This window comes from Actinia tenebrosa, unplaced genomic scaffold (genome assembly GCF_029948245.1).
Source record: "Actinia tenebrosa isolate PJP-AT-01 unplaced genomic scaffold, QUT_ActTen_1.0 PGA_scaffold3__52_contigs__length_22856419, whole genome shotgun sequence".
Classification (NCBI taxonomy): domain Eukaryota; kingdom Metazoa; phylum Cnidaria; class Anthozoa; order Actiniaria; family Actiniidae; genus Actinia; species Actinia tenebrosa.
The window spans coordinates 22,594,081-22,724,080 of NW_028292580.1; the positions used below are offsets into that span (position 1 = coordinate 22,594,081).

General features: G+C 37.8%; 7 protein-coding genes and 1 long non-coding RNA gene across 10 annotated transcripts in view; 6 read left to right on the forward strand and 2 right to left on the reverse strand.

The window, feature by feature from the left end:
- The first annotated feature begins 2,984 nt into the window (after positions 1-2,984).
- LOC116294270 (uncharacterized) lies at positions 2,985-11,476 on the forward strand. The gene has a single exon (XM_089035408.1). It carries the CDS (start codon positions 3,571-3,573, stop codon positions 10,264-10,266), a length of 6,696 nt encoding a protein of 2,231 aa, XP_088891534.1. The 5' UTR covers positions 2,985-3,570; the 3' UTR covers positions 10,267-11,476.
- A 5,840-nt stretch (positions 11,477-17,316) lies between these two features.
- On the forward strand, positions 17,317-49,373 carry LOC116294266 (liprin-alpha-1). Its single transcript, XM_089035084.1, is given in 32 exon segments — positions 17,317-17,841; positions 18,425-18,535; positions 23,180-23,281; positions 23,859-24,023; positions 24,708-24,782; positions 25,392-25,517; positions 26,021-26,131; positions 31,994-32,119; positions 32,515-32,661; positions 33,720-33,854; positions 34,291-34,374; positions 34,890-35,021; positions 35,835-35,897; positions 36,718-36,771; positions 37,163-37,212; positions 37,303-37,572; positions 37,665-37,767; positions 38,057-38,128; positions 38,909-39,093; positions 39,737-40,067; positions 40,362-40,433; positions 40,756-40,884; positions 41,453-41,530; positions 41,906-42,003; positions 42,931-42,985; positions 43,201-43,243; positions 43,371-43,450; positions 43,452-43,547; positions 44,338-44,409; positions 46,213-46,435; positions 47,709-47,786; positions 49,053-49,373. Coding segments are annotated over 31 exon segments (3,657 nt in total). The 5' UTR covers positions 17,317-17,607; the 3' UTR covers positions 47,744-47,786; positions 49,053-49,373.
- Positions 49,374-54,288: 4,915 nt separating this feature from the next.
- Positions 54,289-62,117, reverse strand: LOC116294269 (uncharacterized). The gene is made up of 7 exons (XM_031701830.2): positions 61,918-62,117; positions 59,470-59,742; positions 58,441-58,515; positions 57,933-58,043; positions 57,121-57,225; positions 56,078-56,212; positions 54,289-54,864 (listed from the first exon to the last, which is right to left on the reverse strand). The coding sequence occupies exons 1-6, from the start codon at positions 61,967-61,969 to the stop codon at positions 56,079-56,081; spliced, it is 750 nt and encodes a 249-aa protein (XP_031557690.1). The 5' UTR covers positions 61,970-62,117; the 3' UTR covers positions 54,289-54,864; position 56,078.
- A 5,386-nt stretch (positions 62,118-67,503) lies between these two features.
- LOC148908913 (uncharacterized) lies at positions 67,504-72,414 on the reverse strand. Of its 2 annotated transcripts, none has more exons than XM_089034786.1 (3): positions 71,226-72,414; positions 70,826-71,057; positions 67,504-70,728 (listed from the first exon to the last, which is right to left on the reverse strand). In XM_089034786.1, exons 1-3 carry the CDS (start codon positions 71,421-71,423, stop codon positions 69,404-69,406), a joined length of 1,755 nt encoding a protein of 584 aa, XP_088890912.1. In that variant the 5' UTR covers positions 71,424-72,414; the 3' UTR covers positions 67,504-69,403. The 2 variants fall into 2 exon arrangements, with proteins under 2 accessions (XP_088890912.1, XP_088890911.1); XM_089034785.1 differs by having other exon boundaries at positions 71,172-72,413.
- An 88-nt stretch (positions 72,415-72,502) lies between these two features.
- LOC148908914 (uncharacterized) lies at positions 72,503-73,557 on the forward strand. Of its 2 annotated transcripts, XR_016120621.1 has the most exons (3): positions 72,503-72,818; positions 72,902-73,100; positions 73,189-73,557. It is a non-coding gene; the product is annotated as an uncharacterized LOC148908914 (long non-coding RNA). The 2 variants fall into 2 exon arrangements; XR_016120622.1 differs by lacking the exon at positions 72,503-72,818 and having other exon boundaries at positions 72,851-73,100.
- A 1,426-nt stretch (positions 73,558-74,983) lies between these two features.
- LOC116288759 (uncharacterized) lies at positions 74,984-96,605 on the forward strand. Its single transcript, XM_089034784.1, has 24 exons — positions 74,984-75,306; positions 76,156-76,182; positions 78,022-78,174; positions 78,550-78,586; positions 79,290-79,416; positions 80,372-80,509; positions 81,033-81,205; positions 81,974-82,148; positions 83,038-83,235; positions 84,052-84,282; positions 85,079-85,117; positions 85,539-85,712; positions 87,751-87,900; positions 88,099-88,317; positions 88,490-88,729; positions 89,439-89,641; positions 89,976-90,169; positions 91,584-91,762; positions 92,431-92,592; positions 93,021-93,160; positions 93,614-93,756; positions 94,123-94,220; positions 94,869-95,028; positions 95,339-96,605. The coding sequence occupies exons 1-24, from the start codon at positions 75,258-75,260 to the stop codon at positions 95,422-95,424; spliced, it is 3,495 nt and encodes a 1,164-aa protein (XP_088890910.1). The 5' UTR covers positions 74,984-75,257; the 3' UTR covers positions 95,425-96,605.
- A 6,903-nt stretch (positions 96,606-103,508) lies between these two features.
- LOC116290282 (thyrotropin receptor) lies at positions 103,509-112,760 on the forward strand. The gene is made up of 3 exons (XM_089036003.1): positions 103,509-103,734; positions 111,222-111,293; positions 111,398-112,760. Exons 1-3 carry the CDS (start codon positions 103,529-103,531, stop codon positions 112,758-112,760), a joined length of 1,641 nt encoding a protein of 546 aa, XP_088892129.1. The 5' UTR covers positions 103,509-103,528.
- Positions 112,761-113,867: 1,107 nt separating this feature from the next.
- LOC116290283 (importin-7) overlaps positions 113,868-130,000 on the forward strand; it is a 29,432-nt gene continuing 13,299 nt past the window's right edge. The window contains exons 1-21 of the mRNA XM_089035025.1: positions 113,868-114,036; positions 114,776-114,857; positions 115,392-115,551; positions 116,236-116,394; positions 117,336-117,490; positions 118,211-118,302; positions 119,006-119,100; positions 119,641-119,711; positions 120,326-120,428; positions 120,851-120,896; positions 121,582-121,681; positions 122,754-122,953; positions 123,523-123,612; positions 123,927-124,092; positions 124,706-124,747; positions 125,353-125,477; positions 126,490-126,618; positions 127,395-127,461; positions 128,158-128,283; positions 128,966-129,063; positions 129,850-129,942. Of these exons, the coding sequence (XP_088891151.1) occupies positions 113,953-114,036; positions 114,776-114,857; positions 115,392-115,551; positions 116,236-116,394; positions 117,336-117,490; positions 118,211-118,302; positions 119,006-119,100; positions 119,641-119,711; positions 120,326-120,428; positions 120,851-120,896; positions 121,582-121,681; positions 122,754-122,953; positions 123,523-123,612; positions 123,927-124,092; positions 124,706-124,747; positions 125,353-125,477; positions 126,490-126,618; positions 127,395-127,461; positions 128,158-128,283; positions 128,966-129,063; positions 129,850-129,942 (2,283 nt within the window). The 5' untranslated portion in view covers positions 113,868-113,952. The remainder of the gene's footprint in view (positions 114,037-114,775; positions 114,858-115,391; positions 115,552-116,235; positions 116,395-117,335; positions 117,491-118,210; positions 118,303-119,005; positions 119,101-119,640; positions 119,712-120,325; positions 120,429-120,850; positions 120,897-121,581; positions 121,682-122,753; positions 122,954-123,522; positions 123,613-123,926; positions 124,093-124,705; positions 124,748-125,352; positions 125,478-126,489; positions 126,619-127,394; positions 127,462-128,157; positions 128,284-128,965; positions 129,064-129,849; positions 129,943-130,000) is intronic.

Sequence of the window (130,000 nt, forward strand, 5' to 3'; positions counted from 1 at the left end):
TCAAACATTCTTCGTCCTGCAATTTCCTAAGGCAACTTTTATTTATACTTCTACATTCACAACAGAATTCGTTACTTCGATTCACTCTTGGGCTACTCGAAAGCATAAAATTCACAATCGTGGTGAATGTAGTATTATTTTTAGACTCTTCAGGTCACGAACGGTCTGGGGCTTCGTATTCTGTGTATAAAATCGGAGAATTATTAGGGTCCGCCGCTTTGCATTTTAAATATTATGAGGACTCGTTAGTTGCGAGTAACCGATTTGAATTTGGTTTTTCACTGCCGCCAGTCAAAAAAAGGAACCGGCAGCGACTAATAGAGAGACAAAAAAAAAAAAAAGAATTCCAGCTTGCAGGGCTCGATGCAGCTCGCAACAACCGAGTCCGCGTGTAAATTGCATGTTCGCCGGCCATGGATTCATTTGCTGGAAAAAGATGCGTTCTAAAAGCTTCGACTTTGTATTTTGAAATAAAAACAAGAATTAAGAATAGGTTTGATCTTAATAATTTGCTTCAAACTCTGATAAATTATTTGGAGACTGAACTTTCCTCTAGCAAAATACATATATTGTGTAGCATATTGAACTTTGAAGGTTTAAATTGATGCGGTTAGGCCTCCTCACAGCGATAATAATTTGAGGTCAGTTTATTTATAACTACAGTACATGTAGTTATAGAAGTTTATGGACGAACTTCCAAGTATTTCCGACATTTCAATTTCGAAAATATTAGAAAGCTTCAAACTTCATATTAATAGACTATCTGACTAAATGTACGTACATTCGGTCGATGATTATGCTACGTTTTTCAGAAAATGCTGCTCATTTGATTAAAAAGTGATGTCTAGTTTTTGGGGCACTTTCACTGCAAATGTACTCGGCACATGTACTGTAAATGCTACGTTCTATAAACCGCAGTAAGAACGAAAGAGCGTATTGACCGCGTCCATTCGCGTCCATTCGCGTCCATTCCGCGTACAGTTTGCGTTCACCGCACGCGGTAAAGACGCGAAACAAACGCGTTCGCATGCTGCAATGATTTCAGGCGGTACTGTACATATCAGTGACAAGTATATATTAAGAGGGATGAATACATATACATACGTATATATGGAACATGTGTATAGGTGTATATATACACTTTCCCTAAACCAACTTATTTTGGTGTAAACCTGGCTTGTTTTACCAAATAAGACAATAAAAAAAATAACAAAGCCTGTGCATGAACGCTTGCAAATGTGGTCATACTTTTGAACATTGTGCTGTCAAATGATCATCCAAGCTTCTCTCCCCCACCTCCCCCCTACCTCAGCATATTAAGTAAACTTTCCTTAACCCAACTTATGTTGATGTAAGCCAAATAAGTCATGTAAAAGCTTTTGCATGAAAGCTTGAATATGTGGTCATACTTTTGAGCAATGCGCTGTAAAGTAATCATTCAAGCTTCTTGAAGTCTAACCACTCGCAGAACTAAAGGCAGCGCTTTCTCCTCAGTTATCTTAAGACCCTTGAGTGTTGGTCTGATTGGAATATTAACCAAGACCTCTGGTACAAAAGTCTAACGCTCAAACCAACTGAGCTAACTGGGCGAAAAAAATTTCTTGTAGGACAGCAATGGATGAGGAAGAGGAGCTAACAGATGCGTTGTGGTATGGATATCAGTGTGAATCAGGAGAAATAATGTTTTATTATAATAAAAAGACTGGAGTATATAGATGGGCAAAAGATCTTCCAGGATCTGAGGTAAGCTTATGATGATGATGGTGATATTGGCAATGATGAGGGTGATGATGGTGATACTAGCAATGATGAGGAAGATGATGATGATGGTGATATTGGCAATGATGGTGATAATGGTGATAATGGCAGTGATGAGGATGATGGTGATGAACATGGTGATGGTGATGATGATGGTTGTGATGATGGTGATAATGGCAATGATGAGGATGATGGTGAGGTTGATGGTGATTTTGGTGATGATAATGATGATGGTGATAATGATAATGATGGTGATGGTGATAATGGCAATGATGAGGATGATGATGATGATGGTGATATTGGAAATGATGGGGGTGTTGAAGATGATGATGATGGTGGTGGTGATGAAGATGATAATGGTGGTGGTGATGATTATGATGATAAACTCTTAATTGGGTATCAGATAAAGTATAATTTTTTTCCAATCTGGCCCATACACTGTAATTTGCAGTACCTTTTTGCTTTCTGCTCTTGTCTTATTCAGTGCATACTATAGCATTGAAACAGTAGTACTGTAATATATTAAATATGTTACAGTCAAACAAGCTCACGCATTGACCCCTAGAGTCGATTAATGATTTGAATTTTCGAATTTTGATTTCATTATTCAGTTGAAATTTACAACGTCAAAAACGAAGATATGAAAATTCCAATCAACTTTAAATTCAATATACGACATTTTGATTGGTTAATCAGTGCTAACACAGCCGGAAGACCAAGAAAACATGGCGGCCAGAAATAGTCTTGGCCGTGTTTATGTGCCGGGAAAGCCTTTACCTGATATTATTCGACAGGAAATTGTTCATCTCAGCAATAGTGAATTGTCCAATAAAGCAATTTCGTGACAACTGAAAATTTCTAGTTAGGATTTTGATTCTACCAGACATGTATTGTCCCCTCATTTCCTGTCAAGTTCATTTTTTTGTATTTATTATACAATTACCAATGAAATATCTATTTCGAAAAATTGATATCTTCACACGTGAAAATAACACCATTGCAATGGCTATTCAAAAATAAATGGAAAGAATTGCCTGAAAAAGCCAAAACATACTTCACTGATAATTATATAATAAACAGAATATTACATGGCCGCTCTGAGATACAAATTTTATCTTCAAGTGTTGAAAAGATCTCTCACGAGTGAGCGTAGTGAATGAGAAAATGAAATTCGTATCTCCATGTGCCCATGTAAATTCCTCTATTTATTATTTTTCCACAGACTAACATAATCAGGGTCAGTATTCAGTGACCTACCTCTGGTATCAAGTGACGTACATAGTAATGAAACACAGACTGAAGATTACAGCTGTGAAAATGGATGTTTTTCAGTTTATATCAAGAAAGAGATTAATGAGAATGATACGTATGCAATGATGGATGGCAGAGGGCCCGATGAGATGACATGCAGTCTGTACTCTGTGATCAAAGCAAGAAGCAACAGTGGAATAGGTTTTGTTGATCATTGTTGTGATAAAGATGTCCCAGAATATTCATTGTATGATTCTGTAATTACTGACAGATGTCAATCAACAATTTTGAAACATATGCCAAGTTATAATGATGATGAAGGAAAAGAATTTACAAGTGATATTGCAGTGACTGACAGATGTCAATCAACATTTTTGAAATATATGCCAAGTTATAATGATGATGAAGGAAAAGAATTGACAAGTGATAATGCATTGACTGACAGATGTCAATCAACAATTTTGAAACATATGCCAAGTTATAATGATGATGATGAAGGAAAAGAATTGACAAGTGATATTGTAGTAACTGACAGATGTCAAGTCAACAATTTTGAAACATATGCCAAGTTATGATGATGATGAAGGAAAAGAATTGACAAGTGATATTGCAGTGACTGACAGATGTCAATCAACATTTTCGCATTGTGATCATACATATGCAAGGATGGATAGAAGGAAATGGAATGAGACGGCATATTCTGTGAGCGGTCCAAGAAACAACAGTAGAATGAGTGTTGTCAATGAACACTGTGGTGATGGTGATGAGAAAGAAGATTCATTTGATGATCATAACAATGATGAAGCCAAAGAATCGACAAGTAATACTGCAGTGACTGACAGATGTCAATCAACATTGTTGCATTGTGATCATACATATGCAAGGATGGATAGGAGGAAACTGAACGAGACAACATATTCTGTCAGTGATCCAAGAATGAGTGTTTATGAAGATTTATTTGACAATTCTGCAGCAATTGATAGCTGTCAATCAACATCTTTAACATGGGATTCATCAGAAATCATAATACCAAATTACAATGTCTCAAATTATAATGATGAAAACGGTGATGAAGTACAAGAATCAACCAGTGATGCTACAGTGATTGACAGCTGTCAATCAACATCTTTAACATGGGATTCATCAGAAATCATAATACCCAATTACAATGAAGAAAACAGTGATGAAGTACAAGAATTGGGCAGTGATGCTATGGTGATTGACAGCTGTCAATCAACATCTTTAACATGGGATTCATCAGAAGTCATAATACCCAATTACAATGAAGAAAAGAGTGATGAAGTACAAGAATTGGGCGGTGATGCTATGGTGATTGACAGCTGTCAATCAACATCTTTAACATGGGATTCATCAGAAATCATAATACCCAATTACAATGAAGAAAACAGTGATGAAGTACAAGAATTGGCCAGTGATGCTATGGTGATTGACAGCTGTCAATCAACATCTTTAATATGGGATTCATCAGAAATCATAATACCCAATAACAATGAAGAAAACAGTGATGAAGTACAAGAATCAACCAGTGATGCTACAGCAATTGACAGCTGTCAATCAACATCTTTAGCATGGGATTCATCAGAAATCATAATATCCAATTACAATAAAGAAAACTGTGATGAACTACAAGAATCAACCAGTGATGCTACAGCAATTGACAGCTGTCAATCAACATCTTTAACATGGGATTCATCAGAAGTCATAATATCCAATTACAATAAAGAAAACAGTGATGAAGTACAAGAATCAACCAGTGATGCTACAGTGATTGACAGCTGTCAATCAACATTTTTGCATTGTGATCATACATATGCAAGGATGGATAGAAAGAAACGGAATGAGACGGCATATTCTGTGAGCGGTCCAAGTCCAAGAAACAACAGTAGAATGAGTGTTGTCAATGAACACTGTGTTGATGGTGATGAGAAAGAAGATTCATTTGATGATCATAACAATGATGAAGCCAAAGAATCAACAAGTGATACTGCAGTGATTGACAGATGTCAATCAACATTGTTGCATTGTGATCATATATATGCAAGGATGGATAGAAGGAAACTGAACGAGACAACATATTCTGTCAGTGATCCAAGAATGAGTGTTTATGAAGATTTATTTGACAATTCTGCAGCAAGTGACAGCTGTCAATCAACATCTTTAACATGGGATTCATCAGAAGTCATAATACCCAATAACAATGAAGAAAACAGTAATGAAGTACAAGAATCAACCAGTGATGCTATGGTGATTGACAGCTGTCAATCAACATCTTTAACATGGGATTCATCAGAAGTCATAATATCAAATTACAATGAAGAAAACAGTGATGAAGTACAAGAATCAACCACTGATGCTATGGTGATTGACAGATGTCAATCAACAATTTTGAAACATATGCCAAGTTATAATGATGATGATGAAGGAAAAGAATTGACAAGTGATATTGCAGTGACTGACAGATGTCAATCAACATTTTTGCATTGTGATCATACATATGCAAGGATGGATAAAAGGAAACGGAATGAGATGGCATATTCTGTGAGCGGTCCAAGAAACAACAGTAGAATGAGTGTTGTCAATGAACACTGTGTTGATGGTGATGAGAAAGAAGATTCATTTGATGATCTTAACAATGATGAAGACAAAGAATCGACAAGTGATGCTACAGTGATTGACAGCTGTCAATCAACATCTTTAACATGGGATTCATCAGAAATCATAATACCCAATTACAATGAAGAAAACAGTGATGAAGTACAAGAATCAACAAGTGATGCTATGGTGATTGACAGCTGTCAATCAACATCTTTAACATGGGATTCATCAGAAGTCATAATATCAAATTACAATGAAGAAAACAGTGATGAAGTACAAGAATCAACCAGTGATGCTACAGTGATTGACAGCTGTCAATCAACATCTTTAACATGGGATTCATCAGAAGTCATAATACCCAATTACAATGAAGAAAAGAGTGATGAAGTACAAGAATCAACCAGTGATGCTACAGTGATTGACAGCTTTCAATCAACATCTTTAACATGGGATTCATCAGAAGTCATAATACCCAATTACAATGAAGAAAACAGTGATGAAGTACAAGAATCAACCAGTGATGCTATAGTGATTGACAGCTGTCAATTGGCAAAGGTAGCATATGATCCATCAGAAGATGTTTCAAAATATGTGGATGATAACAATGAAGAAGGAAGGGAATTAACCAGTAATACTGCAGTGATTGACAGCTGTCAATCAACATCTTTAACATGGGATTCATCAGAAGTCATAATATCAAATTACAATGAAGAAAACAGTGATGAAGTAGAAGAATCAACCACTGGTGCTATAGTGATTGACAGCTGCCAATTGGCAAAGGTAACATATGTTCCATCAGAAGATGTGTCAAAATATATGGATGATAACAATGAGGAAGGAAGAGAATCAACCAGTAATACTGTAGTGATTGACTGCTGTCAATCAACAATTTTGACATGCGATACATCAGTACATGTACCAAGTCATAGCAACGATAATGATGAAGGAAGAGAATCAACCAGTAATACTGTAGTGATTGACAGCTGTCAATCAATATTTAGGCCAGGTGATCATACCCATGTAAGGATAGTTGGAGGAAAACTGTACCAGACACCTTGTTGGGTGAGCAGTCCAAGAAGCACCAGTGAAATGAGTGTTGTCAATGACCTTCGTAGTGAAGAGGATGACACAGGAGATTCATGTAATAACAGTGATGAAGCTAGAGAATCAGCGAGTGATACTGCAGTGATTGACAGCTGTCAATCGACAATGGTAACATGTGATCCATCAGAAGATATGTCAAATCATATGGATAATAATGATGGTGCTAGGAAATTGACAAATGATACTGCTGTGACTGATAGATGTCAATCGACAATGGTAACATGTGATACATCAAGAGATATATCAAATCATATGGATGATAACAATGATGGCTCTCGGGAATCAACAAGTGATACTGCAGTGATTGATAGCTGTCAATCGACAATGGTAACATGTGATCCTTCAGAAGATATGTCAAATCATATGGATGATAACAGTGATGGTACTCGGGAATCGACAAGTGATACTGCTGTGACTGACAGCTGTCAATCGACAATGGTAACATGTGATCCATCAGAAGATATGTCAAATCATATGGATGATGACAATGATGGTTCTCGGGAATCAACAAGTGATACTGCAGTGACTGACAGATGTCAATCAACAATGGTAACATGTGATCCATCAGAAGATATGTCAAATCATATGGATGATAACAATGATGGTTCTTGGGAATCGACAAGTGATACTGCTGTGACTGACAGATGTCAATCAACATTGTTGCATTGTGATCATACATATGCAAGGATGGATAAAAGGAAACTGTGTCAGACACCTTGTTGTGGGAACAGTCCAAGAAGCAACAGTCAAATATGTGCTGCCAATAACCATGATAGTGATAACGATGACAGAGAAGATTCATTTGATGATTCTGCAATGATTGACAGCTGTCAATCAATATCTTTGACATGTAATTCATCAGAAGTTGTACAAAATGTTATTAATGATTACAATGAAGGAAGGGAATCATTGATTGACAGCTGTCAATCAACAATGTCAAACATTGGTCCATCACTTGTGTCAAGCGTGGCCGACAATTGCCATGATGTGAAGCAGGAGCCGTGTGATGATTCAGCAGTGATTGACAGCTGTCAATCAACAATATTAAACATTGGTCCATCACCTCTGTCAAATGTAGTTGACAATTGCCATGCTGTGAAGCAGGAGCCGTGTGATGATTCAGCAGTGATTGACAGCTGTCAATCAACAATATTAAACATTGGTCTATCACTTGTGTCATGCATGGTTGACAATTGCCATGATGTGAAGCAGGAGCCGTGTGATGATTCTGCAGTGATTGACAGCTGTCAATCAACAATGTCAAACATTGGTCCATCACTTGTGTCAAGCGTGATTGACAATTGCCATGTTGTGAAGCAAGAGCCATGTGACGATTCTGCAGTGATTGACAGCTTTCAATCAACAATATTAAACATTGGTCCATCACTTGTGTCAAGCGTGGCCGACAATTGCCATGAGGTGAAGCAGGAGCCGTGTGATGATTCAGCAGTGATTGACAGCTATCAATCAACAATATTAAACATTGGTCCATCACTTGTGTCAAGTATGGTCGACAATTGCCATGCTGTGAAGCAAGAGCCATGTGACGATTCAGCAGTGATTGACAGCTATCAATCAACATTATCAGACTGGATCTGCAATCACCATGATGAGAATCAGGAAGCGTGTGATGATCCAGCATCAATTGACAGCTGTCAATCAAGGAAAGGCTCACCAAACTATATTAACAATGAACAAGAAAAAGAAATGAGGGATTACAGATTAGTACATCCTCTGAGGTTTGAACTACGTGCCTTGACTGTTAGACTGGAAGATATTGCATTTAGATCAGATATTCTGGTTAGAAAGGGCAAGAGGACAAGAGAGTTCAAAGATAAAGATGAAAACAATTCTGGTTCTTGTGAGGAAAACCTTAGCAAGGCAAAGAAAGATCACGTGAAGTTCTCTAAAAAAGGCTTGTCACATGGCCAAGAGGGCGATGGTAACAGACAGGAAGTAAACACGGATTCCACAGTAACTGGCAGCTGTCAATCAAAAGATGATCCGCCAATGTGTATTAATGCTGACAAAGATGAGAGAGAAGATTCTTCAGTCGAAACGTCATTGAATGGCAGCTGTCAATCACAATGTTTACCAGGCGGTCCTTCCGATGATATGTCAAACTGTATCAACAATAAAGATGACGAGTCTATGATTGACAGCTATCAATTAAGAGACAGGTCATGTGGTCCCTTAGAAGGTAAATCGTCAAACTCTTTTTCAGTAATTGATAGCTGTCAATCAAGTGCGTCACGTGATGTCACAAGGGATGGTAAAAACAGAGAGCATTCAAGCAGCGAGGTGATTGGTTCAGTAATTGATAGCTGTCAATCAAGTGCGTCATGTGTCGTGACAAGGGATGGTAAAAACAGAGAGCATTCGAGCTGCAATGTGGTTGGTTCAGTAATTGATAGCTGTCAATCAAGTGTAACACGTGATCCCTTGAAAGATACATCTAATTGTACAAAGGATGGCCATAACAGAGAGGATTCAACCAACAAGGTGGTTAGTTTAAAGGGTGGAAAGGTTGGTACTTATGCCAAAAAGAAGGATGTGGAAAAGAAAAGTAAATCAAGGCCTGAAATAAAAAGAAGAACGCGTGGGACGGCTGCTATCACAGGTAAAAAGAGGAACGGAAATCCTGAAACAGAGTCTTCAGGGCCTCCTAAACTGAGGCAAAAACGTGTTAACAACGTCGCAAAAAAGCCTTATAAATGCTGTTATTGTGATAGAAAATTTCAAGGGAAATCTCATTTTAACTATCACACAAAAACACATACCAATACCAGGCCATTCCAGTGTTCACACTGCGACGAGGCGTTCATCTTAAAAAGTTGTCTCAGGACTCACGAGCTTGTCCATACCGACGAAAAACCATACAAGTGTTTACACTGCGACGAGGCGTTCATTTTCAAAAGATCTCTCAGGACGCACCAACTTGTTCATACCCGCGAAAAACCATACAAGTGTTCACACTGCGACAAGGCGTTCTTTTTCAAAAGGGCTCTGAGGACGCACCAACTTGTTCATACCGACGAAAAACCACACAAGTGTTCACACTGCGACAAGGCGTTCAAATGGAATAGTAGTCTTAAATTACACCTGGCAGTTCATACCGAAGAAAAACCTTTCAAATGTACGGAATGTGATAAGGTATTTATGACAAATCAAGGCATGAAAAAGCATTGTCTTCTAGTTCACACCAATAAAAACCCATACCAGTGCTCGTACTGCCACAAGAGATTTAAAAATATGCATAGATTTGAAGTTCATCGTCGTTCACATACCAACCAAAAGCCCTTCAAGTGTTCGATTTGTGGTAGGAGTTTCCTTCAAAACACTAGTCTGCTTACACAAGAAAAGCCGTACAAATGCCCGCATTGTGAAACTAAGAAAGAAGACCAGATTGCCCATACTAGTACAAAACCATATGAATGCCCACTGATTGGCAAGGCATTGACATCAAAGTGGAAGCTTACTGTTCATCTACGACGATTCGAAGCTAAAAAGGAAATAATAATGCTAGACGAATTGTAGAATGGATATAAGAATAGACCTCCTCGGCTCGGGCGTAATGTTGTCCCATTTTAGACCACGTAACATTCCCTAGAGTATCCTTTCTTTCTTTGTACCTTATAAATTCCGAATTGCACTCGAGATCGTGCGATTTCCTAGACAAATTACAAACGAAAAATTGAGTTTTGGTTTACGTCAATCACAGGGGTTTCTTAAACATGTGTAAAGGATATCGACTTCGAATTTCAAACGCAAAGCTATCGATATTGACTTATGCCAATGTCAAACGTCGAACTTCAAATGAGCCGAACCTTAAGACATCAAAGAAGACCGCCTTATTAACTATTGTTTTAATTAGGTTCGGCTCGTGAAGTAAGACGTTTGACATTGGCATAAGTCAATATCGATAGCTTTGCAGTTAAAGCCTGGTTCACACGAGCAACGCAAACGCAAGCGCAAAGCGCAAGCAATGTTCACACGTACAACTCAAATGCAAGTAAATTAAGATACGCATGCGCAGTAGTGCTTGTTTATAGTTCACACGTATTTTCCTTTCGTTTGCGTTTGCGTTGCTCGTGTGAACCACGTCTTGCGTTTGTGCTTGCGTTTGCGTTTTCTCTGGTTCACACAAAAACGCAAACGCAAGCACAAGAAAATGGAAAATTTTTCCATTCCTTGCGTTTGCGTTTGCGTTTGTGTTACTGTAGTTCACACGTAGTTTTCTTGCGTTTGCGTTTGCGTTGCTCGTGTGAACCAGGCTTTAATTTTGAAAAAAATTATCCAGTGAAAAATCCACAGCGACAAGAAAAGCATGAGATAAGAGCAACTGTTTTTGCACGTGTTCACGTGAGTATTCACGTCAGTCTTGGTGTAGAAACCACTAGAAACGATAGAAACCGTTTTGATTGACCTCGACCAAAAACTCAATTTTTTGTTTGTGATGAAGGTCTAGTTTGGTTGCTTGTGACTGGGAATCGCAGTATATTTAGATAAGCCAATCTTGAGCCAACGTTTTTTGAAATATATGTATCCAGTTAAATCCCATTTTATCCCATTTTTTTTCGATTCTAGTTCTAACTGTGAGTTATGACCGTATTTATGACTGTGACAAATGACTGTGAGTTAGTCGTTTGTCAAGGGCCTTGCGTTTGATAACTTTTGTATGTAAATACCTCTTATCCCTCTTGTAAATAATGTCATCATCATCATGAATTAAACCATATTTTTCTAATGTCGGTATTTAATTAATTTTGTTCATATTACCATATTTAAGTGTATCGTTCAACCGTATGTAGAGTACCTTTTTTTCAAATGACTCTTCAAAAAAACCCTGGATCCGCCATTGATATTTAAGTGTATCCTTGACCGTATTTAAGAGTATCCTTTTTTCAAATGACCGTATTTAAGAGTATCCTTTATTCAAATGACCGTATTTAAGAGTATCCTTTTTTTCGAATGACCGTATTGTACCGGTTGAAAGGACAAAGCTTATTCTCACTTATGAATATTGTCCTTCTAAGTGGTATTTAAAAAAATATGAGAAAAAAGTTTTAAAATATTGGTGGGATTTCACCAACTTAAAGGGACTCTGAGGTGTCAGACATTCCTTGAAGCCTTTCCTCGTTCGCCACTTCTTCTAGCTCACTGTCCTCGCTCACACTTTCATCGGGTGTATTATATTCTTCTCCTCAAGCAATTTCCGGCTCAAATTGATAAAGAACAGCCATACTTCCATAGCGAAATTTGGTTGATTCAGCTCCAGCTATCCAACATGTTCCACTATCTGACGTCATCACAGCCCAGGCATCCCAAGCCATCAAATCCGCGATATTCCACAGGGAGCCCAGCTTAAGTCATTTCGCAACTTTGACGGACGATATCACCCCAAAAAACGCATTTCATGGAATTTTCATTTCGATTTTCAAAATCAACAAGGTTTGATGTACATTTTAAGCTATGATGTGTCTGGCACCTCAGAGTCCCTTTAAGAAATTACAAAAAAAAAAAAAAAAAAAAAACCGATTCTACTTTGCCATACCCCCGAGACATCCGCAGAGCTGAGGCGGCGTATGGACTTCGGACCTGACGGCGATTAAATCCTTCTGCCCTTGGGTGTACGAATTACGCCAGAAAATGTTCTAGCCGAAGCATCAGGGGAGAGACCAGCCGGCCCCCAGACCATATCGGCTAATCCCTTGCATCTCTGCCACGCACGGAATCGGTTGAAAATGTAATGTTAAAAAGTCTAGTCTATTTGGTGCATTGTTTCCACGGCTATTGTTATGCTTATTACATAGAACCGTGGCTCAGTGGTAAAAACTTAGGCATCGAAGATACTGAGTCAAGCCCGTTTGGGGAGGGTAAGTATTTGGATGGGTGACCTAAACGCTATACCTACTCTAACAAGCTTTTGTTCCTAAATTTTCTTAATCTATTAAGAAAAAATATAATCTAAGGAGAAAAAAAAGGTAGAGCTTGAAGTGTCACCATAAAAACTGAATAGAATACTTCAAATCGATTAGAATTCATTAGAATTCCGTGACTAGATAGGGAAAACAAACACGTCAATTTGGACCAGATAATAATTAGAAGCAAAGAAAAATAGCTTAGAGTTTCTCTAAAAAAAAGTACAGTACTTTAATTCCTTTTCATTGAGAAATTGTCAAAACTTAAAAACTTCAGCTCATTGGCGTTAATCAAAACACTTTCGATTATCGATGTCTTTTCAATGATTGGAAAATGCATGTTCTCATGATTATTACTTAACGTATCCAGTGAAAGGACCTTTGAAGCTCCAACTCGTTACCTATATTCGTTCACTAAATTTTCTTTTTAACTCAGTATTTATCGAATTTTCTTTTGTTCTGCTTCAACAAAACATTTAACTTTCCGTTTTTGGAAAAAACATTCTTAGAATTTATCTAAAAACGTCACTTCCTCATGATCACGTTGTCATTACTAGTTCACATCCAGTGAAAGGACCTTTGAAGCTTTTTATCAACTCTTGAACCATATTCGTCCATTGAGTCTCTTCATTAATAGAGTGCAAACAATAGAGTACAAACACTAAAAGTGTGCAACACTTTGGACTATTTAGAAGTAAATAGTGCTAATTAAACCATAGAAAACAATAGGATTAGCATAATCTATCAGTATTTAGTGGTATTTATGTTACACACTTATAGTGTTTGTACTCTATAGCCGTAAAACTTTAGTAATACTAAATAGCACAATTTCATGTAAATTCCGTTGTTTTCTATTGTTTAACTAGCACTATTTTGTACTATTTAGTAATTAGTGTTTCACGGATTAATTGTTTGCACTCTAATAATTTTCTTATTATTTTGTTTTGGTGTTGACCAAAATATTTAACTTTTATATATTTAACTAAGACTGCGATGTTTTTATTTCTGGTGGTAAACGGTTCCATAGTCTGGGCGCTGCTACGGCATAGCTATGCGCACCATATGACTTAGTACGATATGGAGGTTGTTTTAAAATTACTCCTTGTGTGGCACTCCTTAGCTTACGAGTAGGTTGGTGTATTTTGAGAATATCACTTATATAGGATGGAGCGATACCGTTTATAGCTTTGTATGTGACCGTTAAAAGCTTAAATTCAATTCTTTTGGCAACGTTCAACCAATGAAGACGATTGAGTATAGGTGTAGGTATAATATGGTTAGGAGTTGATTAAAAGCTTCAAAGGTCCCGTTTCACTTTACTTGAAATTCTTACTACATATTAAAAATACTCATGCCTTTGTTTGAGAAAAGGTTGAAAGGCCAGTCTACAGGTGTAATTCTCTCACTTTAAAATGACAATCTGGCTTACAAGTTGAATCCGAACAATTATAGAAATGGGGTTGGGCTCCCTGTGGTATATGAACTTCGCTAAACCACAGGCAGCCCATACATTTAAGTAGACTTAGAAAACACACACAAATACATACCTATATATCTTTAAAGACACATAACGTTCACTGCTCGCGTTTTCTTTTTCTCTTGCATAGCATTGGTGTGGGAATAACGCACAGAATATCCATCCCTGGAATAAAGAATTTAGCTGAATTTCCTTTACCCTTTGCGGTATCTCAGTGTAGCTGTACGACCGCTCTCTTTCTGTTTTAGCATGTTGTCTGGCACGACCACAAGCCCGACGGGGTTTATAGTGTCTTTTATGATTTCCTTTTTGATAAAGAGGAAAATAAATGCCAAGATAAGTGGAAATATATTCACAGATTCTCACTGTGTACACTTTACCGTTTCCTTCTCGAAAATCGCCATATTTGAGCTTAATCTCTAATAATAACTACGTCAAAGTAATTTTTCTAGTAATGCTAGATTTTCCAACTCAATTTGAAGTCGAAACACTAAAGAAATTTTTTCTCAATCCGATACTCCACTTAAAAAAAAGTCCAGTCCAAGGAGTAAATCCAGGTTCTGATTTTCCACAATTTTGGATTTTAGCACTAAAACTACCAAATTCAAAAAGAGGAAGTGAAATAGGTATCAGTGGTGTCATTTGGTTAGTTTTTGTCAAAGAAAAGGAATGGTTTTACGAGCTTCAAAAGTATCAACGCCAAGCCACTTGTCACGCCATTCCTCACACTTTCCCTACCCCTCACGGGACTAATTACTACGATTATACTTTTGGCGGTAAAAAACTGTAGTTGACTACGCAGATTGAAAGATTATACACTGCTATTATTAAAGAAAGTAAACGAGAGGGATAGGATGAACCTATATAATAAAAATACTACAGAGGTACTCCATGAGAGAACAATACTGATTTGTTCGACTCGACTGCACCATGGTAAAGACCTTTTGACTAGCTCCTTATCAACTCCTACACCGTAGATAGGACACCAAAGTAAGCTTACTTTAGAAATTAAATCGATCACAGATGGTGTCCCTCTGAAGCGTGTGACAGAGTGCGGAGTAGCGAGTTTTACAAAGATCACAACGCATAAAAGGACACCACCGAACTAAGCTTGTTTTCTCTTAGATATTACATCGAAGAAGGCGTCCCTCTGAAGCGTGTGAATTTCACAACACTCAAAAGGACACCAAAGTAAGCTTGTTTTCTCTTAGATATTACATCGACAGACGACGTCCCTCAGAAGCGTGTGACGGAGTGTTGAGTAGCCGGAGTTTAACAAAGATCACAACACTCAAAAGGACACTTATGATTTTCGAAGAAAAATTGCAGCCTCAGCCTCACCTGCTAAGTCAGGGTATGAGCCATTATTAACTCCATGAACACGTCATCCAAATCCATAAATCGGTACTCTTGTGCAAGAATGCATTTTTCGCGAGATGAAGAAGATAAAAAAAACACCTTTACTTTTATCTTTTTTCATCCCGCCTTTTTGTTGAGGCCCGCCAGTTTTCACTTCTATAATGCAAGCATTGGAGACAAAATGTGACATGCGCAGAGTGTATGCGTATAACTCACGGTTAGACGAATCATTGACTTGTCGGTGCATCCTAGGAATGCTATTGGATTAGCGGTGATTTCGATCGCTGTGATGGGATGCTGTTGTCATTTGGGTACCGTGACGTAACATGTGCTGAGATAATTTACAATAGAAGAATATTTGTGAAGAATATTCACGTGTTCCAGTCAAGGTCCGGCAAGTTTCAAAGTGTTCGTATTGTTAAAGTTGTCCATTCTTTACTTTACCGTTGGTATTTGTGAATATTTAGACACTGATTCGAGGCTAAGCCTGAGTAAATGAGTCTGTGATCAAGAAACACAGCGGTAATTTGGAATTCGAAAAGGGTCTATTCTTACGTCGACCCCCAGCCTCGCCGGCCCCATGCAGAGCACCACAGGAAGCCCGGTCTAGACAATACGAATAATGAGAAAGATGAGAAAAACTACTAATTTGCGCACAACTTAAATTGTAAATTCATATCTCTCCAAAAATATTTTAGATTTCGGCGATTTTGATGTCTGTTTTTTAAGTCTATTTGGAGTCAGTGTTCAAGAGTTTTTCATACCTCGTTCACACCAAGAGAGCAGATAAATTAACATGCTCTCTTCAGTGTTCACACATGTATCATATAAATCAGTAAATGAAACCACAAATCGAGATTTTTAAATGTAAAAACGAAACAAATTCACCTTTTAATTCCTTATTTTTTACAGTGTTAAAAAATATACTATTTTCGGTCTTCTCGGTAACTGTCGTCAAGTTTTGACATTTAATTATCTTGTACATCATGCGTGAATACAAGCGTCCAAAAAACAATTTTCAACGTTACATAATAATATAACTCAATGTTTCTCATTTGTTCTTATTCTTGTCTTTAGATTTATCTTTTTCATCTCTGCCTGTCTGGTTTTTTATCGTCTTATCGCTAATTTTAAGCCACCAAAGTTCAAAAAGATAATTGAATAATTTTATTCAAAAGCCACAAGTTATTTTGAGCACTTGTGGAAGAACGTAATTGCAAGTGTAGTGTGTCAACTTTTTTCGCTTCAGCGCCTTTTCAATTTGCTAACAACGCCACAAAACCACATTTTCACGTTAATAACGAATATTGGGACTTTCAAAGAATGCAAAGTTCAAGGATGGCGGGTTTAATAAATTGTCAGAAGTAATGCACGATCAACGTGGTTTATTTGTCATGATTCTTGATTTCAAAAATTTACCCATTCTGGCATTCATATTTAAGTCCAATACGCTTAAACCTTTATAAAAGCGTCACTAAAGAACGCTAAAAAATAAGCACAGAAGCTAGTATTCACTAAAGAAAGATTCCGAAAGCTAGAATTACAGCGTTTTTGATTATAGCAGAAAGGAAATTCACCGAAATGTCATCATAACCACACCACAGGAGAATAAATTAAAATTCAGCGCCAAAACTCCCCAGCATGAAAGCTTATTCATAAAACCACCTTCCAGCAAAGAATAAAGGCATATAAACTTTAGGAAATATTTTTTCAAAAGGTTTTTTCGGAGCCGGTGGGATGAATAAATGTATTAGTTTGTGTGGATCTGACAGGTGGTGGAATGGCGCGCATAGGATGTTGGGTAGTAGTGCCGCCGGTTCTTCAGTCAGTGTGTTGTATATCTTGTTCATTTGTGATCCTACAGGTCAAAATTAGGCCGCAAAAAAATACCTTAAAATACCACTTTAAGAACCAAAATGAATCCTACGACCTCCTAGAAGGATAGTTCTATCATCCTGGTGTAAAAAAATGCGTTTTTATTATCAAAGTAACGGTTTTGAAGGCATTTTTCGGACGGTTTTTGACGGTGAAAAACTCAACATGTAATTTTGCTTGGATTCTGTAAGTTTTACCGCCAAATCTGGTCTTCTCTGGGCTTCGTCTCGTTAAGGAACCGCCAAAATGATGTGTGATATAATGCCAACGATATCTGAGGATCCGCCGGAGATTCAGTACGGTCAAAATGAGGAGACCAATTTTGAACAACTTATGGTGAACATGTTGGACGAGCGAGATAAGTTAATGGAGACTCTACGAGAAACACAAGACACACTTTCTCTCACTCGCTCAAAATTAAACGAAGCCCAAAAAGAAAAAGAAAGTTTAATGGCTCATCTGGAAACTGTACTGTCTGAGGTAATACTAACAGAATTTATTAAAACAAACCCTTTGAAGATAGCACGACTAGAGATGAACCCATTGATTTTAATATCCTCAAAGTGTTTATCTCTATCAACTTATTATTCGCCATGTTTGATTTTCTCTCAAAAATTTGATTTCTGGTCGCGAATATTTACCAAGTTATGGCTAGTTTTTGTTGTCAATGCACTTAGGCATTCCTAATCGTGGTATTCTTGAGTTTTAAGGGGAATTTAGGGCTAAAAAACCGGAGAAAAATGATGTTTATTGATGTTGGAATGAAATTCCAAAGGCTTATATTGCTAGCGGCATGCGAGTGAATGAGTAACATTCCATAAGAGTTTGAACTAAATACCTCAAAATACCCCTCCAGATCTTCTAAAATCTTTCCCTAAAGGCACAAAAACCAAACTCTCTCCCTAAAAAATCATCTTTGGACTTGGAAATGTTTTGATCTCGACATTTCATAAATATTCATGCTTCATGCCAACACATTAGAATTCTGATCCTTTGATCGTGGGGATTCTTCGATCTTAGACCGTAAATACTATTCCTAATCATTTTTTTCTGCATTTTTCAGGGCGATGAACAGTTAATAGATAAGCTTGCAACTCTAGATGGAATAAATTCGGATTCTAGTAATAATTTAAAAGAAGATCACGAAAACAACCACGTTCGTAGAATAGCAGAGGTGAGTTTTATAGCTCCAAGATCGATCGAGAAAATTACTCCAAAGAAAAATATTAAAATCCCCCCCCCCAAAAAAATCCCTATATAGATCCCTAAAATATAACTCTTTCTTTTCCTTTTAGCTTCGATTTTAGCTCTCGCAGGATTTAAATTTAATTTTCCTAACCAAAACTCCTCTATAAACTAATTCGAAGCTCCATGTTTGTAAACATTTGCCACAGTAGTTAAATCCTGAAAAATAATTCTATTCTTTACAAAATCTTTACTGTAGCTACGTCTAGTTATTCGCTCTGTTATTTCTAAATTCTCACAATTCTTTCATGCAGTGGTAAAGATTACCTAAAAATTCTTAGAAATTTTTATTTTTCAAATTTACGTTCGAATTTGAAGTTTTATAAATTTGTACATAAAGTTTTGCCTTGAGGTTTTTCGATTTTTGACTATTCTTTCCACTGAGACAAATTGGTTCGATATCGGAATTTTGAGTTTAAATCGTGTTTACGACGATCCGATATGATTCATCGATTCCATACACGAAATGTCCTTTGTTTATATTTGCGATCCCTACCAGGACTCTATCGTAGTATTTCCATTAGTTTATTAAATTTTGATATAAGTCCCTAGCTTTGAATAATTTTGAATAAAAATCGGTTTTACAATTTTAGCGCGCTCACGAGGCGTCCATTGTTGTTGACATGACAAATAAACTTGGAAATGCTATCATAAATGTGTTAAAATTACAGCATTACTTCGTAGTAATAGTTTTTGAATCACTTTAAAAGACAATGGTGTTTACTTTCCAATTCTTACAGTGTACGTATTTGACAGCCTCAGATTTGGAAAGCGAGACAGTTTCCCTACACTTGGATATGTATATTATCTGGGCATTAGAAACTTGATATACTGTATAAGGACTTTTGACAATCTTAGAGTAATTCCTATGGATTAAGTTAGCTCTGTTTAAAAATTAAGCACTGAACATTCCAGCATTCAATCCTTTTTTATGTTTTCTAGACAGTGTTGTAGATAAATTGGTTTAAAGATTGTGGTGTGTCTGTGTGAATAATTTTGGTACAATAGTACTTTGCAGTGCATTCAAAACGACTAGATAAACAGATAAGTTAACGGAAAAACAACTCTGTTCCCATCCTTGTAACATTTCAAATCATTCGTGTAGCTATCCTTTATCACAAAGAATGATTAGTAATTACAAGTGGTGCTAAATATCTAAATATGCGTGCTTACATAATTCACTAAATATATGCATATGTGGATTCTAGTCTGTCAAAAATCTGTTCTTCAAATATTGAGTTTAAAAAAATTTCTTTTTATTGTCTAAACATCTCTTGAGAGCCAACGTCTTATGAAACATTACTTAATAATCTTGTGGCAAGGTTTCTTAATTTGTAGGCAAATAGTATGGTCAAAAATTTCCATTTCTTTGATTGTTAAAATGAGTGGTTTCTAATGGCAACAAACAAATTCTTTACAAGTTTAAAAGAATTCTAATTTTCTTACTTCAAAATAAACCAAATTCACTCAAAAAATCATGATTCTAAATCAAAATATGAATTCTAGATTTTAACTCTACTTCATTATGAACCATTCATTATTTCATAAAAATTGTTGTTCTATTTACTAAGTTTTCTCAGTTGGATACCTCATCCGTTGTGAAATATTTTTCACTACATTTGAAAAAAAAGTTTTTAATATACATAATTCAGTTTTAATGTTTTCTCGCCCAGTTCTTATCTCGTCATTCTTCTAGTGTTTAGATGAAAAAGTAGACATTGTTATATGAAGTGCTCAATATTGGCTTCCATATTCACTCATCCTGTTTAAGTAACTACTTATCTTGAATCTTAGACCTACTTAATTTACGATCTTAGAGTACTTCTCGTATCATTAGCTAAGCAAGACTTAGGTTACTCTTGATAGATTCCACTAGATATTTGTATCTCCTCAGTTAGATTTCATTATTTTCTGAATTGATAATAAGCATTATTTACAGACATGTTATATTCCAGTCAATTTATCTTCGCTGTACACAATAAACAATATAATCTAACTACATAATTTTTTATATGCCTACTATTCCCTTAATAAGAATTGCACAAGCCTTTAGTATACAGTGTACCTCTATTCAGTTGTTTGTTGGTTCTCTCCTGTGCTTCAAGGGTTTTTCTTTCAGGTTCTCCGTTTTCCTCCCTCCACAAAAATCAACTTCTAAATTATAATTCAATCTAATTGCCTTTTAAATAAATAATAATAATAATAATGGGATTAACAGTGGATTCCACAGAGTGGCTCTTCTTCCACTGGATTCCAATTAGAATTTAGAAGTTGATTTTTGCGGAGGAAGGAAAGCCGGAGAAACTGGAAAACCCTCAAAGCACAGGAGAGATCCAACAAACAATTCAACTCATATACAACACAGAGCTTGTTGGTCCTGAACCCAGGTCGCATTGGTGAGAGGCGAGTACGCCACCCATGCTTCCCACAGTTAATTGTGTCCTAGACCCGTGAGGCCTTCCGTTCACCTCAGAGTGGTGTTGAAGTCAAATAATTTAATGAATTTATAGATTTGAATTTAAAAATTTATTCCTACTTGTCCCCCACTACATTTTTATCCATGTAACATTCTTCCATTACATGTAGATACTAAAACTCTGGCTCGCTTGATATTTTTTTAAAAAGAGTTAAGACATATCTTTTTTGACTTTAGATTTATTTTTTAAATATTATTTTATAAGTTATATACATTTTAAATATGGTATTGTTTTTTTCAAAATAAGTTTCCTTCTGTTCTTTTAATTAATTGTTTTTTTCGTACAGTGCGACTACACAAACCAAAGCCGCCCAGACAAATTAGCCAATCACGTTTGAGTATTTAAACAAACAAATCATTAAAAAATTTAGTCTGAGAAAAAAAAAATGTGAAAAAAATGTCAAAAAAACCCAATATTTGTATTCACTTTGAAAACTTTTCCATGGTTTATGAGTTCTATTGTACTTTCATGATTACATTTAATTAATTTGACAAGACAGCTATTATTTTGATTATACACTGTATATGCATTGAGCGTGTAAAATACTAATTTGTTAGTTATTTATTGACGTCATCTGCATTGTGATGTCTCATCTCGCTACGTCAATTGCCTTTGAAGAATCATAACCTATTATTATATAATTAAGTATATAATAGGTGCTGCGTAAAAATAAAAAAAAGCTAGAATTAGCTGCGTAGCTAATTCTAATAGAAAAATAATAGTATATGATAATGTTATGTCTGGTCTGTTGTCTACGGCATCTCACAGGAGGTGCTGCTTTAGGTCCAGATAAATCATTATGTAAATAAATATCTAGTCTTTATAATTGAAATGTAAAATATAAGGTACGTGTGGGCAGTGTTTTCTTGTTAATATTTATTGTATTAAATTAACTATATCTCAGCTGCTTTTCGCTATTTCAATTCAAAGTTCCACACTTATTATGTTTTCACATGCATGAGCAGTTTCTGATAATGCAACCAAAGTCCTAACGTTCTTAAAAATACTTTTGTGGCGCAATAACTTTGGTAATCCATTGGATATCCTAATATTTAGTTTTCCAATTCTCAATTTTTATTAAGACTTAGAGGTACCAATAATAGCTGATTAATTATCTTCCAATTCCTTCTCTTCTTCAATATCTTATGTGCAGACAAATACTTCAGTTTCGAGTTCTCTGTTGCTCAGGGTTGACCTTGTGCTTAATATTCACATGTTCCAGTGAAGGTCCGCGGAATTTCAAAGTGTTTGTATTGTTGAAGTTGTGCATTCTTTACTTTACCGTTGGTATTTATGAATATTTAGATATTTAGACTAACCCTAAGTAAATGAGTCTGTAATCAGCGGTAATTTGGAACTTAAAAGTGTTCTATTGTATACCTGCTCTGCAGTACATACGCTTAAATCTTATGCTCTCATGTGTACGAGGGAACTCAGCCGTACATCGTAGATCAATATCAGCATGCATTTTATAATCTAGTATTCTTCTATTTTTAATTACGTGTCTGAGTTTTAATTTCCAAACACCGAATTAAAATATGGAAACCAATTGGAATCATTGTTGTTTTTTACTGACTTGTGACTGACTAGCCTCATGTAAAAGCATTTATTTTTTATTTCTATATTTAGACTCATATATTCTTTAGACTTGTGTATTCTTTACTTTGCCCCAAGAACAAAATCTCATCGAGAGAGGCTCACTAAGCTTTTTCACATGCATGAGAGACTAAAGAACAATTGTTATTGAAATTGGTCACCATATTTTGAAATAGTGTATGAAAGAGATATAATAAGAGAGTTATTTTATAAGGAGATACGTTTTATATTAATGATGATCGATATGTTACAGTTCATACGTTACTCGGAAAATAAATCAAGTACATTTCATTTCTGTATGTATTTTGAACCTTAAACCAGAAATCATAATCATAGAAATTAATTATATTTTTGCGATCTTGAAATAAATGAAGTTGACGTCGAAATTAATGACGACACAAGTCACCCTCCAATGCAGAAATGAAGTCAACTATATAATTGATAATTATATCATTAACATTGGCCTTTTTTGACATGTTTTTATTTTATTTCTTTTCTAGGATTTTGCGTCAATGTTAAAAGAGTTAAATCAGTCCCGAGAACAATTATTAGAAAAGGAAGAAGAAATATTAGAATTGAAGGCCGAGAGATGCAATACCAGAGTAAGTATAGTTTTTGATGATTTATTTTTACCCAAGCTAGAACAGAATGCACCTTGTTCTCAGTGCCATGTCTAGCTATGATCTACACCATATAAGGCATGATGAACAAAATATGTTTGTACCCAAGCTAGACCAGAATGCACCTTATTCCCTATCCAGGTCTAGCTATGATCAACACCATATAAGGCATAATAAACAAAATATGTTTGTACCCAAGCTAGACCAGAATACACCTTGTTCCATATCCCAGGTCTAGCTTTGATCAACACCATATAAGGCATGATGAATAAAAGATGTTTGTGCCCAAGCTAGACCACAATGCACCTTGTTCCCTATCCCAGGTCTAGCTTTGATCAACACCAAGGGATGATGAACAAAAAATATTTGTACCCAAACTAAACCAGAATGCACCTTGTTCCCTGTGCCAGGTCTAGCTTTGATCAACACCATATAAGGCATGATAAACAAAAAATGTTTTACCCAAGCCAGACCACAATGCACCATCATTGCTATCTCACTATAGCTTTAAATACTACCCAGGCTTTCCCATGATTCCATTGATTTTCCTCTTTTGCAGTTATTACTTGAACATTTAGAATGCTTGGTTGCACGGCATGAGAGATCGTTACGAATGACCGTTGTCAAGCGGCAAGCTGCCAGCGCTGGTGGCGTATCATCTGAAGTAGAAGTCCTTAAAGCTCTCAAGTCTCTCTTTGAACACCACAAAGCGCTCGACGAGAAGGTTATTCAATGTTATCCCCTGTTTTGTAATTATGCGACCTAGACAACTAGCTGTATTTCTAGGCATCTGGGTTCTTGTCATCTGTCAATCAAATTTCCATCTCTCAATCAAATTTTGTCTGAATTGATTAACAGATGAAGCCCAAAACCGAGATGTCTGGATATAGCTTGGTCACAAAGTTTTGAAAATGCTTCTATGAAAATCAATAAACTTTATAAAACTGCTGGACACAAGATTCTCAATTATACCCATCCCTAAGGCCGGAAAAACGCTAAATGGAAAAAAATGATGATAAAGATGGAACTGCGGCACCCAGTGGTTTGTCTCTTTGCCCACTGGCTCTCAAAGTCTGACACATGATAGCCTTTTATTTACCTTGTCAATAAAAACATTTTACTGTCTATTTCCTAATGTTTTCATAGGTAACCGTCACGGCAGACTGTTACAATGATCGCTTCTGATTGGCTGAATTAATTTCAATACTTCAATATTTCAGCCCAAATAAATTTAATCCAATCATAAGCAGTCATTCTTTTTCATGAAAATCAGATGAGACAAGATTCAATTGTTCCTGCCTCTTGTCATGGCTGTCATCAGATGATGGTCATACAAAGCCCTTCTGGCTTCCTGGAAGCCCTTGTTGACTGATACTTACCATCCAAATACTTCAATTACCATTTGCAGGTTCGTGAGAGGTTGCGACAGGCTGTTGAAAGAGGAAACTCACTAGAAAATGAATTAGAAGACTCTAAAGATAAAGTAAGTAAGATTAGCTACTGCATTTAACATTTGTATCTACCCTTCACTCCCCCAGCCATTTTTTGTTTTAATCACCCCCACCTCTCACCATTCTTTATCATATTTTGAAAAGAAAGCTGAAATAGACCTTTTTACCTTGGGCGTAATGTTTTCCCATTTCAGACCATGCGTCATTCTTTTGAGAAAAAATGTGCAAACGTTACATTTTACACACCGTCTGAAATAGGAAGTTGAATAAGGTTACAACGAAATTACAATGGAAATTATTACAACACTTTCACCCCATACCATTGCTCCAACTCTAGCAATTCCCCACTTTCTACCCACCAATAATATCTGTAAATTTTTATTCTGTTCCACTGGGGTTGCGTGGGGGAGTCCACTGGGGGGGGGGGGGGGGGGCGAGGATGGAAGGGTGGGTTAAATGTGATAAGTTAAATTCAAATCCAATAATTTTAATAGTTTTGAGGGACAGATGTGACAGATCAAAAAGTTGAGTACCAGTAAAAATAATAGAATGACTTCTTTGTTTTAGGTATTTTATTTTTGTTTATCTTTTTATGTTGTTATATTTTTGTTCGTAAGAAAACGTTTTTCTTTTCCTCGTAGATTAGACAATTAGAACAAGAAAATGAAAATATTCGGATAAGAAATCTTAAACGGCTTACAAGACATGAAGACGATGGGCTACAAGATATGCATCTTGCTAATGGTGAAAATAATGATAATAGAAAGGTTGGTGTGTAATAAGATTCCAGTACAACCTTAGATTCTGTTCCCTCTGAGCCAATGAATAATACTAATTCTGTTTTAAAAAATTATTCTTTGGAAACACAGATCACTTTCTGCATCTATTTTGTTTATTTTGTCATCCTTCCATCCATATTTCTACACACCTAATTGTCTGCACATACATCCATTTCTGTCTGCCACCTAGCCTTCCATTCAACAATCTATTCCATTCTATCCATCTTTTCATGCATCCAACCATCCATTCTATCGAACCATCCATTCATTTAGTACTATTCCATCATCTATCCCATCCATCCATCATCCATCCATTATCCATCCATCCCATCTCATCCCATCCCATCCATCTATCCATGCATCCAACCATCCATTTATCTATCTATCTATTTATCCAACCATCCACCCATCCATCCATCCATCCATCCATCCATCCATCCATCCATCCATCCATATTGTTTATTCATTGGAATACTGTTTTGTGTGTACAGCAGATGTCTAATGGTCCCATGGACCCAACACTATCAGCAGGATGTCTCCATGATGAACAAATAGATGAGCTTCAATTTCTTCTCACCAAACGAGGGAAAGACATTGATCGGGTATGTACTACTGTCACTTTCATAATTCGGAACCTAAAGCCGACGACACACTAGGCTATTTTATAGTCGCTTGTTGGAGAAAATTTTTGATTGTTGCCTGAAAAATCATCATGTGTGTCTGCTGCTGTGACGGCAAATTTCCAGAACGATCTTGATGAGTGCGACCAGCTATCTAAATCACCGATATCTGGCATGTCAGAAGTTGCCCAACACATTTGCCGGTGATTGGTGATGTTCGCTCCAACAAGCATATAAAATTGCCTAGTGTGTCGTCGGCTTAAGAATTGACAAGCATTAAGAACGAGGACACTGGGAGCATAAATGATGAAGATGCCAACCATTACTCCTAATGAATTATTTATAATGATATATATTGCGCCCTTTCTATATGGATATAATCAAAGGCGCTTTACATTGAGTTGTGAATAACAGATTGCTTTTTATGCAATTTACAAGCATGAGAGGTGGTTAGTATGAAGTGTAGGCACTGAGGGTGGTCACTGCCAGGGTTTCTTTACGTCCTCAGTGGTTCTTTTATGTCCTTAAGGGAGTCTGTCTGGAGTTGCCTTTGTTGATGAATGTTGATTTTTACGTCGGCCTATTAAATGACCAATGCAGCCCAATACAGTACGTCTGGGATCTTTGGTTTTATCAATTGAAACACCAGCCCAGACCCTTGGAAATTTTATTTTTTACCATAACTTGGAAATTTCTCGCACACTAATTGGCTTATAGCCATTGTCTATTAGAGGCTAGACCTGCTTGTGCTTACGACATCTGTCATGCGCGCACTTAGCAAGCGGATGAAACAGCTTTTTCAAACTAATTACTGCAATGTCTTTTTGTTCAATTTGCTGCGCTCGTGGTTCCGCTTGAGTTTGTATCATTTTTGATGTCATTTCATGTTCAATTACAGTACAGACCCATAGAAAACTGACTTCGATTTGTTAATGAGTTGATACGTGATGCTTTGAGGTCAATAATTGTGAGCCAAGTTAAGAGGATTAATCTAATTCCATTAAAAATTAATTGACTTTACTCAACTAGAGGCATTTCCTTCTGGATCACAATGAAATTTAATAAGAAGCGACAAAATTAATCAATGGTCGGCGGACAATTTACTTTTCCTGAATTCCCTTGAGTGACCACGAAACAATAGCTCCAAGTTGGACATGATGAAATACAGTAATATCCTAGGAATATTGTTTTGTTGTTGTCACTCAAGTGAGGATTTCTCACCCTTGAAGCGGTAGGGAATATTATTTCATGGTCAATTAAGTGAGAATCTTCTAGGAGGTAAAGCCATATGCCCCGTGTCTCCATGATAAGTGAGACCTACCTTGACTTGGGACCATTGTTTCGTAGTCACTCAAGTCAGAATCTTCTAGGACTTAAAGCCATAGGCCCAGTCTGTCTTCATGATAATAAGACTAACCTTGTCATGAAGCCATTGTTTTGGGGTCACTCAGACAATTCCAGGAGGTCATTCCCAACCATCATTTGATTATATTTTGAATAGCACTTTCAAAATTTCTAAACATAAAAGTTAAACTTCTCTCAAAAATTCCTAAGTTTTATTTTTTTGTGTTTTCATTTTTTTAATTCATTTTTTTCATCTCTAAGTTTAATTTCCATCTAATTTTTATTTACTTTTTAAATTTTGAGTAGTGGTAAACTACTTAATTTTTTTTTCCAAATTTTCTGAAAATTTATGGAAAATGAGGTGTAGAAAATTCTTGACATTCTTTTTTTTTTTTGTTTTTCTTTTTTTTTTTTCGGGCTTCAAAATTAAATTTAATAGATTGAAGGCACACCTAATTAAAACAACCTTGTAGAATGAAAAATATCTTTTTCAAATATTTTTTTCAAATTTTCTGAAAATTTATGGAAAATGAGGTGTAGAAAATTCTTGACATTCTTTTTTTTTTTTGTTTTTCTTTTTTTTTTTTCGGGCTTCAAAATTAAATTTAATAGATTGAAGGCACACCTAATTAAAACAACCTTGTAGAATGAAAAATAAAACACCAAATTATTAGGAATTAATTGAAATACACCAGTTTCGAGTTCCAAAGTACAATAATAATAATAATGACTTTATTGGATAAACACAATTACTAGCGAACCAGTAGTTTTCATTGTGGTCCATATTATAAATACTAAAATATCATATAAAGTCTAACTATAAATCTAAATCTAAATATAAGAGAAGAATAATAATTTATATATAGAAACTAATAAAAAATATATATATATAATATAAAAAATCCATCGAATATATTTTCAAAAAGTTCTTTGAATATTAAAATGATCGACCTTAGAATTCTTTTCTAAGTACATGTAACTAATGTTCTTTCTAAAATTATTCAAAGCTATAATACTTCTGGTGCTATAATCTATTGTATTCCAAAGTACTGCTGTGTTCCTTGATTACCGACTCATTTACTCAGGGTTAGTCTCGTATCAGTGTCTAAATATTCACAAATACCAACGGTAAAGTAAAGAATGCACAACTTCAACATTACAAACACTTTGAAATTTCATGGACCTTCACTGGAACACGTGAATATTGTGTAGTTCCAGAAATCATCCATACCCACCCCACAGAGGAATTTGGAATTTCCAAAGAGTAGGGGGGTCAGAGAAAGAACAAAAATTAAATCGAGGCTAATCCTGAGCAACAGAGAACTGGAAACTGAAGAATTTTTTCTTTTTTGATCTTAAAGCCCTTAGATTAATGAATAAATGAATGACATGATTCTGTATTTTATATTATATTTTATTTTATAATCAGCATGGTTCTATGAATTCGTAAAGTTTTATTTATTTTGGGATAGACCACAGACAGCTGCAAAGCCAAATTCATTAACACATTTAGGATGAACTGTCTGGAAGACAATTATGCTCATAAAGATGGTGTCCAGACCAGGCATTACTCTTTCATTATTCATATGTTGAGGTGTGAAATGTCATTGGCAGATTAACACTTACAAATGAACTTTACAGGAAGAAATATACAGTACATGTGCAATCAGTTAACAGTTCTCGAAAAAATATTTTTTTATAAATAACAAAAATAGGAAAGTGCATTAGCGAGTAGAAGTCTTTGAATTAGATACGGGATTATTATTATTTCTATCCAATATTAACGTAATTAAAACTAGTTAAGGTTTTGCAGTAATTTTAACTCCATTTTTCAAGAACGGAAAGTGAACAATGATAAAGTTATTGCTAGGAAATAAGTGGAAATTTTCAGAGGAATGCGTTGAGAAACAATATACCTCTTCTGACCCTCCCTACCCCTTGGAAATTCCAAACCCCCTCCATGGGTGAGGTATGGATATTTTCTGGTACTACACAATATACCCTCCTCAGACCCACCCCACCCCTTGGAAATTCCAATCTCTTTCTGTTGGGGAGGTATGGATATTTTCTGGAACTACACAATATACCCTCCTTAGAACCTCCCCACCCCTTGGAAATTCCAATCCACCTCAATGGGGGAGGTATGGATATTTTCTGGTACTACACAATATACCCTCCTCAGACCCTCCCCACCCCTTGGAAATTCCAATCCCCCTCCATGGGGGAGGTATGGATATTTTCTGGAACTACACAATATACCCTCCTCAGACCCTCCCCACCCCTTGGAATTTCCAATCTCCTTCTGTGGGGGAGGTATGGATATTTTCTGGTACTACACAATATAACCTCCTCAGACCCTCCCCACCCCTTTAAAATTCCAATCTTTCTCAATTTTCAATCCTCTAGACTTCTAATATTTTCTTTTCTTTAAAAATATCATTAGTGAATTTTCTATTTTTCTCCACTAACCACACTATTCATTATTAATGATCTGAACTTCATTTCTCTATGAATAACTAATATAAGTCTGATCATTCTCATCTTGCACACATTTCCATGTCACAATAATTGTCCCTTGTTCCTCGTTAAGAAAACAATTATTGAATTAAACTTTCTTCTTTTTATTTTCATATTTCATCATTTTTGGTTTCCAAATCCTTATCTCTTTTTAATTATATTTTCTATTAATAAAGATGTCAAAATTAAAAACACAGCTTCAGATACCTTATTTTATTATTTTGTTTTATTTTATTTTGTTTTATTTTATTTTATTTTATTATATTTCCCTTTCCATTCCTTTATTCCTTTCTTTCATTCATTTTATTTGTTCATTCTTCCCTTCCCTTCCCTTCCCTCCCTTTTCTTTCCTTTCTTTTCCCTTTTCCCCCTCAAAATATATTTGCACGACAAATACTGTAATAGCAATTACACTGTAATTATATCTTCTATTCAAATACTTATTTGCACTACTAAAACCCTACAATGCTATTAAACCTATGGAAGTTATTTATATTTTGTCACCAACTGAAAGGGCAACTCTGAAAAATTCAGATTCCCTGATGGAAATCAAACCATGACCTTCCTGATACTGAGTTTATGCTCTGCTACTGAGCTACAGGAAAGACTAATGATAAGCAGTCAGTTTATTATGACATACCGCTGCATACCCAGACTCGTACTCAGTCGCTTCTTATGCTCATAGAAAGCTAGCGTGAAATGCGTTATGGGAGTAGAGCACTAATGCAGGGACGAGCCTTTGCGCACCGCGACCATAAATTGGAATACCCCCCCCTGGACTTATAACTTTTCAAATATTATCACAAAGTGTTTTCCCTGTGTTTTGGCTGTCATACCTCTTCAATATTAGTTTTATGTTACAAGTGTAGAACTCTTTTGAGCTATTAATTAGACTGGAGGTTTAAGAATGTAAAATTAAAGCCTTGATAAGGATGCTTGACCTTAACCTGGTGTTAGATGTTTGGAGATGAAAGAATGTTCAGTATGATAACAGATCAAAAAGACCCTTGGACACTGATAAGGGTGCAGACTATAGACCCATTATAAAGCAAGGGCTTGTTATTTGCTGATAGAGGGTACAGTTTTAAAAAGTACTTCCATAGGTCCCATCAGTGTCTTCACTATCTAACCCTGTATAATACATATAATGCAGACGTAAAAGACCCACTGAAGACCCTGGTGAAGACAATCTTCAGTGCCTGTGCTAATACTACAGCCACCCCCCCCCCCCCCCAAGAAAAAAAACCCAGAGGAATTTGGAATTTCAGAGGGGTAGTGGAGGGGGTTTGGAGAAAGAACAAAGTTACAGAGTTTGTATGGAAGAAAATTGGAATTCCTGGGGGTGGGCCTTTAAAAACATTCATCCGTGGTGGTATGGATAATTTCTGGAATTACACGTTGCCAAAAGCTGTTGTGGTGTCTATGCTGTCAGAGGAACAGTTAATGAAATAAAATAATCACTTCATTTTTATTTACGCATAATATAATGATAGAAAATTACAAGAGTTATTATTATAATTATACATCTTCTCATTAATCCCATATAGGTAACTGCCCAATTATTTTCTTAATTGGATAGGTCTTGTTGATATGGGATTAATTAGGCAGCTATATAATTAATAGGTAATATGATTTCATGCTCCCCAATCAAGAAATAATTAGACTCAAAAAATTCCTCTAACTGCAAAATTGGACTCAGCCTACGGCATCATCCAATTTTGTCAGTCAGAATTTTCCTCGTCCAATTATTTCTTGATTGGACAGCATGAAGTCCTATTGCATATACTTATTAAACAAGTGATATGTAGTTGCGAAGGGTGGCTAAAGAAGCTAGTGCTTGCAATTTAGCCACCCGCTGTATAGGATATAATAATGTAGGGGGGGAATCTTTATCACCCAAAAATATGAAGTTGATGAACCAAGCAATTCCCCACCTACCCCTCCATGGTTTTAACTATTTATATTGTTTCTTGTCGTGCACAGATGACTAGAGAAAGTAGAGAATTCAAAGAAAAAGCAACGTTATTAGAAGAAGATGTAAGAATTACCAACAAACAGCTGGAACGAGCCACCAATCAGATACAGAAACTAGAGAGAGACCTTGATGAGGTGAGACAGTACCCATTCTTGGGTGTTAACACTAAGAAGGTCACTCCTCCTGGGGTAGAGAATCAGGGCGGCAGCTTGTTAATATGGACACTGAAGGGGCAAGAGACAGTACTCATGCTAGTAGAGTGCCTGTTTAAAGCAGGTCACTCCTCCTGGGGTAGAAGATCAGGGCTGCAGCTTGTTAATATGGACACTGAATAAAAGGGTAAATCTCTTTTACTCCAACGAAGGACTAGCGTCCAAAACATCAGTTCACAGTGTAAAATTTACACTGTTATCACTAGTTTTAGCTAGTTTTCAATTTTTTGGAGGCATGCCCTTGCACAAGAAAAGTCATTTCACATCATCCAGCGCTTGTATCATCAGTTTCTTAGTCTATCTTCCTGTAATTTCAGGCCGCAGCTCAAAAGTCTGACATGGAAGACAGGATAGCGACTCTAGAGAAGCGTTATGTGCGCATGCAACATGAAGTGACGGCACTTAATGATGATAATGAAAGATTAGAGACAGAACTTGCTGCTAAAGAAACTGAGCTAATACAGGTGAGTATTCTCATCATAGGTAAAGAAATTATTCTTAAACATACTCAGGTTTTCCATCATTTTCAAAGCCGCTCTCCCAAGAAGCTGGTGCAGTGCGCACTTTCCCTCCTCTTTTTCTTTCTATTACCTCAGTTTGCATTACTATGTGGCAACCCCAGACTCAAATCGCGTTGTGTAGTTTGCAATAGACTGCTGTCAATCAAACACCTCATTCTACTTGGATGTACTCAAACTCTTTGCAATTGCTTTCGGAACTTTCCTTCGTGATATCTGACTGAGAAAGTTTGATAGAAAAGCCAACTCACTGATCCAAACGTGTATACATGGCGTCAACATGAAGATTGACGGTAGTCTATTGCAAACTACATGACTCGATTTGTGTTTGGGGTGGCAATGCAAATGGCGGTAATGCTGTATGCTAAGGGTATTTAAAGCTAAGGGCCTCTTGCTTAGCAAACAGCACACTAACCAACCAAGCCACACTTGGTACTTAAAACAAGTGTGTGAAGTCACTGAGGATCAAACTATGGACCTCTTGCTTAGCAAACAGCGCACTAACCAACCAAGCCACACTTGGTACCTAAAACAAGTGTGTGAAGTCACTGAGGATCAAACTATGGGCCTCTTGCTTAGCAAACAGCGCACTAACCAACCAAGCCACACTTGGTACTTAAAACAAGTGTGTGAAGTCACTGAGGATCAAACTATGGACCTCTTGCTTAGCAAACAGCGCACTAACCAACCAAGCCACACTTGGTACTTAAAACAAGTGTGTGAAGTCACTGAGGATCAAACTATGGACCTCTTGCTTAGCAGGCAGTACACTAACCAACCAATCCACACTTGCTCCTTGAAACAAGTGTGTGAGGTCACTGAGGATCAAACTATGGACCTCTTGCTTAGCAGGCAGCATACTAACCAACCAAGCCACACTTGCTCCTTCAAACAAGTGTGTGAGGTCCCTGAGGATCACATTTGTCATCTATCTTCTTATGCTCTACTTTCCATTTGAAATTTCATTGTTTTATTTAAGCTTTCTTTGCTTCCCTTTCTCACAGGCCGAAGAGAAGCAGCGATCCTACCAAGAGAGATTAGAACTGTCTGAACAAAACTTAAACCAATTACATCGAAAAGCAGAAGCCCTGCCGAAGATAGAAGAAGAGCTAGCTGAAAGAATGGCAGCCCTCAACAAGGTATCTATAATATTTTCTTAAAAAACCTCACCATTGTTCAATGATTTTTTCGAGGATTTAGTATTTGCACTCAATTTAGTAAACCTTAATTCTCATTTTCCTTCTTCTTACATTCCATTCCTTCTCATTTTTCTCCCCTCCTCTCATACCGGGAAGCACCGGTGGCGTGCGCTGCTAATGCGCCGCCTCTCACCAATGCGGCCCAAGTTCGAGTCCTGCCGATCTCGATGTCGTATGCGAGTAGAGTTGTTTGTCGTTTCTCTCCTGTGCTCCAAGGATTTTTCTACAGGTTCTCCGGTTTGTTGTTTCCAAAAGCAAACTGTCATAACAATAGATTTTTCTTCTCTCTTCCTCATCTCTCTCCTCTTTTTATTTGCCTTGTGATTACTGTAGTTGTTTGTGATCTTGGTTTTTAAGTATTATTTTGTTATTTCAGGCTGCTGAGAAGCAAGGTAGTGCAGAAGAACAAGTAACAAAATTTAAAACACAGGTAGAGGAATTACAGGCAGAACTGAAACGAGTAAGTATGAAGAATGGTAAGAACGAAACAGTATTATCAACATCCATCACCATCAATATCACCTGCATCATTTAATCATCATCTTTGTCATCACCACCATCATTGTTAGCAACATCACTGTAATTGTCACCACCATCATCATCACCATCATCACCATTACCATCATCACCATCATCATCACAATCATCACTATTACCATCATCATCGACATCATCATCACCATCATCATCATCACCATTACCATCATCATCACCATCATCATCATCACCATTACCATCATCATCACCACCGTCATCATGTATTACCATGATCATCAACATTGCCATTATCATCACCATCATCATCACCAACATCATCATCATCATCACCACCACCATCATCATCACCATCATCATACATCATCACCATCATCATCATCAACCATTGTCAACATACTCTTGACTATTTAATGGTCATCGTCTGCATCATTATATCTAGTTATCTGATTCACTAAATCTACTCAATGTCGTTATCAGGCTAGAGAACGAGAAAAGATGAATGAAGACCACAACACGAGACTATCTGCAACCATAGACAAGCTGCTGACTGAGTCAAACGAGAGACTGCAGGCTCACTTGAAAGAAAGAATGGGGGCTTTAGAAGAAAAGGTACCAGAATACATGGGCGTTATTATTGGCCTTCCTTTTATCCCTTCAAATATATATATCATATATCTTTAGTAATCATTAACAAAAAGCTAGTCCTTTTCCTTGCTTTCTACTTTTAGTTTTCCCATTTTTTCCATTCATCTATCCTGCTTATTTTGTTTGCTTTATCCATTCTTTCCTTTTCTCCACCCAACCACCCATTTTTTCTTCTTTCCTTTCTTCTTTTCATCCTTGCTTCCTTCCATTTTCTCTCTCTCTCTTGTTTTTTTTAGGATTTTTTTTTTGTTTTTTGAACAGGGTTCGTGCTACTCCTAAACTCCTTGAAAACTCCTTGAATTTGACTCACGTTTTCAAGTGCACTTGAAGAGCTCTTGAATTTTACGATTTTAGCGAAACTCCTTGAAAACTCCTTGAATTTTTGCTTTGATCATTACTTGCATGCTTCTGAAATAGATCTAGTCAGAAAGAATGGAAAATCTAAAAGTCGGCCATGTGCAACCACCGTGTAAAACCTTGGCATAGTTAGCTGAACATACTCCTTGAAAATTCCTTTTTGGGTCCTTGTATACTCCTTGAATAGTCCTCGAATTTTAAGTGGTTACCTCAGCACGAACCCTGTTTGAAACGCTTTCTATCTATTCTAAACAATGTAACTAGTACAGTATTGAACGACGGCTTGGACCATTTCACATTTTTCCCACCATCTCTTCACCCCTTCGTTTTTTACTCCTTTCATTCCTATCAAGATTTTTCTCTTTTTCTTTTCTTCTTTTCCTGTTTAATAATCCATTTGTTTATTCTTGTCCCGTCTAGACGGCTGTCACACAGGAGTTAGAAGCAATGAAGGCACAAGTCGAGGACCTACAGAAAGAAAAGGTAGAAGCGCTAGCTGATGTTTGTGTCTTTCTTTTTGTTCTTGTTGATGTTGGACTTCATGTTGTTTTTTTAATTGTTTCACTAATAATGCCAATCTTTATTGAGAATACCAAGATCACAATGAAGTGGTTTAGACGAGGGTCCGAGAAAAACTACATGTTGTTGTTACTGTTGTTGTTGCTGTTGCTGCTGTTGCTACTTCTGTTGTTGTTGCTACTGCTGTTGTTACTGTTGTTGCTGCTGTTATTGTTGCTGCTGTTGTTACTGTTGTTGCTGCTGTTGTTGTTGTTGCTGTTGTTGCTGTTGTTGCTGCTGTTGTTGTTACTGTTGCTGCTGTTGCTACTTATGTTGTTGTTGCTGCTGTTGTTGTTCCTGTTGTTGCTGCTGCTGCTGCTGCTGTTCCTGTTGCTGCTGTTGTTGCTGCTGCTGCTGCTGTTCCTGTTGCTGTTGCTGCTACTGTTGTTGCTTTTGTACTGTTGCTACTTATGTTGTTGTTGCTGCTGTTGTTGTTCCTGTTGTTGCTGCTGCTGCTGCTGTTCCTGTTGCTGCTGTTGTTGCTGCTGCTGCTGCTGTTCCTGTTGCTGTTGCTGCTACTGTTGTTGCTTTTGTACTGTTGCTTCTTATGTTGTTGTTGCTGCTGTTGTTGTTCCTGTAGTTGCTGTTGTTGCTGCTGCTGCTGTTGCTCCTATTGTTGCTGCTGTTGTTGCTGCTGTTGTTGTTGCTGCTGCTGCTGTTGCTGCTGCTGTTGTTTCTATTTGTGCTGTTGTTGTTGTCATACTGATAGTGATATCATTCTCACATCATACCATTGATATTCTAGGAGATTCTCGCACGAGAGTTGGCTCGCATCAAAGAAGAAAGACGACAGTCACAGGTATACTTCTTCGTTAGTTAGTCCACTAAACGACTCTTCTTACCTAGAACTTCGTACCCAGTAGCTTTGATCACAGTTGACACGTCAAAAAAGAAGCAAATCTAAGGGGGGGTGGGGGGGGGGGGGGGGAGTCTATTTGAATTCACCACTACGTTGTGGATGAAAAGCCTAGAATTTGGAAGTTGATTTTTGTGGAGGGAGGAAAAACTGGAGAACCAGGAGAAAAACCCTCGAAGCACAGGAGCACTCTCACCGTTACGCCAACAGTGCTTCCTTAAAAAATTACTTTGCATCGTTGCACCGTTCGTCCACTATCCCCTCCCCAATTTCTGCATAATCTCATATTCCACATATTTCAATTCTGTATGGTAATCTGGTTGTTTTTTATCAGGAGACCAAAGAATTGGTTGAACGAGCGACCCAATCGATGGGACCAGGCAGGTAAGAACAGCGTAATGACTTAGATCAACACAGGAGCTATAGATAAACCAAATGCACGCGTCTTACAATTTTTCTTGTCCTTCCTCACAGCGCGTCTGATGTTCTTTACCGCGAACAGCGAGGTCGTCGGTGCCTGGAAGAAAACCCAAGTCAAGTCTTCACTTTGAACGAACAAGAATGGCAGAAAATGGAACAAGAAAACGTCCTGAAAAACATCACAATAGCATTCGATACAACGCGCCCGTCTGACAGCACTGCGTTGGATTTTGATGATAATGAAGGCAGTGAGGTGGCGGGTGACGCCTTGACGTTAGCATCGTTGCTACAGCAACAGATAGACGCTATCAACCAGGAACTGAAGTAAGTGTAAGCAGAAAAACTCGTGAAGTATGGGTGGCGTGCGTTGCTATTGCTAATAAAGTTTTTATGATTGTTTAATGTTTTTTCTGCAGTTATCTACAAGATGAACATCGAACCACTGAAGAGAAAACTGATGAACTTGTCAAATCTGCAACAGGATCTACCGGACCGCGAAGGCTTTCGGGTGCTAATGAGGTATATTGATCTCTTCTGTGCGCTCCTTTCTTCCCCTTCATTCCCATTCGCTTCTCTTACCTTCCATTCTGGTTCTGTTCCCTTCTCTTCTCTTCTGTTATCTTCTGTTCTGTTCTCTTCACTTCTGTTCTCTTCTCTTCTCTTCTCTTCTCTTCCCTTCCCTTCCCTTCCCTTCCCTTCCCTTCCCTTCCCTTCCCTTCCCTTCTGTTTTTCCTTTACTTTGTTAACTACAAAGCTTTCTTATGTCTTTGACAATAATTCCAAAAATGATTCATTGTTTCTATATCAGGATTACCTCAGCAACTCGACTTCATCGTTTCCATTCCCGCCGCTCGATCCCATGGATACAACTCCGATCTGGGTAAGAAAACTGTTTCTATTTTAACCTCATCTATTCCTAGTATGCCCTTAGCTTCCATCAATTAAACACTGTAAGTTTGGACGGCTATTTATTAGATGGGCAGAAGACGAAGGTTGGAAATTCGTTTGCTAATAATTTAAGAAAAGAGCGGGAAACCTTGACTTCCGTCCAATGGTACTCGCGTCTACCGGAAGAACCGAAAAGAGCAGGAAACTTTGACTTTCAAAAAAGTGGTACACGTCTACCAGAAGAAACGAAAAGAGCGGGAAACTTTGACTTTCAAAAAAGTGGTACACGTCTACCAGAAGAACCGAAAAGAGCGGGAAACTTTGACTTTCAAAAAAGTGGTACACGTCTACCAGAAGAAACGAAAAGAGCGGGAAACTTTGACTTTCAAAAAAGTGGTACACGCGTCTACCAGAAGAAACGAAAAGAGCGGGAAACTTTGACTTTCAAAAAAGTGGTACACGCGTCTAGCTGAAGAACCAAAAAGAACGGGAAAAGGGGATTATCGGAAGACTGAGTTTTCCGGAACTTTCCGATTGCAATGACACGTACCTTTAAACTAAATGTTTCTTCAAGCAAAAATAATTTATTTCCGAGCTTTAGTGCTAATTGCTGCTAATAACTGAACAAAATAAAATATTCAAGGGATTATACTGCTACTTGAAATGAAGCCATCATGGAAACGTCCTATTTTATCTGCGAGTTAACCAAATACTGGCTTTTTGGATAAAATTTGCAACACTTTTATAATGATTTGAACTCGATTTTTTACAGGTAAAGTCAAGCAAGGATGGATCCCTCAACAATCTAAATGACGATAGCCCTACGCCACCCACCCCTAGTTCTGTAGCGTCAGACTCGACAGAAAGCCCTAAGACAAGTATAACAAGTCCTGTTCCTGATGTGATATCAACTGCTGTTAATAATAATGGGAACTCGAAACTGAAATATGAAATCAAGTAAGTATAATATTATGGTGTGTGAAGAAAGTGGACTATAAAGAAAAGAATAGAGCAAAGCAGAGCAAAACAGAACATAACAGAACAGACAGAGCAGAACAAAACAGGCAGAGCAGAGCAGAGCAGAGAGAAGTAGAAACAAGGGAAAGAAGTGGGGCAAAGGAAAGAAAATAAGAGGAAAGAGAGAAAAGCGAATTAATAGAAAAAAATAGAAGTAGGAAGAAAGAAAAGGAAAAGAAAAGGAACCTAGAATGATGGGAAAAGAAGGAAAGGAAAGGAAGAGAAGAGAAATAAATTAGGAAGAAAGAACAGTAAATGGAAGGGAGTGGGGAATAAAACCAAGCAAGAAACGTCAAATCGAAGTATAAATTTTACTAATAAATAAAACGCAATAAAAACTGACCAATCAGATAACAGTAAACTAGACAGAGATTGAACTGATAACAGTGTTAGGCAATCAGATTATCACGTTCTCATGCTCTCATTATATCGATACGCTATCTGATTGGCTGATTAAAAATATTGAACTAAATGTCGCAATATGATTGGTTAATAATACTAATTTATCAAAGTGGTCCCGGTTAGAGTATTCGCACAGTAAATAGTATAATAATTTGTATAATATTTTTGTTCTTTGCTACAGAGATAACTCCAACGATTCATTGCCAAGCGCAACAAGCACAAGCACAACGAGTAGTGCCGAGTCTCTCACGAAAACCCAATCAGCCAATAAGAAGAAAGGAATCAAGGGATCGTTTGGTCGTCTTTTTGGTAGCAAAGGAAAAGGTCGCAGTAAAGACCCGTCATCAGCTCCTGACTCTGATTCCGTTTCCATGGATTCCGTAACCACTGGCAACGGTCAGCGAGAGTTAGACAGAGGTATTAAGAAAAAGTCGCATTTATTAGCAGAAGCATTGGAAGCTGGGACACCGTTTGGTCTTTGGAATGCACCAACTGTTGTGGCTTGGCTCGAGGTAAGAGGATAATCACCGCACACCACCCCGGTTGGGAACAGGATTGTCATCAACTCTCACCTAGGTATACAACGTATCGAAATATGGCGACCAATATTTGAATAAATATAGTTTCTGGACTGAGTAGCCTCATAAATTTGAAAACACTGTGAGTGTACTGTATTGCGTGACGGGTCACTGATGAGGTATTGTGTTACTCTTATCATAGTTGTGGGTAGGTATACCGGCATGGTATGTAGCCGCATGTATCGCGTGACGGGTAACTGATGAGGTGTTGTGTTACTCTTATCATAGTTGTGGGTCGGTATGCCGGCATGGTATGTAGCCGCATGTCAAGCCAACGTCAAGAGTGGAGCTATAATGTCTGTAAGTATTTCAAATGTTGAATTTTAATTGGCGGATTTTTTTTCTCGCACAATGTAATTGGTTTGGCATTGTCGTGACCTTCGCGTGACAGTATCCGCGCCTTGTTCATGCCGTGTTTCGGGCATTTGATTGGATGGAGAGTATACTCTCGTGCAATGTGATTGGTCTGCGTATCCCTTGCCATGTCACGCCCGTGATCGTGCCGTGAGCTTTTTACAGTCATACGAAAACTGCTCTTAGACAAAAGCCTTTAACAGAGTATTTTTTTACAGTTATTGTGAGTGAAAAGTAATGTTGGTTTTGTGGTATTATTTGTCTACAGGCTCTCTCTGATACTGAAATACAACACGAGATAGGCATATCAAACCCTCTTCATAGACTCAAGCTACGACTGGCAATCCAGGAAATAATCACACTCACCACACCTTCCAGTCCTCACACCAACAGAAATGTGAGTCACGCGGGGGGAGGGGGGAGGGGTGTACCGAGATACCCTAATACCATTAGTCCCTCTCACAGCGACATCTTGAAAGGTAGCCGTGACTTTGCATCGAAGCGAGACCGAACGGTGAGCTTGCAAAGATAGAGACGTGAATAATTTTCCAAGGTGTTAAAAAAGGTCTCTATTATTGCAAGCTCACCATTCGTCTCGCTTCCATGCAAAGGCATGGCTACCTTTCAAGATGGCGCAGGGAACTGTGAAGAGAACTATTGGCTTTTCTGGAAAATGAGAAAGGCACACAAAAAGCTTATACTAATATTATTACTATTACCGAGCTTGAGCATGTTTGGATGAATTCTTGGTTTGCAATCATTCCCAAGAGAGCACAATAACAAAAGGGATGTCCGCCATGTTGGAAGATATAACAAAAGAAGTCATTGAAAAGTCTTTTGTCAAATTCTTCCAAAATGGCGGCTATGACGTCTATTGCAAACGAAGAATAGCGAACTTGCTAAAAGTCGGCAAAAATAATTATCTTTCACCAGTGTGTATTTATTTTTTCTGTGTGTTTATTTAGTCGTTGGTCTATGGTGAAATGAATCACGACTGGGTAGCCAATGAATGGCTCGAACATATAGGTCTATCACAGTACAAGGTACGTACATTTATTCTTGGGGTGCTTGTTACGTCATAGCTGTCATTCTGGTTGACTATACAAAACGTTCGATCAACCAAGATGGCGGCTGTTTCATTGCTATTTATATCTCAAGGGATTATGAGTCACGTGTTTTTCACCCCAAGGACTCCTGTGGCAGCTACTGCTGATACGACCCATTCCAAGTTTAAGAAAAAAACTGGGCAGAGATGGCATCGCAGTGCATTGTGGACAAAATAAACGGCATCTTGGAAATGTCTCTAAAACAGCCCCACAATGCACCGCAATGCCAACTCGACCCAGTTTTTTTCAACCAACCTTGGTTGTTTCTGTTTCTGTTTTTTTATTCATCTACTACTGTTCTACTCTTTTAAGACACTGTTTGAAGAATGTCTCGTGGATGCTAGGATGTTGGATCACATCAGTAAAAAAGAATATCAAAAATACTTGAAAGTAGTCGATAGTTTTCACAGGTAGGTTTTTCCGTCTGTCCGTCCGCCTGTCTGTCTGGTTTTAGGGCGTAATGTTTTACTATTTCAGAATATGTGTCATTCTCTTGAGAATAATATTCTTTGTTTGAGTTGAATCCATATTCATGTGTCTTCTCATGTACAACCGTTAAACAAAGAAATGATACTCTAGGGAATGACACGTGGTCTTGAGAATAAGATTCTTTGTTTGAGTTGTATCCATATTCATGTGTCTTCTCATGCACAACCGTTAAACAAAGAAATGATACTCTAGGGAATGACACGTGGTCTTGAGAATAAGATTCTTTGTTTGAGTTGTATCCATATTCATGTGTCTTCTCATGCACAACCGTTAAACAAAGAAATGATACTCTAGGGAATGACACGTGGTCTTGAGAATAAGATTCTTTGTTTGAGTTGTATCCATATTCATGTGTCTTCTCATGCACAACCGTTAAACAAAGAAATGATACTCTAGGGAATGACACGTGGTCTTGAGAATAAGATTCTTTGTTTGAGTTGTATCCATATTCATGTGTCTTCTCATGCACAACCGTTAAACAAAGAAATGATACTCTAGGAAATGACACGTGGTCTTGAGAATAAGATTCTTTGTTTGAGTTGTATCCATATTCATGTGTCTTCTCATGTGCAACCGTTAAACAAAGAAATGATACTCTAGGGAATGACACATGGTCTTGAGAATAAGATTCTTTGTTTGAGTTGTATCCATATTCATGTGCCTTCTCACGCACAACCATTTAACAAAGATATGATACTCTAGGGAATGACACGTGGTCTGAATTGGAAATAGCAGAAAAAGCGTTTTCGTTGGCGTCCCTCCACACAAAACGCATACATTTTCAAAACGTTCTCCAAAATGCCAAACCGTAACAATACATGGATTGAACAATCGCGTTTATTTTTTAGGCACAGTATCCAGTGCGGAATAAAGTGTCTTAGTCTATTAAACTACGATAGAAGGGTAAGATAACCATGTCTGTCTGTCTGTCTATCTATCTGTTTGTTTGTCTGTCTGTCTGTCTATCTGTTTGTTTGTCTGTCTGTCTGTCTGCCGTCTGTCTGTCACTCTGTCTGTCTGCCATCTGTCTGTTTATTTGTCTGTGTTTCTCAGACCCTTTGTGTGTCCGTCTGCCTGAGTCGTTTGTTTTTACTTAATACCATTTGCTTCTTTGATAGGTTTTGGAAAAGAGACAACATCTTTCACAAGGTGAACCAAAAGGTAACATCGTTACCACTCTCCTCTCCTCTCCTCTCTTTTCTTCCCTTGCCTTCCCTTTCCTTTCTTCTCCTCTCCCTTCCCCTTTTTCCATCTCACTAAAGTGAAAGTTTTTCTTGCTGGGTTTCAGATGTAATGGTTTGGAGTAACCAGCGAGTCATTGATTGGCTCAAATCTGTTGGCGTCAATGAATTTGCTGATAACCTTCTAACATACTGGAGTCCATGGAGCAGTGATTGCACTCGATGATGGATTCGATTGCAACGCTTTAGCTTACGCATTACAGATACCCAGCCAAAATACACAGGTATTTACACACATGATCTTGTTTATTAATAAGAGTGGTGAGCAAAGGTACGACTCAATTCTACTGATGATGATGGTTATGGTGATGGTGATGGTGATGATGATGGTTATGGTGATGGTGATGATGATGATGATGGTGATGACGGTGGTGATAGTGGTGATGATGATGGTGATGATGATGGTGATGATAATGATGATGGTCATGATGATGATGATGGTGATGATGATGGTAATGATGATGATGATGGTGATGATGATGATGGTGATGATGATGGTGATGATGATGATGATGCTGATGATGATGATGGTGGTGGTGATGATGGTGATGATGATGATGGTGATGATGATGGTAATGATGATGATGATGATGGTGATGATGGTGATGATGATGATGATGGTGATAATGGTGATGATGATGGTGATGATGATAATGGTGATGATGGTGGTGGTGGTGCTGACGATAGTGATGGTGGTGCTGATGTTGATGGCGATGTTGATGGTGATGGTGGTTATGAAGATGGTGATAATGATGATGATGACGATGATAATGATGATGGTAATGATTATGATGGTCATAATGATGGTGATGCATGATGATAACAGTGGTGTCGGTGTAGATGATGATGATGATTGTGATAATGATGACGATGATTGTAATGGTGATGATAATGCATCACAGTAATGATGGTAAGGATGATGACGGGGATGCTTTTGAAGATTTAAACGTTTGATGGTAATCATATTGTTCATGACGTTACTGATGTTAATGAGAGTATCCATATTTCGTCTAGATTCGTCAAATCCTAGATAGAGAATACACATGTCTTCTGTGTAGTGGTACAGACAGAGCCGTAGCAAACGATGTAAGTATCAAGCACCGTAACATTTGATTTCAATTCTTCGTTTGCACATGACGTCATAGTCGCCATGTTGGATGAATTTAACAAAAGAATTTTCAATGGATTATTTTGTTGTATCATCCAACAAGGCCGCCATGTCTTTTGTTACCTCACTCCCTTGGGAATGATTGAAAAGCAGCAATGGCAGGAGATCTCATTTGAGTGTAGAAATCTGAGCAAAGAAATTGTATCAACATCTTTTGAACCAATAGAGGCTTTGTACCATCACGTGATGGCAACCATGACAGGAGGCAGGAACAATTGAATCTGGTCTGATTTACATGAGAAAAAATCCAGTTTACTAAGGGAAAAACAATCTATTGGTTTGCCTTCTGTCATGGTGCAAAGCCTCTATTGCACGAAATTGCTGTTGAAGTAGCTCAAATCCTGGATCACCTCAAAAAATATATTTCCTATAATTTACCTATATTTCGTTTACCTGTTCGTACTTCAGTCGTAACTTTTTCTTTTACTTTACGTTCTACCTTCGTACGTACCGTTCGTTCGCATTAATATTAACCCTTCCTTTGTAAGAAATTACACTTATACGTATAGCCCCATACGAAAACCCTTATACATTTAACCCAATTCGTTCTATCTTTTTTCTGGATGGTTGACAAATCACTGTTAGTCTCCCTCCTCACATTGGAAATACTATCCTTACCCTAACTCCCATATCTCAGTGACAAAACCATTCTGACCTTACTCCCATACATGACAAAAGCATCCTTACCCTACTCCTCATATATGACAAAAGCATCCTTACCCTACTCCTCATATATGACAAAACCATCCTTACTATACTCCCTATACTTGACAAAACCATCCTTACCCTACCCCCATACTTGACAAAACTATCCTTACCCTACCCCCATGCTTGACGAAACCATCCTTACCCTAACCCCATATATGACAAAACCATCCTTACCCTACTCCTCATATATGACAAAACCATCCTTACCCTACTCCCTATACTTGACAAAACCATCCTTACCCTACCCCCATACTTGACAAAACTATCCTTACCCTACCCCCATGCTTGACGAAACCATCCTTGCCCTACCCCACATATCTCAGTGACAAAACCATTCTGACCCTACCTCCCATATGAGAAAACCATTCCTACCCTACCCCCCATATATGACGTAGCCATCCTTACCCTACCCCCGTACTTGACAAAACTATCCTTACCCTACCCCCATGCTTGACGAAACCATCCTTGCCCTACCCCACATATCTCAGTGACAAAACCATTCTGACCCTACCTCCCATATGAGAAAACCATTCCTACCCTACCCCCCATATATGACATAGCCATCCTTACCCTACCCTTCATTCGTGCCAAACAAACCCGATTTCTCAATAAATGAATAATTAAAACACAAAATAAATGAACGTAAATAGAACTTTAAATAACTAAAGTGAATATATATTACAAAAGTTAATTAAAATCGCGTCATTTTTGTCAAAAAAGGTACAAGACGACACGTAAAATATGACGTCATTTATGACGTCAAAGTTATGACGCAAGCAAGAATTTCACTTTCAAAATTCCTAATTATCATAATTTACTCAGTTTAAAAAACAATTTATAAAGTTATGATTTTTGAGCGCAGAATGCAAATATGGTTATGCAATATAGTTACTCGAAATTCATTATTGGTACTTCAAACAGCCAATCAGCATTCAATCTGGACACGTGTCGTCTGGATCTCCCCGCGTGACGTAAACCCCTCCGTAAACGTGTATCTTTTTTGTTGCTGGTAGTTGGGCGATGGAGAATTCAAGCGTACTAAATCATGGCGTAAAGTATTCAAATCCAAAGATAAATCAAAACACAAAGAGAAAGATAAAGAGAAGGAAGCCGTTCGTAAGTCCTCGTCAGGCTCCGAGTCGTCGCTCAGTCAATGTAGTAGCAGTTCGTCACCTAAATCCACGTCTAAAAATTATAAGAATATTGAATCGAAGAAAACTGAATTGAAATCAATGGGTGAGTGTTTTTGCGCATGTCACATCGCATGGCATGCTGGGATTGATTTTTGCCTTCTGAGCCCGCGGTCGTTTTGGCCTTCTACAAAAAAAGAAAAAAATAGAAAACGATCGCAAACCTAACCTAAGTTTTTTGATTTTCTTCGCTTAATTGTTTGATTTTGCATTATTTTGTTAATCGGAAAAGTGGAAAAATTATTTTCTGTTTCTTTGGGAAGACCACAACGATCGCAGGCTCAAAGAATTGATGTTAACATAGGTAGTCCAATCTGAAATTTCTACTGAGTTTCAATTTATTTATTTTTTAGCGGCGCACCGTCCTTAAACCAAATCATTTCAGCAATAAACTATTAAAAACGGAATAAATTATAATCATCGCTAAAATTGAGTAACCTTACAAATACCACAATGCATTGCGCAACATATATGCAGTGACGTCATTCGTCAGTCATTTCTACAAATTCTACGCACGTGCCACCTTGTTACATGACGTCATTCCACGATGCATCGCTCAATAATTACGCAGTGACGTCATTCGTCTATCATTTCTACAATTTCTACGTACGTATCACTTGGCTACATGACGTCATCTTATGTAACTTAAAGTCTCGTGATTCACGATATGCATACTCGTCGTACTTAGCTCTGTAACTAAACGTTATAGGATTACAGTATACAATAGTAGTTTACTCAGGACGCAAATAGTAACATACAATGAAATAGTAAGAGCGAAAGCAAAACTAACACGCAACAGAAAATAGGAATAAATAAGCACCACGAAATTCCACACGTATCCGGAAATTTTTGTATCCGGGTTGCGTCCACACGTATCCTCAAAATTTTGTGACCGTATCCGCAAATTCTACGAAAACGGACATGTGTGAAAACGATTCGAATACGCTGCGTGTGAACGCAAACATTTTCGTATCCGCAAAAAAAAATTTTGCGGATACGAGAATTCCCGGATACGTGTGGACGGGGCCTTAGATGTTAGCCCTATGTAAAAAAACTCCCTATCTTAAATTTATGGCGATACAGTCAACTCTCGTTACAGCGGACACTCTCGGGACCGTCACTTAGTGTCCGTAATAGCGAGCGTCCCAAATAGGGAGAGTTAATTTTGGTCATTTCTGAGTCAGTATTTTTGGCCGCGGTGTTTTCTCATGTGTCTGCAATAGCAAGGCGTCCGTAATATCGGGGTGTCCCCAAGACGAGAGTTGACTGTAGTTAATTTATTCAGGATGGTTTTCTGACCTGTTTGGTTTTGTTGTCAGATGCAGGTTCGTTCAGAAAAGGAAAGCAGTGCTAGCACTGGTATATTAATCAAAACTAAAAAGAAATAATTGAATAAGGTAAGTAAGCTATTGTAGCTTGGTAGAGTGAGTGCAAACTATACAGTCAATTCAAAAAATGTTGTCGTCAACCAACTCAAGCCTACGCGACTGGACCGAAAGCAACTCTGGGTAGTAATCATTGAAGCCGAGTTGACTCCATGATTTTATCTGACTAGTTATGCCTGGTTTACAGCACGAACCTTTGTAGGCGAGCGGGAAGTGCTGAAGGAGACGTTTTTTTAATGCCTTCATATTTTCGAAATTGTGAACTGAATCATAACTACTTTGTTTTTTCCCTACAACCAAATACATGCATTTGATGGATTGTTTTTCGCCATTATTATCTTATTACTAGTGGGAACAATTAAATCCGAACGAATATTTAACCGCTTCAGTGATTTTTACCCATATCCATTTCGGTCCAGTCGCGTAGGCTTGAGCCGGTCGACGACAACGTTTTTTGAATTGACTGTATATCCATGATATAGCACAAAAACTGCATAGGATTAAACACATATTTGTTTTGTTTTTAACAGACTGTTTTCTCAAGGTTGCATGCGCCGATCCAACTTGATGGGTCACAAAACTGAACAACGCACATTAAGTAAAATTGAGAAGACAGTTTTATATTTAAAGAGGAGAATAATCGATTTTATGAATTGTTATCAAAAAAAATTTCATAGCAATGCATGATGATACTCATGTTCTGGTATCGTGGCCCGTCAAGTTCCTTAAACTTGGAAACGCACGCAACCTTGAGAAAACGGTCAATTGTTTCATTGGTGTTATTTCTTACTCAGTAGTACTATTTCACGGATATCTGGTTTGCACTCTCACGTATTATCGTTAGGTCATTTGTTCGGTCATTTGATTGTCTAGTGAATCAGTCGATTAGTGGGTTGTTCATTTGGGTGGTTTGATGAGAAAGTGGTTGACTGGTCGGTCGGTCAGTCAATCGTTGGGTTGTTTGTGCGGCAGTTATTTATTGGTTGCCTGGTTGGTGAATTGGTCAGTTGATTGGTCGATCAAGCATGGGTCCTTCGTTGGTTGGCTGATCATTGAAGCAGTTGATTGGCAGGTTGATCGGTCAAGCATGGGACCTTCGTCGTTTGGCTGGTCATTGAAGCAGTTGATTGGTGGGCTGGGTCAGGTGGTTGAATGGGTTTGCTGTTACATTGGTTTGCTGGAAAGATACTCGTTTGGTATCACGTGCTGTAACTAGAGGAATCCATTTAAGTGTTACACTATCTTTTCTGCGGCTCATTCTTTCTTTTCCTTTTCCAGGTTAATCAATTTCAAAAGGAATTTTCCATTTTTTCATAGCATCTTGTAAAACATACATAGAAATTATATATACAAAGTTTATTTTTGCATACGAGCGAGGAACGCCAGAATATCTACTGTGTACCGTATGTAACCAATGGCAACCGCCTGGCTATTATATCCATATTAGGAATTTTCCGAAACATTAGTAGAATCATAACAAATTGTTTTTCCTAGGTTGCATACCAATAACCCGTGAAAAAAAAACCTTCAAAACTTTGCTCTAATTTGTACAGTAATGATAAAAGGGTAAATTATACACCGTGAAAAGGTGAAAAAACTTACTGACGTTTCGGACGCTAGTCCTTCCTTGGAGTAAAAGAAGGACTAGCGTCCGAAACGTCAGTAAGTTTTTTCATCTTTTCACGGTGTAAAATTTACCCTTTTATCATTACTGTTTCATTAGAAACACCGACGCAGCTCACACTAGTTTTAGCTAGTTATCTCTTCTAATTTGTACAATTTTGTTAGTTAACTTTGTCACGGATATATAAGAGAGGTATGCAGTCTATGAGAGAAAACGTAGTGGATTTTTGTCTTTTCCAAACTATGCAACCCATTTCTTAGCTTGATATTAGTTTTGCCTGCGGCCATTTCTATATTTCGCATGTCGGTATTCCTTCTTGTTTAGGATTTGCTGGAAACGCTTTTTCGTTTTCGCGCCATTTTCTTATTGCTTGATTATTGATGATAATGATTCATCACCTTGGTCACGTGGTCATCTCTAACCACGTGAGCCTAGCTTACGATATGTATTTAAGTAGTGTTTTCCGAGTGGGGATTCAGCATTTCCGGTAGTCTCGTGTTCGTGCATAAACCGGAAGTCACATGATAGAAGAAATGGACCAAGGTTTGAGTGCTGAAGTTGGGGTGGTGTGACAGTCCTAAACTCCAGGGGGTGGACGTGAGTAGGATATGTCCATACAGTAAACTTATTCACAGAAAGTAGCATTTTTACTTCGAGCCTCATAATAAATGTACCCTTGATAAACACCTCCTAAAATGATATCAAAACTTAAACCAATTGGATTAGTGGCGACATTCATGGGGGGAGTTGAAAGATAGAATCTAGACCACAATTCCATTCGGGATGGGTTTGCAGCCATTTTAAGGGTTTCACAGCAGCCGTCTTACCAACAAAACGATAGAAAATTTCTCTTTTGGAAATTGAAATTTCTCTTTTGGAAAACGAAATTTCTCTTCTCAAAAAAATATTTCTGCACTCCTGCTTTACAACATGGCTGTCGTGAACTGTATGTTTGCGTTATATAGAATATACTAAAGTGCTTATCGTCAGCTAGTGAAAAAGGAAGATATATGTCGTGGTGTTCAGTGAACCCACTTTTTCCATAAAATTTTATCAACGAGGACATTTTCTAAAGCCTCTTATACTAGTCATATTTCTGCTCATATTTGTACAGTTCCACTAACAAAAAGTCTATGGACTTGAATAATTTCCTTTGTAAAATAGATAAAATTTCTTAAAAATTAACGCCATCAAAATTAAAATTCCTAGAAGTTTTGTAAATTCAACTCGAATTTGAAGATTCAAAATCCATCGATTTAACATGAAATTGCCTTTACAGCCCATTTGAAAGGGCTAGACATTTCTTTATATAACTTTAAATGTATATCAATTGCCGTTTAAAAATTAAGTGTGTTCAATGAACAAATATGCCCTCAATAAGCGATAGTGACTCGCGGATCACGTGATATTGTCCGCCATATTGGATATGCCAGTTGTTAATTTTGGTATGATTTAAACAAATTCAGTAATAGTTTTCTAGAAATTCGTGTGACTTCATAGCCGCTTTATTGGTTGAATTGGGCAAAAACCATTGGTTTTTTATGAAATATCATCCAACATGGCGGCCATGTTTTTGGTTATGTCATCCAACATGGCGGCCATGTTTTTGGTTATATCATCCAACATGGTGGCCATGTTTTTGGTTATATCATCCAACATGGCGGTCATGTTTTTGGTTATATCATCCAACATGGCGGCCATGTTTTTGGTTATATCATCCAACATGGTGGCCATGTTTTTGGTTACATCATCCAACATTGTGGCCATGTCTAAAACATTTTAGTCGACTAAAATTAACAATTTTTAATCTAAAAAAATTCAATTTGATCCTCAACGTGGGGGAAAATAATCACGTGACCCCTTACACGTCGCCTTATATTGATATTATTATTACTAATATTATTATTTAGATATAAAGATATGTATATCATTCGAAAATAGATCTTAATACGCATAATTGCCGCCATCTTGAAAGGTAACCTGGCCTCTGCATGAAAGCGAGGTTAACAGGAAGCCCAATAGAAGGATTGTAGCGTCAAAGATGGCAGTCGTTCATGTGAGCACAATGCTTTGCGAGATCCACGATATCAATTGGACTGTTCTAGGGAAAATATTTCCAAAATGGCGGCTATTTCGTTTGCTATAGCAGTCCAACTCGATCCAATATATTCTTTATTCTCTGAATGTCTAATAGAGGGTATTGAAATCTCTAACTATCATTTGTCGGCCTTGGAAGGTAAATCCAAAATGGCGGACGCGACGAGACGTTACCTTGTATGCCTGCAAAGGATTATTGACGTCAGCACGGGATAGAACTTTTAGTCGTGACGTATTTCCGGTTGCAATTGCTTATTAAGCCCACTATAAAACATTCTTCGCAGAACTTTAGTTTGAACCTACAAGTTGAACGCAGCCTAAACAGGAAGTACGTTAGAATTAAGAGATCTATTGTAGGCTAGCGGAAGTGACGTCAGATTTGGAGTTCGGCAGTTTTGTATTCTCGCAAAGCATTATGGTCCATGGAGCGTGGTTTTTTTTTTTTACTTATTTGGTCATCATGAGTCCAGTCCTATAAATATTATCAATCCAGAAACAATTCATAGCTATGTCGCTCGCCAGAATCCGAGCTTTTCTTATAATAAAACACAGTATCCAGTATTCATTCAGTTTTTATTTGTATTTCAAAATAGCCATTACAAGGTTGAGTAAAAAAACTGGGTCGAGATGCCATTGCAGCGCCTTTTTAGGGACTGTTCTAATAAAACTAGACGCACAACTGTGCGTTTACTCGGGCTACATTGACGCTTATGGTCCTACTTGAGTACTGAATTTTGAGATATGAGCAGTGCGCGATCGGTCTTCAAACTTTGCGGTCTTATATTTTTAAGACACGAACCAAGAGCAAGCCATGTAGTATTTTCGAATGACGTCTCGATCTCATGATCCACGTGGTCGTCGATGGATAGATAGATGGACTGATAACAAACCCAAACCTAGACTCGGCCTACCTTGCAGGTAGCCCGAGTAAAAAAATGCCATCTTAGAAATGTGTCCCCTAGAACACAATGCACTGCAATGGCATTTCCTGGAGCGTAGGCAGTATTTTCCGAAGGGGAAGGCCCAAAATCCGCCATTTTGTTTCTCCGCAGAAATGAATTATCCTTCCAGACGGTACTAACCTGTTATCGTACTAGAGTGAAGGCTTAACCCGTAAAATAAAAACCATTAGTCAACGTGTAATAGTCAAATAGACACAAAAGAAAACAATGGAATTAGGGTCTACTAATGTGTATTAGTCTAATATCTATTGCACGGGTTTAATGACTTAACTCTAGTCAAATAGACACGAAAGAAAACAATGGAATTAGGGTCTACTAAAGTGTATTAGTCTAATATCTATTGCACGGGTTTAATTACTTCACTCTAGTTGAAAGGACAAAGCTACTCTCAGAAATAAATTGTCCATCTATAGCCAGTATTTTTCGAAGTCGAAGGCCCAAATTCAAAAATTCTCAATTTTGTCATCACCGAAACGCCGAACAAAGTCAAAACATTTTTAAAAAATCATTACTTTTAACGATTCGTTTTTACAAAATCTAAAATGCCGCCATTTTGTTGTCACGAAGGTGATGGCCCTGGCTTCCTCAGCCACCCCTGCCTCCCCCTGTTTTTCTCAACCTCGGAATGGCTAAAGAAAACTTTCCGATATTTTTAACTACAGTATACAACATTCTCGTTCCCAGACCCTACTCATTGGCAGGTCGTCAGAGCGCATGGTCTATCTCAGGATCGCTGACTTTAAAATGATTGGTTAGGTCTTCTCATAAATTTGCAAAAGTTCATATGTTCGAAAATTTAAATTGAAACTTCACTATGGATGTTAAAAGTGTCTTTTCTCAAAGATTATCAAAACATGGAAACAAGATCTCGATTTTCACTCCACGTCTCTCATCCCACATGGGAAGGAGTGACCTTGGATTGTAAGAAATTGGTGACACAATTGTATTATCGAGTTTGCTGGTCATAGCAAGGAGTTAATCATCTACGGTCTAGGGGCCGACTAACCTATCCCTTAGGCTTCGGCCGAGCTTCCTGATCAGTCTGTAAATCTCCGGATAGCGCGGTGTCGGGGTCGAAATCTCCGGCGTAGCCGAAAATGCTTCGCGCTGCCATACGACGGTTCAGCACTCGATGTCTGGAAGTATGGTCCTAGTTTATTTGCCTTAGCAGATGAAATTTTAAAAAGGTCATTTTGAAAAAGATAAGAGAAATCCTAAATATTAGGGCGCATTTGTCAATCGCCTAATTACAGTCAGGGCCCGGTTTTATAGCTCTATCCAACGGATAAATCATTAGCCAGTGGTTAAGTCGATGCTGTTACCCAGTGGACAAGAGTTATCCGTCGGATAGCGCTATCAACCTTACGTCCAACCGGGCCCAGAAGTGCATCTCGTATGTACAGCATATAGCATGTATAAGCGGTGAACATGGTGCATGGTGCTGTTTGTTCATCGCGCCTTATATGGTGTTGATCATAGCTAGACCTGGGATATGGAACAAGGTGCATTCTGGTCTAGCTTGGGTACAAACATCTTTTGTTCATCATGCCTTATATGGTGTTGATCATAGCTAGACCTAGGATATGAAACATGGTGCATTCTGGTCTAGCTTGGTCTTTTGTTCATCGCGCCTTATATGGTGTTGATCAAAGCTAGACCTGGGATAGGGAACAGGGTGCATTCTGGTCTAGCTTGGGTACAAACATACTTTGCTCACCATGCCTTATATGGTATTGTTTGCACCCAACGTAGACCAGAATGCACCCAACTTTTCTAACAAAGAAAAAAATAAGGAATTCTTAATGAGAATATATAGACACCACAGACTACCTTATTCCGTAAGAAAGATTTTATTTCATTAACGACCCGAATCCCATAGTCAACGATTACAAAGGTACAAGTGAACATCGAATAAAAGATCGTTTTCATGTGACTTATCATGAAGAAATATACCCACGTAATATACTACCTATATCCATAGACCATATGAAAAACGAGTGTAAGACTGGGAACGAGCACCACGAACAATTAATGATTTCAAAAATATTTTTTCATTACAAGAAAGACCTTGTCTAAATTAGTAATTTCGGAAAGTTCTGTTGTCATATATTAAAGAAGCATTTGAAAAGCTCCGAAAACACGTTAGCGCGGCTGGTAGGCCCTTGGTTGTTGTTTCCATACAAACCTAATTTTAATTTCAAACAGCTGTAGCTTTTTTTCATTTAATGTTACCACACTGAAATTTTGAAAATTTTGAATGAAAGTATTGTTGTCTTCTATAACTGATGAACTGAGGAATCTCAAGGGACACGTCCTTTTTCATATGGTCTATCTAGAAGAATAACGTTCAACTTTTCCCAGAAATCCCAACACCCATGCAAAACAGATCGAGGATAAGACGCTAAAGCTGAAATATAAGAGATATACAGCCATTTAAAAAACGGTTGAATACTGCATACTGAATAGTGCATTCCAAGACCAAAGGTTATTGTGAGTCTCGCTAATTTGAATTAAAAAGTAAATATACAGCAATTAACTCTCTACATGTAGTTAGTATATTGTTTCAGATGGAATACACTAAAAATAGACTAAATAATTGTTATTAATCCTTCTTTAGACAATGTCACTATGTAACACAGTACACTTCGGTCTTCGAATGCACTATGCAGTATTCAGTATTCAACCCTTTTTGAAATAACTGTATACAAAGTTAGTTCCTCGAGAGAAACAATGAAACTATTAAAACAATGCGCCACGTTGGAGAATGGAGTTATTAGGCCCCGTCCACACGTATCCGGAAATTTTTGTATCCGCAATTTTTTTTTTTCGGATACGGGTTGCGTCCACACGTGTCCGCAAATTTTTGTGTCCGTATCCTCAAATTCTACGAAAACAGATACGTGTGGACGGTGAAAACGATTCGAATACGCTGCGTGTGGACGCAAACATTTTCGTATCCGCAAAAAATAATTTGCGGATACAAAAATTTCCGGATACGTGTGGACGGGGCCTTAGAATTCTAGCATTATAGACACGGTAGTTTTCATAAACCCGTGAAAATGCACAATAGCCCAATGCAAATTAGTAGACCTTAGGCATCGCTATTAAGTCTGAATTTTAAGATATAAAAGAAGCCTTAGGTCTTGCACCATCGCGTGATTGCAGCCATGACAGGAGGCACAACAATAGTCTATTTCCCTTAGTAAACTGGATTTTTTCTCATTTAAATCAGATTAGACCAGATTCAATTGTTCCTGCCTCCTGTCATGGCTGCCATCACGTGATGGTGTAAAGCCTCAAATCTTTTTTGATGTCAGTTCTCCAGTTTCGAGTTCTCTATTACTCAGGGTTAGCCTCAACTTTGTGCAGAATATTCACGTGTTCCAGTGAAGGCCCATGAAATTTCAAAGTGTTTGTATTGTTGAAGTTGTGCATTCTTTACTTTACCGTTGGTATTTGTGAATATTTAGACACTGATTCGAGGCTAAGCCTGAGTAAATGAGTCTGTAATCAAGGAACACAGCAGTCATTTGGAACTCGAAAATGGTTTATTCAAGTTAACACGCTATCAGAGATTAGCTGATTGTTCTTAGCCAATCAGAGACGAGATAGTGTCCTACCTTAAGCAGAGCATATTCCACAAGTTTCTGGACAGTGCGTCTGCATGAAGTTTCGAATTCTCCATGAATTTGATTGACATCCACGTGACACCTCCTTGAAGATTGCGCATGCGCGATGGTAATGATCAATGCATGCTAAAGTAAAGGAAAGGATATAAAAAATTAGTTTGCTGTCATGATGAAAAAGCAAGAAAACTATCCTGCTTCTTGTCATGGCTGCCATCACTTGTTAATGCAAAGCCTCCTCTAGCCGTCAAGTCGTAAACACTTTGTTGGATTGTGTTACGATCACCAAAAAGTTCGGACATCGTTCTCGAATTCCCATACAAATTCACTGACTTTAAAGAGAAAATTTAGGCCCCGTCCACACTATGCCGGATAAATTTGAATCCGAATTTTTATTTATTCGGTTAGGTCTACCGTCCACACTAGTCCGGGCGAATCCGGAACAATTCTTCACCGAAAACGAATTTTTGAAATGGAACCGAATAAATAAAAATTCGGATTCAAATTTATCCGGCATAGTGTGGACGGGGCCTTAGAAAGATTTCTTTAGTTAGCTCTCTTAACAGCAGTAAGAAAAGCTTCAATCAAGCTAGAAAAATGATATTTTACTTGTATTTAGAGAACTAACTAAACAAACCAAGTAAATAGTTCATTTAAAGTCAGTACATTTGTACGGAAATCCGAGAACAATGTCCGAACTTCTTGGTGACCGTAACACAATTCAACACAATTTTTACCACGTGACGGCTAGCGACGAAAAGGTGAATTGACTACTCGTTATCCAAAGATACGATGCTTAAAGCCCCGTTTACACAGGCGATTTTTGCGGCGATTTTTGCTGCGATTTTTGTGGCAATTTTCGGAAATATGAAATCTTTTGTCTCATCCTTCAAAAGAGACATTCGTCTAGGAAAATCTTGGTATCCTGAAAAAAACTTTACAAGTAAATTCTTTAAGATTATTTATTATGGACAAAATCGCAAAAAAAATCGCAGCAAAAATCGCTAGTGTAAACGGGGCTTAAGAAGAGTTCTTACGTCTGCATCGCTTTCCTTCGGGCCCAGTCCCTGGCTTTCCATCCCAGCAACAGAAAGCCCCAGGGTAGTTTCTTTCACAATCGGATATTGGAGCAGCGGCTGTCTCTGTCGAAGGGAAAGTACGATTAGTGTAACCGCCTCAAGGTTGGCTCTGAGTTGGTTGGGCACAGGACACGAGTGAAAAACTTGCTTAAGTCCGTACGCAAATTAGTCAAAACATATGAAAATTTGACTTTTAAACATGCCTGATAAATTGGACTTCACAAAATACCAAAACTAAGTGTCCATGCTTGAAACGTAAGGCTAATTCTTTCATACTGTGTTTGTAAATACAGTATCTTGGTATGACAAAAGTATACTCTCGAACTTTTTTGTATACTTGGAGAAAACAAACATTTATTTTCTCACTCAAACTCTTCAAAATTCCTAGAAAACGTGCTGAAATGCACGCATGCGCAAACGTTTTTCTCTAGTGTCTGGGCACCGGACTATTTAACAATCAGACACGCATTCCGACTGGTATACAAGTCCAGAAGTCTGATCTGAAACTGTGATGTATGTAGAAAAGACGTATGTGAGTAAAAAAATGCAGGTCATTGAAAAACTTAAGAACAATAAACTTATTAATGTTACTGTTAATAAAAAGCTTATTAGCAACTTTTTTTGGTGGCCTTGATATCCATAATTTTAAGGAAAAAATACTCTCTCTTTTTCAAATTTATTCGATTCTGATTGGCTAACAGTTTTTTCAGATCAGCTAAAAATAGATAGATGAATATTTGCATAACTGCAACTCAAAAGATCTTACTTACTGCATCGACGGCATGAAAATGCGCACTTTCTCCACATTTTCTTGCAGTCAAGTTGTCCAGTCGTCAGTAATTCATTGCATTTGTCTTTGTAAATATCTTCGCACAGTAGCACTAGAAAAATAACAAAATAGCATATAAATGATAATCATAATGACGGCGACAGTGACAGCGGCAGCAACAGCGACAGCGAAGGCGACAGTGACAGTGACAGTGACAGTGACAGTGACAGTGACAGTGACAGTGACAGTGACAGTGACAGTGACAGTGACAGTGACAGTGACAGTGACAGTGACAGTGACAGTGACAGTGACAGTGACAGTGACAGTGACAGTGACAGTGACAGTGACAGTGACAGTGACAGTGACAGTGACAGTGACAGTGACAGTGACAGTGACAGTGACAGTGACAGTGACAGTGACAGTGACAGTGACAGTGACAGTGACAGTGACAGTGACAGTGACAGTGACAGTGACAGTGACAGTGACAGCGGCAGCGTGGTTTTACTTACTTGCACAACCCTCTTTTCCTGTTGATGGTGCTGCTGAGCCATCTGGACAACATCCAAAGGGAGTATGGGAACACTCTGTTAAACAAGACAAGATAATGATCAGTAACATTTGGGTTGAACTGACCGCGCGAGCCTGAAAACCACGATTGGATGTTAAGCTCTCAAATTCAATACCAATAGAAGCTTTGCACCATCACCTGCCGGCGCCCATAATACAGCTTGGGCTGCCTGTGGTTAGATGACATACCAATAAAATCCCGTTGCTCTCGGGAGTAGTCCCCTTTACAGTTTCCTGTGCCATTTTGAAAAAGAGGCGTGCCTTTGCATCGAAGCGAGACGAACGGTGAACTTGCAATGATAGAGACCTTTTTTAACACCTTGGACAATTATTCACATGTCTCTATCATTGCAAGCTCACCGTTCGTCTCGCTTCAATGCAAAGGCACGCCTACCTTTCAAGATGGCGCCGGGAACTGTGAAGCGGACTATCGGATTCTTTCTCATGTAAAACGATTGAATTGTGGGCTGCCATCATAGTTAGAGTGCAAACAATATAACCGTGAAACTTTAGTAATACTAAATAACACAATTTCATGTAAATTACATTGTTTTCTATTGTTTAGTTAGCACTATTTTGTACTATTTAGTAATTAGTGTTTTACGGATTAATTGTTTGCACTCTAATAGAGGGGAATGGTTAGGAAACCTATTGTTATAGGTCTTTGTTCGCTTTTGAGGTTAAACCGGTCTTGACCGTGCACAATGTTTGTTTTATGCTCATCCGAAATTGCAAAATAAGTAAACATTCACTTTGTCTATGGGATTGTTGTATGGAATATTCAAATATCTCTTATAAATCTTTAAGTATTTTGAACTAGCAGCCAAAAGAAAGATTTTGACTCTTCACTCAGCCATTGCCAACAATGGTAAAACAATGGTAAAACAAAGAATTGTGCATGGTCACGCTTGAGAAAAGTGAACAAAGACCTATATTATATTATAAATCGATAGGTTTCCGCAATGACTTACCTAAGGGAGGGACTTGTCCGGGCTTAAGTTTGTATTTTATCGGGTCATTCGACATGGTTTTTCGTAGTTCATTGAAGTAATTCTTCGTTTCTCGGTTCATATCAGACTGACTTAGACTAGACGTGTCGTCTGAGGACATCAGACCATCAACATATGTAGTGAACTCATCGAGAAGTGAACTTGGAATTGATTCCTCCTCTTGGTGGCTGACCGAGGATTTCTCAGTGTCCATGGATTTGAGAAACTTTTCCATGTCAAACATCGATGATGTGGCTACGATAATCAAATGAAAACATGTTAGTCCTATAGTAATGTAAGAGAAGCCTATTTCGTATTCCGTAAATCAGGCAATCATTTGCAAAAGATTAAGTCAACAGACCGTTTTCTCAAGGTTGCGTGCGCATCCAACTTGACGCAAAAACTGAAAAACGCAAATTCAGTAAAATTGAGAAGACAGTTTTATATTTAAAGAGGACAATAATCTATTTTATGAATTCTTATCGAAAAAAGTTCATAGCGATGCATGATAATACTCGTGTTCTGGTATCGTGGCACGTCAAGTTTGGATGCGCACGCAAGCTTGAGAAAACGGTCGTCTATCGTAATGCAAAGAATGAGCAGCTGAAACAATACGAATGTTTTGAAATCCCACGGACTTTAAATGGTATTCGTGAATAGCTAACTAATAAGAGGATAAGCCTATGCAAATGAGTCTCTGGCCTTCAAAAACAGCGGCATTCATCGAATGCGAAACTGGTGTATCGACAGGCCAGGAATAACAACAAGAGTAGAGAAGAGAAGAGAAGAGAAGAGAAGAGAAGAGAAGAGAAGAAGAAAAGCAAATATTTACATTCTGAATAATGAGTATTTAGTTTCTTGGTTGGACTACGTACGTTGAGTGATTATAGCATCAAAAAAAAAAAAAAACGAACTTTTCCCTAAAGAAAATGGCCTTGAAAAAATCGATTACAACGAAAAATATTCTTTGTTCGTAGATATATTTTTTATATTTCATAATATCTGTCTCGCGGCAGAGTTCAAATAAAAAGGCTTCAGCACACATTATTTAATAATACCGAATAAGGCTATCAAAGAAAGTACTATTATATATCTTGAACGAAAGTCGGAAAACGCCCGCTTCTCTATATTTTAACATTGCATGAAAAAAACCGTTTGTAAATAGTATTCCTTCTTGTTCAAATTACTGCCCCTAAAGCTGAACACATTACTTAATTAAAAGTGTGCTATAATTGATAACCACTTTCCTTAAAACTAATCTACTTGTTTTCGTAAAAGGGTTATGTGGTTTCGTAAAGAGTTAATTAAATTTTATAATACATAATTACATAATCTTAATTATTTAAAAACATTTATCTAAAAGACCCCCCTTAAGGCATTAAATAATTTTAAAAATTTAAGATTTCAAAATCCCCAAATGTTTAAAGGACGCAAAAGTTTTTAAACTAACATATTTTGAATAATATTTTGAAGAGTAGAAAAGTATAATGTTAGAGTTAAGAAAGATAAAGTTAATCTGTTGTTGACTTAGGGTCGAAAGGATGGATGCGGAACTCTTCAGACAGATATTTAAACATCGCTACACCCAAGTTAAAAGAATATTTCTGATTCATCTTCACACTTAAGAAAAATGATTTACACTATAAGGACGACGGCTTCAATCGTCTTGTAGGAAAGTGAATTCATATTTTAAAATAAGATCAGTTAATGGACAAAAAAAAAAGCGGAAAGTACAATGCCTTCTTTGATAGCAAAAATAGTTCGTAAAGTACCGTTGAAAATGAAACCTGAGATACAACAACAACAACAACTCGGACGGTATCTTGGCCTTTTTTAACACACCAAATGGTTTGAAATTTTGTCCTCTTTTATCCTCAATCGAAAGCGCAAACTATTGATTCCTTTATATAGTTTTGGAGCCAAGGGCGTCGTAAGTTATTGAATATAAATTATTTAACCTTGACTTGACTTTTTAAGAACATGTTGTACAAATTCTTTTTGAAAGAAAACTCCAAAAATTGCATCAAAATACTGCTAGAAAATGTTGAAAATTTCACTTAAATTTTTCCTCTGAAAATATTAGATAAGCGTACGAGCGAGCCATTTTCTTTAACAGTTTTATTAGAAATTTTGACTTATTTTCTCACGATTAACTAATGGTGTTCGTACATAAGCAGATTAAAATCATTAATAATTTTGAAGGATTATATTGACACTTTTCAGCAGTAACTGTTTTACTAAAAACTAAAATAAAATAATTTCAAAACAATCCAAAAAACTACAAGATAAGATTTTCAAAAGGTATTAAAACTGGGTCTATTGAACGAAAAAAAAGTTTAAAATTTAAGGATCTAGAATTTTCGTGAACGAGTCAGTCAACAATTGTTTCATTGTTAAATAAAAGCGTAGAATTATCATTTGCTGTCCTACCTAGATCAGCCAGCAGGAATTGACAGACGACAACGAGGAGGAAGGCTTTCATTTTGTCCAGAATTTGTTCCCTCAAACGAGCTGTTGTCCGTTGAACTGGCTAGGTAACTGTGAAACAACTCTAGTGTGCTCAGGCTTTATATAGAGAAGAACAGTGGACTATTTGAAAACCTTCTAGAAACGTTATTTACGTGTTTAATAAGGTCACCATAAGGAAATCTAATATGGCATATGCCGGGGCACTTGAAGGCAAAATGGAAAACGTGGAATCAGGACCGCGTCAAACCACCAACGGCCTGAAAAAATCGATTAAAAAAAATCTTTAACAACAGGTTTTCGTAAGCTAGCCCATTAAAAGAATACCTTAATCATGACTCATGACTTTCGTTGTTGTTTTTTTAATCTTTTTGAAAATGTCCGATTTTTTATAATTCTAGTTTAAAGTTTTAGTTAAAATCCCAAGTCCATTTTTAGCATTTACATTTAAATGGCTTTCCATTTGTCACATTTAAAAGAATATTCCATTAATTTGTGGTTCGAGGTTCATTATCGCCCACTATAGGTAAAAAGTTATTCAACATGTATTCATTCAATGAAGTTGAATTAGCACAAAACACAAACTTTCTATTTTATTTTATTTTTATTTTTATTGAAACAGAAGTAGGAGAATCTAAAAATACTTTAGCTATGAAAAGAGCCATAAATGGCGGAAATATCTCTGGTTATTTAAATTAATTTTATTATCAAAGAATAGATAAAATTACAGCTGTATTATCGAGCCACAAGCAGAATTCCAGTGATGATTGGAATTCTAAACTTAAAGATGAAATTCTGATAAATTCGCTTTTAAAAAAGCTGTTAAGTCGAAAGTTATAAGTTGTTCAATATGGGTTTATTTAACAATAAAATAAAATAAATAAATAAATAAGTCTTTTCCAGGTTCATCTCTCAGGAATTAGGATTTTTATAAACTGATAGAAGTAGCTTTTAATAAAGACATTAAAAATTAATGAGCGAATTCATAAAGTGTGTGAAAAGGAACCATCAATGCTGAAGAACAAAGCTGGTTTATAAAATAATAAGACTCTATAAAATGATGAGAGATATTATCGTACGTTCTGACCACAGCCCATCCTATTTTTCCCATGACCAACAACCACAAAACAGGGGAAAATCCAGATTTAACAAGACGTGTTCGGAAAACCATTAATTATTTTACACCAGCTGTAAAAATAAAACTTATAAACTGCTGAGTTTAAACGTAAAGTCTTAGTAGAAAGATTAGAAACTTCTTTATGACCTGAAAACGTTAAAGAAAAACAAGAATGATGTTAACCCATCGAAAACCACAAAGACGTAACGGAGTAAATGAGGCGGCATTTTAGATATTTCCAGAACTTAAACGTCTATCACACGCAATAAAACAAAAAATGAGCTTTGAAATTATTTTTGGCAAAAAAGGTGTATTTTTGGATTTAGGTTTGTGTAAATGTAGAAACATCTGGCTGTTATTGTAGGAAAATATTGGGATTTTCTTTCTATTTTTATCTTAGCGAAAGTGTACGGCAATTATGTATGTCAATGCATTTTGTGTATTTGTTCGTTGATTGATTCATGGTGGCTTGGTTGTCGTTCGTTTGTCCTTCTTTTCTTGTTTACGGCAAACGTGAAACGTCAGTTCACCATTAAAAAATTCTTTAAAATTAGTGAAAAGGAATCGCAAAAATCTCCAAGTAGTAGATAAACAAAAGAATACTTGTCTTTGTCGAGAAGGTTTGCAAAAGGTAAAGTGAAATGTAGGGAACGATGAAACCGTGGTCACGTTAATCTGCCTTCCTTCCTTCCTTCCTTCCTTCCTTCCTTCCTTCCTTCCTTCCTTCCTTCCTTTTCTCTGTGAGTTTTTCATAAAGTCTTTATAAATCATTATCTCTAGATCTAGATTAATTTACAGGCGTGACTATCAAGGCGTTACTCTCAAATCAAACTCGGTTTGTATAAAATAAAAATACCGTTCTAAGCATTGAAAATTAACTAAAAATATATGTTTTTCCGAAGCAACATGCCGTCATTAAAATACTAAGCATTCGTCATAAAAGCTTTGTTTTACAGACGTGACTATCAAGACGTTTACTCTCAAATCAAACTCGGTTTATATAAAATAAAAATACCGTTCTAAGCATTGAAAATTAACAAAAAATATGAAAAAAAGCTTTGTTTTACAGACGCCACTATCATTCACTGTTGTCAGAATGTTTAAGAGGTTTGATTCATAGGCGTTGTCAAGCCCTAGTTTTATCAAAGCAAAGATCAAATTGCGTTCATATTATTCTGTGGTATGCGGTCGATATGGTGTGTTGCCAGCAAACCTGAAGCTCAGTTGGAAAACGGTTCTGGCTTAATTTTTTTCCCCTTAAGAGAGGCGTGTGTATAAATCATAAACACTTGTATGCAACGCCTCTCTTAAGCGAAAAAAAAAAAAAAAAAATCAGAACCTTTGTCGGCCTGACCTTCAGGTTTGCTATTCTTTTTGAAAAAAAGAAAAGTGGTGCAGTTGGTAAGATGAGAAACATATGAGTGTGAATTACAAAATGTGTTGACAAGTCTACACAAAGACTATGATAACAGACATATTTCATTCAAACTTTTGCGAATTTTTTACATAATAACTGTAATAATTCTACAGCTTCTCATTAATCCCATATAGGTAACTGTCCAATTATTTTCTTAATTGGACAGATCTTGTTGATATGGGATTAATTAGGCAGCTATATATTATAAATAGGTAATGGGATTTCATGCTCCCCTATCAAGAAATAATTAGACTCGAAAAATTATTCTGACTGCCAAATTGGACTCGGCCTACGGTCTCATCCAATTTTGGAAGTCCTCGGAATTTTTCTCGTCCAATTATTTCTTAAGAAATAGTCCAATAGATTGTTTTGATGTGACGCCATAGTGAAATAGGGCAATTTAAATTAAGAAATTAATGCTTTTGGAGTGAACACCCTTTTAAATCATTGAACTAGTTGATTTAGATAATGGGTACGAATTCTTGACAAGATATATTAGCATTTGTTTTAAGTTTTGAAAATGCAAGAAAACGTCGCATGGCCTACAGTGATAAATACTTACAAAACTTTCTCTTTTCAATCTCTAGTAACTTCTTAGCGGTAATTCTGAAGTACTTTCTCAAATAGCATTGCTATGACGTCTTTTCTCTGTCACTTTATCACAGCTCATGCAGCTTGTTGGCGCGCTAATTGAAACAGGCGCCGGGTAGAACAATATCGACATGAATGAACCTTTAAGTGAACAAATGAACCCGAGCACAGCTTTCATGTTGTTACTTTTTTGTGGCAAGTGAGAACAGCTTTGGCGATTAATCATCAAAGAACGACGCACGCACTTGTCGTTTCAACATTACGAGGATCAGCCTACAAAACAAAGGAATAAAAAAGCTTGTCAAATGTGGACCGAAGGCACGACATTCCGTCAAATTCTCTCAGTAAAAATCACTCAGGATTCTTTTCTGGAAATTTGTCACGTAACCGCAATATGTAAACGTAATTCCCAAAACATAACCACTTAAATATCATATTACTGTGATAAAGAATAGACTTCTTTAGCTTAGGCGTAAAGTTTTCCCATTTCAGACCACGTGTCATTCCCTAGAGTATTATTTCTTTGTTTAACGATTGTACATGAGAAGACACATGAATATGGATACAACTCAAACAAAGAATCTTATTCTCAAGACCATGTGTCATTCCCTAGAGTATCATTTCTTTGTTTAACAGTTGTACATGAGAAGACACATGAATATGGATACAACTCAAACAAAGAATCTTATTCTCAAGAATGACACGTGGTCTGAAATGGGAAAATATTCGATTTCATGCATGATGAGCCCAAGGACGTCCGCGTGCACAAAAACCGCTGAAGGAACTATACACGTTTCTAACTCGTGGATGCGAAGCGTAGAAAAGAGTTATTGCTAACTTCAACAGGGCAAAACCCTCGAATTTTCATTTGCACTGCACTGTATATATTTCTTTGAATTTTTGCTTATTTATACAAACATCATTCAGATCTAACGCTTAGAGTATCATGTTAAACGAGCTTGGGCTATCTGTGTTTCTCATTTTTTAACAAAATCATTTTTTATAAAACTTTGAATTTGGCAGTCCTTTGTTATAATACACTCTACAAAATTACTCGATTCTGATTGCACAAAAGGAGTACAATTAAATCCCAAATTGTACTCTGTAGAGTCCCAATTAAGTTGCTCAATTTTGTTGAGTGCTTTACTCTATTGATTGTTTTCACGGCAGCCATGTTGGAGGAACTTAACAAAAATTGTCAATGAATTCTTTTGTTATGTCCTCCACCATGGCCGCCGTGTCTTTTGCTATTTGATTCTCTTGGGAATGGTTGAAAACCGTCAATAAATATAAAGTTCTCAAAAGGCTCGTCCGATTTAGAGAACTTCGCTCGTTCCTATAAATTCAGAATGGTACTCGAGATCTTGCGATCAAGATAGAACTATGGCAAGCCATACCATTCAAAAGTGATTGAGTTTGCAACTGCCTGTTGAGAAATCGACTGATGATTGAGAATGACGGATTGCTAGGATTAAGAAAGAAGACTGATGATTGAGAATCACGATTGATGATTGAGAGTCACGATTGAGGAACGAGAATCACGACCGAGGAACGAGAATTACGACTGAGGAACGAGAATTACGACTGAGGAACGAGAATCACGTGATCTTACCTTGGAGATCTGGGTACGAGAATTTTTCCCGCCAAAAGGAAAAGACCAAAACAACAAACATGGCGTCTAATGCTGGTGTCCAAGAAGAATTAGAGGAATTCTTTTATTCTTTGATTCGCTGCATTGAAAAGGTCCAGGAATGTCTTAGTAACCGAGGCAGCATCCCAATTGAATACATAGAGCATAATTTAGAGGGGCATTTCCAGATCGTCTCGGCCATTTTTGTTACTTTACGCGAAAACAATGTGGACCAAGAAAACGACCTTTTTATGTTATTTCAAAACCTTCTTGGGGTGCTTGAGGAGCTCATAAAAGAAAAAGACAAGGAAAAAGAACAGAGGCAGCATTGTGAAAGAAAGGTAAAATCTGTGGTGCCCAATACATTGAGCAGTAGTGGCGGAAGACCTATGTACGACATCAGTAAGGAGATGATTGAAAACTTTAGAGAAACTGGAATGAACTGGAAAGAAATATCTGTTTGCCTTGGTATAAGCGAGAGCACTCTTTATCGTCGAAGACAATGTTATGGATTGCAAGAAAGCTATGCAGATATTTCTAACGAAGAGTTGATGTCAACAGTAACAGACATACTTCGGCAGACCCCTTATGCAGGAGAATCGTATATTAGTGGCGCTCTACGATCTAAAGGTGTTTTTGTTCAAAGATGCAGAATAAGAGCTATATTGCGACAGGCTGATCCTATTAGTAGAGCACTGAGAAGAAGCACTGTAATCCAAAGGCGCCGTTACAATGTTGAGGCCCCTAATCACTTGTGGCACATTGATGGTAATCATAAGATCAGTTGCTTGGAGATTTGTTATCCATGGTTGTATAGATGGATACAGTAGGACAGTTATTTATCTAAAATGTGCTACCAATAATTTGGCATCCACAGTACTTGATTTCTTTATTCAGGGTGTAAGAGATTTTGGACTGCCTCTTCGAGTTAGAGGGGATCATGGAGGGGAGAATGTGGATGTTGCACGATACATGGTTCATAACAGGGGTGAAAACAGAGGAAGTTTCATTGCAGGCAGGAGTGTGCATAATGTTCGGATAGAAAGACTTTGGAGAGAAATGAACAGAGTGGTCATAAGGTATTACAAAGACCTGTTTTGCTTCCTCGAAGAGCTGAACCTGCTGGATTCCAACAGTGAGCAAGATCTTTTTGCCCTGCATTACATCTATCTTCATAGAATACAGCGCTCACTGCACCAATTTGTGGGTCAGTAAAACTACCATGGATTACGCACTGAAAACTTCCACTCGCCAATGGCCTTGTGGCAGACAGGTATGATGAATAACCCTGAATGTTTACAGGAATGTACACCTGAGTTGTATGGAATTGATTTTGATTCAGGGTTATCTGGGATGAACCTTGATGACAGTGTTGTAGTTCCTGACAATGAAATGCACCTCACAGTTCAAGAAATGACCTTATTGCAAAACCTTGTTCCAGACCCTTTGATGGATGATGGTAATTCAGGAATAGACATGTTTGTCAAAGTTTGTGATTTTCTCAAAACAATATCAAATTAATTAATGAAAGACAATGTTATATACTGACATCACTTTGTTTTATTTAACATGTCAAACAATTTTTAACAAGTGAAAGAACATTACCTGTAGTCCAATCATCTAGGTATAAGCAGTGTTAAAATTCTGCTCTGCTTTCACATACTATTTTACCTATGAAGTTTATATTTGTTCATAGGTTTGCTAAACTGGAACAAAAAGTCATACTGATATAATTTGTTTCAAAATTGAAAGCAACAATGGATATATATGCTAAAAGTATAGTACAAGCAGTGTTGTAATATTGCTTCACATACTGTGCATGTTACCAATGATTCTTAGTGTCTGTTCTTTTTACTAAAATGTCAACCCTTTACACATACTTTTATATTGAACTACAGCAGGTACCCTTTCCACTATTGAACAAACCTATAAAAGGCATTAGAAATGACATGCAGTGAACAACACTGACAAGGGTTTGCCTTATTCTAAACATATCCCTTAAAAAAAGCTATAACTATTATTACTTGTTATTAACAGGTATAAACTGTCAACATAACTTCTATAACTTCTCAACAGTCAATTAATTTTAAATGCAACATAATTAATGGAGTCGCATGGCCAACTGAAAGGAACCCAACATTTTGTGCTAAAGGATTTGGTATCAAACTGTTTATTTTTTTACTTTAGAAGGGCAGGATTTGATGGAGTCAGCAAAAAATTAAATACAGCAGGGTACACAAAAATTCATGTCACACAGTACTTACAAAATGAAAAGCATCAAAACAAGTAAAAAGTTGACAATGAAGAGGGGGTGGTCAGCTTTTTTCTGCTGAAAATCCAAATATCGCCTTCCTGAGAAAAAAATATACAGTCTCTAAAAAGGAAATACCACCTTTGTTATTAAGAAACTATAGTGAAAAAGAACATGATGATGTTTAATAGGCCACTTTGAGGACATTAAAATGGTATTTCTTATTGATTCTTTGATAATAAAGTGGTAATTTCCTATATTACTAAAGCTTACTTTAAAATATATATATATATATAGAAGCAACAACATTACACTGAGTAGTGCTCACCCTGAAATGGTCTATGAAAAGAGTTTCCTGAGGGAGATGAAAACATCAAGGTTTTTAGAAACAAAAAGCAGTAATAATACTTCGAAAACTAATTATTGTTTAAAGCTAATGGCAGTCTACATAATGTCTATCTCCCAGTTGTTTCGGTTGAGGATGTTAGTAAATTCCTCTCTGAGTTCCACAAAATTATTGTATGTTGATGGAAGCTCTAGTAATGGAGTGCATGTATGTGCCACTGGTCTGGAACTAAAACCCTCTGTCTTAACAAATGCTACCTGTAGCTTGTGTCCCCCCATTACATCCATTGCTGTGGTGAATCTCAGGAACTGTACCAACTTAGTAGTGTCGAGACCTCTAATAAAACGAAGTAAGAACTTGAAAACATCTCTCTCTGCATCAGTGGTTGGGTTGCATGACAGGCTGTCAAGGACTTTTTTGGGTGTAGGATTAAGTGCTTCATAAAGTTCTAAAACTGCTGCTATTGATTGAAACTGCTTGTATGGCTTCAATCCTTGCTGCAGAATTGGCTGCCATGCTGCAACCATAAGGTGGGGCTTTTGGACAAGCTCCTGCCTTGCGATTTCAAGGATAACTCTGATGACATTTTCTTTTTTGACGTGGGACCTGCAATTAAACCTTTCTAGGAAATCTTGAAATTCTTCCTCTTCACCAGGGAGGTCATTATTCCTGAGGACACTTTCAACCAGATCCTCTTCTAGTTGTGATAAATAACGCTTGAAGGAACCAATAAATAAATCATCAGTAACCTCTGTGCCAAATAGGCAAAAGCAAATAAATGCTTTGGAAAAGAATGTAGGAAAATAGGACACAGAGTTATACCCTTTCACTAAAATGCGACCTATTGCCTCCCATTCTTCAATGAAGTGGTCATGCCTGATGAATGGTACCCTTTCCCGTTCACCTATTGTCATACTAATGGAAAATTCATTCCAGAATAGTGTGTAAACTTCACGAGCAATACCAACACCAATCCCTGCTTCAAGATCACCCCTTTCATTAATAATTTTAAATTCTATCTCTCTATGCAAAATGCCTGGATCTTTAAATTCCTTGATAAGATCTGCTTTTATACTGATACGATGAATTTTCAGGACCTGTGGTGCTGGTTCCTGCACTTCTGGTGGATCACTCAGGATTTCATATCCAGGGTGATTTGTATGCTCCTGGACAGCTGAAGTATTCTCAACACCCATTAGGTGAGCAAGGCGAAAATTCCTCAATTGTGCAACATCAGGCTCAGCATAGACTTCTTCTTCTGGAACTGAGGGTGGGGATGCATCTTTAGCCAATGACATTTCAAACTCCTCATTCTGTATGCAACGTATGCATTGTTCCCCCAAAGGGAATGTACAGCTACATTTCTCACAAATCACTCTGGGTGTAGCCGAGCAGTTCATGTGGGGATTGCTAATGTTGGCCTCTGTAAAACGAAAAGAGAATGACAAAATTAGGGTACAGAGGGCCATAGGAATAAAATAATAAAACGAAATGGATCTAACAATTCATAAATTGGTTACTTGTGCTTTCATTGGGCTGTTCACTGCTTCTGCTGCTAGAGGATGGTGGGTCCACTACACTGATAGAAGATGTACTTATAGAAGATGTTAGCACAGTGGGTTGAGGTGCAGATAGACCATTGGTACTTTGGGCTGCCTCAGTTATAGACTGTTGAACACTTACGCTATCAGCAAACTCAATCATTTGCTGTAACTCTTCCTCATCATCATCACCAAGATCATCTATGTCTATCTATTAAATATATCAACATGAACAACAAGTGTCCATTAGATGATCGTGTTTCAAGGTCGTGGAGGGGGGAGGGGGGGGGGGGTGCATAGATTGAAAAAATAAAGTTTATCTTACCTTAAGGACCTTCTTTAAAGATTCACCAACAAATGGACTTTCATCACACAATACCTCATTTGGCAAAATGTAAATAGGCTTTTCTTTGAAGATCTTATGAACCATTATGCCGTTCAAAGTCTGCCCTGCTGCAACTGGTGGCTTTACTAATGAACTGTGAACAGGCATATATATTTGGATGTCTACATCTCTTGGAAGCTTGCTGTCGAATGCCTCCCTCAAATTCATTAGACATTTCCGATTTAGCGGCATAGGGAAAGTATATTCCGCATTCTATAATCCGACCGGAATAGCATAAATTAAAAAGAGCTATCATTATTTTATTCCAGATTTAACCAATAGAATTTTCAAAACTCCTTATCTTACTGTTTTCTCAGCTAGTACAATGTATTATTAGGTAAATAACAACTGCGAAAGAAAGTTTGCAACTATCGTTACTGACGTTACTCTTTCGTCTTACTACTATGGTCCTTAATAGTCAATCCTCTTACTACGAAGAACTAATGTCCCAAACGTCATATATTTATGAACTTTCTTATACACCTGTTGTATTCAACGCACCAAAACAGTCACAACTGACTAGCAAGCGCTAGTAGTATCAACATATCTTGAGATTTGTTTACAGTATTAAGCTAGGAATTTTTCTGCTCTCACTAATATAGACATGTGTTACGCCAGTTTGTTTTACTTTTCCGAAAAGTATATCAAAAAGAACATATATAACATTACAGTGTTTTTAGAATTCTTTTCCTTCGATTAGCAAGAGCACCACAAGTTGCTATTACAAAGGGTTGAAATGGCCTCATGTGTCAAAAAATATCCGAGGTCGCTGAGTAAATGTTTAGGAATCCAATGGCGTGCTCTACGCGGATACGAAGCGACCTTAGCGCTCTGTTGGCATTCTGTTGTCGTCTAATGTAAGCAATACGTCTTGGAGTGATAAGAGGTGGTGCGTTAGCGTATGCCCCATCAGCTATCAGCCTTGCTCGTCGTGTTAGATTCCTTCTTCTTCCATGGCCTATAGCGGGAAGTCGTCTGTGTGACTCCGCGGCTGATTGCCAAAAAGTCGGGCTAGGAGATTAGCTCTGTGATGAGCAGGTTCCCTATTAAATGCATAGGAAATAAAGGGACCAAACGTTGTGGTCTTTGAAGACTCAATTTTATAGCTGCAAAGATAGACAGCAGGGTTACTACAGTAAACATTGGGAAAGGTGGGACATCCATTGTTGACTGACGCGAACAGGTAGTGTATTAAACATATATGCAACTTTTTCGTTCGCAATCACGAAACCAAACAAAAATATTTAAAAAAAACATTACGACCAGTGCACGTGTGCACGTGTCTATGTATGCAAATTTTTAGGGGTCTTTTCACTTTTCTTAATCCTGCGAGAAAGGCGTGATGGACAACAACAAGCAAAGAAAACCAAGGAAAAACTACACTCAAGTCGAAGATACTCTTCTTCTTCAAGCTGTGCAAACATGTGGAAGAGAGTGGAAAAGTGTTTTGAGTTTTATGAGAAGGCATGTTGAGGTTTTGGGAGAAGCAGGTGATCAGTATTTGGCTGAAGGAAATTCCAACAAAGTGTTGCAGGAGCGATTAAGGAAGAGAGCTAATAAACTGCTTAACAACGCTCTTCCTTCAAGGTAAGGATGCTGTTGACCAAAGAAGAAAGGACTCTCAATAACGGTATTATATGGAGTGCGATGATTCTTTTATTTCCTGGTAGGAATGCCAGTGAAGCAAGCACGTCAAATAAAATAATTGAAGAAGAATACTCGTCCGCATCTACTGAAGAAGTCGAAGATATTTGCAGAGCTATCAATGACCGCGAAACAAGGTATGTGTTAGATGCAGAAAAGAACGAACCCTGCTGACATCCTTACACGAATCAAGAAAACAAGAGAAAGCGAGAGGATGGAAGACAGGTAATTTATAAGCAGACAGAATTACTTTGAACGTTTCTCATACTTATTTGATAATAAAACCTCGTTTATTTTGCTATTATCCTTTCAGGAAAAGACCTCTCAAGGAAAGCTCAAAGTCAAGTAAAAAGCTGAAGTCATCTAGGAACTCCCAGGTCACCAGAGAGAAAAAACTGGACAGCTTACTCGAAGCAATCCCCGCCGTTCTTGATGCGGCCCAAAATGCTGCACGAGAGCACCAGAAAGCATTAAGAAGCTGGAGGGCAGTTCATGGTCTTGACGTGACAAATTCGTCGTCAGATGGAGACTAGCAATTTATAGGCTTTATGAGTTCTGTTCACGTTATTAATGAATAGACATTAAGCATCACGTTTTTTCTTACCGCAGAGCCTGGCCGGCATAAGCACGTTTTTGTTCTTTCCCTGTAATTTAACTAGTACCTTTTAAAAACCTTCTCAGCAACGACAAAGGTTATTTCATTATTTATATATTGCTTCTTGAAAAGCTTTTCAACTTCTTTTTTCCTTTTTTTTTTTCGTTTGCGTAGCACAAATGTTTGTCGAAAACACGAGATCCTTACTGAATCTCTCAAATATCTTGTTTTGTTCTGAATTTCAACGCATTGGTTATGTGCACAGCCTTTTCCAATGTATAAGAACTAATAGAGAACTTGAATAAAATCCTGTTTTTCCCCGCAGAGGAGGGGGTACAGAGTTGGGAAGCAAGTGTTTACAGGCAGTGAACAATGTCAGTAGGCATCCACATATCAACTATATGTTAGCGATACGTACGTGTCCATGCAGAAGGAAAACTTCTCGAAAATAATAACCGTCGTGGTATTCTACATCATATGCTAGCATTCTTAGTCCTTTTATAAATTTAAGGGCGAGCATTTACATTAGTATATTATGAACGCAACTTTTTTATATACCTGCGTTTCAACGGGACGAGATCTTATTCTCGAGCAGACTGCTCGTCAGTTAAGCTAATAAAACAGGTAGTGTTAACGATATTATTGTGCAATACCTTAAGTTAAATAAAACAGGTCTACTGAAAGCTGTTTCATTATTTTATTGAATTTTCTGGTCATAACGATGATTCTAGCCTTATTCCGCTGGTTTATGCTAATTCCGCTAGTATATGCCTATTCCGCTCATATGCCGCTAAATCGGAAATGTCTATTTCAACTTCACATTCTGCCCATTCTTTCATCAGTTTGAATGCTGAAATAACATAGCCGTTTTCCATTAGCCATACTCTCTTACTTTGCCTTGGTACGCTAGACACATCTGGACATGGAAGGAGAATAATATCTCTCATAAATGGTCCTGATATTGCCTTTTTAGCGGGCCCTCTGTAAAACTTTCCTCGACCTGATTGACGTGACGAGTTTCCACTAAATAACCGTCTCTGAAATCTTGGAGGTTCTCTAGGTGTACTCTGCTGTGTAGTACTAGTACTTGAACTTTGGTTTCCTCCAAGTAAGGAAGAAAGTTCTGAAGCTTTTCCTAAAATTTCCTCCACAATCTTCTTACCATTATCAGCAGCCATTTAAGTCTTGGAAGGCTATTTCCATATGGCGCATGCGCAGAGTAAACTAGCCTTTTGGCGGGAAAAATTCTCGTACCCAGATCTCCAAGGTAAGATCACGTGATTCTCGTTCCTCAGTCGTAATTCTCGTTCCTCAGTCGTAATTCTCGTTCCTCGGTCGTGATTCTCGTTCCTCAATCGTGACTCTCAATCATCAATCGTGATTCTCAATCATCAGTCTTCTTTCTTAATCCTAGCAATCCGTCATTCTCAATCATCAGTCGATTTCTCAACAGGCAGTTGCAAACTCAATCACTTTTGAATGGTATGGCTTGCCATATAGGCAGTTGCAAACTCAATCACTTTTGAATGGTATGGCTTGCCATATAGAACAAATCAAAATGAAAGGATAACAGTGAAACAAATAACGAATGACTGACAAACCTTGACCAAATATGGCGTCACGCTGTAACGGAAACATCACATGTCCAGAGACGCCTATGAAACATTCTAACCCCCCGGGTAGCGTTACACAAGGTCTTTCGTTTGACAAGTAGGGGTTGTGGTCCTCGAATAATACAGAAAAAAAACTCAAATTACAAATCACATTTAACGAGAAACCACGACAAAATGAAGCCTGGGATACTCACTTGGACCTATCTACTTACAATATTAACAGGTTTGGAGAATGATTTTTATTCAAATATCGAATTAATGTTGATTAAATTTTGAGTTGTGAACATGATTGTAATTTGTAATAGTACAGAATGTCAAAGTTCATTAGACTTTTCAATCCTTTCTCGAACTCATTTGAAGCTAATTTCGATTATTTTTGAGTCTTTTATATCTATTCTGTCTTATTTCTCTATATTAACTCTTGTGATTCGAAAACAACTTAGGATTTTATAGTTAATTCTCTGTTGTGAACTCAAAGATTATAATACCGGAAATTATATAAATAAGAAGGTACAGCTGTACTGTTATTTTATATTGTCTATGAATAGAACTCTAAGAAGCACATTTACGTAACTATTTATCATAATCTAGCTAAAAAACTACGTAAAATACTCCTTAAGAGACAAATTCGTATAGCATATCTGTATAGTAGTAAACCGAATATATAATTGTAACAATTATTTATTTAAGTAATGTTTAATAAACGAGCAGGAGTGTTTTATCGGGTATAAAACACGAGGCGCAGCCGAGTGGTTTTAGACCCGATAAAACACGATCTGCGAGATTATTGAACGGCTTAGAAAACTTATGATGTTTGTTCTCATTGTGTACCGATTTTTTTACGAAATGAACCAAGTTTGATAGAGAAAATCCAAGTTAAAGTTTATGCAAATGAAGACGAATCTTTATCCGATTTAAAATCACCTTCATGGTCATGATTTCTATTGTGTTTTCTTCATGAATTATTAATGAGTTTTCTAAGTTAATATAGCTAAAATGCTGAATTTTCTAGGGCTACTGAAATGCTGTGACGTATATTCCCTTATATTCATTTTCTTTTTTTTTTATTTAGTTCTGATTGTCTCACCTCTTGAAAGTGGTAAGTTTGAGCCTATAAATAATATCAAAATCTAAGCCAAATGAAATATATCTTTTAGAGCTTTTGTTTTCTATATATTTTCTAGCATCACATGTGAGTTGAGTTTGTTAGGTCTCTCCCTTAACTTGATTCGAGGGTATTTTTCAGGTTCTCTGGTTTTTCTCCCTCCACAATACCCTATAGCATACTAAATTCTATTTGACCTAAAAGTAATTTAGCCATGCCCTGACTTACATCAGCCCAGAGGTTGCTTCAGGGTTCAATCTGTGAGTTACCAATGCCCTGACTTAGATCAGCCCAGAGGTTGTTTCAGGGTTCAATCTGTGAGTTAGCCATGCCCTAACTTAGATCAGCCCAGAGGTTGTTTCAGGATTCAATCTGTGAGTTAGCCATGCCCTAACTTAGATCAGCCCAGAGATTGTTTCAGGATTCAATCTGTGAGTTAGCCATGCCCTAACTTAGATCAGCCCAGAGGTTGTTTCAGGGTTCTATCTGTAAGTTAGCCATGCCCTGACTTAGATCAGCCCTGAGGTTGTTTCAGGGTTCGATCTGTGAGTTAGCCATGCCCTGACTTAGATCAGCCCAGAGGTTGTTTCAGGGTTGATATGTGGGTAATCAGCAGTGTGCCCTGAAACAGTCTGATCAGCCCAGAGGTTGTTTCAGGGTTCTATCTGTGAGTTAGCCATGCCCTGACTTAGATCAGCCCAGAGGTTGTTTCAGGGTTTGATCTCTGAGTTAGCCGTGACCTGACTTAGATCAGCCCAGAGGTTGTTTCAGGGTTTGATCTGTGAGTTAGCCGTGACCTGACTTAGATCAGCCCAGAGGTTGTTTCAGAGTTGATATGTGGGTAATCAGCAGTGCGCCCTGAAACAGTCTGATCAGCTCAGAGGTTGTTTCAGGTTTTGATCTGTGAGTTAGCCATGCCCTGACTTAATTAGATCAGTCCAGATGTTTTTTGATTTGAATGCCAAAGATCTTTATCATGAGCTGAAACGTTACCTTTTTACAAATATCACAGTGCTGAAGTTTCTGTTTCTTGAGTTCATTGTGAATATATAACTATGCTTGGTTTGGGGGGATGTATATATGTATATTCATTATATACACATGAGTATTTTACTGGGAAATACGCCACTCATATTTTTCGTACAAACTACATCCGGGACCTGAGTAACATATTTCCCATATCTTCACTAGTGAGGATATTGATGATGTCACTTGCGCTGTTTTCCGGGACCTGTTTTGATTAACTTGCGTAGTTTTTCTTTGTGGATGTGTCTATATAGTAAAAAGAAAAATTACATGTTGGCTTGAAGTTATGAAGCTTATCTTCTCTTCTCGTGTTGAAAAATATTTCATCCCTCGAAGATAAACTTCATATCTTCGCTCCACCGTGTGATATCCTCTATTTATTATATAATTACCAATGAAATATCTATTTTTCTCTATTTCGAAAAATTGATATCTTCACACGTGAAAATAACATGTTATTTTCACGTGTGAAGATAACACCATTGCGATAACTATTCAAAAATACACGGAAAGAATTGCCTGGAAAAGCCAAAACATACTTCATTGATAATTATATAATAAACAGAATATTACATGGGCGCTTGGAGATACGAAATTTATCTTCTCGTGTTGAAAATCTCTCACTCGTTCGCTGCGCTCACTTTTGAGAGATCTTTTCAACACTCGAAGATAGATTTCGTATCTCCGCGCGCCCATGTAATATCCTCTATATAGGAGCTAGATCATATCAGCTCTCACTCTGTCATTTAATGATAATATATTTTATTATATTTCAAGTTTATATACTTTTCCTCGTTGTGTTTGTAGACAGTGCACCATCTGATTGCTGTTTGAAGATTCCAAGTAAATGTCATTTCCTGTGCGGGGTCGGGAGTGTAGGCTTTTGGTCACTAACCAAATGGAAGTGTAAGATGAATTACTATCCGACAGTTGTGAAATGCAAGTTCATAAGTGGAATAGGTAATATATATTTTACTACATGATATACATATATCATAAAAAGAAATGCACAACTCAATGAAAAGTGGCTTTGATTATATCCATATAGAAAGGGTGCTATCTAAATCATAAATGTGTAGTTCTCATATTTTATTCATACCCCCCTCCCCCCCCCCCCCCCAGGAAATTTTGGAATTTCCAAGGGGTGGGGGGGTCAGAGAAGGAACTAACTAAGAGTTTGTATGGAAGAAAATTGGAATTTCTTGGGGTGAGGAGGGTCTCAAAAAATTTCCTCAGGGGGGGGAGGGGTCAGGACAGTATGGATAATTTCTGGAACTACACAATTATTATCTATTATTATCCTATTCATTTATTTTACTTTTATTCTCTTAACAGACTATGTCAAAGTGTTTGGCAGGAGTCTGACACAGAAGTAAGTTGTTCTTGAAGTAAATTTTAATATACACATATGAAAATTATATTACGCTTTGGCTGTTGTATCATAGCATGAGACAATCACAGTGACCTTGGAGCTAGCGGGGACTACAGTCCCACCAATAATTTTGAAGCTATTTTTGATTTTTTCACTTATTTCCTATTTGATATGAAATTCAGTATTTGAAAGAAATTTCTAAATTATTACCTCCCCCTGCCATCCAAAATATTAACAAAATATTAACTCTGCGGTCCCTGAATCAAAACAGAGCCATATGCTCCAGCAAGGGAATTGCTCAAAGATTGAATTGGACTGTGTTAGTTTATTTATTTAATATTGAAGAAATAGAAAACGCGCGCCCAGGCTGTGTGCTGTCATAAAGCACGCAGGGGTTGGCATAACACGAGAGAAGTGTTAGGAGAAGCACTATGCATAGCGGAATGCTTCTGGACACTTCTCGAGTGTTCTGCCAATCTCCAAGTGCTTTATGACTGCACACAGCACAGCAAGCAAGTTTTTTATTTCTTTTATGAAATACGAAATACAATATAGATAGGAATGATGCAACGGAAAGTGTGCTGCACGTGCAATGTGCTCTCATAAAGCACAAGCTCCAAACCAATCAGAATGCGACATTCCTAACAGTTATTTTATAATTGTTAATAATCCTCAAAATTTTTAATTAATTTGTTTTCCAAAGCATTAAGAATGGTTTTGACAAGCTGTCGACAGAAATCAAGAAAAAGTTGGTAGATGCAAAAGAGTTTGCCAAAGCTACAGTCAATGAACTAATGCAGGTCCCACAGGATGTTCTCTGCAGTCTTAAGGTAATGATTGATGACTGGATGATTAAGAATGATAATGATGGTGATGATGGTGATGATGATGATGGTGATGGTGATGATGATGATGATGATGGTGATGATGATGATGGTGATGATGATGATTGATGATGATGGTGATGATGAAGATTGATGGTGATGATGATGGTGATGATGATGGTGATGATGATGATGGTGATGATGATGATGATAATCTACCAGTTTTGTCTGTAATAACAGAGCGGGACAATCACGAACGGAACCTCAGATCCATGCTAGGTGAAAGCCCAAGATCGAATTGGAATTTTAGAAGTTGATTTTTGCGGAGGGAGGAAAACCGGAGAACCTGGAGAAAAAACCCTCAAAGCACAGGAGAGAACCAACAAACAACTCTACTCACATACTACACAGGAGAGAACCAACAAACAACTCTACTCACATACTACACGGGAGAGAACCAACAACCAACTCTACTCACATACTACACAGGAGAGAACCAACAAACAACTCTACTCACATACTACACAGGAGAGAACCAACAAACAACTCTACTCACATACGAAACCGAGCATGGCGGGGCTCGAACTTGGGTTCGAGAAGGAACTGGTGAGATTTTTCGCATTGGTGACAGGCGGCGCATTAGCAGCACACGCCACCCGTGCTTCCCATAATGATGGTGGTGATGTTGCCTGATGATGGTGATGACGATGATGATAGTGATAATGATGATGGTGATGATGGTTATGATAAACATGGTGATGATGATGATGGTGGTGATGCAGATGGTGATGATTATGGTGATGATGGTTATGATGAAGATCGATGGTGATGATGATAATGATGATTGATGATGGTAATGGTTGATGGAGTGGTGATAGTGAGGATCATGATGATTGTAATGCAATTACAACGATGATCATTATCTTTCAATGTTTGTTTATTTTATTGTATTTCATTCCAGGATTCCATCTCTGGTATGACGTCCAAGCAATTCAGGGGTCTAGTGAATCGATTCACCAAATTCACTGCACAGAATCTCAAGAAACTTCTCTCCAGTATCAACCCACAAGCATTTTTTGACAGTATTGATGAACTAATGGTAAGCTGGCAAAAAAAACATCTATACATTCCTCTCCCCACCCCCCTTGTCTAAGACATAGAACTAAACACAGACAGACAGACAGACAGCCAGACAGCCAGCCAGCCAGATAGACAGGCAGACAGATGTCTAATACTCCAGTTTTGAGTTCTCTTTGCTCAGCCTTAGTCTTGGTTGTGTGTTATAATATTCAGTTATTCAACCAAAACCCGTAGCATTTTAATCAACTCGTATTGTTCCGTAGCACGTACATTCCTTACTATACAATGGACCTTAATAAGAGAAAAGAACACATTTGTACACAGTCTAGGCTAAGACTGAGCAAAGGCAAACTCGAAATGAGAGTATTGACTAACGGACCCAACTGATCAACCAACTGACAAAAGCAAAGCAAAAAACCTGTCTGACTGACAAAATGTACTGCTTCCTTCGTTTGTTTGGTCGTTTTGTAACATTTTCCCCTCTCATTTCTCACAGTTTCATTCTCTTCTTCTTCTTTTTCACATATTTTTCATTATTCCAGGGCAAAGAGTGGGATGCTGAACAGCTTTCTGCTTTACTGAAAGCTGCGTTCAAGAAGTTTGGAGAGGACATAAGAACCTGGGGAAAAGAGGCGTTTGCTAGTTTGAAACAGTTGATTGCTGGGATAGACTCGGGGGAGCTGATGCAGATGACTTCTGAGGGCTTCGAGGAAACGTAAGGATATTGTCTGTCTGTCTGACTATGTGTCTGTCTGTCCATTTTTCTGTCGCTTCATCCTTGTGTCTATCTTCTTCCATGTGTCTATGTCACTGTCTACCTCACTGTCTCTAAGTCTATGTCTCTGTCTGTCCATCCCATGTCCATCTCTGTGCGTTTGTCTGTCTGTCTGTCCATGGGTTTTTCTGTCTGTCTGTCCATATGTTTGTATGTCTGTCTGTCCATGGGTTTGTCTGTCTGTCTGTCCATACGTTTGTCTGTCTGTCTGTCCATGGGTTTTTCTGTCTGTCTGTCCATATGTTTGTATGTCTGTCTGTCCATGGGTTTGTCTGTCTGTCTGTCCATACGTTTGTCTGTCTGTCTGTTCATTTGTTTGTTATCTCTGTCTCATGTGTCTGTCTCTCAGTCCATGTGTCTGTCTCTCTGTCCATGTGTTTGTATGTCTGTCTGACTATATGTCTCTCTGTCCATTTGTCTGTCGCTTCATCCGTGTGTCCATCTCCTTCCATGTGTCAACGTCACTGACTACCTTACTGTCTCTCCGTCTATGTGTCTGTCTGTCTGTCCATATGTTTATATGTCCCTGTCCATGTGTTTTTCTATCCATTTGTCTGTCTGTCTGTCCATGAGTTTGTCTGTCGGTCCATGTGCCTTTTTTTCCATTAGTTTGTCTTTCTGTCCATGTGCCTGTATGATTGTCCTGTAAGTCTGTGTTTTAACCTTTGCTGTCTGTGCTTTAATTTATTTGATAACCATTCAAAACAGAACCAACTTTCTTTGTACTGCCAAACTGAACGATGACCAGAAGCAGGCTCTCCTCGTTCCCGCCAAAGCCGTGTATGGTGACGTGTCGAACTGGGATGATGTTGTACTAACCAAGCTGTGTGGTGTGCTTCGTGCTCTGCCGGTAGAAGAAGTCCTTCAGTTGACTCAAAAAGTTGTGAGTACATGTAGAGTACATTTCATATTCATAGACAGACAGACAACTTTATTTACCTATGTAAAAAAAAATCAACTATTTAGAGTGCAAACAATATAACCGTGAAACTTTAGTAATACTAAATAGTACAATTTCATGTGAAATTCCATTGTTTTCTATTGTTTAATATCGCTTTTGTACTATTTAGTAAATAGTGCTTCACGGATTAATTGTTTGCACTCTAACAAAATTTACATCAGCTTTTTATGTGTCTGTCCTCTTATTGACGATAAATTTCGTCAGTACCGTGAATCCGCATACTACTCTGATAATGTGATGACGAAATTTATTGTCGATAATAGGACAGACACAATTCAAAAACTGATGTCAATTTAAAGTGTTTTGTAGGATGGAATCCCTTGTTTTATAACAAAAAAATGCTTCCTCAACCTTATAATTTTTTATATCAATTTGTTTTTTTACAATAGCAAAAAACATCAAGAGAAACGATGAAAACATTTAGTTTTTAGTGATCAAAACAACCAAAGAGAGCGCGGGAAAATCCTTTATTTTATTATTCACTTGACTCTGAAGATAACGTCCGCTCAGGTTGTCGAAACGTCAGTCCCATCAAACAGTCCTTCTCAAGACTACATCCACCCGGATGATCATAATACTTCGACAAAAAAAAACCCCTTGAAGCAAGATTGAGAATGAACAGCAAACTCTAGTCACATACGACACCAAGTCCAGGAATCAAACCTGGCGAGCACTCTCAACCATTTCAAAATGCAAAACTCTTGGTTTGGACGGTAAGATATGATACAAATGATCAGTAAAGAGGTGGAGATCTTTTTGTGAATTTGGAAAACAATGGATGGCCAAGTAAAATTTTTTTTTAATTTTCAAGGTTGCAACAGTGATTGACCGCATTGCTAGTGCAGCCGAGTTCAGCTACCCACAGGGGAGGGCACTGTTGGAGAAAGTCAAGAAAGAAATAGGCACAGACATATCGAAATGGTCAGCGGAGAACGTTAAGAAGGTTGGAAAGCTGCTGAAGGACTTGGATGTGCAAGACTTGAAGAAGTTGCTGAGCCAGCAGTTTAAGGTACTCACTTGTTGGAGCATGCGCAGAATTTGTTTCACTTCAGAAATGATGCCATGCTGTTCTGGACCATCGAAAGCACGCGTCCTTAGTATAAAATATATTCGTTATGTGAGATTTAACTGTCATTGGTGCTAAGTTCATGTACTGTTATTTAAATATGGCTTTCTGCCAATGAGAGGGGGTGTTATAAAATTACCAGGATATAACGGATGCTCCAATTCGTTATTAAATGCTCATACCATATTAAGGAAATGTGACTTTCATCCAGTGAGAGGGGGTGTTATAAAATAACCAGGATATAACGGATGCTCCCATTCGTTATTGAATGCTCATACCATATTAAGGAAATGTGACTTTCATCCAGTGAGAGGGGGTGTTATAAAATACACAGGATATAACGGATGCTCCCATTCGTTATTGAATGCTCATACCATATTAAGGAAATGTGACTTTCATCCAGTGAGAGGGGGTGTTATAAAATAACCAGGATATAACGGATGCTCCCATTCGTTATTGAATGCTCATACCATATTAAGGAAATGTGACTTTCATCCAGTGAGAGGGGGTGTTATAAAATAACCAGGATATAACGGATGCTCCCATTCGCTATTGAATGCTCATACCATATTAAGGAAATGTGACTTTCATCCAGTGAGAGGGGGTGTTATAAAATAACCAGGATATAACGGATGCCCCCATTCGTTATTGAATGCTCATTCCATGTTATGTAAATGTGACTTCCAGCCAATGAGAGGTGTTTTTATAAAATTACTAGGATAGAACGTACGCCCTAATTGGTCATTCTTATGTCTTCAGGACCTAGCTGATAAATTAGGTGATGTCGACTGGTCCCCAGGTCGTGCGCGGGAGTTAGCAAAGAAAGCAATCGAGGCTCTTGGGGAGCCTGGTAAGTGGTCAGCGGAAGATCTGAAGAAGTTGAAGAGCGTTGCTGGTGGGATGTTACCGTCTGAGCTAAAACAACTAGTCAACAAAGTGCTGAAGGATGCCCTTAAAACATTCAAAAAAGTCGAGCTAGAAATCGATCAGGTAACATTTATTTATAGATTATTACAAATTATCGTTAATAGACCTCTTAACCTTGGGCCTAATATTTTCTATTTCAGACCACGTGTCATTCTCTTGAGAATAAGATTCCTTTTTTGGGTTGTATCCATATTCATGTGTCTTCTCATATGCAACCGTTAAACAAAGAAATGATACTCTAGGGAATGACACGTGGTCTTGAGTATAAGATTCTTTGTTTGAGTTGTATCCGTATTCATGTGTCTTCTCATGTGCAACCATTAAACAAAGAAATGATACTCTAGGGAATGACACATGGTCTTGAGAATAAGATTCTTTGTTTGAGTTGTATCCATATTCATGTGTCTTCTCATGTACAACCGTTAAACAAAGAAATTATACTCTAGGGAATGACACGTGGTCTTGAGAATAAGATTCTTTGTTTGAGTTGTATCCATATTCATGTGTCTTCTCATGTGCAACCGTTAAACAAAGAAATGATACTCTAGGGAATGACATATGGTCTTGAGAATAAGATTCTTTGTTTGAGTTGTATCCATATTCATGTCTCTTCTCATGCACAACCATTAAACAAAGAAATGATACTCTAGGGAATGGCACGTGGTCTTGAGAATAAGATTCTTTGTTTGAGTTGTATTCATATTCATGTGTCTTCTCATGTGCAACCGTTAAACAAAGGAATGATACTCTAAGGAATGACACGTGGTCTGAATAGTAAAACATAATTCATTACGCCCAAAGTAAAGAGTTCTATAGTACTATTCATTAATATATTACCGCTACACCATCATATTTGCAGGCTCAAGAAGTTATAAACAAGTACAAGGCGGAAATAAAGGTAAGATGGTGTAAAGAACTACGCTTATATGCCACTTGAGACACAGAAAGAAGTTGAAAATTATTTAAAAACAAAGGAGGTATAATGGTCAAGGGCAGATCCAGGGGGTCCGAAACCCCTTTACAACTTGTCGTTTTCCCTTTGTTTTAATATAGGATATATTATCCTTTAGCTTTGTCACAATTAGGTTTAGGTGTCCCCAATTAGTTAATAAAGTATTGATTATTCTATATTATTTTACCCACCCATCTATCATCCATCTATCCATCTCACTCTCATTTTCCTTTCCATTGTCCCTCCATTATTTATCTATCAGCCATGCTCTGAATTTCACTGATATTTACTTCTTCGTCCCCTCCCCTCCCCCCCACTTCTTTCACCGCCACACGTGAAAAACTCAAAAATCGATTTTGTCTTTCAGAATCAGCTGCAGAACGTAGATGGAGATGACTTGATTTCCCTGGCAAAAGCTCTGGATGGATTCCTTGCTTCAGACATTGGTCAGATGACACAAGTAGCCGTGTTTATTGCCTTTCCTGAACTAAAAGTGGCTAAAGAGATCGCTATGCCAATACGGAGAGAGCTTATTAAGATGGTAAGTGATATTGGCAAAGACCTTGTGGTAGTGATGTGTTTGTTGATGATGATTACTTGATGACAAATATAGATTTTCATGACTCTGATGATTGTGGTACCTGAGTTAGAAGGCACTCATGGACTTCGAAGGAATTTAATTAGTTCATCGAAAATTGCATGATGATGGTGATGGTTATGATAATGATGATAACGCTGAAGGGGGGTGATAGTGGTGATGATGATGATGATGATGATGATGATGATGATGGTGATGATGATGATGGTGATGGTTTTTATGGTAATGATGATAACGCTGAAGGGGGGTGATAGTGATGATGATGATGATGATGATGGTGATGATAATGATGATGATGATGGTGATGATGATGATGGTGATGGTTTTCATGGTAATGATGATAACGCTGAAGGGGGGTGATAGTGGTGATGATAATGATGGTGATGATGACGATGATGATGATGATGATGATGGTGATGATAATGGTTATGATAATAAGGATAACGCTGAAGGGGGGGTGATAGTGGTGGTGATAATGATGATGATGATGGTGATGATAATGGTTATGATAATAAGGATAACGCTGAAGGGGGGTGATAGTGGTGATGATGATGGTGATGATGATGATGATGATGATGGTGATGGTTTTCATGGTAATGATGATAACGCTGAAGGGGGGTGATAGTGGTGATCATAATGATGATGATGGTGATGATGACGATGATGATGATGATGATGATAAGGGTGATGATAATGGTTATGATAATAAGGATAACTCTGAAGGGGGGTGATAGTGGTGATGATAATGATGATGATGATGGTGATGATAATGGTTATGATAATAAGGATAACGCTGAAGGGGGGAGATAGTGGTGATGATGGTGATGATGATGGTGATGATGATGATGATGGTGATGATGATGATAATGATGGTGATGATGATGGTTATGATGATGATGATAACGCTGAAGGGGGGTGATAGTGGTGATGATAATGATGGTGATGATGACGATGATGATGATGATGATGATAATGGTTATGATAATAAGGATAACGCTGAAGGGGGGTGATAGTGGTGATGATGATGATGATGATGATGATGATGATGATGATGATGGTGATGATGATGATGATGATAATGATGGTGATGATGATGGTTATGATGATGATGATAAGGCTGAAGGGGGGTGATAGTGGTGATGATAATGATGGTGACGATGATGATGATGATGATGATAAGGGTGATGATAATGGTTATGATAATAAGGATAACGCTGAAGGGGGGTGATAGTGGTGGTGATAATGATGATGATGATGGTGATGATAATGGTTATGATAATAAGGGTAACGCTGAAGGGGGGAGATAGTGGTGATGATGATGATGATGATGATGATGGTGATGATGATGATGATGGTGATGGTTTTCATGGTAATGATGATAACGCTGAAGGGGGGTGATAGTGGTGATCATAATGATGATGATGGTGATGATGACGATGATGACGATGATGATGATGATAAGGGTGATGATAATGGTTATGATAATAAGGATAACGCTGAAGGGAAGTGATAGTGGTGATGATAATGATGATCATGATGGTGATGATAATGGTTATGATAATAAGGATAACGCTGAAGGGGGGTGATAGTGGTGATGATGGTGATGATGATGATGATGGTGATGATGATGATAATGATGGTGATGATAATGGTTCTGATGATGATGATAACGCTGAAGGGGGGTGATAGTGGTGATGATAATGATGGTGATGATGGTGATGATGATGATGGTGGTGATGATGTGATGGTGATGATGGTGGTGATGATGGTGATGATAATAATAATGATTGCAATAAAGGAGATAAAGATATTGATGATACTAATGATTTTGGTGATGATGTTGATGATGATGGCAATGGTGATAGTTATGATGATGTAGGTGTGAGAAAACCTTTTTTTTTTTGAAAAGACGATGTCACGCAATAACTGTTCAACTAGTTGTGCCATCTCCTAATTTCTTTTGTATCCCATGTTCTGAAAGGCCGAGAAAGATGCCTCTGGGAAGAGTAAACTCGATAGTCTTCACGCAGTAGCTGTTGGTCTCAGCAGATCAGAACTGGATGATGAGTCTATGGAGTCTGTTGTCAACAACTTGGATCAACTTGGTGCCATACCATGGGATAAAACTCAGGTAACCACCCATAATCTCCACTCATCGCGTGTTGACTTCCTTTCTCTAGTTCCACTCTCCTTATTTCTCCCTTTTCCCTTCCTGTTTTCCATTCCTCTTATTTTGTTCTCCCATTCTCTCTTTCCTAGCTTTCTTCTTTTAAAGAAAATTAAAATCCACTAAGCGAACACTAATTCCAGAGATTGTTGTCCTATACAGGTCATCGAACTTGCCAAGAAAGTACGAGACAAATGGGGTAACATCAACGAGACCGATAGCTCTGAATCAGACACACCCAACTGGGGCTTCATTAACTTGAAGAAACTAGGCCGCGTTGCCCTGGGCATTGCTAAGGAAGAGCTTAGGGACCTCCCCATCCGGGGTATTGAAGATGCCATTGACGTATTAGGACAACAAAAGGAATGGGACCGAGGACAGGTATGACACAGAAAGCCCAAGTTTTCCAACTCTAAAATTTTCCTATTGCCATCTTTATGGTTAAAGATAAATTCCTTACCAGGCTCTCTCGATATTTTTTTCGGAGTGATCCTGGGTACAAATCATTTGCGCATGCCTAGACTCATAGTATTCTCTCTCCACAATTCCCTAGGTGGCTAACGTCCTAAAACGTCTGCGAGAGTACTGGGAGATGGAAGAGCTTAGTTTCTCTAACTTCACCGAACTGGACATCAATTCTCTGGGATCGTTTGTCCAAGGCTTGACAGACCAGGAGCTCAAGAACCTTCCACAACGAGTTCTGCTGATCGCTGTACGACGGCTTGGAGAGGAAACAGGGATCCCACAAGACAAACTTAAGGCTAGGGCATTTATGGCGGTGGAATTCTTCAAGGTATCTCGTGCAGTTGTATTCTTTCGCATACCAATAATGCCTCGTTTGAGATTCAAATATAAAATGAAACCGTAAAAAAAAAAAAAAAAAAAAAAAAAAAAAAGCACAAAAAGAAGCTTTGTTGATTCCCTCCTGTGTAGTATGTGAGTAGAGTTGTTTGTTAGTTCTCTCCTGTGTAGTATTTGAGTAGAGTTGTTTGTTAGTTCTCTCCTGTGTAGTATGTGAGTAGAGTTGTTTGTTGGTTCTCTCCTGTGTAGTATGTGAGTAGAGTTGTTGGTTGGTTCTCTCCTGTGTAGTATGTGAGTAGAGTTGTTTGTTGGTTCTCTCCTGTGTAGTATGTGAGTAGAGTTGTTTGTTGGTTCTCTCCTGTGCTTCGAGGGTTTTTCCTCCGGGTTCTCCGGTTTTCCTCCCTCCTCAAAAATCAACTTCTAAATTCTAATTCGATCTACCGGCTGCCTTATCAATTAGTTCGCAATACCTGTTAGGTATTAAGCCGTCCACCCAGGGGTGGTAAATGCATTAGATTTTGGGAGAGTGTTTTGATTGGTTACCCCCAAGGCGCAAAGTATTATGGGGCATGCGAAAATAGAGAATAGATCCAAACGTTGTCAAAGCGAGATACACCATCATTTTTTCACCTTGAACCCGTCCAAACCTGTCCAAATCTCTCCAAACCTGCAATTCCTGTTTTTCGTTTCTGATATCCTAGAACCAATCAGGAATCGATATACTGAACTCCACCCACATCCGGGACATGGGAAACCTGGTAGCAGGGATGAGTCGAGGTGCACTCAGCAAGATATCCCAAGATGCATTTGTAAAAAACCTCTACACCATAGCGAGGTCCAAGGGGTTTGATGAGCTGAAAGTCAGAGAGCTGGCAAAACTGGCCAAAAAACACTTTGTGCAGAGGTATGTGTATTATCAAAACATTCCCGCGAGCATTATTTCTTTGTTCATCAGTAATGTTTTCAATCTCAGACCACATGTCATTCCCTTGAGTATTATTTCTTTCTTCATCAGTAATGTTTTCAATCTCAGACCACATGTCATTCCCTCGAGTATTATTTCTTTCTTCATCAGTGATGTTTTCCCATCTCAGACCACATGTCATTCCCTTGAGTATTATTTCTTTATTCATCAGTAATGTTTTCCATCTCAAACCACGTCATTCCCTTGAGTATTATTTCTTTCTTCACGAGGCTGCAGTCATGTAACTCTGTGGTATAAATCTTAAATCGTATAGTGACGTAGGCAAGTGGACGGGCAAGCAGTGGCGTGACCTCGGCCCTGCTATCGTAGGACTGACACCAAGTGATCTACGTCGCATCAGTAAAGAAGCGCTAGAGGAGGTCATGGACGAGATGAATAAACTGGAGTTCAGCAAGGCTCAAGCCCAGGCTCTTGTTAGCGCGGCCAAGGAAGCCTACGGAAAGAGTGGTAACTATTCAAAAATTGTTTTTGCATTGAGTCTTGCCTTGCGGCCATCTTGGATTCAAAATGAAGCTCACCACGCATGACTGAGAATTCAAGATGGCGGTCATGGCATGCGCAAGACTGCATTATTGTTGATTTTACTTAGTAGGTTTATACTAAAACAGTTAGTCCTTTCGCTTTCGAATTCATAAACTTCGACACTCAGCCTTATGGGCTATAGAGGCTTTACACCATCACGTGATGGCAGCCATGACAGGACGCAGGAACAATTGAATCTGGTCTAATCTGATTTACATGAGAAAGAATTCAGTTTCCCAGGGGAGAAAGACTCGTACTATTGTTGTGCCTCCTGTCATGGCTGCAATCACGTGATGGTGCAAGGCCTCTATTCTTGGTTTTCACCTACGTCATCATGAATTTCAAAAGCGTAAATTCGCATTATAATGAAATAAAAGTTTCATAATCTTGTAAAGCGTTCCAAACTACATATACTGGCCAAATTTTAAGGCTGTAAAGCATTTCGTTGCGGAACTATAGGCGAGTAAACATGACGCAATTTTTGGTTAAAATGTATGGAGCGGCCATCTTGGTGTTCCAGGTAGGTACACCATCATGGCGGACGAAATTCCAAAGGCTTAAAATAATGGAATATTTAATATGTTTGACTATTTTTCACTTAAATATACTTTAAATAGATATTTTAAACGTGTCTAAGGGAAAATCTTTCAACTAAAGTAAATTATTTTAATATTTTCATCGCTATTTAGAAAGACGTGACGGTATTGCGTGACACAAACTCAACCTTCATAACTCGGGAACCAAACATCGAAATGACTCGAGATTTTTTCTTGTGTCTTATAACACTGACTTCTAAAACATACTTGAGAAATGTCTTTATACAATCTATAGTTTAGATTTTGATGTTTTGATGACGTCATGTGAAAACCGGCAATAAACTCTTAGACCATTCGGACTACGGGACTAATTATCATAATAATTATTTCTTTAAGAAAATAGACTTCTTTATCTTGGGCGTTGTGTTTTCCCATTTCAAACCACGTGCCTTTCTCTTGAGAATAAGATTCTTTGTTTGAGTTGAATCCATATTCATGTGTCTTCTCATGTGCAACCGTTAAACAAAGAAATGAAACTCTAGGGAATGACACATGGTCTTGAGAATAAGATTCTTTGTTTGAGTTGTATCCATATTCATGTGTCTTCTCATGTGCAACTGTTAAACAAAGAAATGATACTCTAGGGAATGAAACGTGATCTGAACGAGAAATTTACGCCCAAGGTAAAGTGTTTGCTAGAAATTGTGTAACATTGGTGAGAAGAATGAGATTAATATTTTAAAATCGTGAAATTGTGGAAAAAAAGGAAGAAAGTTTCATTGACCGACTCTCGTTATCAACAGATTTTCGTGAGTGGACTGGTGACCAGCTCCGACAGCTCGGTTCCTTAGCAAGGGGCCTGGATATAGATGATATTTTGAGCACCAGTAAAGACGCGTTTGAGGATGCCGTGGGAGTCTGGGGCAAGCAGCTTAACATTGATCGAGACAACCTCAAAGCCATGGCAGCGATGGCCAAACGGGTGAATGAATATTTTTTTACAGTTTGACGCGCCAAAGTATTTTCTTTCTAGTTGACCAATCAGATAGCGAGGGGGAACACAGGTAGCCCAAGCGCAGAATTTGTGATGAAGAAAAATGAAAACACTTTTTCATTTGCATCAGTGAGTGCGAAAGGAGATATTGAGGTTAGCCCTATTAGAATTTGCTCTTAAGCGAAGCTGATTCTGTGCAGCAATTCACCTTTTCGGCGCTAGCCGTCACGGAATATAAATTGTTTTAGATTGTGTTACTGTCACCAAAAAGTTCGGACATCGTTCTCGGATTTCCGTACAAATGTACTGACTTTAAATGAACTATTTACTTGGTTTGTTTAGTTAGTTCTCTAAATACAAGTAAAATATCATTTTTCTAACTTGATTGAAGCTTTTCTTATTGCTGTTAAGAGAGCTAACTAAAGAAATCTGTACCTAAATTTTCTCTTTAAACTCAGTGAATTTGTATGGAAATCCGAGAACGATGTCCGAACTTTTTGGTGACACAATCAAGGCTAGCGCCGAAAAGGTGAATCATAAAAAACAACGGTATTTAACGAATGAGAAAAGGGACTATTGGGCTCTGTACTACGCTATCCACTTTTGTTAAACCGCATAAAACATCTGTTTAAAATATTGCGATTCTCTTTGTTTAGCACCTAGTTGGTAGCGATGTTTCAAAAATCACGGCCATGCATTTGAAGAGACTGGGAAGAGTTGTACTGGGGTTCGAGAGTTCTGATCTGGAGAGGCTGAACATTGATAGTGCTGACGTCATTGCTGCTCTTGGGAAGTGGAAGGGATGGACAAATGAACAGGTGAAGTAAATTGTTCCTTCAAAACATGATTATTATCGATACTATAATGGGATTAACAGTGAATTCCACAGAGTGGTTCTTCTTCCGCTGGATTCCAATTGGAATTTACTGGAATTAGACGTTGATTTTTGAGGAGGGAGGAGAACCCGGAAAACCCTCGAAGCACAGGAGAGAACCAACAAACAACTCTACTCACATACAACACCGAGCTCGTCTGCACTCAAACCTGGGTCGCATTGGTGAGAGGCGAGCGCTGTCACCGCTACGCCAACCCATGCTTCCCATATACTCTGGAAAAATATACTCTGGCGCTTCACTGCTTTACATATGAATATTTAACACAAAATAGAAGCTAAATCTGAGCAACAGAGATTTCGGAATTAACTGGAATATTTTAACGTCAATTTTTCTTGATAATGATTTTCTAGCTGGAGGCTTTGAAGCCAAAGATCAAGAAGTTCCTCGCTGATAACAGTGGTAATATTGACTATTTGTACATGAGTTTGGGAGAACTTGGTAAGGCGCTAAGTAAAGTTGATATATCACAGATACCCTCCAAGTCTTTCAAGTAAGTATCGTATCATTTAGTATGGTTGATGGGTTAGATATAGTACAAGTGATTTATTAACCTGTTATAGAATTAAAATTAATGTGGATGTGAGGTAGGGAGGGAGGGATGAACGAACGAACGAACGAACGAACGAACGAACGAACGAACGAACGAACGAACGAACGAACGAACGAACGAACGAACGAACGAACGAACGAACGAACGAACGAACGAACGAACGAACGAACGAACGAATGAATGGATGGATGGATGGATGGATGGATGGATGGATGGATGGATGGATGGATGGATGGATGGATGAATGAATAAATGGATGGATGAACAGACGGACGGACGGAGTGAAGGAAGGAAAAAAAAAGAAAAAGAAAAAGAAAACGTAAGAGAAAGAGGAGTACAGAAAAGAAGAAAGCGAAGCACACCAACTCACATTCTCTCTCCCCAACATTATAGTTTAGCGGTGAAACAACTGGGGGAACTGGAAGGCTGGGACGACGAACAACTGAAAGGACTGATGGACAAAGCAAAAATGAGCTGGACAAAAGGAGCTGAAGAATGGGACAAGGCACGTGTTAGTGAACTGGGATACATACAAAGTAAGTGACATCATGAACAACCTCTAGAACCTTGTCTAATCTATCTGAATTACACTTATTTTTATGATAGCCCAATCCAAAAAAATGCTTGGCTTGTCAAATTTCTAATGGTCAGAGTTTTGGGCTTTGGCGGGGTGCTCATTGTTATAGACCCCTTGCACTGATTCCCGAGAGGAATTGTTCTGGGGAACAAAACAATGGATTTTTTTTGCATCTGATGCAAGGCTAACCCTGAGCAAATGAGTCTGCAATCAAGGAACACAACAGTATTGTATGAAATCGAAAATGGCCTATCTTTATGAGTGGCGGCCATATTTGGTCTAATAATGAAAATAGGTCTAATTAAAATCGTATTGTTTTCTTTAGAGAGCCTGTCTACCGGAGATATTCCGAAACTCGATCCTAAAGTCGTTGATGCAATTAAACCGGAGGTGCTTGGTTCAATGAGTCTTAAACAACTTAAGGTATAGAAATGTTATAATGTTTTTTTTATAAGAGACCTAACCAACTCTACTCACATGTGATGCTCGAGTCACAGAAAGTAAGAGTTAATTACCGAGAACGGAGGCAATAAGCCATATACATCTCGAGGGCCGCAGGCTTATTGCCTCGCTTATTGCCGACGTTCGAGGTAATTAAGTATTTTATTTATCAATTGAGAAGGTTTTCTATCAAATGTTGCTCATTATAAATGCGAACGGTCTATATATAGTTATTAACCGGGTTAATAACTAACTATATATTGACCTTGCATTTATAATGAGGGTTATAACAAAAAAAAAACACAAAAAAAAACCGTGTCAATTGAGAAATAATAGAAAACCGAGACCCCAGAAGCGAGAGGCGAGTTCACTATTGCTGCGTCACCCATTATCAGTTACCCAATAGGCCCTGCAGTTACGTGTCTGTACTGAAGAACGGTTACGTGTCTGTACTGAAGAACGGTTACGTGTCTGTACTGAAGAACGGTATTATTATTGCAAGCTCACCGTTCGTCTCGCTTCGATGCAAAGGAACGGCTACCTTTCAAGATGGCGCAGGGAACCGTGAAGGGGTCTATTGGATTTGTATACGTATGACTGACTAAGTGTACGTTCTTCGTTTTTTTATAGTCTTTCACGGCAGAACAGTACCGAGCCATGGAGACGTCCCAAGTTCAAGCTATAAGTAGGTCTAAGTTCAGCATGTTAACCGCTGATCAGAAAGCTGCGATCGAGGGCGTCAAAAGTGATGACCCTATTGAAGAAGATCCTTGGGGACCAGATTGTGCAGGTTTGTGGATTGTGGGATACCTGTGTTGTTAGAGAAACCATTTTAGCACTCGTTCACATAGTGCAAAAGGACCTTTGGGTGTTATAAAAACTATAGAATGAATCTATTAAATTATTCGCCGAAGGCGAAGTAAACATCGGGGAATATTTACCGAGACGCGGGTCTTCAAGCGGCGAGGTAAATATTCTCCGATATTCACTGAGGCTAAAGCAAAAAATTGTTTTAGTATAAATACACAGGTGATTCTTTCAAAAGAAAAAGACCCCTGTGTTGAGAACCGTGGCTTGACAAGTCTATTCTTGTTTTACAGGTACTTGCTCCGGGGCTTCTCACGTGACTGTTAGCCTTCTGAGCATGCTGGGAATATTTGTTGCTGCTGTCTACATCAGTCACTAATGACGTCACCCCTAATGACGTAAGACCTTAGAACATGGATATGACGTAATTCGTCTTTATGATAGTGTATCATAATTATTAGGAATCACTGCATATATGATTTTTAGAAGTTTTTTGCATTGGCTCAATTCCTGCGTGTAGATTGCTAGCTCATTAGCTGAATCGCAAGTTTTTATGATAGAATTCTCTCTGGTTGACATCACATTGTGGTCAGTATTTCATCCTCACTGCATACTTATTACCGAGTCACGGGAATTAAGATATGGAAGGTGACCGCGACTGCTGGCAATGAGCATGCGAAAAGAATGCGATGCGTCGTCAACCGCCACCAGGGGAGGTGGGTGGGGTGAATCTTCTACTCTCTCCTTTGGCAGCTTCCGACGGAATGATTCAAGGATCTGGGTGTGGCGCTTATATATGGAGGGGTCGCAAAGCATTACACCTGCACTGCGCAAACTCCAATGTCCATATATGGGGGGTTGCTAAATTCCTACGTGACACGCTTATTATGTATGCAGTGAAAATAGTGTTTGACCACCATTTGGAGCAGATAATGAGATTCAAAGACTTTTATCAGCTGATTAAAACCCAGCAATAGTTCCCTCCACAGTTCCCTGCGCCATCTTGAAAGGTAATGATAGAGACCTTTTTTAACACCTTGGACAACTATTCACAGGTCCCTATCATTGCAAGCTCACCGTTCGTCTCGCTTCGATGCAAAGGCACGGCTACCTTTCAAGATGGCGCAGGGAACTGTGAAGGGGACTATTCTTAGTCTGAGGTTCTGGTTGACAGCACATGGTGGTCAGTGTTTGACCACCATTTGGAGCAGATAATGAGATTCAAAGACTTTATCAACTGATTGAAACCCAACAATTCTTTCTGGTTAACAACACATGGTGGTCAGTGTTTGACCATCATTTGCAGCAGATAATGAGATTCAAAGACTTTTATCAGCTGATTGAAAGCCAGCAATATCTAACAATTATTCGCCGTACAATTATTCGCTGCTGATCGTTTTTGATCTTTGCCTCTTATAACCACATAGAATACATTCTCATCGTTCTTAGTATCCTATTTATTATAATTATTTTATTTTGAATGAACAAGATTTATTAAGAATATATATTTTAGTAAAAAAACACCGAACTAGGAAGTGACAATAAACTAGAATTACAAAACTATGACTGAAATTTTAATATCTTTTTCCTCAGGATGTTTTTTCAGAGCTGTGCGCGAACTCACTCAATTCCTAGACATTAGATTAAAAGATTAACATTTCAACGGTAAAAAAAAAAAAAAAGAAAAGAAAGAAAGAAAGAAAGAAAGAAAAATGGACGTCTTTGCCTGGGCGCAATGTTTTCTCATTTCAGACCGCGTGTCATGTATCATTTCTTTAACGGTTACATATGAGAAGACACATGAATATGAATACAACTCAAACAAAGAATCTTATTCTCAAGACCATGTGTCATTCCCTAGAGTATTATTTCTTTGTTTAACGGTTGTACATGAGAAGACACATGAATATGAATACAACTCAAACAAAGAATCTTATTCTCAAGACCACGTGTCATTCCCTAGAGTATCATTTCTTTGTTTAACGGTTACGTTTGAGAAGACACATGAATATGGATACAACTCAAACAAAGAATCTTATTCTCAAGAGAATGACACGTGGTCTGGAATGGGAAAACGATGCACCCAAGGTAATTAAAGATGTCATTGATTCTTATTCGTACGATTTCAAAATGGTCCCCATTCTCGACTTTCACATCCCCATAATGCCTTGCGTCTTTGGGGGTAACCAATCAAAAAACTGTCCCAAATTGAAAGGTTTCTTAATTGAATTTATACCATACCTGCTTTTATCTGTACAATACTGATTATCAGTTTATTCCAAGTTATTTTTGCGTGTACAGATCATCAAGAGTTTTGGTCTTACAGAAAATGTATTGACTTACGAAAAAATGTTTAAAATTTACCTTAAACGTCTTCAAGCTTCTATCTTTTTCTATTTTTTACTTTTTCATTTTATCTTTGGATACCAAATAAGGTATTGCAACATTGTCTGATCAACCTTCAGCAAAATAAGTGGGTTTTTACCCTCGGGTTACCCCCCAAAGACGCAAAGGATTATGGGAATGTGAAAGTCGAGAATATGTCAAGCTAAATAATCCACTCATGCTTAGCGATTGCATTTCATACCCAGTCCCTAACACCTAGCTTTGTTACAGGCGCGTACGTTTCGTAATAGAAATGAACGTTGTATTTTTTGATATGTCATCATATTGAGAATGATCTCTATCCATATGTCCTGAACTAAGTTTAATGTTTTAGAAAGGGTCTTAAATGGAAAGAGGAAACGGTTTAAACAAACACTAATTATATTGAATAATTATTCGCGTTATTATCGGTAAATATTTGCCATATTTCACTGAGCCTGAGGCGAATAATTGTTGTAGTATAATATTAGATTTGAACATTAGACAAAAAAACGAAATTCAGGATAAAAAAGCTTTTGGTATTAGTTCCGCTGTGTTGAGCAAACTTTGGAAAAGCCTCATAATCACCAATCGAGCAGTGATTATCGTCTCAGAATCACTGATCGATCGACCAATCACAGCGCGAGAAACTTTTTTTTTTGTGTGTGTGTGTGTTTTGTTTTTTGTTTTGTTTTGTTTTGTTTTGCTTTTTGCTTTGTTTTGGTTTTTTGTGTTTTTGAAACTTTTTTTTGTGTTTTTTTTGTTTGTTTTGTTTTGTTTTGTTTTTTTGTTTTGTTTTGGTTTTTTGAAACTATTTTTTATGTGTGTTTTTTTTGTTGTGTTTTGTTTGTTTTGTTTTTGTTTTGTTTTGTTTGATTTGTTTTGTTTTTGTGTGTGTGTGTGTGTGTGTTTTTTTGAAACTATTTTTCGTGTGTGTGTGTGATTTTTTTGTTTTGTTTTGTTTTTGTTTGTTTTGTTTTGTTTCGTTTTGTTTTGTTTTGTTTTTTTTGTGTTTTTTTTGTTTTGTTTGTTTTGTTTTGTTTTTTGTTTTGTTTTGGTTTTTTGAAACTATTTTTTATGTGTGTTTTTTTTGTTGTGTTTTGTTTGTTTTGTTTTTGTTTTGTTTTGTTTGATTTGTTTTGTTTTTTTGTGTGTGTGTGTGTGTGTGTTTTTTGAAACTATTTTTCGTGTGTGTGTGTGATTTTTTTGTTTTGTTTTGTTTTTGTTTGTTTAATTTTGTTTTGTTTTGTTTTTTTGTTTTTTTTTTGTGTGTGTGTGTTTTTTTTTTTTTTTTTTTTTGTTTGTTTTTGTTTTTGTTGTCCAACGTACGGCACGACAATTTTAAATCCGTATATTGCGGAAAAGTAATGATATCGACACGACGGTATGAAATTTGCTCACGGCTTCAATTTTAATTAAAAAAAGCTAGAGACCGATACAAAGTATACAATTGAAACAGCTGGTTTTTTTCCTTCCATCCTAAAGACAACTTCTTCGTCAATCGTCGTTTTTTTCTGTGTTCAAATATTCAAAATTTAAGAGGTCTTAAGATATATTCTTTTCGCAGAATTTTTTTTTTTTTTTTTTTCCGCAATTTTTTTATTGCCGCTCGACTATTAGTTTTTTTAATTTTTATTGTTGTTAATAATTTCGATTGAATTCATGTTCACCCTTCATTAGCTAGAGGCCGATACAAAATATATAATTGAAACAGCTGTATTTTGCCTTCTATCTAAAAGTCAACTTTTTCATCAATTGTCGTTTATTTCTGTGTCCAAAAAGTCAAATTTTAAGAGGTTTTAAAATATATTCTTTTCACAGAATTTTATTGCCGCGAGATCGTTTTATTTTTTGATTGGCGCTCGACTAATATTTTTATATTTTTATCGTTTATAATTTCAATTGAATATATTTTCACCCCTCATTTGCATAACAACCTAACACTATTACATTACGGACAGTTCCGAAAAAAATACTGATCTAGCTACATTCAAAAAAAGACGGTGTTCTGTTAAGATTTTGATTTAGAATATCTAGTGCGCCTTATTGAAAATGTCAAACATTGGGAACGCTTCCATACACTTTATGATATTGGTCATTGTGATTCTCTTGCCGGTTGATGCTGGATGTACAAATCCTTGTCCCGTGGTAAATGAGCGTTCATATTGCAAAGTATCATCTCTTGGCTCAAGGGTTTGTAAAGTCAATGATGTTTGTCAGTTACAAAGTTTGATATCAGAGACAACGAGGATTACAGATCTGTAAGTATCAATCAATTTATGAATTCCTGAAACAACCTCTGGGCTGATGTAAGTCAGGGTATGGTTAACTCACAGATTGTACCCTGAAACAACCTCTGGGCTGATCTAAGTCAGGGCTCGGCTAACTCACAGATTGAACCCTGAAACAACCTCTGGGCTGATCTAGTCAGGGCTCGGCTAACTCACAGATTGAACCCTGAAACAACCTCTGGGCTGATCTAAGTCAGGGCTCGGCTAACTCACAGATCGAACCCTGAAACAACCTCTGGGCTGATCTATGTCAGGGCTTGGCTAACTCACAGATGGAACCCTTGAACAACCTCTGGACTGATCTAAGTCAAGGCACGGATAACTCACGGATCAAACCGTGAAACAACTTCTGGGCTGATCTAAGTCGGGACACGGCTAACGCACATATGAGCATTGTACCTTCCCACAAGAGTTTTCTCTAGGTTTTCTAGTTTTCCTTTCTCCATAAAAAAAACAACATGGGAGTTGGGTGTCGTATGTTGTAGATATAGAATAGCTTATAATATAGTGGTAGTGCGTGAGTAGAATAGGCGAACTCACGAAAGAGCCTCTTACGGGGAGTAATGGTTGTAAAAATATGTATATCTTAAATTTATTCTCTTTTTGGTTGGTTAATTTATTTTTTTTAATTCCTTTTACAGAGATTTATCCAACAATAATATTCATGTTATAAGAAACAAATCATTTCTTGATTTTACTGCCCTTCGAACGCTGTAAGTAAAATGAACTGTCTTTGCTTTGCTTTGCTTTGCTTTGCTTTGCTTTGCTTTGCTTTGCTTTGCTTTGCTTTGCTTTGCTTTGCTTTGCTTTGCTTTGCTTTGCTTTGCTTTGCTTTGCTTTGCTTTGCTTTGCTTTGCTTTGCTTTGCTTTGCTTTGCTTTGCTTTGCTTTGCTTTGCTTTCGTTTCGTTTCGTTTTTGTACATAGAAAATTAGAGCACCTTAACGGCTATATTCGTTTTCAGTTCACTGGCGTACAACGACATTGAAGTTTTGACATACGAAGCTTTCTATGGTCTTAACAATCTGACGATGCTGTGAGTATACACGAATACACTGCAAAAAGTGGCCGCCATTTTGGATATTCGGGCAGCCATTTTGTTGAATTGTTAGAAGGAGATATTACCCGAAATATAACAAATATTTTACCCCAAAACTTTAAAGTCACTTCTGGAAACTTAAGTATATACTATTGGTCTCTCTCTCTTGAAATCTTTCATTAATTAGTCGTCAATTGGGAGGAAACGATCATTTTTCTTTTCACGTCGCTAAAACACTCTTTCATTTTCGGAAAAACGGCGTGCTGAAATGCACGCATGCGCACACGTTTTTCTCTAGTACGCTGCCCAGAAGTAACGCAGATTCTGATAACGTAACTTAAATAGACTTTGTTATCTTTTAGAAATATCAGTATGAATCCACTACGTCATTTCAAAGGGAATTTAACTGGATTATTCCCCTCGCTTTCTGTATTGGACGCTACAGGCATCGAGGCCTGGAAACCAGAGAAAAAGATGTTGCAACTGCGCATGCTTGAACGGATTATAGGTCTCACGTGGTCAGTGGAGTGTCAAAACTGCTTATTTTACCGAAGCAACAGGACGAATTTGGACCTTATGGAAATAATATCTTGGCTATCAGAAAAGTGCTATAAATTTAAGTTTAAAACGGCTTTGTCGTCTCTTGGGAATTTTTTAAGAAATACGTCGTTTCAGTTTGAGTGTCAGAATAAGTGCTATCTTTACAGAAGAACTGAAGAACTGATCCACAGAGATAACAGTTGCTGGGATGAAACTTTAGCTGGAATCAACGTCCAATCACCTTTTGGTTACGTCGGAGTGCTCGTCAACCTCCTCGTAATTTTCAATATTTTATTTTCTAAAACTCTTCGTCAAAATATTTCGATGCTTTTCGTGTGTAACCTGGCTGTGAGTGATTTCCTCCTCAGTGTTTACACCATCTTTATCACTACGTATCTGAATAGCAAAGCATTTGACTACTTATACGCAAATGCTGGTCATGATTGTTGGAAGATGGGGTTCCTGTGGATGCTGGGACAGACTGGGTCGGTTATAACAACATTCTTATTAACACTAGAGAGATATCTTGTCATCGTCTACAGTCTAAATCCTGATATAAGAATCAATCGCAAAATGGCAGCCATTTTGATCTTGGTATGTTGGCTGGTAGCGATCTTTTTTACTGGATACGCATTGTATTTTAACTTATACCGATTCACGTTTGTCTGCATTCCAGTTCGATTCGATATTGATATTTTTGATGCTTTGGTCTTCACAGTTATCATAGTAGGGCTCGCTTTATCCTTCTATCTCCTAACCTTCATTTTTTACATCCATATCTATATCACGGTCAAACGAACAGCTCAGACCGCCGGCGTTAGACGAGAGTCAAAGCTCGCGAAACGAATCGCTTTATTAGTCTTCAGCAACATATTCTTTTTCTGCATTCCTATAATTATTTCTGGGTTGATAATGAGCTTTGTTCACTACGGAATTCTCACAAATCTCAACGACTTGGTTTTCGAGATGACGGCGAAAGTTCTACCGGTGATATTTTTGAGCTTGAATTCGTTTTTAAACCCATTCCTCCACGCGTTCAGGAACGATCGTTTTACCCAGGCTCTAAAAGAGCGATTGCAGTGTGTGCGCATGCAAAATATTAGGGTGCTGTTCGAACGACAACAGAATTCTCGCGTGTGTCCCGAAACTCGAATGACAAGCGTCAAGGCTTCGTAGCAATAACCATGGCGTGTAACAATGATCTCAGTATTGCGCATGTCGGGATAAAATGGCGGGGAAATGGCCAAGTTGGAGCAAAGAAAAAATCGTTCTTACTTCAATCCAATTTTCATTTAGTTTACAGCGGCAAATTGTTTCGATATCTGTTGGTTCTACAGGATATTAAATTTAAGTTAGCCATGTTCAGTATATCAACTGTAACAAAATGCACTATTTACAGCGCTCTCAATTACACGCGCGAAGTCGTTAAAAATGTTTTGAGACGTGCCTATGGAATGTCATGGAAACGCATTGATTGACGTCCACCAAAACTCGTCACGATGGCAAATTGTATGATTTCAAGCGTGTGATAGAGAAGCGCTGTAAAATATCATTGAAATCACTTAGTTACAACAATTCTTGGCTGCAATGGCTGAGTTCATTGCATGCTGCATTGAACTCAAACATTTTACAGAAGGAGGAAAACTGAAGAATGCAGTAAAAATCAAACTAACTTTGCCTGTCATAAAAACGAATATTTTTCAATAAAAACTCAAGCTACGTACACTATGAATGTATTTGCCGCTCTTATCCATGCCAAATAGCACCGGCGTCGCTTAGTTACCGATTATAACTTCCTTCTAATAAGTTATAATTCGCCTTCTCTAAAGTAAAAGAGAACTGTACTGCAAAGACAGCCATCGGTATTGCTTAATCTTTCTCAAATTTTATGGGATTTTTGAATTGAAATCAGTAATATAAAAATATATACCATTGTTTAGTTTAGATAGGTTTTGATCTGTAATCATACCAGTAAATAATAGGTTTTATTTCTGCAATTACGTACACAATGAATTCAATATTTTAATTAAAACTAAAATGAACAGTTGGACGTCAGTCACGACACTTTTCTAATTAGTTTGTAACATTTCGTAGGCTTAAGGTGAACTATCGTAAATAGTAGAACTCGATCTTAAAAGGTGAAACACTTAGCTACCGCTGTGTGGAGAAATAACCAAATATTGCGGACTGTTTTTGTGCTTGCATAAAGACTTTCGTATAATCGTGTTCGTCATTGAGAATCGTCTTCAAAATGCAGTCCAAACGTTCCTTCTACACTTGGTCGATTCTATCTCTCTGGACAGTAATATTTTTGCTTTTTAGAGTTGGTAGTTCTTGTATTTTACCCAGAAATAGTTCGTGTTGTCGACGAACGAAGCCTGGCTCGATGGTTTGCAGAATTAAAGAGGTTCGTGAGGTACAAACTTTGATTCTTGAACCGAAGAATGTCTCTTCATTGTAAGTATCTTAAAACCTTTTTTTATAATGAAAGACATTTTTTTATTCAACCATATATAGTTTTTATTCTGTTCAGTTCTCTTTTTTTCTGTTCTCTTCTGTTCTGTTCTGTTCTCTTCTGTTCTGTTCTCTTCTGTTCTGTTCTCTTCTGTTCTCTTCTGTTCTCTTCTGTTCTCTCGTCTTCTGTTCTCTTCTCTTCTGTTCTCTTCTCTTCTGTTCTGTTCTGTTCTGTTCTCTTCTGTTCTCTTCTGTTCTGTTCTCTTCTCTTCTCTTCTCTTCTGTTCTCTTCTCTTCTCTTCTCTTCTCTTCTCTTCTCTTCTCTTCTCTTCTCTTCTCTTCTCTTCTCTTCTCTTCTCTTCTCTTCTGTTCTCTCTCTTCTCTTCTCTTCTCTTCTCTTCTCTTCTCTTCTCTCCTCTCTAGCTCTTCTCAAAATCATTAGCGTGAAGACGGTTTGAAAATTAAAAGCATTACTGAAATAGCAAAAACAATTGGGCAGTTTATGCTTTGAATTTCTCCGAGAATTATTAATAGTTTGAGAAGCCGTATCAAGCACTTAAAAGAGTGTTTGGATATCGGATGAAATACTCTTCCATGTGTTTAGTCAGAAGTTCATAACTATGAACTCCTGGTTTAGTATATTACTTCTCTTCGATATCTTCTCAGTTCTTTGTACAAATATTTTTCCTCTTAAAATGCACCTATCTTCTTTATTTTTTTATATTTTTTTAAAATTTATTCCCTTGAAATTTGTTTTTTCTATCTCCTGTTAATAACCTTTTCAAAGTAAACAATTTGTCTTTCGGTTCTTGGTGAAACAATTGTACTGCCGTGACATAATCATTCGATCCCCGGCGCCCAGTGAGAAGAAAATTAACACAAAAATTGAAATATCCATATGCATTTTGTCAAGATTTTAACACTTCCGACCATTTCAGCTGCTCAGTGCAGGGCTTAGAACAATTTTTGTCCTTCAAAACTCTAAATTGTTACCCAATATTAATTAAAAACACACATGTAATTCGATTTAGTATAGAAATTCAAATATCAAAAGCAAATAAAAGTCATATATACTTATTTCTTGCGATAAATCAATGAAAAGCTAGATAAGACACTCGATCTAATCAACTTGAAAATGTTTTTTTTACTAAGTAACAGTACGACTACAACAAAGGCCACATTTACAATCTTCCTACAAATAAGCCAATCACGATCGAATAATTAAACAAAAATGCGCATGCGCATGCAATGTCCATTGTCCAATGTCCTTAAGTCTTTTAATGATTTGAAAAATTTAAAAATTAAGGAAGGCTAAAAAAAGCATGTTTTACCCTGTGTTTAAACCAATATATCTCTTTTAGTTTCAATAAATAATTTTTTATTTACTAGGGTAAAAGTAGTATTTTTTCTGACCACATTTTTGATTTAAACTCGGGAAATAATTAGAACTACATCAGCTGAAGCAATGGCTTTTTCATTTCTTTTCATTAAAAAAATTACTAGAGGCCAACTTAAAGCGCATTCTCTTTCTATTTAAAAGTTCATTTTCTAGGAATATAAGCTTTTTTTTGGATTATTGTTTCGGTAATCAAATAGACTAGGACCATACTTCCAGACATCGAGTGCTGAACCGTCGTATGGCAGCGCGAAGCATTTACGGCTACGCCGGAGATTTCGACCCCGACACCGCTATCCGGAGATTTAAAGACTGATCAGGAAGCTCGGCCGAAATCTAAGGGAGAGGTTAGTCGGCCCCTAGACCGTAGATGACTAACTCCTTTTTTGTTTTAGCTTCGCACCAGTGTCCCAAGATGTGCAAAAGGGACAGCATGGTGGTCTTTAGCAAGGGGGGGTCCTACATGGACGCCAGAGACACGCCGGGGTAATGAGCCCCGCCCCCCATGTAGACCTACACACTACAGATTACTACAATAAACACTAATACAAAAAGATAATCAAAACATCATTTACATATAGAGTATCATCCTGGTCTACCTAGGATTATACTCATCAAAACACTTCATAGGTATATTCAAGCGAACACAACGTTTTCCCTTGCATAAACGTTACACAAGTACAAGTGAAAAGAAGACAAAGAAAACTACTTTTAGGCTGACCAGGTTATAACAGTAATATCCGGAGAAAACTTTCCCAAAACATTCCAGGATCTGTTGAAAAAACGCCTTGATTTTCGACTAACCGAACGCTTAGAGTAACAGAGCAGATGGATATTAAGTCGTTTCACAACCTTTGCTTTAACCACAGAGGCAACAGGGAGAGTACCTTCAAAGCAATACTCATTCCTAGCCAACCACACAAAGTACTTCAACAGATTAAGAAAATAGGAAAAAACAGGTGGAATAATCTGCCGTTCATGATTGTCATATCCAAATAGCATATGACGAGATTGAAGGGATGGCGACAAGGGAGTAACACGCAGAAATAAGGTCTGAGCCCATAGTAACAGTTCTTGCATGAGGTTACATTCAAAGAATAAATGAACTGGAGTTTCCAAAGGATGTCCACAAAAGCATGAAGGATCAGCAATGTTCATACCAAACTTGACAAGTCGATCACAGGTATAGAGCACTCCATGGCAAATCTTCCACGATAGATCACGAACTTGACGATCCAAAGGCATAATGTTCACTTGTGACCATGTGTCTGTCCAATAGAGCTCGCCAAAGATTGGGCGAAATTTCAGAACGCAATTAGGAAGCATAACATTCCTTTCAATGATATTTGAATAAACAGATTTTGTAGTAAGAGATGAGATAGACAATGCACTACCATCAGAGGACCGCAGAATAGCAAAAGTTTTCAATTGAACTGAGAAATGGCCACCGACGTATGCCCAAGCATCTAAAAGTGAGGCATAAAAATCCGGTAGTAAATGAGAAGGATAATATGCAGGATATGAAAGAACAGAACGTAAATCATCACCAAATACTTTCTCCACAAAAAAGGAGAAGAAAGCACACCATTTCGATGGGGACAGGGCCCACCGCTTTATCCACTGACAATGGAGTGCGCGCACCTTTGATTGTATATCAATTAAACCAAACCCGCCTTGAGTGGTGGATTGGAAAAGAACGTTTTGTGACACCAAATGCTTTTTCCCCGACCAAAAAAAATCCAAAGTACACTTGGAAGCTTGCGCCAAGACCCAGTTTGGCATGGCTAGTACTGAGGCACAAAACAATAGACCTGCCATGCCAAGTGCATTCAGGACAAGAGCCTTACCAGAATAGGAAAGATTACGATGTTTCCAAGAATCTAGTACACTAGAAAGTTTGTTTAAGCGACCATCCCAATTTGGATGAGAGACATCATCATTTCCTAAACATGTGCCAAGACAAGGAATACTGTCTGAAGACCACTGCAAGTCAATGGGAGGATCACTACGACCTCTCCAAGAGCCTGCCCAAAGCCCTTTAGATTTCTCTTTATTAATCTTAGCCCCAGATGCCTTTTCATATTCCTCATAGATGGAGAAGACAGTGGATATTTCATCGTCGTCTGTACATAACAGGGTCGTTTCATCAGCGTATTGGGAAATAAGTGCTGGTTCATAATCAGGGTGCGGAAGAACCAAACCTCTTAAATAGATTGACGCACGGATACGACACGCTAAAGATTCGGCAATCAGTACGTAAAGGGGCGCTGACAGTGGACAGCCTTGTCTTACACCCCTCGATAAATTTATAAAAGGTGTAAAGAAGCCATTTACCAATACCGAAGACTGAGGTCCAGTATAGAACAAGCGTACCCACGAGCAAAAGGAAGGTCCAAACCCCATGCCTTCAAGGACTCTGAGCATGTAGGACCATTCCACCCTGTCAAAAGCTTTTTCCTGATCCAAAGACAATAAGGCCAGAGGTGAATTAGTTATTTTGCCATATGTAACAGCATCTTGAAGAAGCCTGATGTTTTCACCAATAAATCTGCCAGGTACCGAACAGGTCTGGTCAGGAGATACAACATAAGCAATCACTTTTCGTAGATGGCCCGCGATTGATCTTGAAGCTATCTTGTAGTCTGTACATAATAGGGAGATGGGACGCCAGTTTTTCATCAAAAATCTATCTCCCTTTTTATATGAGAGCGTTATAATCCCTCTCCTCTGGGAAACTGATAGTACACCACACCTAAAGGCATAATTAAGTACAGCTACCAGGTCCTTTCCAATGAGATCCCAAAACTTTAGATAAAATTCTTTGGGAAGACCATCAAAACCAGGCGTTTTACCTGACGGCATCCCCTCAAGAGCCTCAAGACATTCCTTCATGGTCAAAGGACCCTCACACACATCTTTCACTTCTAAAGGAATTCTACGTTCCAAGTTAGAAATAAAATCATCTGCAATGGTTTCATCAGTTTCTTGTGAAGTGAATAAACCCTTGTAAAAAGAGAACCAAGCCTGCCTCAAATTCTCAGGATCAGAAACGTATTGATCATTGCTATCTAGAATAAGATCAATCATTTTGTTGGCCCTATTCTTCTTTCCCATACGGAAGAAAAAGGAAGTGGATCTCTCACCCTCTTCAGTCCATTTGGTACGAGCTCTTATTTCTGCCGCCTTGGCTGCCTCTCGATCAAACAATTCTAATTCATTGAGTACACTATGGTATTGATTTAGAACAGAGAGATCTCCCCCATCTACCAGAACTTTTAATGATCTTGCTTGAGCTTCCAAGGAATGCCTGGATGCCCGTCGTTTGAAAGATAACTTGGAACAAAACCTAGTGGTGGCTTGTTGGATCTTTCTTTTACCTATATCCCACCAAACAAGCAATGACGTACATGACTCTTTCTGAGGTTGCCAGGACTTCCATAAGTCCCTTACGAGCTCCACGTATGCATCATTATCCAAAATACTAACATTGAGTTTCCAAAAATAAGGGCCTCTGGGTGGAACTTCAGGCAATATGAAATCAAGGAAAACAGCAGAGTGATCAGAATGCGGACAAGGTAAAATGCTGCACTCAGAAACATGAGGAACAAAACGCAATGGAAGTCCGATCATATCAATGCGGGACGCAGCCATGCCATTAGTACTGATATAAGTAAATTCTTGGGTTCTAGGATGACAGTGCCTCCAAATGTCAATCAAGCGATTTTCATGGAATAAGATGGGAAGGACAGTAACACTGTCATAACTAGCAGGTAGTACAGAATTAAAGGATCGACGATCCAGAATAGGTGTAAAAACCGTATTGAAATCCCCTAAGAGGAGAACGTCAGACGTAGGATCAAGCCTATCATTTACTTGTGTCAAAAAACCATCTCTTTCAGGATTGTGATTGGGAGCATACAGGGAGACGATAGAAACTTTGCAAGAGTCATATTGGACATCTAAATAAGTGAAGCGGCCATTGATACCCGAGTACTGTTTAAGTACAGAAAAGGGAGAGGCACGCTTTAACAAAATTGCAGTACCACCAGAATGCTTTGTGTTGAAATCTCCAAAAGCTAGATAAGGAGAATTATCAAACCAATTATTGAGTTCTTGTTGTGAAATACAGTGAGTTTCTTGGATGCTCACAATATCAGGCGGGCGAGATAAGGAAGACAGCCAAAAAATAAATGTTGTTCTTTTCACATACTCTCGCAGACCATTTATGTTTATAGTGAGAGCCCTCATTTTAAACAAAAATCAACAAGTATTTATGATAGTTTCAATATTCTGAATAACTGCTTATTAATAAACCATCAATTTCAACATTTTCAATAATCATAACATTATTTGTAACATTATTCATATAACACATGACATTACGTAAACAATTCATACTTCAATACAAATCCTTCAATATATGATTAGAAATATAGATAACTATATAAATACGCAAGAAAAATTAGGGTTTCTTTTTAGAACGTTGAGTAATAACCTCCTTTGGATCCACAGATCTTTTGAGGTTACGTAAATTAGTAAAGCAAATGTCCATCCCTTCAGCAGGTTTTTCCTTCGTCGTGTTTTGTTTGACCATATGACTAAATGAAGGAGAGGACAAAGATGTTCCCAAGGAAATTGAAGAGTTAGAATCACACGACAGAGATAGTACTTCAACATTTTGAAGAGAATCCTGAGAAGAAGGATTAGGAAAAAGCGGTTGCGAAGAAATAACTTCTGAGGAGGAATCCTTTTGCAAAGAAGAACGCAAATCTGTAGGTTCCTGTACAACTTCAGTGATCACACCTGACTGAGATATATTTTCTGTCAACTCTTGAGACTCCTCTGGGAGAGAAAGAGCAGGATGTTGCGGAAAGTCCTGTCCTTCTGGACGATCTATAGCGAAACGAGGGGGTTCAATAAGATCCTTCGAGCAAGCATAAGAATGGTGACCTTGCGCACCACAGCGGTTGCAGACACCTTTTAGGGGACATCTTGTATTTGAATGTCCCCACCAGTTGCATGAGAAACAACATAATGGCTGACTACGGTATCTAATATGAGCAATAAACGGGTCCAAAAGAACACTCGTAGGAATATGCTCATTTAATGTCACAAAAAGCCGTCTATCTCCAGTTTCAAAGCCAAATTTGTCTAAATTTCTCACCACTTGATTTACGCTCCCATATTTTTCAAAGTATTCCTTGATGTCGTCATCCTCCACCTCACAAGGGAGGTTTGAAACCGTCACAACTTGTTGAGGTGATTCAACCCCATTGAAAAAGCAAAAACAGCCCCTAATATAGATTCCTTTCGTAAATAACTGTTCCCTTTGTCTATGAGATTCCTCCTTAAACGTTACTCTACAAGAATAACCTGTATTAGACACCTGAACACATTTATGGCAGTACGCAATTCGTTTCCAAGAACTTTTCCAATGGCCGCAATAATTTCATCCCTAGTGACCGGCTGTCTAAGCTTCTGTAATTGACGTGGAAGCCCTAATTCTAATGTATTTGGCCTATGTACAGAGAACATATTTGACCAAAAAATAATATACCAAAAATATTAATAATCAGTGCCCTTGAAGGAAATATTCCTAGGTTGTCGAAGTAGGACAAACCTAGGGAATAATCCAACAGGGGGAGGAGGATACAACTCCAGCTCTTGACTTCAGAAATCTTGATTCTTGAGTCTTGAGAATCTTGAGCCTTGAATCTTGAACTGTGAATCTCAGATCTTGGACTTGAATTTCTACACCGACTTGTAAAGAAAAACTTCACCAACTATCGGCAATCGTGAGCTTACTTGCAAAAGATGATGAACCCCTTGCTATGAACAGTAAACTCGATAAAAAGATTGTGTCACTGATTTCTTACGATCCAAAGTCACTCCTTTCCATGTGGGATGCGTATTTAAAAACTGCGATGTGTATAGTATTTACACGCAAACTCAGTTGAAGTCAGAAAAAAATAGCCCTTAGACTCTTCCACTCCACTCCACTCCACTCCACTCCACTCCACCGCATCGCACCACACCACAATACACTACACTGCACTGCAAGATTCTTTAATATCCTCTTCTTATTTTTTAACAGCTCGCTCGCTAACAATAACATTCAAACACTGAGCTACGAAGCTTTTTGTGGACTCAATAACCTTACAGTACTGTAAGTAAAGCATTCAATAGCTATTTCCCTGCCCTGCCCTGCCCTGCCCTGCCCAGCCCTGCCCTGCCCTACCTTATATTTTACACTGTTATTCTTTTATTCAGAAACATCAGTATGAATCCAATCCATACCTCCACCGGAAACATAACAGGCTTATTCCCCTCGCTCTCCTTACTGGACGCTACAGGAATCGTGGACTGGAAACCAGAAAAACATCTGTTTCAACTGCGCATGCTCCAACAAATTCTTCACCTAACGTGGTCACGTGACTGTCAGAACTGCATCTTTTACAGAGCAAATGACACATATTCTACAGAATACTCGTTCATAAATCTTGATACCTGCTACGTTTTTTACTACAACGCCACAAATTTATCTCCCATAGTGCGATTTTTGAGCAACACTTCTTTTAAAGTTCGCGAGTGTCTAAACACCGATAAATGTCAATTATCCAGGTATCGATGGACACGAGTTAAAACGGAAAACCATTGCTGGGAGGAAACTGTTCTGGGAATGAACTTGCAGTCGTGCCTAGGCTATCTTGGAGCTTTAGTCAATCTCGTAGTCATATCAAATATTCTTGCATCGAAAATCCTTCGAAAGAACATTTCGATGCTGTTTGTGTGTAATATGGCAGTCAGTGATTTTATCTTAAGTATTTTTACTATTATTATTACGGTATTTTTGAATAGTGTTTCGTTCGCTTTTGTAGATGGTAATGCTGAGTTCTTTTGCTGGAAGGTGGGATTCCTGTGGATGCTAGGACAGGGAGGGGCTGTTATCACATCGTTTTCTCTAACACTAGAGAGATATCTTGTCATCGTCTACAGTCTTAACCCAGACATTAGAATCACTCGAAAAATGGCAGCCATTTTGATCGTAGTTTGTTGGATAGTCGCTCTATTAATAACTGCATACGCTTTGTATTTCAATTTCTACAAATATACATTCGTGTGTATCCCTCTCCGCTTTCAGTTCGACCCTCGGCATTTTCATGTTTCTATGTTCGCTTTCGTAGTGGGCGCCATTGCAATCATCTTATACCTCATCTCGTTTGCTTTCTATATTCACATTTTTATCACCGTTAGAAAAGCAGCTCAAAATGCAGGCGTTAAAAGAGAATCAAAACTTGCTAAACGCATAGCTCTGCTTGTGTTTAGTAACGTATTTTTTTTCGTACTTCCAGCCTTGATCTTAGCGGCTGCAATGGTATTTGGATTGCATTTAAAAATGGTACAAAACACAGATAAAGTTGTGTTTGAACTGATTGCAAAGGTTCTCCCAGTGTTTAGTTTGAGCTTAAACTCGTTTCTCAACCCATTCCTTCACGCGTTCAGAAACGATCGTTTTACCCAGGCTCTCAAAGAGCGATTTCGATTCGTTCGACAAGAAGTTAGGTCTATTTTACCCGAACGTTTCTCGACAAGTACCCGAGTGCGGCCCGAAACTCGAACGACGAAAACATAGAAAAACAGCAGCTCTTCGAACGTAAAAATTAACAGAGCATCACGACCTGTCTGTCAGACGAGATACACGTCCCTTTAGTAAAAAAAATAGTTTAAATTAGTATAGGGTAAGTTTATTATATCTTGTTATATCTTGTTGTTTCAGATCGTAATTGTAATTGGGACTACGGTTCGGCGTGTAATGTTGTCCTAGTTGACCTTCAACAGGCCCTTTGCAGTTAACGGTCACGTGTCTGTACTGGAAAACAATTTTAAGAAAATTGCATGGTGATTCTTTTTAGCTACTTGTAAAGAACTGAATGAAACGATGTGTAACCAGTGTGTTACGAAATGCAGTTTTATTACGATCTCTCGAAACAGCTTGTAGAAAGTGTGTTTGCTCACCAGTATATTTCACCCATGGGAATCAAAATGTTCATTCATTTGCCCTCAGTGAATTAATCAGCACGTGATTACTGAGCTTCAAAGGGCCTATTGTTTAAATTTATGTCCTTGACTTGTTTTATGTAATTATTCTCCTTGCAAATCTATATACAAGTAAAATAATAATACCTATAAATAAACTAAATCATTACTGCGGTTTTCGACATACTCAGGCTCATCGATTATGGTGAATATTTACAGCGAAAATCGTCGTATCGCGGCCCACCGTTTCAAAAACTTGATTGGATTTTTGTCATTTCTGAGCAGTCAATCATGTTGGGTTTATGCAAATGAGTCGACGACCACGATCGCTCAGCGTCGCCCATCAACGCATTTTTTTTTCGAAAATCTAAAATGACTCAAGAATATCCCTAGTTTTGAAATTGCGGGTCGCGATACAACGATTTTCGCCATAACTCGCCGCCCGAAGACTCGCGTCTCAGTAATTCAATATACCACCAATAATAACTTCGCCTTCGGCAAATAATTGTCAAATAAGGGGTTCTTTTAATAGCCATTTTACTGTGTATAATTTGTGGGCAATAATCAAAAGAATAAAATGCAAAAAATAAAGTAAAAGTGTTGTAAGAATAGTTTTGTAAAAATACCCAGATTGCTTTTCGCGCCAAAAATTCAACTCAGCGGTAGCGCCCCATCAGAGCACGCGCAGATCTTCCCGGTCTTTTTTCAGAAAACGACACGAGATGATGAATAAATGAACTAAAAAACCCCAAAAACACTTTAAAAAACACGCAAAAATCCTTCCGATCATGGATATACAACAGCTTGCTACCATCTTCTCGTCTACCTTTGATCCTAATCATCAACAAGAAGCAGAGAAGAGGCTTGACGAGGTAAAAATTCGAGTCGAAATTCAAATTTCCTTAAGATCATGCAGAGCAAGCTCGCGGGAAATTTTTATTAGTTAATTTATTAACGAGTTATTTTTTATTAGTTTCTTTAGTTATTATGGTTTTATTAGATTTAAATGATATTCTTAAGTAAGCTATTCATTTCCTAAAATTGTTTAGTCTTTTAACAGAACACAAGAATATAAGTCAGTGTTGACTAACATCACGTGTAGGATTACTCAACGAGAAAAAGATCAAAAACCGACATTTTAAAACCTCGAAAACAGGCTACACTCAAAAGACCAATAAATAAAGGATTTAAACTTTATAGGGTAGTAATAAATAGTATAAAATCCTTCGTTTTCTCTTGTGCAGTAGCACTGTTTTGCACAAAATAATTCGTACTTTTTAATACGTTTTTCGTGTTCATTGTACTTTTTGCTCAAAAGGACAGTCTATAGGTAATTTTTAAAAAAATTTATTGATTATACTCCTTAAAACAAGTTAGTGAGGTCACTGGGGGTCAAACTATGGACCTCTTGCTTAACAGGCAGCACACTAACCAACCAAGCCACACTTGCTTCTTAAAACAAGTGTGTGAGGTCATTGAGAATCAAACTATGGACCACTTGCTTAGCAGGTAGCACACTAACCAACCAAGCCACATTCCTTGATAAGCTACATTATTTCATTAATCCTAACAATTTTTATTGATCACAATAATATCTGTGCTATATTGCAGCTTAAATATCACCAAGGTTTTGTTACGATGTTGGTTCATCTCATAATGTCCAATGAAATTGTACCTCCAGTACGTCAAGCTGGTAAGTGAACATATATTGACATTATAGTCAATTAGTTTTAACTGAGGAGAAAGTGCTGCCTTTGTAATTACAACTGCAAATGGTTAGACTTTCAAGTGGATCAGATGACCACTTTAAATGGTGGTCCCGTCTCTCCACACTCATCACTACTAACCAACATGGGAGGGACGTAAAAGAACCACTAAGGACGTAAAGAAACCCTGGCAGTGACCACCCTCAGTGCCTACACTTCATACTAATCATCTCTCATGCTTGTAAATTGCACAAAAAGCAATCTGTCATTAACTTCTCAATGTAAAGCGCCTTTGATTATATTAATATAGAAAGGGCGCTATATAAATTCATAAATCATCATAAATCATCATTATTATATTTTATCGTAATGTAACTTGTAATTCATGTAGTGTTTATTTACTTTGTAATTATATTTTATTTTATACAGGACTTTAAACTGGCCTGTGCTAAATTAGATGTTCCTGTTCAAATATTGAATAAAATAAAATAAAATAACAATTTCTTACAATTATTTCTAAGCATGTATTTACCTCAAGAACATGGTAGTCAAGTACTGGAAGGAAAGAGATCCAAATGATTTCCCAGATGGGGACATACCATTCGTTCTTCCTGAACAGGATAAAGCCTTCATGAGGGAGCATCTCATTGATGCTGTCATTAATGCTCCAGACTTGATAAGGTATGTTGAATGTCATACAAAATAGCACCGATGAAAGGATAATGAAAACAAAAGAAATAGATGTGTTTAGTGCTATTTAGTTTTTGTGCTATTTCACGGATATATGGTTTGCACTGTGGTGATGCTGTGCCATTTATTATCCATTCCAATAAGACACCCACCCATCCAGCCATCCATCCACCCATGCATCCTGTCCGTCTGTCCGTCCCATCCGTCCCGTCCATCCATCTCATCCCATCCCATCCCATCCATCCATCCATCCTTCCATCTGTCCATTCAGTCGCATCCATCCATCCTTCCATCCATCCATTCATTCATCCATCCAATCCATCTGTCCATCCATGCCATCCATCCATCCATCCCATTCATCCATCCATCCATCCATCCCATCCATCCATCCATCCCCATCCATCCATTCATCCATCCATCCATCCATCCCTATCAATCCATCCATTTATCCATCCCTATCAATCCATCCCTATCAATCCATCCCTATCAATCCATCCATCCCATCCATCCATCCATCCATCCATCCATCCATCCATCCATCCATCCATCTATCCATCCATCTATCCATCCATCTCATCCATATCCATCCATCCACCCACACACCCATCCATCCATCCATCCATCCATCCATCCATTCATCCATCCATTCATAACATACCATATTGTTTGTTTCAGAGTACAATTAACAGTGTGCATAAGCCAGATGCTGCGGCACGATTTTCCAGAGAAGTGGCCAACTGTAATCGACAAAGTAAATCTATACCTGACCAGTAATAACCAAGCAACATGGATGGGTGCCCTTCTCACTCTTTACCAAATTGTCAAAAAATATGAGTATCCTTGCATCATAACGCTTAGTTCACCTCGTGTAATAACTAGTGCGGCAGGATATTACTGGGCTGCATTCGCTGCACTCAAATGTCCAAAGATCAAGTATAGATCAGACGGAGTCATAATAGTCGATTTATTGTGTAGCAGCACTATAGAAGTAATAATAATAATGTCTAGAATCAGGTAAAGTTTGGATCATTTTTGACGTCATTTCATGTTCCATTACAGTACAGACGCATAGAGAACTGACTTTGATTTTTTTTTGCCATAACAAAGTCGAAAAAATTGAAGACAAGTAAATAATTTGAAAAAGCTGTTTCATCCGCTTGCTCAGTGTGTAAATTACTTCACTTTGGGGTTTCGCACCTTCAAAGTCTGTCTTCCCTGTGGATGAGTTAACTTTACTGACAATGTTTTGAATGAAATCTCCAATGAACAGAACCCCAAAGAGAAATTATTTATACTTCCGGTTGACGTCGCCGTTGTAGGTTTTGCAAATCTTAAAGTCCCCATTTACACGGTACAACTCGAGTTGTAGGATGGCACGGGCGTGTTGTACAGTATACGATAGTTGTAGGCGAAAATCGTACCGTCTAAACCGGCCTTTAGGGAGATTTCAGACTGAAATGAAGATTTTGGAGGATTAGAGGATTAAAAATCTTTCATTCAGTCAATAATCTTCCTCAAAATATTGTTTTTTTTGAAAGACCTACTGAAGACGCTGGTGAGGACCATCTTCACTGCCCATGCTAACACTACAGGGCCTACAGTGGAAGCTGTTGTATTTTTTAGTTTAAGTTCAACTTGAGTTCCATCTTCACTGCTCATACTAACACTACAGGGCCTACAGTGGAAACTGTTTTATTTTTTTTAGTTAAGTTCAACTTGAGTTCAAGTTTTTATAGCTTAAAAAAAGTTATTAAAGTTCCTTAACCAAGAATAAGATTCAAGAAGATTGAAGAACGACCCCCAATTATCACGATAATGGGCACAATGCTGCCAATATTATATAACCACTGTGTAGGACTGATGAATGATGATTCTGTCACTGCTGTCTCCATGCAGAAACAGATTTTAAAGATTTTCTATTCGCTTATCCAGGATATAAAGCTGCTAAAGTCATCTTTATTAAAAATATATTTAATGTTTTTACCTTTGCGAAGATTGCAAAATTCCTTTGCTTACAGACTTACTTGCTCAGAGTTTGCCTTGTATCTGTGTCTATTCACAAATACCAACACTTTCAACAATACAAACACTTTGAAATTCCACGTGAATTATTCTACACCAAATCAAGGGTAACCATGAGCGACAGAGAACTTGAAACAGGATTATTCCACTACTTTGTTCAAGATTTACTACAGCTTCGCAGATTATGAAGGCCAATTGAAAATTATCTCCAATTACAGTAATTATATACCTTTTTATAAAATAACTGCTATGAATGTCGCGTTCTGATTGGTTTGGAGCGCATGCTTCATGAGAGCACATTGCACGCGTGCACACTTTCCGTTGCATCATTCCTATCTATTATTGTAATTTGTATTTTATAAAAGAAATAAAAAACTTGCTTGCTGTGCTGTGTGCAGTCACAAAGCACTTGGGGGTTGGCAGAACACTCGAGAAGTGTTGAGAAGCACTCTGCTACGCTTCATACTTCTCCTAACACTTCTCTCATGTTCTGCCAACCCCCGCGTGCTTTATGACAGCACACAGAATGCGCGCACGTTTTCTATTTCTTCAATCAAATAAAGTTTGTTATTATTAATAAAGTTTATAAAACTTACAAATTTTATATTTTTTTCTCGTTTACATGTATAGTGCAATATGCCACTGGAAATTATTAATGAACAGAATTTCCCAAAATGGATGCAAATATTCCAGACTGTAGTTGACAGACCTGTTCCTGCTGTAAGTATTGTGCGGGGCTTAAAATAATTGAGAATTAATCAAAAAATGTTTGCACAGATTCAATTGGAACTTGTCTAGTCAATTCTTTGCCTTGCTGGTCAATTAGTATATGTAATAGGACTCCATGCTGTCCAATTAAGAAATAATTGGACGAGGAAAATTCCGAGGACTGACAAAATTGGATGAGGCCGTAGGACGAGTCGAATTTGGCAGTCAGAGGAATTTTCAAGTCTAATTATTTCTTGATTGGGGAGCATGAAATCCCATTACCTATTAATTATATAGCTGCCTAATTAATCCCAAGACCTGTCCAATTACGAAAATAATTGGACAGTTACATATATGGGATTAATGAGAAGCTGTATAATTATACTAGTAACGTTGAGCCAGAAATGAGGTATGACAGAGCTTAAACTAATTTGGCCAGTCATCATGATCTGCAACTTACAGCCATTATTTTAAGTACATGTACTGTTATGTCAGGTGGATCTAAAGGGTATTGTGTTGATTCCTAGACTCAGAATAGCATCGTAGAGTACTGTATGTACAGTAGGTCTCCCCTTGATTCTAATATTTTTCTCCAGGTTTTCTGGTTTTGCATCGTCCCTCCAAAACTTAACAAATACTAAATTCCACTGAATTCCAGTTCAATACGTTTTTTTCTCATTTCTTTGTTTGTTGTTATTATTGTTTGCATTTCCAGGCAGCATTGGAACCTGACGAGGACGAAAGACCAAGACTAGCTTGGTGGAAAGCGAAAAAATGGGCTTTACATATTTTACAAAGAATATTTGAGAGGTTGGTTAACTTGATATAACTTGGAAAAAAGAGTGTATACTGTCATCGTAAAAATGGGAAACGCAGGTGTGTGCACTGTTAATACTGTACCTCTCCTCTTACCAATGCAACCTGGGTTGAGTCCTGTCAGCCTCGGCATCATATGTGAGTAGAGTTGTTTGTTGGTTCTCTCCTGTGTAGTATGTGAGTAGAGTTGTTTGTTGGTTCTCTCCTGTGTAGAATGTGAGTAGAGTTGTTTGTTGGTTCTCTCCTGTGTAGTATGTGAGTAGAGTTGTTTGTTGGTTCTCTCCTGTGTAGTATGTGAGTAGAGTTGTTTGTTGGTTCTCTCCTGTGTAGTATGTGAGTAGAGTTGTTTGTTGGTCTTTCATGTGCTTCGATGGTTTTTCTCCAGGTTCTCCGGTTTTCCTCCCTCCGCAAAAATCAACTCCTAAATTCAAATTTGATCTTAGGAGATATTCACAATAGGGCTAACCATTTTTATCTCCTTTCGCACTATAATGCAAATAAATTGGTTATATATGTTTTTTATTGTCTTTTCAGATATGCTACACCAGGATCTGTGTCAAAAGAGTACAGTGCATTTGCCGACTATTATTGTAAAAACTTTGCTGGTAAGGAAAGGGTAAAGATTTTAGATCAAACTCTAGAACAAATTATTATGTTTTTAAAAAATTTGAGATCGTTATCATCATAACTATCATTGCCATTGTCATTATCATCATCACAATCATTATCACCATCACCATCACTATCATCTTTATCATCAACATCATCCCCATTATCATCACCATCATAATCACCATCACCAAAATCACCATTGTGCATCCTCATCATCACCATCATCATCATCATCACCACCATCATCATCACCATCATCATCACCACCATCATCACCAAAATCACCATCACCAACATCACCTTTGTGCATCATCATCATCATCTTCTTCATCATTACTATATATCACTATCGCCAGCACCATCATCAACACCATCAACATCATCTTTGCCATCATCATCATCATCACCAAAATCACAATCACTATCACCAACATCACCATTATGCATCATCATCATCATCTTCTTCATCATCACTATATATCACTATCGCCAGCACCATCATCAACACCATCAACATCATCTTTGCCATCACCATCATCATCATCATCATTACATATTATAATTGTGTCATCATTATTAAGACCATTTTTTATCATTCTTCATTTAGTCAGTACAACTCAAATCATGCTCAAAGTACTGGACCAATATCGACACAAGGTGTATATAGCACCGCGAGTAATACAACAGACGCTGAACTATCTGAGGAACGGGTAGGTAGTGACTGATACATCAGCACAAACCTTAACTCCAACTTTAACTTTTCTTAGCCAAATTCAATTAATATATAATCATCGATGAAATATCTATTTTTCTCTACTAAAAAGTGATATCTTCACCTGTGAAAATAACACCATTCGTAAGAATTCTTAGGAATCGCATTAAATAATAAAAATCCACCAAAATTCTATTTCATGGATAATCATATGTATATTAAAGAGAATATTACATGACGACTTGGGGATACAGATTTTATCTCCTGCTGTTGAGAATATCTTATTCGTTCACTGCTCTGCACTGCACTTTGTCATAAGATATTACCTGAACACTGGAAGATAAGATCGGTATCTCTGCACGGCCATGTAATATTCGAGCTATTTTTAAAATGTTCTGAAATGCCTTTCTCATCCTGTAGAGTGTCAAATTCAATCCATTGGAAAGTAATGCGACCACACATCCATGTAAGTGTTGGATAACAGAGCATGTCAACCAGAACATTTGTTAAAGGGGTACTTGGACGTGTATTAGAGGACTTTTGAAAAACCTTTAATATTGGGTCCAAGTACCCCTTTATACAAAAGACACGAATGGTCTCTTGTGTATTTGTTTTTGTATGATGAATGTTCTGGTTGAGTAATAGCAACTATTAGTCACTAAATAGTGCTATTTGTCAGTATCAACTTTGCTTTTATTTCATGGTTTTACTGCATGCGCTCTATGACCACAGTCTAGAAATTGAAGGGCTGAAAACTTTAAAACCTGCATCAAGTAGTCAAGGGCGGATCCAGGGGGGCAAAGGGGGGCTGAAGGCCCCCCCCTTTCAGCAGAAAAAAACGATGCTTTTTTATATTGTTTCCCGTTGTGTTGATGGAAGAAACGCAATTAGCCCCTCCCCCCCAAATCAATTAGCCCCCCCCCCCCCCAAATCAATTAGCCCCCCCCCCCCCCCCTAGAATTTTGGCTGGATCCGCCCTTGGTAGTGTTTGTTATTCACTGCATATTGACTTTAAAACTTTTGCTAATGAGAACTAAACTTACTAGCAAGGTTTTGCAAGTGGGTTTTTAAAGTTAATTTCGTGCCCTGATACTAGTTTTAGGGTTGAGAACTAGTGACAAGACTTGATTTTCCGTGTCTTTGTTTGGTAGGGAATTATTCAAGAAGTCGTCTTTCCTCTCATGTGTCACACGGATGAAGATCAGGAGCTGTGGGAGGATGATCCGTATGATTTTATTAGAGTCAAGTATGGTGAGTACATTAGTAGTATTTTCTTCGTACCATTGGCACTATCATGACCACCATTATCATCATCATTATCATCAACAACAACAGCAACAACATTACCATCACCATCATCATTACCATCATCATCACTATCACCATCTTCATTATCATCATCAACATCATCGCCATCACTATCACCATCTTCATTATCATCATCAACATCATCGCCATCACTATCACCATCTTCATTATCATCATCATCATCATCATTACCATCGTCACCACCATCTTCATCATCAGCACCATCATCATTGCCATCAGCACCATCATCATCACCGTCTTCATCATCATCACCATCATCACCACCATCATCATCATCATCATCACCATCATCACCACCATCTTCATCATCAGCTCCATCATCATTGCCATCAGCACCATCATCATCACCATCTTCTTCATCATCATCATCATCACCGTCTTCATCATCATCACCATCATCACCACCATCATCATCATCATCACCATCATCACCACCATCTTCATCATCAGCACCATCATCATTGCCATCAGCACCATCATCATCACCATCTTCTTCATCATCATCATCATCACCGTCTTCATCATCATCATTATCACCATCATCACCATCATCATTGCCATCAGCACCATCATCATCACCATCTTCTTCATCATCATCATCATCACCGTCTTCATCATCATCATTATCACCATCATCATCACCATCTTCATCACAGTCATCACCATCTTCATCACTTTCTTCATCATCATCATCAACAACAAATCATCATTAGCACCAGCAGCAGCTGCGTAACTTTGCCTTATTGCATATTGAATGTAGTGGAATTGCGTGTCAGTGAAAGTGGGCCAAATTGGAAGACGCTGTATTTGACACCCACCAAACACAAATATTATTTATTTTATTTATTTATTTCAGCTTAATTAATTACTATCATTGGCAACATCACCATCATCATTACCAGGGAACAGGATCATTCCTTTGCCGTCATTATCATCACTATCAATGTACTCTTTATTCATTCATATTTCATAATCAGTACTCTTTGTTTTCCAGATATATTTGAGGACTTTGTGTCACCGGTAGTAGCTGCATCGACACTTCTTCACACTGCCGTCTCTAAAAGAAAACAGGTCCTTGACCCAACCATGGCGTTCTGCGTCCAGGTCCTTCAGCTACCTCCAGAACAACGAGACCCAAGAAAGAAAGATGGTGCCCTTCATATTATTGGTACTTTAGCTGACTTACTTCTCAAGGTGTGATAAGAATGCAATCTTTTTCTTTTGAACTCTTTGTTGTGGTTCAGTATTTTCCCATTTCAGAGCATGTGTTATTCTCTAGAAAAAAAATTCTTTGTTTGATTTGTATACATATTCATGTGTCTTCTCATGTGCAACCGTTAAACAAAGAAATGATACTCTAGGGAATGACACATGGTCTTGAGAATAAGATTCTTTGTTTGAGTTGTATCCATATTCATGTGTCTTCTCATGTGCAACCGTTAAACAAAGAAATGATACTCTAGGGAATGACACATGGTCTTGAGAATAAGATTCTTTGTTTGAGTTGTATTCATATTCATGTGTCTCCTCATGTGCAACCATTAAACAAAGAAATGATACTCTAGGGAATGGCACGTGGTCTTGAGAATAAGATTCTTTGTTTGAGTTGTATCCATATTCATGTGTCTTCTCGTGCGCAACCATTAAACAAATTGTTATTTTCAAGAGAATGACATGTAATATGTAATAGGAAAACATTGCCCATGACAAATATGGTCTACTCTGTGCTTTAAGGACTGATGTCACCTTGTTTGAATCGACAGAAAAAAAATTACAAAGACCAGTTAGAGAACATGCTAGTTCAACATGTCTTCCCAGAGTTCACAAGCCCGCATGGATTTATAAGAGCAAGGGTGAGTATTTATGGGATATCTATACTTCCACCATGGAGGGGATTGGAATTTCCAAGGGGTGGGGAGGGTCTTAGGAGGGTATATTGTGTTGTACCAGAAAAAATCTATACCTCCCCCATGGAGGGGGGATTGGAATTTCCAAGGGGTGGGGAGGGTCTGAGGAGGGTATATTGTGTAGTACCAGAAAATATTCATACCTCCACCATGGAGGGGATTGGGAATTCCAGGGGGGAAGGGTACGAGAAACCATCACTACATGTACATCCACCGTGGAGTGGGACTTCTAATCATACTTCTTCTTCTACCTTTTTCAGGCTTGCTGGATGCTTCATGTGTTTGGTGAGATTGACTTCAAGAATGACGCTAACTTGGCTAAAGCAGTAGAAGCAGCCAGGCTGTGCCTGACGGGTGACAAGGAAGCACCTGTCAAAGTAGAAGCTGCTATAGCTCTACAGTTTCTGATAACTGGACAAGAAAGAGGTAAATGCATTTTCCTAAAGGATAAAAATGATGGAAAATGTGCCTGGTAGGTTATTCTTAATCTATCTGGCAGCCAATTGTTTTTTATATAAGAACAATTCATTTTTCAGACTGAATGTGTTCTTATGTGTATGGCACTTTTTTGACCAACATTTTAGCCCGAGTGTTTTTAACCCACTTTTTCTTTTATGGGGTTTTACAATACATTCTCATACTCATTAATTATTCACAAGAAAACCAGCCAATCAATGGGCTATTTTTGGGTCACATGATGTTACTTGAGACCTGGTAAAGTCCTGTGAAAGGACTGAATTAATTTTGTTCAAGTCCTTGGACTGGATCAAAATTAATTCAGTTCAAGGACATATCTGTCCCTTAAGTCTTTCAATCCTAAACAAATAACCTCCCGAATTATTAATGACTATGAGAAGTCATTTCAAAGCATCCAAATCGGACTGGACAGGATTTTAAGTCCTTGAAATAAGTTCCAGTCCTTGGCAGCACCTCGGAGTGGAACTAAAGCGCGGACTTGAAATCCCGTCCAGTCCTCATTGTTGGCTTTGAAATATTATGTTACCGTACTAATATGTTAAATGCCTTCTTCTTTTTTCAGCAAAGACTCATATTGAACCACATGTCAGAGACGTTATTATTGGTAAGCTCTTTATTGCCATTTGGATACCAATTGAAGCATTCATTCCTTTTTTATTTCCTTCGAAATATCTGTCGCCAGTACCACTGTTGGCCTATTTTGAATTAACAGGTCAACAACAGTTTTCCGTGTTTGATACTCTGATCAAAACACGCGGGATGTTGAGAGAACACGAGAGGAGCGTAGGGAACCACGACACGTAGCGGAGTGGTTTCCAGCCTCTTGAGTGTTCTCACAACATCCCAAGCGTTTTGATCAGAGTATCAAACACAGAAAACTGTTTTTGATTTGTTTTATAAAATAACAAACGCGCGAAAAGATCGAAAAAAAGCAAAGTCTAAGTAAATTCTCCCTACGTGCCGTCTTATTCAAACTGACCAATGAGCGCGCGCGATAGATTAAAAATGACGGTAGCGTGTTTTGATACTCTCATCAAACATGGTTTTCGACCAGTCATAGCGCGCGTAGTATCCCAATTATTTTATAATAGAATATCAATGTTTTCCTTGATTACAGACTCATTTACTCGGGGTTAGCCTTGTATCAGTGTCTAAATATTCACAAATACAAACAGTAAAATAAAGAATAAACTGCTTCTATTTTTTTAGAATTGCTGAAGATTATTCGTGAAACTGAGAATGATGACCTGACCAGTGTCATGCAGAAACTGATCAGTACGTATGGTGACCAGGAACAGGTGGCTGGAATAGCTGTGGATATAGCTAAAGAACTGGTGAGTGGTGTGAAGACTAGCTAGTGATTGAAAGTAATCATCAACACTGTTATCACTGTCGTCATCATTACAATCATTATCACCAACACCATTACCACCATCATTATCATCATCATCAGCATTATTACCATCAGTATCATCTTCATCATCACCATCATCATCAACATCATCAACATCATCACCATCATCATCATCATCATCATCAACAACAACAATACAGTAAAAACCCACATAAAAGAACAAGTGGGCTAAGAACACAATCAGCCTAAAAAATGAAAAAGTGTTCTTCAAAAAAAATAAGATCGATATTTATGTGCTAGACCTGTTTTACAGTACAGTAATAGAGTTTAATTCAATTCAATTCAATTTATTTAAATTTATATAATTACAATAACACAATTAGAAATAACTTATCAGGGTAGGCCAATGAAATGAGAAGAATAACAAAAAGAGATAGTAGTACAGTAATACAGTACAGAAACTGTAGATACATTAATGTAGCTAGTGTGGGAATTGTCATGGTATACTGTACATTTTTGAACTTACACATTGATATCATCTACATGTATTGATAGTCTATATAGTAATACTGTTATATATTTTAGAAACATTTATTTTAAGAACGCCTTAAGAACACCTTCAGGCTGATTTTCAGTAAACACCCGTTAAATAAGAACAAAATCAGCCTCAACTTAAAAAATGGGTGTTCTTCTATGGGGTTTTTTACTGTAATCAACATCTTCAATCGCTATTAAAGACAAATTAACAAAGATAACATGGACTCTGACCAGACAGTCCACCAAGCAAGATTTTTTTATTCAAGTTACTTCACCATGACATTAATGTTGTTAACTACCTTGAAAACTGGGATTTGAAACCTCAAAACATTTCTTAAAATCCCTCAATAATATTTTATTTATTTTCATAATATTAAATATTAAGTAATATTTTCATAGCAAACATTGACAATCCCTAAATATCCACAATCAACAAATGTTTTCTCCCTCAATAGGCAAACACATTCCTTCAGCTGATAGAAGGTGAAGGAGATGATGAGAGAGCTGATGAGCGCTCAGTCACGGCTATGGGGATCCTAAACACTGTAGAGACAATGATGCATGTCCTTGAAGGCTCCAAGGAGGTGGGTTTTTGAACCTCTAATGTGACCGAGGCTACACTCGTTCGCTTTGATTAAACATTTAGAGGAAATTTTTTTCAATAACTAGCATTAATGGCAAGAAGGGCCAAAAACTAGACTTTTGTATGGGTTTTGATCCCTATTTTCATTTTGGTTTAACACTCAAAACCTTTTTTTAACAGTAAGAAACTGATGTACTATGATAAAATGCTTGTTTGAAGCGGTATTTTCAATGGTACAAAGATGTTTCGTTACTTTGTCAGGCTTTTTTATAGAAAATATATGGGAAATAAACAAATGAAGGCCTAAACCTCATTTTCAAATAAAATGTTTGCTTGCGTTAACACTGTGATTCCACTTTCATCAGTCATCTCCACTTCAAAACAAGTTAAACTTTCTGAATAACAAGATTTTAGCCTTATACAACAGCCTTTCTTCAACCAATCAATCAAGCTTAGTAATTTAATACCGTTAGTCTACCCGTGTTTGAGCTTTGTGCTTGTTGAGCTCCGTTGCTTCTCTAAGCTAACTGGACAAGTTTTACGGATATTTTGTTAAGTTGGTTCCTGTAAAACCTCCAGAATCATGATTAAAAGAATGTTACCAGATTGCTTAGTCGAGCCACATCTATACTCTACAGAATGGGTTTTAATAACAAGGTCTCAATCAAATGAGGCAATAATGTACCATATTCATGCAAGTACCCACACAAACATACAAGTTTTATGTTTAGAATTTCCCTCCATAAACCAAGTAAAATATGACTTCTTGTTTTTCAGATTGTACATCAGCTCGAACAAGTGTGTGTCACTTTAATAGCAAGAGTTTTACAAACATCTGCAATAGGTAAGATATGCCTCAAAGCTAATTTCCAAATGACTGTTCTCTTTCTTTTATTCCTTTTATCCTTTCTATTATCTATTATAGATGCTGCTGAATATACTCTCCTTCTTTCCTTCCTTTCATCCATCCACTTTTCCTATCTTTCCCTATTTTCTATTGCTTCCTTCTTTCTTAATTCTCTCATCTCTTAGTATATTATGTACTGTTTAATAAACGAGCAGGAGTGTTTTATCGGGTATAAAACATGAGGCGTAGCCGAGTGGTTTTAGACCCGATAAAACACGATCTGCGAGTTTATTAAACGGCTTAAAAAACTCCTGATGTATGTTCTCATACTGTACCGAATTCTTTACGAAATGAACCAAGTTTGATAGAGAAAATCCAAGTTAAAGTTTATGCAAATGAAGACGAATCTATATCAGATATAAAACCTCCTTCATGGTCATGATTTCTATTGTGTTTCCTTCATGAATTATTAATGAGTTTTTAAAGTAATCATATTATGTTTTCACTTTATAATTCTCTTTTAAATTTACTTGTGTTTTTCTTTTTTCCTCTTTCTTTTTCAGCTTTATTTCCCTTCTTATCTTATTCTCCTTCCCTTTTGTTCATTCTACCTATCTTTTTCTTTTTTTCTTTTTTCTTCATAATGACTTTGGAAGATTGTTATCGATGTTATGTTTCATTACTTAATTTCAGAATTTTATGAGGACGTCTTCTCCATCATCAATACTTGCACGTGCTTTGAAATCTCACAACAAATGTGGACTCTCTATTTCATGATGTACGATGCTTTTGAAAAAGATGCCTTTGATTTCTTTGCTGGTAAGAACTGCCCTTTTAGATAGAATGAGTGAATGCATAAATTGATGAATGAAAAAGACAATGAAAAAGACAATGAATAAGAGAAGGAATAAGAGAATGGATGGGTGGGTGGGTGGATGGGTGGATGGAAACAAACAAAATTAGGATATAAATGGATAAAACCGCCACCCGGCTAGCTCAGTTGGTAAGAGCATCAGTCTGTTGTGCGGGAGGTCGTGGTTCAAGCCTCGGCTGGACCAACACTCAGGGTCTTAAAATAACTGAGGAGAAGGTGCTGCCTTTGTAATTACATCTGCAAATGGTTAGACCTTCAAGTCTTCTTGGACAAGGACTTAAATCTGCAGGCACTGTCTCCCAAGCCTTCCTAACCTACAGTAAATGGGGGACATTAAAGAACCTGTTGAATTATTCGTATAAGAGTAGGGGATTGTCTCCCGGTTCAACAGCCTATCCCAATCTGGAGGCATTAATACTAACTTACTAACAAATCCCTCATGATTGTAAGCTGCACGGCTGCTACTAGCGCCTAAATACGCAGCTTGTAAAGTTCTCCACTGGTTATGATTGTGAAGCACATTGAGACCATGTAAAATGCGCTATATAAGAACCCCGTTATTTTTATTTATTAATTATATAATTTACATAATTAAATTTTGTTGATGGTCTTATTTTTCAATTCCAGAAATGATGCCGTCGCTGCATAACTTCATAACAGTGGATACCCCGGCATTCCTTGCAAACCCAAAACATGTGGAAATTATTTACAAAATAGCAAAAAAGGTTTGATGAAGATCTTGATTATCAACTCTATCATGTGAATGGATTTGTGGTTGATAAACTTGAATGGCTGTTGTCACGTTTGTTATTGCTGTTGTCATCTGAGTGGCCTGAAGACTTGTGATTTAAAGTATGGTGTCATCTTCACTCACTCTTCACTCACTCCATTATCATTATCACCATCATCATGATCATCCCCATCATCATCATCATCCCCATCATCATCCCAATTATCATGATTGCCATCATCATCATCATCATCATCATCATTGCCATCATCATCATCATTGCCATCACCATCATCATCATTGCCATCATCACCATCATCATCATTACCACCATCATCCCCATCATCATCCCCATCATCATTGCCATCATCACTCATCATCATCACCATTATCATGTTTGCCATCATCATCATCCCCATCATCATCATTGCCATCATCACCATCATCATCATTGCCATCATCACCATCATCATCATTGCCATCATCATCACCATCATCATCATTGCCATCATCACCATCATCATCATTGCCATCATCACCATCATCATCATTGCCATCATCACCATCATCATCATTGCCATCATCACTCATCATCATCCCCATTATCATCATCCCCATCATCATCCCCATCATCATCATCATCACCTTCATCATCACCTTCATCATCCCCATCATCATCATTGCCGTCATTATCACCAGCTTTTCATCTCGGTCAGTATTCAGTACAAATGTAGTATTTATTTTTTTCATATTTATTCATTTATTCCTTCATTTACTGTAGATGTTAACAGAGGATCCCGGTGAAGATGACCAGGTTAATGCCGCTAAGCTAATGGAGATAACAATCCTGCAGTGTCGAGGAGAAATTGATCAGGTGGGTGATGTTGATGTGGAAATCAGAAACAACCTCTGGGCTGATCTAAGTCAGGGCA

Excerpts from the sequence above, each read along its gene's own strand:
- LOC116294269 (XM_031701830.2), bottom strand. The coding sequence starts at position 61,969 with ATGAAAGCCTTCCTCCTCGTTGTCGTCTGTCAATTCCTGCTGGCTGAT. Across the intron at positions 58,044-58,440 it reads AGGAAAAGAGGGTTGTGCAA|TGCTACTGTGCGAAGATATT; the intron begins GTAAGTAAAACC and ends TTATTTTTCTAG. Across the intron at positions 56,213-57,120 it reads CGAAGGAAAGCGATGCAGAC|CATGCATTGATCATTACCAT; the intron begins GTAAGAACTCTT and ends CCTTTACTTTAG.
- LOC116294270 (XM_089035408.1), top strand. The coding sequence starts at position 3,571 with ATGCCAAGTTATGATGATGATGAAGGAAAAGAATTGACAAGTGATATT.
- LOC116288759 (XM_089034784.1), top strand. The coding sequence starts at position 75,258 with ATGAAGCCTGGGATACTCACTTGGACCTATCTACTTACAATATTAACA. Across the intron at positions 89,642-89,975 it reads AAAAAACACTTTGTGCAGAG|TGACGTAGGCAAGTGGACGG; the intron begins GTATGTGTATTA and ends TAAATCGTATAG. Across the intron at positions 95,029-95,338 it reads TTGGGGACCAGATTGTGCAG|GTACTTGCTCCGGGGCTTCT; the intron begins GTTTGTGGATTG and ends CTTGTTTTACAG.
- LOC116290282 (XM_089036003.1), top strand. The coding sequence starts at position 103,529 with ATGCAGTCCAAACGTTCCTTCTACACTTGGTCGATTCTATCTCTCTGG. Across the intron at positions 103,735-111,221 it reads CCGAAGAATGTCTCTTCATT|CTCGCTCGCTAACAATAACA; the intron begins GTAAGTATCTTA and ends ATTTTTTAACAG. Across the intron at positions 111,294-111,397 it reads CTCAATAACCTTACAGTACT|AAACATCAGTATGAATCCAA; the intron begins GTAAGTAAAGCA and ends TCTTTTATTCAG.
- LOC148908913 (XM_089034785.1), bottom strand. The coding sequence starts at position 71,423 with ATGCCGCTAAATCGGAAATGTCTAATGAATTTGAGGGAGGCATTCGAC. Across the intron at positions 71,058-71,171 it reads CTTTAAAGAAGGTCCTTAAG|ATAGACATAGATGATCTTGG; the intron begins GTAAGATAAACT and ends TATATTTAATAG. Across the intron at positions 70,729-70,825 it reads ACAGCCCAATGAAAGCACAA|AGGCCAACATTAGCAATCCC; the intron begins GTAACCAATTTA and ends TTCGTTTTACAG.